We start from the raw sequence: 141,530 nt of genomic DNA, 5'->3' as shown, positions 1-141,530 counted from the left end.
ATCAATATGTGCTATTTGACTGAGTGAAAAGGAAGTGGTTGTCAAGTGCCACCGCTGAGATACAAACACAGACAAAACAGAGTTCTGGACACAGAGTGCAGCTGGAAAGTCTATCATCTCTCAGGTTTAGATGCTGTTTGCCTTCTATTGTGTGCGGCCCCCCAAGAGCGCTCATCTGTGGCAGTAGACTATTTCCAATCCCCCTTCAGATGTTTTGGTATCTGGTTGTGTCACACTCCAAGAAGGTGGGAAGAACACACAACTTCAACAACCAGAACGCAAATATGAGAACATCCGTTTATTTATTTTTTTTCCCATCCTGCCTCCGAGAACAGATTACTCACTGATGGTGCAGCAGGGAATAGACTGAGGTAGATGGTGGAAGGCCTCATTGGGTTCTGATGATCCAGTCCTACTGACGCAACTACGCGAGGTTCACATGGGACCAAATCAGTCTTCTTCCACCATTGGTGTCTGTCAGCCGTCCTCGTGAATAAACACTTCTCTGCCTATACACACACAAAACGAGCTCCATATATCAGTCAGTCACTCTCATAATTAATGTATTGGAACTATTTGAGCACACATAAACTACTGTATGAAAGGCAGAAATCGGATTTTTCCCCTTTTCCCACAATTTGATCGCTGTCCCACGGTTCGCCATGCCGCAGAGTTCACATTCACCTGAGGCCCCACGCTTGCGAGATGACAGGGGTTAACTCGAGTTTTCTTGCAGTCCGGTACCAGATGTGCACAACTCCATCAGAGCCAGATCATACAAAGAACTGAGCTCTGACAGAGCAGTAATGTGGCATAAAGAAAATCTTGGTGACAACAGCTCATCTGTCTCCGGCAACAGCAGCGCACAGTAAATTATGAGCTCCCTTTTTGAACCATACAGAAGCGAATGCTTTCCAAGATTGCATGCTCATAAATATTCTAATGAATGCCTGGAGTGAATAGGTGACCCCATCTATGACAGTAATTTACATTTCAAAGGTTGCAAAAACACTTTAATGGCTCTGGGTCCCCCCCACCCACTTCTGAAACCTTGAGTTTGGGTTGACTGTTTTCCCAGTCGTGCATGGAAAGGGTCTGGAGTTATCATCGTGTTGGAGATTCCTGAGCAGGTACTTAAGGGAATCTGTTTCCATGCTCCAATTTAACACAGAGAGTCAGAGTCAGACTGTGAGAGTGGAATAAATAGAACAGAGAGAAAGATGGATGTGGGAGGGAGAGAGATGGAGAAAAAGACAAGATGGCTGAGGAGTAATGAGAGCAAGGACCAGACATGAGGGTAAACAAAGCTATAGGTAAAGGAGATTAAGAAGATACATGAATCTGGGGGTGCTGAGAAAGAAAGATCCAGGTACAAGGAGCAAATCGAAAGCATATGAGGACAGAAAGGGGCTTATTGATTTAGTAATGCAGTCAGAGCTCCCAGCACAGTAATAGAAGGCAGCCAAAAGTGGCACAGTTACCGAGTTGTAAATGACATTAAGAAATCTCGACCTTTACATTTAAATCCTCCCGATGTGGGCAGCGATGTGTTTCATGCTCCAGGTTACCAAAACAAACGGGGTGACCGTGTTTTGTTCACTTTCCTGAGGAATGTAACAGATGCAGTCTGGAGCCGCAGGGGGCTGGTTAGTAGTCATAGCACATGTCGTTGACCTTGTCTGCACCCCCAAGAAACCTGGACCAGTCGCTGTATTTGATACGTACATGCCTTTGAAGTGCAGACAGACAGACAGGCAAGCGTACAAACATGTGCCATTTCATATCACTGCCTTTGCCAGCAGGAACACTTCATTAGCAGACATTGCTTTTAAAAATAGAATATAATACATAAACCATGTGTCTCGCAAGTTGTTACTCACATTGCAAAGAAATTTCCTCTCGGTTTGTATAATTCTACCTCGTGCCCGACGGTTCACACTGTTTAATCAGTTGTGATGATAGAAATTCACACCAATAAAAACTTGGATGTTGCCAACAGCAACTTAGTGTTTAATTTGTCACGAAAAAGAAGGAGGTGGAGAAATTACATGAGACTGCAGCTATGCTAGTAGCTCGCCGAGGCTTTGAGCTAACCGCTCACGTCCATGGTGCAAAGTTTACCACGTTCCCGACGAATATGATAAGTGAATATCTGGACACGTTGCTGGTTTTAAAAGGCTTAGTTACCACGGACACCAATATTCAACAAAATATTTGCAGAACATTCGCCCAAGTGGAATATAAATGCGTCATGAAACCACCTCAGTCAGAACAGGCCCAATCTGTAATAATAATCAAACTGATTATCAATAGGATAGAGAGGCGGGGTGAAAATGATTGATAATCAGTTTAGTACGAAATCATCAGCGTTGGTTGTTTCTCTCTGAGTGAAATAAATACATTATTTCTATTTCTGATCTCAATGCTTTATTAGTCATACAAGTTTCTGATGGGCAACACCTACAGATGTTCCTATTCAAACACCAACTTCCTACCAGTCAGAACTGAAGAAGCTACGTGGATGAGTGGGGACACGTCACGAAACCCTTTTCCTGGCACCCGGTGGTTAATTTTGGTCCTCTGTAGAAGACGTGTCTCTTATTGATATTTAAAAAAAAACTATATAAGTTACGGAGCTGAAACATGTTGTGCCATGTAGATGACATCCTGGCCTTTTTCCAGTGGTATATCATTGGTTGGGGTGTAATAGCCGACATCTCACTGGCACATCTCACATTTTATGGGATACGTAGAGACATAAATAGTTGAAAAACATACATTTATTGTGGTTCTAAGTGGATATTTGATATGTTTTAGTTAGAAAACGATTTTTACCTAACCTTCAAACAAGCGTTATTCATATGATAGATAGATAGATAGATAGATAGATAGATAGATAGATAGATACTTTATTGATTCCGAAGGATATTCACACGACATTTTAACCACAGAGCAGTATACCTTTTGTAGATGTCCCCTGAGGTGGACATTGGGACTCATTTCACCTGTTTTTATTTAAAATATCAGCAATTTGACAGAAGTAGAGAAAGTTTTACTTAAAATTGCAGACGGAATTTGAAAATTTGTTTGAAAATTAAAATTGTATCACACCCATTGTGATCGTGTTTGGGTCAGGAGCAACATGTAAGATTAGCAGTTAAAGTAGAGATAAATCTTGAGCATAAAAGAAGAGGGAAGAGAGTTATTTAAAAAAAAAATGAATTAGGAAATAAAATAAGGCACAGCTTCCTAGCTTGGGTGTATGCTCACCATCATTCAAGTTGTCCATAAAGTATTAAGAGCAGTGACAGATAAAATAGGATTACAGAAACGTATTTAACTGCTAAGTCTAGGTATCGATCCTGACACAATCGTTAACATCAGTCGACATCTTTGCCTTGCATGGCTCCTGTTTTACTTGATGGTTCCTGTTGCTGGTAGGCTTTGCATGTGTAGGGCATCAAGTAACTTTACTGCTGTAAAGTACCTGTCAGATGTACAGGTGGGCTGCTTTTGGGACAGAGTCTGCAAAGGTGGGACTTTGAAAATCCAGTACTTCGAAAGGCAGAAAAAGTGTAACTTCTTTCTGTGTGTGACAAACACAGGAAACAGCTTTTGGGACGACTACCACTCAGAAATAAGTCTCCTCCTCCTGCATGAATCATTGCACTGTATAAATTGTAAGGCTGATGACAATCCAGTTAAGGGTTTAGGTTAGGTGCCCCCTGTGGACATTTTGAAACTGTTGATTTCTCATTCTGATCATTGACCATTCAGAACACTGCTATAAAAGGTAAACAACATTCCAGTTGCATTTCCACTATATCTCAGCTGCAAGTTTTAATCAACTTCATAATTGTGTTAGTTGTTGTTGCTGATATTGTAGCAACAGTTTGGTCAGATCGGACAAGAAAATAAAGAATTTGAAACCCGTTCATTGTAACATGTTATTTACACCTAAAAGACTCGGTTTATGCTAAAATTACAGAAAATTTCTCAAACTTTAATTTTGCTGGGTCCCAGGGGGTTACACCGCAACATGTGCGACTGAAAACCTCAACAAACCTATTAGGTAATGTGACGACTTTCCAAAAGGGACAGAAACATGACGGTAGCAAAACAACAACAAGTGTTCAAACAATTGGTTGGGAAAGATGAACAAAGCCAGAATCGATGTGGGCTACTCCCACTGTATGAAGTCATCAGCTAAGTCAAGGAACAAAAACTTCCTCTTTCTTTTATTTCCGGCAGATTAAATGCTCCACAATTGCAAGAAACACTTTTAATTTGTCAAAAAAATAAATAAAAAATTCTCCCCTGATTATTATTTTGGGGCATGGAAACGGATATTAACAGTTCAGGAGGAATCAGTCACCAAAATTATTTCAATCGGGTTTAAGGAATATTGTCAATATAAAAATAGCATTGGAAAACACATGGATTCACCAAAGTCTTAAAGACTCATGAACATAGATGTCACTGAATGCACTAAATTGTTGAACCAGTTCAGACAAAAGAAGAGGACCGGTCAACATCCATGTATCCACACTGCCAGGACGGCTAAAATAAAGACAGAGGAGCATTCAAAGCATTGACTATAATTATAACGACAATGAATTTAATAATATTCTGTTTGAAACTCTCATACCATACCTAACATCGCCACTGGTGAGCTACAACATAATGAGAAATTTACAGTGACGGCTTGTCAGTAAGTGCAGAGAGTTTTTTGTCAACAGCACGTTTTATCGGCAGGGGAAAAGCCGGTTTCATTAAAGGTCTTTCCACTCGTGTGCTTTATTTTAAACGCTATTTTATTTAAATCTTTCCATTGGCAGTGTCATGTAAACCCTGGCAGCTGCCTGCGTCTCCCCCTGCATCGGATCCAGTGTTACGGCCCCGCTGCTGTCAGGAGCCACCGGCCAGACCGACAGCTGCCTGGAGAGAGACCCCGGTGAGTCCAAACAGAATCTTAGCTGGGGTCCTTTGGGTCTCGGCGTGAGTGTAAATCCTCATCCAGTCTGTGATGTTTAAAATATTCCCACCGCACACGGATACATTTACTCCCACAGACTATACCTATACTGTAACCCCAACGCCTACTATGGCATGCCATTCCGAGGGCTATTATAAATTTGACAACATAAGTAATTACTGTCGAAAGAGTGCAAACACAAATTCTTCTTAATGTGAGTGCGATTCATTGATGGGAAACAGTAACCGAACGGGTAGGAACATGTTTCTCTTGGATTGTCATGTAAGCTTAATATTATGAGCAACTGTTGTACGGCCTGGACTGAATTCAGACTGCTAAGAATGGCACTACTGGTGTTTTGCTTCAGTTAATCTTCTGTTGATTTTTGCCTTTAGTTATTGTGTCAGGGATTAGCTCCCAATGTGAAACACAAGCACGTGTACCAAATCCGAGCTGCGAGACGTGCATGAATGTAAAATCTCGCTGCCAGCGGATGTTGATGCCCCGCAGCCAGAGATGTGCATTGTATGTACAGCAGTGTTTCCGTCTCCATGGCGACAAATTCATCTTGCCCACATATGTCATCAGGTGGCTGATAATGGACACGTCTTGTAGTGATGATGTCACTACCTCCGCACAAAGGAGAGCTGCGGCGTTAAACAGAGTGTGGAAGAGACTTCTCATTCACAGAAGAGCTCTGTGTTGAGTTAGGGATTAGGGGGGGAATTAGAGTGCCAGTGTCACCTCCAAATAGTTCCTCCATCTTTTAAAGTCACATAAAAAGTTAAATCTATGCACTTGGGCAGCAACGAGAACTTTGTTACATTGTATTTTCCATTCGGGGTTCGATAGCCAAGAAAAATATGGCATAACCAGCAGTGCTACATCAAAGTCAGGGATTGCAAAGGGAGGAGAGGGAAAGAGAAAGAGAGGGAGGAGGGGTACAGTTCATGTTGCTCCCGTGTACCCCACTCCCGCTTCCCACCCTCTGGCAAGTTAACAGGCATGCACCGCCTCAGTGCACCAGCGCTGGGGCTATGAGCTGGGACGACAGCCTAACTATTTAGCCTCTGCGGCCATACACCCTTCACACTTGACACTTCTCCCTGCAGTCCCTCAGCACATTAGCATAACAAACTTTCCACTTGAGGTAGTTCTCTTTGGTTAAAGCAAGAATGTCTGTCTTCTGGTGGATGGATAGCCGCCGATGGGGCAGCCGCTATTTGTCACAGAGGGCCGGGCTTGCTTTCTGGGTCCCGAGGGCCCACATATAGTCCAAACCACTCGCGAAAACGCCTTTCATGTTACCTGTCTCAGAGCAGCGATCAGTGGATCTTGCCTATTCATGACTCCTGCTTTTCTTCACACCCAGGCAAAGGTTGAATCCAACAGTAAAATTATGAAGAATTATTCACAGTGTGAGTGCAGTAACTTTATAGTAAATCTTTTGAGATCTACAATAGATCTCATATTTTCTTATAATAATCTCATAATGACAATTGTCTCCCAAACTCTGTAGTTTTAGTTCACCTCTGTAATAGCTATATTCAACTAAAAACACTTGGTTTGCTACCTGTCCAGACACAAACAAACAGACAGCGATTTGAAACCGAACACGGTGGAGAAGTTTGCATTTTAAATTTGGTGGACACCAGAAAAAAAAAAAAGATTCTCTGCAGGTTAGAAATACGTTTCAGAATGAACTGCATTGCTGTGTACTGGATGTTTCAATGGACAACTGTTTGCTAACATGTCACTATATCATGGTAACAGATAATAATATGTCAGCGCTTGTTTCTAGGGTACATAGACTGATCAGCCGCAACATTAATACCGCTGACAGGAGAAGTAAATAACATTGACCATCTTGTGACAATACAATGTCTTGATGGGAAACTTTTGGACCTGGCATTTGTGTGGATGTTACTTAGACATGTAGCACCCACCTAGACCAGACCAGGCACCCCCACCCCATAGTAACGACACTACTTGATGGCAGCAGCCATCCCCAACATGGTGGAGCCTGACACAGGCACACACACAGAAACAGTTTAGAAATAACTAAAAAAAAAACATGAAAAACAGCTCAATGTGTTGACCTGGCCTCTGAATTCACTAGATCCCAAACTGATCAAGTATCTGTGGAATGCACTCGAACAAGCCTGATCCACACAGGCCCCTCCCCTCAACCCATAGGACCCAAAGCCCCCCACTACCAACATCCTGTTGCCAGACACTACAGAACATCCTCAGAAGGCCCATGTCCATTCTCTGATGAGTCACAACTGTTTTGGAGGCACAAGGGAGACCGACACAATATTAGGTGGTCATAATGTTGTGGCTGATGGGTAAAAATGTAGATTTTAGTGAAGAACAGCTTAGTTTAGAAACTGAATGTTGCTACTCACAATGACCTGGTTGACAAAGAAAGAAAGTGAAAGAAGTGCATTGTACACTCACAGCTGTCGAGACAGCCTCGCTCAGGGGAAGCATGATTACTCCTGTTTTGAACCTGACATACAATCATATCATCACTATTTAAAGCCAGAAAGTCTGCCGTGTCTAAATCATTGGAAGACACACGCACACGCACCGCCTCCCAATATATGTTACACAAAGCAGGAACTGCATCTTACACCCCGACATGCTCCTCTCGCCGACGCCCTCAGCCTTGCCCTTGCACCTGCAGGTGTGTGCGCCGTACCATCCACTGCAGCCTTGACAGATAGTGATTAGGCTGGGCTATTTTGTTCCGTGCGGAGATGCCAGGGGCTTTCTGTGAACTCTGTTGCACACTCTGCTGTGAACTCTGGTGTTTGGTCATGCTGAGGACAGCTGGGGTCACAGCACCGGCCAGATAATCCCCATCCCTGACGTCTGTGTTCGGCCTCTAATAGAAAACAGACACCATTAATAGCAGATTCCTGCCTGTGATTAATGATATTGATTCAGTTTTCCAAGCCTGTGTTTTTCTCCTTCGCTCCTTCTGAAATATTTCATCAGTGTTGCCATGGCCAATTAGTCTGATTGCTCTGCACTGGCATCAAAGCCGGCTGGGAGAAAAGGCCTGATGGGTCCCGGGCTGAGTGTTTGACATGCACAAGGGCTGGAAAACAAGCTTGATGTCTCTTATTAGAACCTTTCTCACTTAATCAAACAAGACTTAGGGAAAATGTCAGCTATTTCGGCTATGCTTTTACGTCTGCTTGCATAAATGGTTACAAGGACAAAAATCTCCCCTAAATAGCCACCAGGGGGTTGAGATAGGTCAGAACTCCGTGATGCAGAGACACGGAGGAGCAGAGGAATGAGAGGACTGTTAATGCAGGTGCCGTCACAAATCACCTTTTGTCACGCAAATTTAAATGTGCTGGTCGATTGAGAGACACTATCACGGGAAAGATTAAAGAGGAAATCTTTTTATAATTAAATCACTGGTGAGGAAATGCCATTCAAAAAGAAAATGTCATTCAACAGGGGGATTTACAAACGGAGCACCAAAATGAACAAGTGGAACAATCAGTGGAAGTGAACCAGGAAAGGACTGACCAACGAACCACAAACACCTTCACAGCCGCCACATTGTGTTGAGCCACTGGACCGGCCCGCCTTAGGACACCTGATACAGGTATGCTCTCTGTACCGTGCTTCATTTTCCTATTCCATTTAATCCAAAATGAGTCACAGACACAAATGTTACAAAAACAATATTCCATGAACAGGGAAGGCACGGCGCGATCTGACATTTGATTACACCCCTCATTTAGTCATAATAAGTGATCTTAGAGATTCTGCGGTAGTTCAGCGATTCAGCTTTTTCTTTTCCTGTCGCCAGCGTAACGCCTCAGCTCACTTGCAGGGCTCCAGTTTTCACAGAGGTTTCTGTCATGTTGTATCAAATACTTTGATCTTTTAACTGATTAACTCCTGACAGTAGTGTGGGAGTTGTGGCCAGAGCAATCAGCTATTGGATATTTAGTGCCGTACCTCAGTGAAGGACTTTAACCCTTGTGCTGCACCACTGGCACTAGCTGGACCTAGTCGTCTGCAGCTTTTCTGCTGATTCAGCGTGTTGAATCTGCTGCTGAGCATGCCCGTGTGAGGGATCACCATGACCGGTTGTTCAGGTTAGCAAACCAGTGCGTCAGAAGAGAAATGGAAGTGAGTAAAGGGAAGCAAATGACGGGGGCAAGGAGGAACACATCACATGTGAACATTTTAACATGCAAATGTTTTCCCAATGAAATGGCTAAAACTAAAAAACACAAAAAAAACGGCAACAAAAAAAAATATGTAGTCCATCTGAACAGCATAGCTCAGGACAGAGCAGCTCTGTACCACGTGTTTGTAGCTCCTACTAGCATCCTATCCTCCAAGCTAGTCCTCACCGTCTCAGTTTGAGTGACAAATACGTATCCAAAAAAGGTTCAAAAAAAGCAACTGGACTTGTAGAGGTTTTTTTTGACACTGCTACGTACTACTGCCACCTGGCACCTGCTGGTATGAAGCGTTATTTCCTCTCACGTCGTTGCAGATCATACATGTACCTGCTAGCTGTCAAGCGGCTTTGGTGTTTAAGTGCAGCTTCTCGCTTATTAAAATACAAAGCGTCATGTCCCACTTACCATGAATCATTTTCTGGTTAGGGTTTGGGTCACCAAAGCCTCTTTGATATGGAAGTGCCAAGACCCCTTATACAGTGCTTTATTTGTAAGTACTATACATCATACAACGAAATTACACGGTTGGATAGAGTGTTAGTCCTGAGCCGCTTCAACCATGCGCGTCGCCGCTGTGGGCCAACCTGACTCGGTGCCTAGATGGGAGGAAACCGGAGTGCCCAGAGAAAACCCACACAAACACGGGGAGAACATGCAAACTCCACACAGAAAGGCCCTGAGAATCGAAACCTCTCCGTCCCAAACCCGGATTTGAACCAAGGATCTTCTTGCTGTGGTACCCACTGTGCCAACATGCTGCCCTTGTTGTCCTTGTTATAGACTTCTTCTCACAGTACTGTTGGTTGTTTCAGTAATGTGAACACCAAAAACATACACCACATATGGAGAGTGATGATTATTGACGATCTTATCAAGTGATGATTTTATGAACGGAAACTTGCTCACTGCACATGTTCAGGAAACACATGCTGATTGGCCGCTCTTATACAGTGATATGCAGTCTTATCACAGACTTTTACTCTCTAATGTGAAACTAATAAAGCTTGAATTAACTTAGCACTCAGCTCATAGCTTTTTCTGGGCTGCAGAGATCATGTTTGGTGTCTGAACAAGGGAAAAGTCACTTTAGGTGTCTTTAAGCTTGAGGTATGTGAGGTTTTGTGAGTGGACTAAGAGCACAGAGTAATTTTTTAGGGGTGCGCTTTGTCAGCCTACATCTTGCTAATGTCCCGTATTACCGGAGACGACAAAGTCTGCTTCTTCCTGCCAGAATGTTCTGTGCTTTACAGCCGGAATGGCAACAGAGAGCATTTTAATGGTGCTGAAATTTGTGCAACATGTGGTTCACAAGGAACATACCAGGAATGGGAGTGGGTTGGAGGAGGGGACGGGTGCTTGAAAGCAAAATGGTGCACCGTCATGTTACAGTGGCTCCTTCTGAACACGGGGAGTACATCTCACTGAGATTGTTTACTGCACACCGTGATCCCAAACATACTAACGGAGCTTTATCGATTCAGTAATGACATTCTGGTCCACTCTATCTCCACAGGGTGCCCCACCCTAACTCAATCCAGATGAGCTCCATCATGTCATACTTGGAGGGGAACCAATCTTACATGACAGAAGTGGGTGGGTATTTCTGTTCTTCTGATAAAAATGGGGAGAGTAGGAAAAACATTTCTAAAGGGACACTCTATTAAAGAAAAGGCATGAGGCCTTTTCCACAGCTGTTTTGCACATTGGCCTGAGTCGAGCAGCGCGGCTGGTAATGGAGTGATAGGCAGTGTGAAGGCTTGCTCCACTGAGGGACGTTTTATGATTTTCAGGGTGTTGAAGAAGTCCACTGGCGGGACCGCACACACTTGCAGACTTTTTTTTTGTTTGTTTCCCCACACAAACACAGATGACACTCTAAAATGTTCAAAATTCATAATAATACAAATAATCCTACAGACCAAGTTAAAATACAACTCTGAAATTCTATTAACCTTTTTTGACATGATCATTGACTCACAGCCTGCTTTTATTTCAAAGTGTGACTTCTCATCCCATTTGTCTGTTAATGAAGGTAAACACAAAGGGAACCAGTTATGTTATTTACCTGTTTCTAGATGAGACAGTCTATAAACATAGATGGCATGACATAATTAAAATCTGAGGGATTCAAAATTTCATGGATTGCTACTTGTACGTGTTATACAGTTGCCTGTGTTTGCACATCTGTGTATGTGTTACTTGATTTCTGTGATCGCTCACTGTAAAATTATACTTTAGATCAGGGGTGTTCAACGTTTTCCAGGCCAAGGACCCCTAAACTGATGGAGAGATTGAGCGGGGACCCCCTACTTATGTATATGTGTATTTAAAGACATTTAAATTTATGTAAAAAAAAAAATTCGCGACCCCCATGCAGTACCTCGACGGACCCCCTAGGGGTCGCAGACCCCCTGGTGAAGACCTCTACTTTAGAGACTAATTTATATTTACAAATATCATTTCTTAATATGTGTTTTTCTTCTTAGCCGACTTTTCTTACATCCAACATCGCAAGATTCATCTGTACTCGTGCTGATGTCCACAGGAACATCCAGTATTCGTGCTTCTTTTAGCTTTGTTTTGTTCTCCACCAGCTGCTTTATCTCTATAATATGATTTATAGAGATTAAACTTTAGATATCTGCAAGCAGGTGACAAGATTTTGACACTGGAAGTCGGAGTAGTACTGATCACTAATACTGGGCTTTAGTTGCAGTCAGGTAAATGATCGTATGCAGAGTCTCAAGTGAAACTCCATTCTCAAGTCTCTAAATAGGCAGCATATATCTGTTATATACTAGTCATCCACTTGTTATACCGCACAAAACACGGGAACGTTGGCCATTGCCCCCAGACACCAAGTCATCAGACGATAGCTTATGGTTTCCCAGATTGCTCAATGCTAAAATATATTCAGTTTTCACGTGGTACATTTACCAGAGGGGTTTTCCCAAACCAAAACAGGAGACTTGCTGGCAGGCAAGTCTAGTCAGGTGATCACTATTTATATAAAAATACTCATCACGCTTTGTCGAAGCCCAGCCATAATGTGTTTGGGTCTAAAGACAGACAGCAAAACCTAAACAAAGACTAATAAAAAACACAATTACAACAACTGCCTCATGTTTATGTCTGACAGTGAAGAAGAAGGTAATTAGGTGAGCCACCTGTTTTAACTGACATCACTGTTACTGTTCAGAGATCAGTGACACACTTTTCTTTTTCTGGAGCTCCAGTCTATCCAGTCTGGCCTCGAACAGCTCAGCCTGCGAACGTCTCACACAGCCGCTCGCGTAGGCTCTCTCCTTCCACCAGTTCCCACAATTCAACTGCCAGCCTTGCGAGAAAACTCATTAAATAAACGCGCACTTCAAAGTTCGTTTGGATCCGTGAGCTTCGCGCGCACCGATTGCCTCACCGGTACATTAGAGTCAAGAGCAATACTAAAACAGGCCGTAAAATTACAATGCCACCGTAATGTTTAATGTAGTCTCTGATGTTTGCTGTGTAGCGCAAGACTTAATGTTTCCTTTCCCCACAGCCAAGCCTGAGTTCAGCACTTTGCATTTACACTCAGCAGTTGTAGTCCAAACACAGACACACTATGACAGTTGTCTGTGTTGCGTGTAATGTGAGTAGACGGACACAGAAAATGTGAACGTGTACTAAAGGTAAAGAAAGAGAAATCAATCAACCGCATAAAACAGAGAGCAGATTAAACAGCAGAGAGTTGCTGACTGGCCCCAGAGGTCCCAATAAACCTCTGTAACATCTGTAGTTTCCTCCCGCTGAATTAAAAGTGCTGTAATTAAAAGGAACAACACAACAGAGCACTGTCATCGATCATTTGATACTAGTGGAGGCTACAAATCAAAACGTGCTGGAATCACAATAAAAGTCTTCATTAACTCTGCAACTAGACAAGAGTTTCTGTCCTTTCACGGCCCAAACTGTGTTCATTTAAACATCTAGGTGCTGTATTTCTTAAAGATGTGAACGTTTTGAGCGACAGGTGGTCTCAAAAGTTGCGAGTCGTCTGCCTTAGGAGTCACATCCTCCTCTTTGATGCGAGATCCAAGATGGCGACGGCCAGAACCAACGTGATGAGCTTCAAAACTGCCTCAAGTAGCCTCCCGCGACCAGAGTGGACTTTTCATGAACAAGCTGTTGTAGTCTTTCGAAAACTTTCTATCTCAAAGAATTACACTTTTAGGAAATTTACCACATCTTCATGAAGATAAATTTTATGAAGGTTTATTTATAATGATATCCACGATGAATACATGTTTTATAGAAAAGTAAAGGCTCTTTTAGGGTTCTGCGGGCTCTGCGAGCCATTCATACTTGTGCGCTGGTTAGCTTGGCTCGCTCTGTGACAACGCCACCCAAACACTAGTTGGCGCTGTGTCTTTTTTGCCAGTCGGGTTCATTTTTGTTTCTACTTCCTGCTTCACTTTCAACAATGGCGACTGAAACCTTCGCAAAATTTCGTTGCTCTAGTTCATTAGGTCTCCACCTTATTAAATTAAATATATTAGTACATTGAAAATAAACAGTTTAGATTGGTGAATTTGAGTTGGCTAAAGTGTCATACTGCAAATTAATGTTCCACAACCAATTTCCATTATTACTGGAAATTGCATATATCTGGTCTATTAGTCTATAGCACATGATTTATTAACCTTAAGAAATGTAATAACTATAGATTATAAACTCTTTATAAATGGTAACATATTATAACATAGCATTATTGATATGTATTTTTATTATTTTATAGTAAGTTTGCGCAAAGCCTTTAAAAAGAACGGAAACAAATCTTTTGATTAACCCAAATGGTGCCAACTGGACGTATGAGATGTACGGAATAACATATCCATGGACATGCACTAACTCTGCTTCTCTCCTCTCTCCCTCTTGGTTTCACACACACGTGCTCACACACAACCCAAAAAGAAAACAGCATGTGTCTGAGGTTTCTTATTGTCTTTGTATTCACCTTCTGCTGGAGGGTTTATTCAACTGGGCTCTTTAATTTGACTTTATACTGCCTGTGGGAGCGCTTAAAGTCAATTAATATACCAAACAATAAACAGCTTCACACATATATTTGCCCTTCGTCCGTCCACCACGTGAAATACCTAAACGGGAGGTTTCACGAACCACTCCTGACTTCTCCTGAGTGGAAAGCAAAGTAACAGACAACTATCTGCTGAGATGAGTCAACGTCCAAGGATTCACTTCCAGAGTTCCCTCCTGCCAAACGCTAAGACTCTATTAGTTCACACCTTGTAGTGCAATGAAACATGCTTGTGCTAGTTTTACTGGCTTTGGCCAGCGGTGCTCCCTATCCGCACTGACCAGTAAAACCTCCAAGCGCACAGTGGAAAGTCAAGGTAGTTGGCCCGTGTGCGCAATCAGGACAGAGACAGTCAGGATGGGAGAGATACAGGCCCTCGCAGCTCACACAATAATGTCACCGAGCGGAGAAATGAATCCATGGAAAAGACACATAATCCTCATTACAAAGGGTTTGGCGTCTCTTTTTATGACACATGTGACTGGCGAACAATTATGTATTCTCTAATCCCATCAACCAGTCAGCAGCCAGCCTTTCTGGAGGCTTAACCTTTGCAGTTATAATGGAATCTCCCGATCAAAACAGGAACATGTCAGGTTCCTCTCCCTTTCCCACACGCACACACACACACACTTTCACACTCGCTGTCCTCATCATGTTACACGAAGCACCAGCCTGACAAATTAGCGCAAGCATGGACCAGTACGAGGGCAACAATTCACGTGTCTATCTGAATCCACTCGAAGACAATAATGGTTGGGAAAGAGCTCGTTTGAGGATGTGCTGCAGCTGTTTTTATTATTTTTTCGGTTTCCATGGCCACAGATTATTTGAGACCTTTCTTGCCGGAGTAATAACTTTGTATTGTTTTAAGTCGGACGGGGGAGCGAAGAAGACAGAGAGAAGTGGTGAGGAGGCACGGTAAACAGTAACACACGGTTGAGTTGAGCCTGCTTTGCATGAGTGCGTGCATGTTAAGGTGCATGCGTGTGGGTTCGCTCAGTGACCCCGTGCGGGGCTCCTCCAGCAGCTTGTCAGGGGCTGGCGGCTCGTTCCCTGAGACCACTGGCTCTCTTATCCAAATTGCAGTCAAGCTTAAAAAATAAAGAGCCCCTGAGACCCATTCGCCTGAGCAGGCAAACCCTGCACCGACAATGCGTCACAAGCTCCACATTGACACTTTCATGGTCGATTCTTTTTTCTCTTTGTTCATTTTTCTCTCTTACATATATATATATTTATATATGTGTATATAAAAGTGCTTTGACCTTTGGAGGATTTTCACAATTGTTTCTTGCCTCACTCCCTATTTTCTTCTCCTACGTTTCCCCCATTATAGTTTCTTTCTTTTTTTCTCTCTCTCTCTCTCTCGTTCCCTGTCTGTTGTGTTGTTTTTCTGTTTTTCGCTCTTGATTTCTATGGTGACAGTGCGCTTCCCAGGAATAATGGAGGCTGGGGGATTAGGAGGCGTGAAGGCGGATGGATGGCTTTCTCATAAATAGGTAGGAAACTCCAGGAGCTGGGTGGATGGGATCAGCAGATGTGTGACATGAGCTCAGGCTCTAATTGGAGACTTTTCTATCGCTCAGAGGTACAGGAAACCAGGAAACGTTCGCGCAGGAGAAAGACAGACGCCCATTTGTGCAGGCCTTCGTATCATCTAAACTGAGGGGCCACACTGAAACACCACTTAATCCCTGTCAAAGCCCAACATGAGAAATCCACCTACCACACGCACATAAGCACACGTGTAGAAATGCACGACCTGCAGGTAATGACATCATCAGATGCCACTTCCAGGCTTCATCGCAGCGAGGCCCCTGCGCTGACAGGATCCCATCCAGCGCTGCTCCAAATGGCTTGGGAACCACACACACACACACACCGCGAAAGCCTCAAGTCAAAACACATCAAAACACACACAATGGCAGAGGAAACGGGAGCTCGAACAGAAACAAGCTCGGTGTGCTCGCAGTCTGACTTGACTCGTGTAGAGGACGGGGTTGGGCTGTCGGTGGGTTCACAGAGATGCTTCGCTACCAGTGCGTCGTAATTGTAACACACCGTAATGAGGGAGTTGAATTTCAACGAGCGGTTATGTCAAAGGAAATACCAACCTCTGTGGTGCAGCAACTCCTGGCCTTCGGAAAGTGAGAGAGTGTAGTTGCTGGGTGTGTGTGTGTGTGTGTTTCTTAGAGAGCGCATGTGTGTGTGTTTGAGAGGCTAAAACATCCAGTGGCTGCTGTACTCCATATTTGCCTGACCGCGGTAACCACAGGCGAGCCGCAGCTAAGCCTCTAAAGCCAATTAAAATGTTATGAAGTGGAGTTCGCTTTATTTATTTATTTATTCCCGCTGGCGGAGAACAGCCAGACAGTTGCTGTAACTACACAAAACTGGCTGCGAGCGTCAGGCCTCCACCTCCTCCTGCTGCTTGTGGGAAACCTATGAGTGGAGGTCCCTCTGAGGCACGGCGGGATGGACCAAACCTCCAGATTTTTTTTGATTTTTTTTTTTTTCAAACAAGCCTTCTGACGAGGAGAAGGCGTGCGAGCCCGGCTGCGTGAAGCAGACATCAGACAGCCGCTACAGGAAAGGCCTTGTCTTGTGCACCGAGCCCGGCCCGCTCTCTGCATGCCGAACATATTGCGCAGTGACGCATGGAGCGCTGACCACATAACCCTGTGGCGTCAGAGCAAAAGCCCGTGAGCACCTATGCATGTGTACGTACGGGAGGGGATCCCCTCCCTTACAAAAACATCCTGCAGGTCCAGCTGAACACACACCGGAGTCCCTAGCAGCACTCCGCTCCGCTGTACACCGTGCTGCATGGCAAAGACCCTCAGAACACATACATCCCCACCCTCATCCCCCAACTTCCCCAAGGGATCCACAACTGCACTTTTCCCAGGCCGTGCACACACAGTGTCTCACAGGTGTTTTAGTGCAGATATGGCGTCGGATATACTCCTGCTGCATACTCTGTCACAGGCGTGAGAGAACATGCTTGATATTGCCTTGGCAACATATTTATTTCTGTGCTGTTTGCTCTGGCCCCAACAAAATGCCTCTCCCCAGAGTTCACTGCATTAAGTCCGCGTACAACGCCAACACCCTGCAGATGACAAGGCATCACCTGAAGTAATACCCAACTCCTGATGTAATCCGCCTGGCCTCGCTCTGCAGCACAAGTGTGCCTCTGCTGTGTGTGTGAGTGAGTGAGTGAGTGAGGAGGAAGAGCTCTATCTTATATCTTACCCTGAGGTTTAAAAGTTTGTATGTGCGTTATGGTGTCTCCCGCACAGCAATAGCGAGGATTACAGAGGAGTGTGTCCACCGTCCTGTCTGGGGAAAAAGTGCTGTGAAATGACTCCTTTGTCTTCCTGTCCTCTCTCGCACACACACAATCCTTCAGGGCACCTCCACCTCCTGATTGAGGAATGTTTTTTCTCGCTCAGCCATCAACATAGGGGGAAATTGTTTGTGCATGCGCGTGTGTGCGCAGGCTCAAGAGAGACAGCTCGTAGAATACCTGCGAGTAGTAAAACAATATCTCATGTCTTAGCAGGTTGAGGAGACAAAGTAAACAACAAGTAAGCACAGCAGGAACATGACAACCTGTTCCCTGATCAGGCGGAAAGTTCCACTGCGCACGCATTGTTTTCTATCAGTTAATCTTGATTTTGCTATCAGAAGAGATCAGATTTTTAGTCATTACCGTTCCCCCTGACGTGGAAAAATCTGCCACAAATCAGGCCAATTAGAATGCAATGGGAAACCTTTCTTCCCCATGTAATTACTGGAAAGACATCTTTCATCTTCTTAATCGCACATCAAATCGTGTTTTCTGGTAACCACTGGGGGCTGTCGTTTGCTCTGAAGGACAATTTGTAATAACAAAACGCCCATGGATGAGGTTATGAGAAGGATGCTCTGAAAGGAATGCAGGAATTCAGATTGCATGTTCTGAGGGAGAGAAATCAAGGTTTAGCAAGATGCGCCGTCTGCAGCCGGGTGAAGAACGGAGAAGTTAACGGCGCTCTTGTGGGATGATGAATGTGTGAAGGCCTGTGTTTCTCCGAGGCCTTAGAGGTGTGCTTCTTCACTCTCCAGACCCTCCCAAACCCTTTGAAATCGTGACTTCCCCGCAGCGCGTTCGACCCTGGCGAGCACACCGACACTTAACCTCCCCCATGGAAGGACTGGGAATATTTGTGTTTGTCAAACTGGTAGAAAAACAAAAAAAAACGTACGCCTGAGAGAGAGAGGTTTTATTTTTCCCACAGTTCTGAGGTGCAGCCTTGGAGAAACAGTTCTGCAGCTAAAAGTGTGTGAAATTATGGGAATGTCTGTGCAAATTAAGAAACAAAAGCATTTTGTGTCCTGGGAAAAGTCGGAACAACTACAGATGATTGTAAAAAATTATTTTATGAGAAACTGCAACACAATCATAAATAAAATGGCAAGAGAATCATCTAAAAGGAAATGCCACAAAGATGTGTGAGGAGCTGTTACCCTTCTTGTATAATTTGCTCTGCTTGTCCGTGGTTTGAGGTTCTTCTAAAATTCAAACCAAGTATTCAAACACAGAGGTCTCTGACTTATTTTGCATGAATAAGAATAGATACCAGCGAGAACCAGATAAAAAATGTCCATCATCAAAAGGAGGCTGCAGATTGCACTGAATTGGGAACTGTGGTGGAGGGAGTTCACGATGCATGCATACCATCTCATGCTCACAAAGCCACTTTGATCTCCTTTGGTTAAAAAAAAAGTTTTTTTTCCTTTGAAAAAATAAACAGTGGCATTCTTTCCAGTCAAGTCTACTGTATGTGCAGGCGCGTATTTGTTTTCCCTTTCCCACCCCTACCATTTCCCCCCCTCCTCAATTCCAATCACTTCCTGATGGAATTACTACATTATTCCATGGAAAATGCCTAGCATGAGCAGGTGTTTCAGACTCCCGAGCTGATTGCCAGACAGAGCGGGCTGGGGTGCAGCTGACTGTTAGCGCTAATGCTAAGTGACAGGGCCTCTGAAGCCGGGAAAAGAACGGAGGATCGTTCTACTTTCCAGAGCGGCTCTAAGAGTTATCAGGTTAATCACAGGTTAAACACAAATCAGAGGGAACACTTAGATCCAGCATGAACTGTTTTTACTGCATTTCTCCAATAAATACACTTTAAACTGATTCAGTGCTAAATCAGACGGAGATAAAAGTATAACATTCTTGGTGAAGGCTACCATAATAAAGCAAAAAACGATATATTAATGACATTATTTGTCAAGATAATACTTTTTATAAGGCACAAATTAATGATGGATGCCGCTCCCACTCTGATTATAATGTCGCCTCTGTGGCACACATTCATCTGTTTTATGAGCTTAAAAAACATCCATAAGTTAAATGTCAACCAAAAGTTATTTTTCACCGCGTGTGCTTTGCCGTGACTTATTTTCCAGCTTGGCTTTCCTCCGTAAGGCCTGTGTCGGACAGAAAAGAGTATCAACTTTGATTTGACAAGCACCCCAACACAGCAGGTGTTTTGAAAGCAGAGACACACGCCATAAAGCCAATGAAGAACATGTTCACAGGCAAACAAAATGTCATCAATCCGACCGACTACCAGGTTCTCGATCGAAAACAGAAACCAGCAGGAATCTCACTCACATCTGTTTCTTGTGACGCCAACGGACAAAAGTCATGAAATCACTCACCAGAGAGGGAGAGAGGGAGAGAAACAAGAGTCAAGGTGGTTTCAATAAGCGAGCTATAGATAACCCTTCATTTATCTGAGGTTTGGCCTTGAAGAACAAACGTTAAATTCACACCATTGGTGAAAAGAGTCTTCTCTAATGAAAGCAGATACCTCTATCAGTCCTGGATATCATCAGCTGGCTGTTTTTAGCCAGTATCCACACATGCTGACAGCATGAAGAGTAAACACTGCAGAGGGCGCACGCAAGGTCCGAACCTGTGCTCCCTGGACTTGAACCTCTGACAGAGAATAACTGAACAACTGCCACGGCAGCCTGGACCGGGAACAGAGAGAGGGCCACATCTGTTAGGCTCATGAATGAGCCGATGCACATCGAGTCTGTGCCCCTACGCATGCAGCAAAGACTGAAAGCAAAAGCCCTCGCCACCTCCAGACTTCTTCCACACCTCGCCCCCTCGTCCAGCTCAAATAAGCCTGCATTCATGCCCCAAAATGTGATATCCCCCAATAAAGAACATGCTGTTTTTGAATCTCTGTGTCCGAACAATAGCACCTAATACCGCACCACAGAACAATCTACAAAAAGATGACAGCACCGCTCAGTTTAACTCCTTGTCAGTGTTTTAATATTGTAAGGCGGAGGACATATGAGTGAAACCTTATGGGCCAGGTGCATCCGCAGATCGGCATCAGACTCTGACTGAGGCACAGAGAAAGGAGGCAGACAAAAGACGGGCTTTGTGAGGACAATGAAAAAGCCATGTGTCCGTGGGTAGCTCCACATCCCAGGGTCAGAGATGTAAAGTTTCATAATGCAGTGATCACTCGGCAAAACCTAAACAAGCCTGTGATTTTAACATCGCTGCTGTCCACCTTCTCTGGAAAATGGCTCATGTCTGGACCTCTGGAATGTGTTTATGGACGGCTGTCCACCTGACAAAACCATCGCCAGATATATGAACTACTGTCACAACTCACTTCAAAGGTTAGGCTCATATCTTCCAGAAGAAGTTGCCGCTGTGTGTGTTCTGTCTCCATCATCCTAATATTAAATCCAACAGAAGGAGATGTACTTATTGCCACCAGGTCTTTTGCCTCTGTTTCCCACAACATGGTAAAGTCACACACAATCATACTTCTCTTTATTGCTAACGGACCCTTTGTTTAAACCTTTATCAGCTGCCACTGGGAACCTTTTTCCACATGCTGAACCGATGTTCACAGCACTGTAACAGAGAGATGCCAGCATATTTGCAAGAAGACTTCCATCGAAATCCCACTGACATTTACAAATTACACTTAAAAATCCGTCCTTGGAACAGAGCCTTGTTCAACAGCATGCCGTGCGCCTCGCTTCCGATGTTATTCATGGTCTTTACCTAGCACACATTTTCCATGAGCCAACTAATGTTGCATTTGCGTCATGTAGGAGGGAAGTAATGACGGGAACGAATACAGGTATTTACAAAGTGTTCATGTTATGAGACAGCTCAGCGTGGCTGCTGCTGCCGGTCTTTTTGAGCTGCCACGTAGTCACTAGGTCACTATGACCCAATATAAGGTACACTTATTCAAAAAAATGTCATGTCGCCTGAAACTGCTATTGCAGTGCAGCAGTGGGATCTGAGCAAAGTGTTGTAGCACTTTGGTTGCTCCACTGCAGAGTTGCTATTTCACTATCGTGCTATATCTACTGAACTGTGGCATTTCACTTTTTGCTTTTCTCCTTTTTAGCTGCAAGTCAAATACATCTGAGTTTTTGGAAAATTTCAAACACTGACTTATGAAGGTATTGAGTCGTTAAATGCTGGAGAATGTATCGTCTTTTTGGGGAGTTTGCACTGAGGTACTGAGAATGATGAATGTGTGTGGTGATTGGTTGGTCACCTCAATGCTGCACATTACTATACCAACTGCCTGCTGGCTGTTACTTCACCTTACTACACGTTCCTAATGGTAATACATATATAAACATTAAAAATAAGACAGGCTGTCAAGGTAAGTAGTTCCTGAGAGTAATTACAACTGCCAGAACAGTTTGGTCAATAAACAGTTTAAAACATATATTCGAACAGAATGTTTCTTTGCTTTAAGCTGCAATCGTTAATATTTTGCTCTAACTAGCAGTCTAGTTAAAGGGGAACTACTGTTGTTTATAACCTGGACCTTGTTTCTGGCATAAAATACGATCATTTTGGTGTCATTTTTTGTCATTCGGACGGTATTTAGATCTGCGTATGTCCATATAGTGGGAGTGACTGGGGCACCGAAACGCAGCTTCTAAATAACGCATTATCTGCCGCAAAACTTGTTCATTTCACCAATATTTTGTTATGATACGCTAGTGCTATTCCCTGTTGAGTCCAGAGTTACCTGTTATCTATTCACGGACGTTCAGCGGTTTGTTGTTCTTTGGCCAGCTGTTCCTCTCTCTGCCTCCGCATCCTCCTTTCAACGAGCTGCTCATCCGTATACTCTGGCTCAAAACGGTGAGGACGTCCATCTTAATCAAGGTCGTCGTCCACAACCTCAGAATCGGAAAAATATTCAGCCATGTTGCAAAAAACTAGCAGTACCAAATTACAGGTAAACAAGCCGACCGTTGCAGGTGGCGCTCAGAGATGACATCATCCAGGTCAGAAGTTAGTAGGTCAATCTACAGACCCCGGATGATGATAACAGGTAACTGGACTCAACGGGGAATAGCACTAGCGTGTCATAACAAAATATTGGTGAAATGAACGAGTTTCGCGGCAGATAATGCGTTATTTAGAGGCTGCGTTTCGGTGCCCCAGTCACTCCCACTATATGGATATACGTGGCACTCTACTGGATCTAAACATCATCCGAACGACTCCAAATGACACCAAAGTCATATAGGTGAGTAAATGATCGTATTTTATGCCAGAAATAAAGTCCAGGTTGTAAAAAATGGTAGTTCCCCTTTAAGCTGCAGTTGTTCACATTTCAATCTAACTAGCTGTCTAGTTAAGTGACTATGTTAAAAATTCACCATAGAAAGAGTAAACCTGGCCTTGTTTGGAGGTGTGCTATCGGTAGATGTATGCTAAACATCTATAAAATTTTGCAGTGGATGTTTTTGTTGCAGAACCACAAGTGACCACTGGGAAAACTCACAAGGAGGACTGAATGGTGACACTGTATCTAGCACTTTTAATAGAACTTAAAGGATTATCCTATCTTATCTTATTCTATCCGGTGCAAAGTCACAACAGTCTAAACTGGGAAAACAGAAACTTTAAAGTCAGCCAGTTACAAACTCACGTCTTAATTAGATAGCTAGCACTACAGCTTACCAGTAAAATTAATTTTAAGAAAAAAAGAATCCTTCTTAAATACCAAATCTTTACTGTAACCCACATACCCGTGTGCTGAGATCTGTTTGGGGAAACAGGTTATGCATCATGAATCTTAGCGAGAAATAAGAAAATGTTGACGAAACCCATCAACGTTCGTCATGCCCTTTTCTTTCAGTCACTCCGGCTCTCTGATGAAATGGCAGTTTGTGAGAAACACATCACTCTGAGGCACAAAGGTCTATTTCTGTCCCCCTCTTTATATACAAAGCAGCCTGCAAGTCCTCCATGAAATGCAGCTGTTGCCTTTACTGGAGCTCGGAGACCATGATAATTAATAACCTCACTCGTGCCTCACACGCAAAAATCCAATACGAGTTTGAAGCTTAAAGTCAAAATACACACAACACCATGACAAACAGGTACATGTTTTTTCCATGTCATTGCTGTTTTGGTTCGCCCCATATCCAGTCTGGTGCTGTTGGCAGTGAGATGATGCCGTGTGCTCCGTATTGATTTGAAGTTTTTCTGAAGAACAATATTAAGTCGATGATATCAGAGGGATGTTGTCAGACCTTAAGAGTGTGACAAAGATGGAAAGAGACCAAAACCACTCAAAGACCATAGTATCCTTTTCAAGTTTGGAAAAACAAATATGCACACAAAAAAAAGTAGCAGAAAACATGCACACGTGCCTCATTTCTGTGCCTTAGATTAGAGTGTGACTAGCTGTTCAGAGGAGCTTGCTGCTGTGTTTTCCCACTGACAGATTTGAACCTGTGCCCCCTGAAACCACAAAGGGCAGTCTGAGAGAGGGTTTGATTCCAGCTCGGGACTGTAAAATAGAATAAGATGTGAACAAGACTCCTTTAACTACATGGAGGGGGCCAAGAGGCCAGCGTTGTTTAAGACAGGCATTCGGCGCTTAACTGTCTAAAAGATTTCCCGGCTAGAATCACACATTCACTAGGTCACAGTTTAACTGCAGCCCATTGCGTGAAATACACTTAGCAAGTGTTAAAGCGGCAGTTCGGACGTTTTGACTCCCCCTTCTGGCAGTGAGAGTAATTACACAAATGGTGACGCATGACCGCGGCATCAGCATTGCAAACTCTGGAAAGTCCCAGGTTAGTTAAGAGAAAATGCTTCATAATTCTGGTAAAGCAAATGTAATATCAGACATGCTCAACTATTTTGCAAGTACTGACCTGTCCAGACCAAAACATCCACGTCTGTCTTTCTATTTTAGACTATAATACTTCCTCTAAACACTAAATCTATTTTTTATCTGGAGCACCAGAAACTTTTCTTTGATGCTTGCTTGGTATTTCCACCAGAGGCTGTGCCATACTTCTAGTTGCTGCAGGCTACTCCACTGCCATTGTTAAGGTTGCTCCCTCTTAAGCTTTTGCAAACAATCATTGACGGTTGTTGTAAAATGTAAAACAGAGGAGAATGTCACCACAGACGTCAGATTTAAAGAGACATTAGAGAGATTTACCGGGCGCTGATTACCTGAATAAACATTGCGTAAACTCATTTGGTGAGGTAGGTTCATTCAGATGTTAAAGTCCAGCTTTAAAGACTGAGCCTGTGCGTTGCATGTATGTTACCGTAGCCAGCCGCTGGTAAGCTTAGTTTGACGTCAACTAATCTAGGCAAAGGTGTCTAAAGATCAACCTGCCAGTACATCTAAACCTCAAGGTACATCTTGTCCGTGTAAAGGAATAGTTCTACGTTTTGGATTAATTCACTTCCTCGCAATAAGAGATAAGACGATGGATACCAGATTTAAAGGGGAACTACTGGTTTTTGCAACCTGGACCTATTTCTGGCATAAAAGACGATCGTTTACTCACCAATATAAGTTTGGTGTTATTTGGAGTCGTTTGTCAGATATTTAGATCCACGTATATCCATATAGTGGGAGTGACTGGGGCACCGAAACGTAGCCTCTAAATAACGCATTATCTGCCACGAAACTCGTTCATTTCACCAATATTTTGTTATGATACGCTAGTGCTATTCCCCGTTGAGTCCTACTAACCTCTGACCTGGATGATGTCATCTCTGAGCGCCACCCGCGACAGTCGGCTTGTTTACCTGTAATTTGGTACTGCTAGTTTTTTGCAACATGGCTGAATATTTTTCCGATTCTGAGGTTGTGGACGACGAGTTTGTTTATGATTGACGTCCTTACCGTTTTGAGCCAGAGTATACGGATGAGGAACAGCTGGCCAACAACAACAGTCCAAACCGCTGCACGTCCACGACTAGATAACAGGTAACTCTGGACTCAACGGGGAATAGCACTAGCGTAATATAACACAATATTGGTGAAATGAACATGTTTCGCGGCAGATAATGTGTTATTTAGAGGCTGCCCCAGTCACTCCTACTATATGGATATACCCGGATCTAAATATCTGACGAACGACTCCAAATAACACCAAAGTTATATGGGTGAGTAAACGATCGTATTTTATACCAGAAATAAGGTCCAGGTTGTAAAAAACAGTAGTTCCCTTTTTTTGCGGAGGTAAATATCATGCCCAAAGCACCTCGAAATCTCACTAATTAATACACTTGTTATATAGTTTATATAATAGTATAATTTTCAAAACTTAACTCTTAAAACATTTTTAGTTTTAATAAAGGGCAAGTTTTTCCTTTGATAACTACGCAATTGCCATACATAAGTTGCGGCTAAAAGCAAACTACAGCTTTCTTTCTGCTGATGGCTAAATGTACTTTGTACTGGTCACAAAAAGGATTATGCTAAAAAGTCGGTCTCAGTCTCTATTGAAATAATGAGCACACAAGGTACGTGACATTTTCTTTTGCAATGATAAATACATGCACTCTCCTCTGCAGACTTTGAGCAAGTTATTGTGAACATTTCTATCTCACTGATGAATTTTTCCCAGTTGAACCTTTCATAAGCCTAAAATGGTAAAAATGAAAACTGCCGTGTGTTTTTACAGTAAACTGTGATTGTTTATCCTTGTCACTGTGTCTTAACAAGCCCATTTACATGTGTTTTTATCTCACCTTTCCTTCTGAAAATCATTCACTGCATTGTGTATTTTTTTTGTTTTGTTTTGTTTTGCTACCTGTGCAAATAAATCGGCTTTTTAAATTATTGTGGCTTGATCTTAAATTACGTGAACAAATCTCCCCCTCCTGAACGACCAACCAAACTGGAGGTTCACCATAAAGACGCTGTTCAAAGTGAAATGGAAAATCAGAACAAACCAAAGGGCCTTTGTTCCACCACCGTGTGTCTGATAACTACTTTTATCTTTGCCCACATTTTTCCTCTTTCTAATCCCCTGCACGTCGACTCAAACAAGGAAATGAAAACTTCTATTTGATTCCATAAATCCATTTGGCACGTAAACAAAGCCTCCTCTCAGTGTGTGATCCCAAAGAGAGGCAGCGCCTCATCAAATTACCACAGCTATTCATATCTGCCTCCGCTCTACTGGAAAGATTTAGGTAGAAACCAATCCCATCTTTCCTCAACAATCTTCAATCTCCCTTAATTGTTCACTGTTTGACGACTGGATTCAGTAGCATCAGATATAAAGCCAGTGGGAGTGAAAGGAGGCTCTCTTTATGTAAACTAACTTCATGCTTCCTAATTTAAACTTCGCTTCTCTGCGTTGTTTAATTTGTCATCGGTTGTGCAGTTTGAGTTTTTTCACACCGGCTGCAAGTGGGGAAATACATATCTAAGTGCCCAGAGTTTGTTTGTGGATTACAACCTCCAGGTTATTGTGATAAATGGAAGTAGAACAAAACAGCTAGACCATTCAGATATTTCGAGCCACACGACCCAACAGGTTTCAGATTGTTTGAACAATTTGCGAAGTTAAATAAATCTTCTCTATTTGAACCAAACACTAACCAATTTGAGTTTAATGTGTTTGGTGTGAAATAAGTGTTTCATTTCTGCCATTCACAAGCTGCCAGAGCTCAGCTGCTGCTCACCAGAGCAGAGGTACGATCAACTTCTCTTGCCTAAAGATAATCAGTGAAAGCACTAAATGACATTTAACAGTCAGGAGTAAGTGGCACAAGTAACTCTACGGTGTCTCTACGACCGCTGCAAGCAATCATCTCAGCTCGCTTGCAGGAATAAACTTTTCACTTTGTTACGACAAATCGAATGTGTCTGTTCTGTGGGAATAGAAGTGTCCGCAGTGCGTGCATTTTTGGTGGTGATTATTCTCAGTTCTGACACATCCTCAGCTCATTCATCGTAGACTACAGGGACGAACATGCCTGAAGGTTTTGGAAGAAACCTTCTCTTGTGTTGCACAAATTTCCCGTGAGTCTGAGGACAGCCAGTACCTCCTGGTGTCCTGCACGCTGAAGTTTCCTCTTTATTTATCACCCCGCCAGAGGCAAACCTACAGCTTAGCACTGTGTTACTGTCTTATTTGTGTTGCAAACTGACAGTGCATGGAAAACCGTTCCTGTTTTAAATAGCCCCACAACACAACAAGGCCCTGATGTTAGAAATTGTGTGTAATCAGTGCTCTGGCATCCAGTCACCTCAACGGGCCAAGTGCAAAACACGAACAGTTTTTTTTTTTAATCACGTGGAATTTAACAAACTGAATACAACATGGCATTTGTGTTTGTTTGGCTACAGACACCTACATTGATCAAGCCTTTGTGCAAGAGTCGAACAACAGGTGTCTTTGTGCATATAAGGCCGCGGCGAGCAGAGAGCAGTCGGCGCTTAGAGTTTCATTCTTTGAAAGTGATATGGGTGAGCTGCTTTTCTCAGGCCTAACCCCAGATCTGCCGTTGATGGACAGACCACCCAACTCTCAGCTCTTACAGGCACACAGTGGGGCCGCTTGCAGCAAAGGCAGTCCCCTGTCATTCTCCTTTGGGAAGGAAATGGATCAGCCGACTGTTTGTCAAGTACACTGTCAGGGTCTCCTTCAGAATCAAACGGCCGGCATTACGCTAATGGATACCACTGGAGTACATTCAGTGCTTTACAAACATCTTACATTAGTCTCTCGAAATGGTTCAAAGTGTGACAGCAGAAAAAAAAAAAACTCACTCCGTGCTCTTTGTTGCAGTACAGAAGGATGTCTTGTAGGAAAAATAGGACAGTGTGATCAAGTAGAATCCCCCAAAGATAAATGACATTTTTATGGTGATCAGTCCGCGGTCTTTCTGTTTCACTTTATTGTGGGACTTTATAGGAGGTAACGTATTCTGATCAGAATAAAGATTCCCCCGGGACGCCACCGTGCCAGAGCGGAGGATGCCAGAGCCATTGGTCAGAGGCGGAGGACCGGAGCTTAGCCTCCCCGGGCTGCTCAACTGACAGTGTGTTGTGGCCAAGAGTGGACTCAGACTGAGACAAAAGATTCACACCCATCCTCTCCTCTCCAGAAAGATCTCTTCCCTAAAGCCTTCCTGATCAGTCACAGGGCGGACAACGCCACGGAGACCTTCCTGAACTGTCTTACGTTTGTATATTTGCGGCATATGGTCCCATGCACGTGTGTTGTGAGCAAATAAATATCACAACAGCGCTGGGGATCTCGTTTTTCTCCCCCAAATAACGAGAAGGAAAGGCCTGAGAGCGGCCAAACGCTGCGTCAAATCTTCGGCCAAAACGAGCTGCTCTACCTCTTGTCCTGGCACATCAGGCCCTCTATCTTCTTGGACACAACCCCACCATCTATCTCTCTCCCAGATCTTTTATCTCTCGGGAGACATGTTGATAAATACACACTCGCACTAAGCATCGAGCTAGCGCAAGGATACAAGTTGTGTTTGGCTGGTGAAGGGGGCAACCCCGCGAGTCCAAAATCCTAAACACATGTTCCCCCCTCGCTGGATGAGATCTGACATACTGATAATTACTTTCATGGCGTTTCTGGGGTGAGCTCTTGTGAGGGGAACCCCTCCCCAATTAAACTGGGGCCCCATGTGTCTCTCCGATGAATAAAATTCGGACGGGATTGAACAGTTCGGCCAACAAACAACACTATATGAGCCACGCAAATTAAAACCTAACCTCACAGGGAGAAAAAAGAAACAATACTTGGCCTCGGTTTAGTGTGGCTTATGTCCACATATAATGCATGTGTAAGCGTGAAATGTTACAAATATTTCAGAATCTCGGCTCGAGCTTTGAACTGGTGACTTTCCTCCAGGAATCCAGCGTCCTGCCCTGAAATAAATCAATCTACCGCCGCATAAATCATGCAGCATATTAAACAAAGGGGTTAAGAAGAAATTAAGGCCGTGATTAATTTTTCTCTGGACATTTTTGTCAAAACGCTTACTTCATCCTGTACTTTATTCATTACTCAAACACATCTGGCTGACAGGTGCCCCGTCTGTTAAACGTTGAGTAATTTCATTCCAGCAAAGAGGAGCAAATGGAGAGCAGAGGAGGATAAGGTACTCTATCTTCTATCTGTGATGACATCAGGGCTCTGAGAGCTTGTTAGAGATGGAGAGTTACAGCGGCGTTGCTTGGTTTCTACAGACAGTAATCCAGCCCACCGCTGTCAGTGCCCTTTCAAAGCACTGATTACTCCATTTCCAAGGGCCTAATCTCTGTAAACAATCTCTGTTTTCATTATCTTTTAAACTGATTAGCCCGATGAATATAACTTTCCAGCGCTGGGCTCAGACAGAAAAAAGCCCTGCCATATTGATGCCAGCTGTAGCTGCATGACCTTACAAGAGAAATAAAGCTGTGATACAAACACAGATAGAGGAGTGGACCTGGGGAGGAACATATGTGACTAAGACGGGCTTGAAAAGTATGACAGACACTGGATAAAAAAAGATTTCCTGGGGGAAAATCTTTAACCTGCTTGTGGTTTTGCACAATTTGCAGCTGGATATTACAGTCAAAACCTGGGAATAAACAGAGTCTCAACCATTTTCTCTCAGACTAGATTGACAGCTTGAACTCTGGCACATGAAGGTTTTCTTTGTAGTAATCTTCAGCTGCGCTGCTCGCACATGCAAATATTAAAAGTAAATTTTGTTTTCTCTCTTATCTTCCTCGGTCTATCTCCACGTTCCTTCGTGCCATTGGAAATTAAACGCTGCTTTCCACCCCATCCCTTTTCTCTCCCCTCTCTCTCTGGACAAAGTGAGGTAACGTTTGCCAGCACATGTCTCCATCTGTTAACAAACACTTCCAATATGTTGAGAACAACATCTTGGCCCTCAGTCTCCTCCATCAGGATGTGATGAACGCCGTGCACCTGTCTCAGCCTCCAGCCTTGTTTCTGGCAGCGGAGAAGGGCTGTCTCAACCTAACAACTATTCGCCCGCGTAACATCAAAGACGGACGAGTTGAAGGCTTCAGATGAAAACACAGAGTTTCTGTGCTTTCTTTTCCATTTTAACCTCCCGATACAAATCATCAACAATGAACCCACTGCCCCCATTAGGTCCTTTGGCGTCTACTCATTTGCCAAAAATCACTTCAGGACAATTAAAAACTTTTCCGTTAGAGGAACTGTTTAATGTCGATGAGCACGCAAAAGAAAGGGCTTCTATCCTATTTGGTAAACAAACGGTGTGTTCTCAGGCACAGGCCCACGTAATCACCCTGAACTGTAAATCACTTCAGACAGTAAATTACCTCCGCTAATATACCAGATCTGAGTGTTCACTTAAGTCAACAACCAACCCAACGACAGAGAGGAGAATAACAGCGAAACTGCGTCAGAGGCCGAAGCGGCCTTGATTACAGAAACCGAGGGAGAACTCAACCTATCACGCCAGGAGAGCCGGAGAGCTGGACCGGGTTCTGCTTTTGAATCGTGACATGGAGGAATTTTTTAAGAATGAAAACAAAAAAATACGGAGAAGACGACCTGCGTCACCCCGCTCTGAACTCCCCACTTTAATTAACTAATGTATCTCCATTTGTCATAGCGTGACTTTGCATGATTCTGAGGCAATCTGAGATGTTGGCCCGGGCTCTGGAAGGGGAAAACATCAGCACCCTCTACTGACGGGCCGGCCAGCTTCAGGGCCCCAGCGGACTTTGATTTAATTTTCTTTTCATTTACATGAAGGTTGCTTGTCTAATTATCATCTTATGATAATGCCGCCACTGAGCTGCCGGCTAATCAGGACCAGATTGGTCCCACTGCTCGAAGACCCTGCTCTGTTTTGCATCGTTTAAGTCTTTGAGACTGACATCAAACCCTAAGGATTATAAAAATGACAATAACACAGTTAAATGTCAGAGAGGTACAGGGGGAAACAAGTTAGGACTGAATAAATAGAATCTATCCACACTAATTTCACTGTTTTTAGCAACCACTATTTGGATGCTGCTCATAGAGACCGTGCAATAACTATTAGGGGAGAAGAGGGAGCCAGAAGGGAGGGAGGGCTATGTTTTCGTGTTACTGCTGAAGGGAGGGCAGTCTAATTTGCTTGATAACAAATTAAGTCTTTTCATCTTTTTCTTATTCCAGATTCATATTTTATTCTTGTACTCAAGATTTACTGGCTGAAAGTAAATGGTCTTAAAGCTGAATTTGGCTGCCTGACACCCCTGCCTGTTTAACTTGGTTGCTGTTCAAATAATATATTAGTTTCACTATCTTAATCTTGCAAATGTACTTTAGTTGTTATTGGTGAAAATACAGTAATGCTCTATTATTTAAAGGTCTGTTCTCTTTCTCAAGGCAAAACAAAAGTTATTAATGCTGACGAGGGCCTGCTCTGATCGTTTCTGTTCAGTTCCCTTATTAAGATGAGTTAAACGAAATAACTCCAACTACGCACATAACAAAGGCCGTGCTGGCTAATAACAGAAAGTCAGAGACATTTTAAATCACCTCACAAGATTAGTGAGAAAGCAGATATAAACTCTGATTGCAGGAATCATTATCATCATAAATCCTCCCACATCTGCTCGGACTGGAGGGGACAATACGTCAATGTAGCAGGTAGAAATTGTTTGGGGATATATTTGGCTCCTCTGTGAAGGCGACTGACTAAATATAAAGTGTGTGGTAAAGCTTTGCGTCATCCCCGAGATATTCCGAGATACGGGACGCCTGGCCTTTTTCATCTCTGTGTAATCGGACCTGCGTCCGTATGTCACTGTCTCCTCAGCTAAACAAATTAGTACGTTTGATTGATCAAAGTTTATACGAGAGCAGGTATTTGATTTCAAACAGCGAGGGGAGGGGAGGGGAGGTGAGGAGCAAGGCAGGGCGGGAAAAGGGAATGTAAATGTATGGACGCAGGCAGAGTGAGAGGGCGAAAGCAAATGGGAGGGGTGAAAGAAAGAGAGAGAAGAAGAAAAAGAGACCGAGCAGCTGGATTGCCATGTAAATAGCTGTGCAGATAGGTAGGTTTGGGCTCAGAGCCAAAAGGCTCTACAAAGGGCTCCTAACATCTGTTTGAGGGTAGATTCCTGCTCTGTGTTGTAGTAAGAATAATAGTCTCGCTCTGAGGGCCTGTTCCCTCATCAGACAGGATCATGATCACGCATATACACTCTCTAAAGTCAGACTGCAGCCATGCAGAGCAGAGAAACAGTCGAGCTGTTATTGCTGTTGCTACACTGCGCCTCCCTCTGCAGCAAGGACAGACAGGTGGAACATCCCTCTAATAGTGAAAGCTCACTTATAAATCAACAACAGCCTAATGTGAGACTATGATTACTAATTAGCCAGCCACGCTGGCGAATTAAAGCTGTTAATGTCCATTCATTGTTGAGCTGTGGTTTTCAGAGTAACCAGAACAACTGAGTCAAAGTGTTGTGAAGAAAAACGTTTAAAACCCTTCTTATATCATGGATAAGTAGGAAGTTTATACCATGAAATGCGGCTTCTAGGGTTCCAGTTTATATTTAAGTCAGCCGTCTAATGAAAACAGCAAAACCGCAAGTTTGGAGTATGGATAATTAACTGCTAAACCAAAATGTTGGAGACAAACTTAAAATATTCCTACCAAGGTTTTCCCTTTGAGTAAAAAGAAAAAAATAGCGGGACATCTCTGTTGGTGTCATGACAAGGATCTTTTTTTTTTTTTTCCTCTCTCAAGAACATATGCAAGCAATTTGTACAACAAATGTTGGTTTTAGACTGTGTTCCTTGCATACTAGTGGCTTCTCAAAACCTGGAGGGCTCCATTCGTTAGGGCTTGAAAGCAAAGCAAACAAATTAATTAACACTATCTTTACGCGGCGTGGCCAAGGAAAGCAGGCGCTGAAATGTTACACCATTACCTAAATTCGCATGCATCTGTCTGTGCCCCCCCCCCCCATCACCACCACCACCACCACACCACCGCCTCAAACCCACCTCCCTGCTCACCCTCCCAACCCTGCCCCAGCGCACACAGCGCCCTTGAACAAGGCCGAAGGACCACCTGCGTGAAAGAGGAGACCCTCTCTGTTATGTCTCTGCTAGGGAATGAAATAACATGGAATCCAGCTCTGCAAATAACTCACAGTGAAGATCATTTTCCACATGCTGCTTGACAAAAGGTAAAATAAGAACAGATGATATCCTCACTCTCTCTCTCTCTCTCTCTCTGGGAGTTTGCGGCTCTGCTCTGCAGCCACGCTCGATGGTCGTTACACTCGGTTGTGCGGCTCCGCTAGGGGGTTTGACCCCTTTAGTGGCCTTGTTAACCGGGCGGTACGAGATACAAGCCCTCATTCCTAGTAGCCGCTGACACTGAGTCAGCCGTTCCTCTGCGCCGAGGTTAAGAGGGGTCCCAGGAACCTGATCCCAGATCTGATGATTACGTGTGAGCCATCAGGAGCAGCAGGAGGTCTCATCTAAACTGGGCGTCCATCACAGGGAGGAGAACTTGTTTTGGTACGAGATTGAAGAAGGGGGTAACGGAGGCCTTCAAGACTTCAAGAAATAGATTAGCACATGACCTCCGGAGAAGAACACTGAGTGGCTTTCACTATATAACAAGACATAACATTAATGATTGAGATAGCTGTAGGTAGACAGGGCCAGGCTATCTGTGTCTCTCTGTTTCTACCCTATGCTAAGCTAAGCTAACCAGCTGTTTTACTACACCGTCTTGCTCTTCCTTTCCAAAAATATTAAGCTATTTCTTTAACTTCAGCAGTGACATGCAGACAAGCACCTCCGCCGTGTTTTCTAATCGAGTCAAACACATCTCAGTCCGTACAACACACTGGCTTTATTTACCAGAGTAGACCTTTGCTCACCTCTCTGAGGAGGACACATGTGAAGATCGCCTAATCCAAATAAACAGGTGAGGCACTTATTAGCCCCTAGTTCCCGATGCAAGTGTAACTTCATTTTCAATTTCGACTCTCTCCCTGTGACTCATGGGAGTGCAACTTCAAAGCTGCAGCCATGCACTTGAGGTCATTATCTTCATTTCTATATCCTCTGCAGGTTCTCAGCATATGGGAACATTTTAACTCTTTTTTTTTTTTCTCTTTTTTTGCGTCTGCAGCCATAAATCTGCCATGTCAACTATAAAATATGGCTGACCAGCAACAGATGTAGCTCTAATAGCTACCACAAAAAGAAAATCAAAATTTATACCAACACTAGATTTTTATTCGAACGCAAGATTGATTCCGGTTTTGTGCGGAGAGGATGGGCAGGGAGCGAAAGTCAGGGCATGCTCCCGAGGAGAGAGGGTAAAGAGGATCGGGTGTTACCTTTTAATTTTCTCCCTTGCTCTTTTCGATCCCCTTCTCTCTTTTCTTTAATCCCTCTCCTTCCCTCACCCTTTAGCTGAGACGAATCCTCCTTTCATCCTCTTCTGCAGCGAGGGCCCTGGTGTCTGCTCGCACAAAGCCCGGCCATCAGTGACTCCTCGTCAACCCCTTGCCCAATTCATCAAGAGGAGGCCCATGGGCATTCATCACCCCCACCACCTTTCATATCCCGCACCAGCTGAAAGCCACTGTCCCTCCTCTGACTTCAATGCAGCCATGACACACCCGTAAGATTTATAGTGGCATAATTAGTAGCAGTGAAAAAGGCCTGCGTGCTTTGGGAGGTCAATCATACTGTATCCCACTCAGAGGAACTCTCGAAGCCAGTAACATCTGCTTCAAAATAGATTGCACCGCTGCCACGAAACTTGATAAATTAGCCGAAAAACAAGAAGCCGAGAAATTCATCTAAAGCCCGACAGTGACATGAAAACAATCATACACACTTTGGGTAATTTTAATACACTATTTGTCACCATTCATTGGACGCGGGACGCTGTCATAAATCCCATTTCTCTACGGGGAAGCTGCTGCTGCTGCTGCTGCTGCTGCTGCTGCTGCTGCTGCCTGTGATGAGCAGCTCTGAGGTGAGAACTCCCCCTCAGGACGGGGGTTTCTGAAAACAGCTTGAAGGAGGTCTAAAATAACATGCCTAATAGTTAAATGGTGTTATTGATGTAATCGTGCCCTCCCCTCCCACCCACCCCGCTGTCACTGATATCTCAAGAACAGTGAACTAATTAAAACACTCCTGGAGTTTGTTTTCATTTCCAGCTTCACACAGAAATAAAGTCTTCTCTAAACAGCTGTGTTTTTTTTTTCTTTTCTTTTTTTTTTGTCCTGCGCAGCCACAAGTCGGGACCTGTTGTCCCATTGTGCACAGAAGAGATGCAAAATCCCCATTCAGTCATAAATTACTCTTATTATTCATTACTCCTGTTGTGGTTTTCTCTGTTCTCTCTTTCATGTGCAGGATCGTGCAGGTCAGATGCTGTACCTTTACTCCACTGGAGTTATTGGACAGCTGTTATAAGGTACTTTTCAGATTTTTGTTTTCCAAATTAAACATGCGATCACCTTTAAAACTGATCAACAGAGGAAGTCCACTAATGATCCACTTTGAACAGCATTTGCACAATATGGAGCACTGCTGCATGCTGTGAATATGAAGGTAAAACAGATAAATGCTTCCTTCCTTGGTACTTACTCTCCAGTTTTAGTTACCACAATGACTAAGCAGCAGTTTAAACTTTACACAAAAGTCAGCAGACGTTCAATTTAGGTTAATTACAAATAAATACCTGAAACACTTTTATCAATGTGCCTATTATGACTCCAAAAGTTCATCTACAACCAGTGCACCATTCAGATTTAATACTACACGTCATCAGCATTTGGATTTTCCTTTTTTTCCCCCTCTCCTTGCCAGTAGTACAAGTGGTTAAGCTGCTGGTTTGCTGGAGCACATTGCAAACGTTTTGCAGAGGGGCGAGGAAGCACCTGCTTCCAGCAAGGAGGTGGAGAAAATGCTCTCATGAAAAGGTCCAAGTGCAGTGGTTGGCACTGAAAACTTGTGCAAGAGGTTGGATTACTCTGAGATTATACACCGGTTGCTTTATTATAAACCTTGTTTCTCCTTTATCTTTTTCGTTGTTGTTTCCAGAAGTCTGTGGTTTGACCAAAAACAAAAAAAACAAAAAAAGATTTTAAAAAAAACAAGTCACTGTTCATTATGGATTGCCTTCGTGGTGAGTCTATGATAGTTTCTCGGCTTTGCGTCAGCTGCCATTTGAGTTTTAACAATGATGTTCTTTGCATCTGTGTCGCATTTCAATGCTCCACAAACTGTTACCAGAGTTTCCAGCCCTAGGAGAGGCGATGCGGACGGACAGGAGGACGGGAGCGACGCGAAGATATACCTCTGGACCCGGATTTGTTTGATCGGAAAATAAACACAGCCTTTCTGAGAGAGCGCTGACACAAACGTACAGACAGCGGCACCATCAGTGGTAAAAGTTGGACTGAAAGTGCACATCAAGTACAGCAAAACTGATGCGCGTAAGAAGGGATGCCAGCCAGGCGTGGCTTGTGTCTGAATGCGTGGGGAGTATGTATATAATAGAGTCTTTCCATTTGATAAACAGAGATATCAAACTCATGATTATAGCAAAGGACTATCAATAAACTGAGAGGACTCCGCTGACTTGGAGGAGCGACGGCGCGCCGGGTACGCTTCTGTTTTTGCGTGCATGGACCGGACTTGTGTAAACTTTTCTCCCTCCTTTAAGTCACCGTACATCTCCAATGCCTTCGCTTAATGTGACAGCTGTGCACACAATGGGAGAGGTCGGGAGTTTGCTGGGGACACTCGACTTGGATTTACAAAGCTTTCCTGCGCTGGGGAATATGCCCTTACCGGAGCCTCCGGTGGGCTTGAATGAGCGGCTGGGGCAGATTGAAGGGAGGCTGCAGCGGGGGTCGCCCACAGATTTCGGGCACCTCAAAGGGATCCTGAGGCGGCGGCAGCTCTACTGCAGGACCGGCTTCCAGCTGGAGATATTCCCCAATGGCACCGTGCACGGGACAAGACAGGACCACAGCAGATTTGGTGAGCAGATTTCTCTTTCTATAACTGTTTTTTTTTTAATTATTATTTTATTATTTTTACTATTATTGTTTTTTCTCTCAGTTAACAAAATAGGACTATAGTTTTATTTATTGCACGCTTTTACTCTAAATTGGCGGATGAGTCTAAGTAAGGGGGTGAACTGCGGCCTCTTGCAATCCTATGGCGTGAACAGTGTTCAAATTTTGATTAAATCCGGTGATTTTATTATTTACTATCACTAACCACCTTTGTTGTGTAGCCTGAAGCTAGGGGAAGTTTAATTAAGAAGCTTTTTTTTTTTTTTTTTTTCCTTGCCTCGCATCCCCGGTGGATACCCGCTCGTGCGTCACTGTCACCTGGCGCGCAGGAAAGCAGAGCCACACACACACACACACATACACCTTCCTCTGGCAATCCCCGCTGCGCGTGGGGCTCAGGTGTCTCTCCTCTTAGCCGCAAACAAGCGGCGCGTGCGCGTCTGGCGACCACAGCAATAAACGAGCTCGCACATGCCCGCGCGCGCGACTCTTGTGAAGTTTTAATAGGCCGCCGACATTTTGACTTGTCGGAGCAGGTAAAAAACGCAGGTGTAAACGGTAACGCTAAAATGACTGTATTTAATTAAGGCGAAGTGGTTTAAATGTTCGCTGAGTCACTGGGACGTTTGAGGGGACATTTTTTTTTCAATGCTAATTCCAACTCCTGAGTGTGAAAGCCCTGTTTCCACGTTGCCACTCGTGGGAGAAGGACGGGACAAACAAACGAGGTCAGAGTGCAGATGTCTCGCGCCTCATATCCACGCAGTCATGTCACAGGTGCAGGCCGGCTCGGTCTCTGCGGAAAAAAAAAAAAAAAAAGAAGCGGAATAACTCCGAATTAAAGCGTGACGACTGCGGAATTCAGAGAAGGTTTAACGCTCAGACTGGGGCCAAAACAAGCCGGTTTACAGGGATGGGTGGTCCGCGTGTTTGTTTCTGGCTCCACTTAGCTTTAAAATGCGAGGTCTTTGTCAGAACTGCGAGGAAGACGTGGCTTTGATTACAGGGATATGAAACGCAATCTAAACCAAAAAAAAAAAAAAAAAAAAAAAAAATTAGAGGGATCGTCTGTGTCATCCTCTGGCATCAGATGAGGTCGGGGAGATGGGGACCAGGTGGCTGTAAGCTGGCCTCTGCCAGCCGGCACAGCCAGCTGGATCCTCTCTGACTAACCTCTGCATCACAACAGCCAGTGGCTTTTAATTTTACCAGTTGTTTCCCGGACTTTGAAGTGCATGCTCACTTTGCTGTTACTTCCTGTAAGTCAGCAGTTCACTAAACAAGTTACCCACATCTCAGCTTCATAAAAGTGATTCCTCAGCCTGTATTAGTAGCCAGTGAAGTCCCAAAAGACAGGATGAACACATTTATAGGCGACCACAAGCCATTATGATAGACTAGAGTGATGCATGTTACCAAGGCAGGACTAAAAGGAAAGCGAGCGCTGCCCTGTGTGTTGAAGTTGTGTTATGTAACGAGACGACAGTGAACAATTTCAGAGCAGAATCAGGAGTAAAACAAAAGTAACTTAGGTTTGTGCTCCCCAAAACAGGTGCAGTCAAATAAATGCAGGCCACCTGGCCGTGCCGTCTCTTCAGGGGTGTACACAGTGAGTTTGTGGGCTTCTCTGACCAGTTTGCGTGCCGTGTGTTTGACCCCCCCCCCCCCCCCCCCAGGTATCCTGGAGTTCATCAGCCTTGCAGTGAGTCTGGTCAGCATCAGAGGGGTGGACGCCGGACGGTACCTCGGCATGAATGAGAAAGGAGAGCTCTATGGGTCGGTGAGTCGAAAACCCCCTCCTTTCGTTCACAAGACCGCCCTCGCCACGCAGCTCAGGGTCTCATTCACGAGCACGTTTTAAAATATCTCCCAGCCCTTCCCAAGAAAATGAAACTTTTATTCTTTCTTTTTTTCCCCCCTTCTTTTCTTTTTTTTTTTGTTTTTGTTTCACAAAATACGTCAGTGCAAAGTTATCGAAAAGGTTTCTTATCAAGGTTCCCATATGTGGCACTTGGGAAAACCACAGTGAGACAAAACAAGTGCATGTTTCTTACTCTTTATACTTGTTTTCCGTGTGAAGAGATTGAAGGGAAAGCAGCGTTCGAAGAGAAAACCAAACTCTTCATGTAGTTTTGAGATATGCAGAAATATTTACATATTTTCCCGAAGTGGAGACAGGGGAAGGTTTTTTAGTCACTTTGGATGCGAGCTGTGAATCTGGGTGAGATCTGTGCGCTCAGGTTTGAAGTACAACGTTATATAGAGAGAGAGAGATAGCTGTAATAACAGGTTTATTTTCTACATCCTGTCCTTCTCTCACATGTGTTGAGTACTCGGAGACAGAGAGAGAGAGAGGAAAGGGAAGAGCTGAAGACAATGAGGAGGAAGTATGTGAGAGCTACCTGTGTATCAGGTGTCCCAGGGCATTACCTGAGGGCCTCTTGGGGCTCAGACTCCCCCCCTCCCCTTCCCCTCCCTGCTCTGAACATTTCGAACAGAGGCTACATTTAAGCACAGCCCTTATGTTGAAAGTGCAGATATTGTTACTGCAGGCTATCAGAGTCTGGCATCCTGGAGCTTTGACCCTGGGGGACGGGGCGGGTGGTGGTGGGAGGCGGTGATTTGGGGGTAATTGCACACCTGACTGAGTCACCTGACTGACAGAGGGAGGGATGTAGACATGTCTGTCTGAATCGGAGGGGCCAGGAGGGGCAGGAGGGGAGGATAACAGGTAGAAGGGTGCTTCCTTCCCACATCCAGCAGACCTTGACAAGCTTTTTATCCGACGAAGTGTGTGTGTGTGTGTGTGTGTGTGTGTGTGTGTTAGGTTGGAGCTGGCCCAGTCATGTGCCCTCTGGGCTGTGTTTACAGACAACAGCCTCACCACGCAGCCGCAGCCAAGCAGAGCCTGACAGCCAATCAACAAAATAGCTTCTGGAGGAAAACTCAACAGTCTTCCTTAGAACTGTAAAGGCAGAGGCGGCGCGCACATTTTTCTTCTTGTGCAGACGCCAAAAGAAGAGTGCTCCATTTAGGACGGCGAGGGGGAAAACGGGAGGAAGGGTTTGTTTGGGACACCCTCCTCAAAAGCGGTTCCCTGGTCCTCGATGCTAGTTGTTGTTTTTTTTACTGGGGTTTACCTCATAGCAGCAGAGAACGACTGGTCTTGGCAGGAGAGCAGCTCTAACCCCGATGTCTTTTGCTGTTCTCACGCGCTCACTCAGCCAGCACACTTTCACCTGCTGAACCCGCAGCCATCGCTCATGCTGTTCTGTCAGGGAAGGCCGCTCTGTGCTGCTCCGTGTGTGTGTGTGTGTGTCTGCTTACTGTTCTTGTTGCGTCGCAGGGAGGGAAATCATTGGCTGCGCGCGAGGAGAGGTTAACAGGTCCGAGGAGTGAGGGTGGAGCGTAAAGTGAAAAGCCGCTCCTAATGACTTCCCCCTCCTTTGTCATAATGAGCACCTGCCTAAATGAGTTTCTACTGGCTCACTTTGGGTTTTACGTTCAGTCCAAAACAGTTAATGACGGACATTAATCCATCCATCACGAGGAGGAGGAGGTGGAGGAGGAGGAGGAGGAGGAGGAGGAGTGGAGTGTGCATTGCACAGCAGCATCATCCATCTCAAATCTTAGCTGCATTGTGTTGCTCTTGCACATTTTCCTCAGACTAACATGTCATTTTCTTTCCTGCAGAAGAAGCTGACGGGAGAGTGTGTGTTCAGGGAGCAGTTTGAGGAGAACTGGTACAACACCTACGCGTCGACTCTTTACAAGCACGCGGACACGGGGCGCTTCTACTACGTGGCTTTAAACAAGGACGGCTCGCCCAGGGAGGGCAACAGGACTAAAAAGCACCAGAAACTCACCCACTTCTTACCCAGGCCGGTGGAGATTGAAAAGATCCCTCAGGCATACAGGGACGTATTCCAGTACAGGTGACCAGTGCTTACACTGGGGGAACTGGCTCACAGACAGAAACAGGGAGGAGGGAGATGGAGGGGATAGGGAGGTTGTGGATATTTGGGACCTGGTATAGAACTGTTTACCCTCAACTCCCCTCAGCTGAGGTCACTGTGTTTGCACCTCGGCCCGCTGCCAAGCACGTACAGCAGCGACATAAACAATGTGCATGGATGTTGCTTCTTTGCCTCTGCAGTGGGCTTGTGATCTCAGAAAAGGAGGGAAAGCTTTCTTACATAACCACTGCGGACACGGACGAAGGAGACCCTCGTTACTGCCCAGCTGTGGGTCGAGCAGGAGGATCACACCAGGTGCCACGTTTTCTCAGAAGCTGCTTTCAAGAGGTTAATGTGTAGATACTGAAGAGGCGTACAGCGACAAGACGAACCTTTGTGGATTTGAGCAGCAATAAGCTGGTGGGAAGAAAACGAACGGTTGAGTCATCAAGAGACTTTTAGGAGCTCTAAATGACTGAAAGCAGCGTGGATGTCCTTGTAAACAAAGAAAGATTAGAAGAAGGTGTGGGCGGGAAAAACACGAGCGGTAGCTGGGTACTACAGAATCTTTAAGAAGAATGTGTGCAGAGAACAAACCCGTCGCGAGGTGAGTGGAGATTTCCACAAAATCAAAAGTGAAAGAAGGGAAGAACATCTCAATGACGACTGTGGGATAGATCAAACAGCACTTACTGCACATCCTGCGGCAAATCTGTGGGCTCGCCCAGTCACCCAGAGTCTAAACATCACATCCAAATATCCAGCAGCGTCTTGTAGGAGTCATATGCAAAGCAAGCGACTGAGCTCGGGACGAAAGCGCTTCCCTGACGATGGCTGTAAAGAATGAGCGATGGGTTTCTTTTAAAGGACGGCGACTTGTAATGTTCAGACGGTCGGGAACATTATTAAAAATGCAAGCAGCTGAGGTGTACATATGGGTGATCCTATTTATGAGATGTACAATATATTTATTTTCTACATATAAAGTATAAATGTAAATCTATATATTTATTTATTGCAAAGACTTTATTTTGTAATGAACTTGAAGTTATCTGGACTGCAGATTCTACTGAAATGACACCAAGAAAAAGCATACAAAAAAAAAAATGAAGAACTGCAATGAACACGACAATAAAATTGTCCTGCTATCGAGAAGTCATTGTGAGAGACTATTTTTGCTTGGATTAAAGTCTGATGTACCAATTAAAACCAGATATATAATATATGTGATCGTTGCATGTCTTTCCTTTGATTTTTAGCCAGTGTGTTTTTTTTAGTGTTTTCAAATTTCTCTGTCAGATGAATTGCCACAATGTTTTATAAAGAGATCTACGCAAAATGGACAAATTCTAATAATGCTGGTGACCCCTGGACGTTTCATCTACCAACACAAAGTGTGCAGACTGCTCTAGGCTTTGGTGACGCGAGACGACATATTGAAATGTCGTTCTTATTCTTATGTCACTCTAATATTAAAAAAAAAACTCAAATGAAATGTCTTTAAAAGCGCTGACCACATGCCGGTTGGTCAGGCCGTCCAAAAGAGAGGGAAAATGAGGTAGAAAGAAACAACAGATTCTTTCCCAGAGGAGAACACCCGTACTATCCCATGCCAATTGGCCCTCATAAACCCCTTACCAAGTCAGGGTTACATTATCAAGTAATGCACACAGACTCTCTCTGTCTCCACACGGTCTTAGTCAGCCTACATCCACCGTACAAAATCAGATTCCTTATGCAACTGGATCCCGACTCCTAATTGGCTTTACACATCAGCGTGGATTAAGAGCGGTGATTGGTTGTTCATTGCAGGGGCCTCACAGGGCTCTGCAGTGCAGTCCGCAGCGAGTCTTTTCAATGGACAGAAACAGCTGCCCGCTGCACAGGGAACCAGCGGGGATGTGCCTCGAACCTGGAGTGGTGGTAATCTGGGGCTAAGAGGGGATGGGATCAACATTTCAACATCTGCAATAGTTGTAATGTTTCTCCACTGGCAGATATCTGTAAGCTGTGAGAGCAAGCTCCCCTGGGGGGAGGGAATGGAAAAGTCAAAGACATGCAGGGGAAAACCCTGGCAGACTGAGAAATGAAAACAATACCGGCAGAGGGAAAAATAGATGAAAGATCGAAGGGAGAAGAGAGTGGGACAAAAGCCACTTAGTGCTGCGGGTGTGAAATACAGGGACCGGAATCCGGACGTATCGGCCGCCTGTTCACCGAGTCTTAAAAGCAGTAGTTTGGGGGGAAAATGGCTGCGAATTAGAATAAGATTGAAACCTCTCATATCTGGATGAAGCTGCAGCCTGTAGTCGCTCACTAGTTGTGACTCGTTTGCTCAAGCTTGTACAAAAACCCAAGTCTAACACTTGTAGTTTCTGTTGAGGGTTGCGTAGCTCTTGGTCAGGCACAGAGACTCAACTGGTTGCCTGTTTATTAGACAATTTGTCTTTTGGAGAGAGAAAGGCGGATGCTGCCTCCAGCTTCATATCTACCTATATGTGAGAATAGTAAAATGGAAAATAATTATTAATTCTTTGATTATCAGTTGTTGCGAATGCATTGCCACAATTACCAACCTGTTTAAGAGGGGCATTAAAAGGTAGACTCACAATTATAAAGGAAGAGTCGACCAGAAGGACAAAGTATCCTCCCCCAACATTTCCTTGGTCAGTACTTCTGCCCATAAAAAAACAAATGACTCATCAAACACACAAGGTAATCATCCTTTTGGTCACTTTATTAAATGTTATATTAAATACATACCAAGATAATAGCAGATCAAATTCCTGGCAGAACATGTTGGTGTATTTGCTAACATGAGAACATTCTTAGAGGAGGGCAAAAAAAAACAAAAAAAAAAAAACCTAAAAAAAAAACAATCTTCTCTCTACATTTATGAAATACACCTTGTGCAAACACAGGAGTCAACCGGAGACGACAGGCGCCTCTTTATAAGAAATGTTCATGAACCTCATGTTTAACAGCTACACCAGTATAAGCATTTAGAAGCAAGAATGTGCCAAAGTAGAATACAAGTAGTCTGGGGGGGCCTGCCTGGTGAGACTACAGTGTCCAGGAGCACTTCTCACAAAGCAGAGGACACAAGTCAGCCGGATATAACACGCTCTCCGCTCTCTACTTCCGTCCGTCCGCCCGCCCGTCCGCTCCGTCTCCGAACAAACGCGTCAAAATTTGAAAAACAGGTGAAGCGTAAAGGTTTTTTGGGCCCTGTGACACCTGGCTGAAGTGGCTGTGCTTTGTGAGACCCAGTCACTCGCCCAGGCTTACCGGGGGGGGGGGGGGGGGTTGAACACAAGATGAACATGAACAGTGAACAAGGACGCACAGTTGCTATGCTAGACAACACGTGACGATGAGGATGATGTTACAAAACGGTCAAATGAACCGGCAGGCAGTTTTGAACAACACAAGCATTCCATTACCATGTTCAGCGACAACTAATGTAAACACTTAAAAGCATAATAGAAAAGATTCTCAACAAATCTCAAATCTTTACAGATCTTTTTTTTTGTTTAATTTTCTTTTTTAGGAAATTAATATAAGGCCAGTTTTTTTTTGTTTTTTTTTTGCTTTTTCATTGAATTAGTAGTTTCTTCTGTCTTCCAAAAAAAGAGCAGGACTGTCTGCTATGCTATATAGCGGTAGAGGAATCTACTGGGGCTTAATAATCACATAGAGCTTTACATCTTAGTGTAGAGTCCTGTCAGCAATGATACTGGTCCCATTCAGGTAAAGTTAGGTATTTAAAACAGTATAAAAAACTGAGTTTAAATAATACGGAAACCCTTTTTTAAGGGGAAAACAATACAATGCTTATGAGCATTGGGGGTAAAACCTGTTTCTTTAAATACATGAAAAATGAAGATATAGAACATGAATAACATTAAGGCTGTATATACATTTTTTTTTCTGTTGAAACTCCACCTTGCCGTGGTCATTTATACATTATGTTCCACCGTTTCTCAGTGAATTAAAGAATAAAGGACTGAGAGTCCATCCCACTTGACCACTTGAGGCCCCAGTGGACAGCAGGCTAGTCTCAAAACTACTCCACCCTCTGCTTGGTGGTTGGTTTCGAGCTCTGAGGGGTCTCACAGCGTTTATTACAGGGAACCGGGCCTCGCTTGGACTGGAGCTGGCGAGCTGAGTGGGGAGTGAGACAGAGAGCCCTCCTGACCTACAGGCCCTTGGAGGGGCCGGGATTCTTGTTCAGACCTTGGAGGCCGTGGAGCTGCTGGTAGATCCCGAGCAGGTCCATCTGGCTGAGCCCAGTTCCTCCCATCATGCCATTCTGAATGGCCAGCTGGTTCAGGTAGCTGGCCTGGTTGGCCATGGCCAGCTGCTGCTCCTGCACCTTCCTGTTGGTGATCAGCTTCTGCACGAACATCATCAGCTGCGAGGAGACACACAGAGACGTTTAGAATCGCTAGAAAATGACTACATCAATCAGTGACCAGACCTCGAGATCAATATAACAAACAAGAAACAGACGGCAGAATTCAAGTCACTGGAAGAAATCAGATGTGGTGGGAAATTAAAGAAAAGTTTCACTACAGTTACCTGGTCTGTCATCAACCAGAATTCCCCCTAATCGTCGTTTCCAACATTTCTGAAATCAGCCTGGTCTGTTTAATGTCTGACTAACATTGAAACTGAAAGAAGTGCTCCCATCAGTGCAGAGCAGACATCCATTATTTTAGCTCCAGCTGCTTTCTGTTCATCCCTCCATGCTGCTTCCTCATCAGTGCTTTCCCCCCCGAACCACAGCTGATCAGATGTCACGTACAGCGGTGCAGTCAAGGTTAAAGAGTTTTATAAGAGGTCGAGCGGGTCTTCACGCTTGCACGGCGAGAAAGAACAGATACGACTGCTTCAACTGATTCAGGTAGGAACGGACAACACACACTAGGTGTAATGCTCAACTGGGAATTCAGTTTAGATAATTACGCTTGACTGTTCTGAGTGAAACAACAAATAACTGAGCTACTTACGTGTACGTTATGTTTTAAACTGTCACATAAACACCGTCTTTATCCGTCTCTTACCGTCTGCTGCCTGGTGAGGACGTCCCTGTAGATGGCTTCCCTGCGTTTGAGCTCCAGCTCCACGGTGGCCTGTCTCTGCAGAGCCAGAGACTGGACCTGGGTCTCTGTGAGCGCCGGGTTCTCCTTCCACTGCGGGAGGAGATCACACATTCGCAGGTTAACTAAACCGTCGCCCTTTTGTAAAAGGATTCTCTGACTGAGAGAAAGATGCCACGCAACGTCCGACACTCACCACTGTGGCGATGGCGTCTTCCAGTGACTCCCGCGGTATAGCTTTCAAAGCATTTGTTGCTTCGATGACTTTCTGTCGACCCTGGTTAATGAGATCCTGAAGAGGAAGACGAAGAAATATTTAATTCACTGTAAGCAATGAATATATATTCACTTCTTTATTATTATTTCATGTACCAGCCGGATGATCTTGAACTTAAACTAACATTAGATAAAAATATGAAATGGGACAAAGTCACAGTGAATTCTCTGCACCTGTGCAGCTCTAGAGAAATTCTTTCAGCTCATTATTTAGTTTTTACAGGCTACATATTTACCGTATTGTTCAGTCTCACCACTTCCAGCAAGTACCACAGAAAACAGCTGTGACTGATTAACTCTGCCCGGCACCAAATATCAGACAGATAACAGATAACAGCAGCAGCCAGCTTGTCACCGAGTACGTGAATCCCCCCCAAAAACTAAATCTAAATATTAGATTGACATTCATGAGGCGGCTGGAAACATGACTCCAAATGAGCGCTAATCCTGCTCTCAGTGTGCTGGACGTGAGAGCGGACAAAGTGTTAGCACCGTGTTTACAATACTTTAAGAAAGCACGCGGTATTTTTACACTCATTTGACGTTCTCAATGAAAGAGACACGCCGCCTCTTGATTCTCCTGCCATCTCCCTCGGTCGCCATTTATTAATAGCCGCTGCCCCAGACGTGGGGGTATTATGAACCGTTAGGTGGAGGAGCGGGGCAGAGCCGGGCTTGTCCCGCTACTAGACTGTTGTCACAATTAGTAGTGGGGTCTGAGGAATGTGGGGCGCCGTGCCGTGGGGGGAAGGAGGAGAGAGGCGGGAGAGGGGCATGTGGAGCTCATTACTTACCTCCAGCTGCTGGTTGGTCATGGAGGCTAAAGCCGACATGTTGTACGAGAAGTAGCTGGAGGAGCCCATGTCCGCCTGAGCGTATGCTGTCTGGTAGTTGTTCCTCATGGACAGACCCTGAGAGGCGAAAAGGACGGGGAGGAGACAGAGGAGGAAGAGGACAATTACGCAGGTGTTAAGAGCCGCACAGGGCCGTAAACAATCACCGTGGCCGTGTCATCTCTCAAATTCACTTTATGTTCGGACACCTTAACAAACAGAACTTGTTTCATTCTGCTAGAGCAACAAGTTGCCCAGCATCGGCCAGCTCCTGTCGTACTGAGTATGTGTGAGAGAGAGAGAAAGAGAGAGAAGTAGTGACCTGAAGTAAACAGTCTTGTCCCAGTAAAGGCCAGCAGGATGCCGATGTTTGTATGTAATTGAGTCTCCGCTGCAGATGGTTTTCTCGTGCCCTATAATCTGGCCATCCGGTATGTGGGGCTGTGTGACTATGTGTGTGTGTGTGCGTGTGTTTGGGGGCCAGCGGGGGTCTTTGGACCTGGTCAGAGACAGGTGTGCGAACCTAAACAGTGCAAAACCTCAAAACAACCACAAACCCGCGGCGCACACACGAATCTGCACATACACACTCTTCACTTTGGCTGTTAACAAGCAGCCGCTCTTGAACCTCAGCTGCGTTCTCAGATAAGACGCGCTGCAGCTTTCGCACACCTCCACACAGACAGACAGACAGACAGACAGACAGACAGACAGTTTCTGAACTCTAAATGTAAGAGGTGAGCCTCGCTGAACTTTGTACCAAGCTCAAGTCATCCCGGTGAGACCCGAGGGCTCCTGGGTTCAATTTCGTTTCGGGCGCCTGATCTCAGTTTTTCCCCCCCATTTCCCCGAGTTGCAAATCTGATATTCACACACACAGCTTTTCCTGGCCAACACCGGCCAACCCTTAAGTTGTGAAGACATTAGCAGAGGTTAGCTTACGTTCCAGTTGTTTCTCCCGCAAAGCAAAGAATATACAACATGATACCGGACTACCTCATGCGGGTGAGAGCGACCATTTCTGCGTCTCTACTGCGAGGCCGACGGCAGTGATGTGAACACAACTGAAAACCTCGCATTTGACCCCAGCGCCACTGTTTTTCCTACGACTGGGAACCCTCTGTTCTCTTGAAAAGCAGAAGAGCTCGGAGGGAAAAGCCGCTTAAGGCACAGAGGGCAGAGGAGGGAGAGTGTGTTGGAAAAATAATCATTAGAGTGAATTAGAATCTAGGATTACACGGGGGGGAGAGGAGACCCACTCCTGCTCTTTTGCAGCACCCCCCCCCATACACTTCTCCAAATAAACCCCACTAATTGCCCCACAAGAAAGGAGAGGGAAGAGGAGGGGACAATTGTGTGTGAGAGAGGACTCCCTAACCCTCTGTGGACCCACATACTTACAGTAAGTAGAATTGGCAGTGCTTAGACAGCCTCTGTGATTTGTATAGCAGATCAGGGGTCTGATAGTGGGCCAGAATGACCATCTCTGGAGGAGGGAGAGGCCCTGTCATCTGCTTACTCTAGGTGATGAGAGGATTATCCAGATCCAACACTAACTCACACATCTTGACAAACAAAAGTGGGGCCTCGCTTAGCTCACCTTGGACTTTGATGTCAATTGCTTCGGAGAATGATGGACACGAGGCCTAAGCGCTTTGTGTGTTCCTTTGATTTTGGATCGAGTCGACGCACCATCGCGCAGCAGTCACATCTGCGCATTGCATCCCACCCCCCATGCCTACCTTTTTCTCGGCCTCGTACTCGGCCCAGGCCGCTTTGCGATCCTCCTCGCTCAAGGCCTCCTCCTCCTTGTGGTCCAGCAGCGAGTCGTGCTCGTGGTAGCACACAATATGGTCCTTGTTGTTCTGCAGCATCTCGGCCAGGACGGGATCCTACAGAAGAGGGGATGACGTAAAAGGGAAAGGGTCAGAGCCATCCTTACAGCGGAGGGACTCAACGGCCTCTCGGGCGTTGAAGGTCGCGCTATATTCAGACAAATCTCTTTCCCAGACTCGGCTCATATTGCACACATTAATTCCTATTAATTGCAAAAGCACTGTGCGAAGCTCCCTGCAAGAATACAGACTAACAGAGGTAGATATTTGCTGGAGCAAAACAATGTGTTTCTTGCTGAAATGATTTATTATTTTATTGGCAGCTTTTTCACTTCACTTGACTCTCAAGGTATTTGTGAATTTTTCACATCCAAAACAGATTTAGCTAAACACATAGATGTCCCACAGTACTGTTAAATCATCCTTTTTAACGTTTAAGTAGCGGAGAGACAGAAAGTAAAGGGGCTCGTGAGTAAAACCGACATTGCTGCAGTGAGGAGTAAAGCCTCAATGTGTGAGGCGTCTGCAAAACCAGGGAACCATCTTTTTTTTAGTCTAGTCTTTTGGGCAATTTCGCAATGTTTCTCTCAAAATGCACCAACTAAAATATACTTTAAAGTCGGTTTGCTCGCGCCAAACAACCTCAGTGACAGGAGATCTGCACTGAACCCAGACATTGCTTTGTTCTGAAGAGCACCTTCATCCTCTGGCTAGCCTGCAGCTTTCCAGTTCGTATTCCCATTGAGAACCCGTAAGCACCAGCTACCATGTGTTCAAATGTAAAACAATACAAATAGGCGGATTAGGCTCCAGATCTCATAAAGAAATGTGTGGGCAGTCAATTCTAACAACAAAAAAACACATAAATAAATTACATTTTTGGGTTTCCATGGCTACACTGTTATTGCAAACAATACCTGAGTAGAATTAAGAGAGTTGGACCAGGCTCTGCTCACACAAACATGGTTTAAATTACTCTCTCTGCGGCACGTTTGCTTTTCTCTGTCTCGACCTAGCTGTACATCAAACGGGAACCTTGCGAACTGGAAACAACGTCATACATGAGCCAATTCGCGAGGGGGGCTCTGCTCTCCTCCCCTGTGACAACAGTGACAACGGGTGTGAAGGCGCAAGCTAAATTAATCATTGGTGGCATTTGCATTAAGGGGGAGGGAAAAAACAAAGCAGAAATATCAAACTATGAAATCAAGGAGTGATTGCAAACCCTTATGTTGCATAAACAGAAAATAAACGCCAGACCAGATGGAGTGAAACTGGAGACATCAAAGCGGGAGAAGTGATGCATGGGAAAACTACACAAGGGCTATTTTTTTCAGTCCTGCCGATAAGGTGGCCGAAACAGGTAGAAGCAGGACGAGCTGCTGTACCGCACAAACCACAGCCTCTGACATTTGGACCCGGGGCCGAATAGTGCTCCTCACTGACATGTGTTTATATTCCCCGGCTATCACACTCAATCAGGACAAAACCAGGCCACCCCTGAACAAGCAGACGTTTGAGAGCAGCGGCACAGCCAGCGGTTCCATTGCTGCGTTACTCTCTAATTAGGACATAAAAGCACAGAAGAGCCTGTTTGGCTTGACTCAGAGAAAATGCAAGCATCATGGCTCGTTCTGGCAGAATAGGTGTGCACAAGGCCAAATAAAGGTCACAATCAATGCCACCACAGACAGTTAGCGTATGTTGGCAGCAGTATAGCAGTAGTAGTATGGTTATGCCCACGACATGAGATCTGAAAATCAAGATCAGACCCAGTGGTGACAGTAAATACAGTTCTAGTTAGGCGAATCCAGGCCAGGTGTAACAGACCACTTCAAAACTTCATAAATATATAAGCTTGCTGCTTATATACAACAATTTGTTTTATTATGATAAGTCGACTCCAATCCTTTGCACATCCTGCTGTTGATGTGCAGGACTATTTTTAAAGACAACTACGGCCAACAAGCACAACAAGTCCACAACAACAGCTGTCCGCTTCTTGCATGTCGGATGTCAGGGTCAGAAACGTACAGACTTTCCGAAAGAAATGAGTTTTTCCATCTTCAGTTACCGCTGTAGTTTGCTGTTAAGGTTTGAGAAATATCTGAGTTGAGCGCCTAAAGGTGTTTTTATTCAAATGCATGAAAGACGAGCGTTTGTGGCTGTCGAGTGGGTAACGGGTCAGTGGAGCTGCAGGTCAAATGACAGTATAGACGCTCCCCCTGGAACGCAGTGCATTCTGGGAAGCAATCCCCAGTCGCAGTGGCTCTGGGGTGGTCCGGTCCATCTCCCATCCTGGAGTGCGGTGTGTGTGTGTCCCGAGGCAGCACTAATGATTGTAGGTAACCTGACCTGCGCTATTGTCATCCTTATGGAGCTGCACGGGGAAGCCTATCACTTTACTGCAGGGGAAAAGAGAAGGCAAAGGACGCTGGGTGGGCAGATGCTCAGAGAGAAGACAGTTAAAACACCCAACTAAACAGTATCCCGACCTAAGAGGAACAAGTATACAGGGTGGTGCATTTGGCATCACAGTGTGTGTTTTTGTGCAGATGTATTAATAGAAGAGGCATGCCATGTCTGCAAAGAAGCTCCGGTTTAGACAGAACAATCACAACAGACCGAGTCTTAAGAAGAGCCTGATAATCTGCAGCTTTGATTTAAGTGTCTGTGCAGAAAGGGCAGCCGAAATTTCACATAAGAACAAGTTGAACTCAAACTCGACTTTGTTTATCTTTTCAACCACTTGTCTGAATGACTTTTTTTTTGTTTTGCAACCACCCTGTTTATGCCTGGAAACCAAACTGGAAGTCTTTGCTTCAGCCGAGGGTTAAAAGAAAAGAAGGTATGCCAGTTCCTGAGTAAGAATTGGTGTTCAAAATGCATTACATTTACCGCTGTGTGAAAACCTTCCCATTCCTTCCACTGAGAGAGTAATTTATGCCCCCTTTAACTCAAATTCTTGTACATACATATATGATGAAATGCCAGACGTCCGCAAATGGCATAAAGGAGTTTTCAAAGTCGGCAGCTCTCACACCGCAAAGATGAAAACCTGGGAGTCAACATAAGCGGGCCTCATGTGGACTTTACTACTTGGCACAAGTGCTCACACTTCACCAATAGATTTTAACTGTGAAAGGTACGACGCAATTAAACACCCGCGTGTATTAACAGGCAGGCTTTTTGGCCACGTTATCAGATACTTTCTCGAACTGAGAACATTCTCAACCATGTAAACCCAATTTCCTGCACCCTAAAAGGCAATTTAATGTGTTAACCATCCTTCAACAGTCTCACCATCCTGCCAACGGTTTGCCTCATCTTAACACACAAAGGAGCCAAACTCAAAGAGACAGTAAATGTGCGGAGAGAGATGAAGGTCGGGGAGGAAGGTCCAAAGACGTTTGATTGGACTCCAACACCAAAAGCAACGACACAAAGAAACTAAATTACGAAGAAAATAAAGGGGACACAAATTATCTTTTGTTTAATTACAGAAACTATTTTATCAAGTTTCCCGTGAGTGTTTTGAATTTGACTGTATTAAAATGCCAGAAACTCCTTTAGACGCACAGGTGCATTAACCAAAGCAACCAAGGGAACCAAGACAGGATCCCGACAGCAGGAATGCAAGCGTCTGAGATATTTGTAATACCCAAACATAGCCAGTCAAAACTCACTCTCTCTCTCCAGCTGCACACTGATGAGACACATAACTCTACTGGTCTGCTCTAAACAGTTTCCCAACAGAAATGCAGTTCAGAGACGCCGTGCCTGACATCAGGAGGCCACCCCTGCCGTCAGAACCGCGTTGTCTTAACAACCTCCAGGGCCTACATATAAGTCAAAGGGTTTATCTATCTGTCAGTCAATTAACAAAGAAACAAAATCATGCATGTCACAAAGGGCTAAAAAAAAAAAAAAGACAATAAACATACCACATTCCTATAAAAACAAGCCTCGGCTAGCAGCAGGGGGGTCTGAAGCAGGGGTTAGCTCATAGGGATTCACGAGGAGCCATTGGCTACGTTTACATGAACAGATTAAAAGAGATTTGTTCACAAAGATGCTAAAAAAAAAACTGATCTGACGAGAAACTAGAGATTACGTGTCTCAAAACAGCGATCTCAATACGGCACGTTTTTGACAAGTGCAAAGTGGATTTTACGCATCGCTGTCAAAACTGACAGGAAATTTCACTTAAGAAATGTTTTTTGATCACGCTGAGCTCAATTTGTAACCGCTTGTCTCGATGACTTGTTATCTGAAACTGGTCGAGCATGTGCACAATTATTATTGCTAATATTTTCTGACTGACCGCTTTATCAAGAGGTTTTCTTTCTCACCCGCAACAATGCAGTTTCTTGCCGTTACTATCACTAGTGCTCTCTCCACCTGCAGTACAACAAGATCAGGCACGTTTTCTGAAAGCTGGCGAAAAGTGTTCTGCTAAGAAACAAGTTATATAAATAGAAATAGAGTCTGCTGAGGGTAGGGACACTACCATCACAAAATAACTGCTGTAATTCACTGATCGCTGATATTATGCTTTAGGGGTATTCATGGGAAGGTTTTCCTTTAAGGTCAAAGTGGCTTCCTACTCTTAATGAAACAGGCATGGTGTGGTTTATTGCTCCAGTCTGCTCCTGTCTATACTGTTTTTCTAGCGCACAGCCTTTCAGCGCTCCTGTCAACACCCATGACACTCGCAGGCATCACCTGCTGGGAGCAAGCACACACTGACGTACACCTACGGCACGCAAGCTTGACCAACAGTATACAGTGCAGCAAGGTTTGGAGAGAGGGCTGCGGAGTTGTATAAAAATTGTCCAAAGACTGGGGGTGTACAAGTGGTAGCATGTTAGATGGAGGAGTGTGACAAACAGGAAGTGGGTATTGGTGTTTCTGCATGGGTGGGTGGGGAGGCAAAATCTCATGTCTGGGCTGCAGAGGCCTTCTTTGTCATTAGGGGGAAGTGCGCCTGCTTCCTTTGTCTCCAATTAGTTTTTTCTGAAGAGGAGAGAGACATCTTTAAGAGAGGGGTTTAAATAATGACCCTTCATCATGCAGGGGGAGGCCAGGGGCAGAAAAAGAAAAAGAAAAAACAACTTTACTGAGCTCGCTTTGAACATTTGGAGTTAGGAGTGGCGGATCATGGCAACAGATGGTCATGAAGATGACGGGGACAAGACGGTGAGGGGTGATGGTGGACGGGGGTTGAGAGTGGGAACGTGAGTGAGGAGAAGGGGGAGGGAAGTGGAATTATTAACGGCAGGATACGAGGTATGGGCAGCGCACGAATAACCATACTCCAGGTAGGGAACATAAAGGGGGGGGAGGGGGGTAAGCTGGAGGTAGATGGGTCAGAGAGAGCACCGTTGTTGAGGTTATTTTTTTCCCCTCACAAAGCTTTGCACAAGCAAGAGATTAGACAAAAATCATCAACTTTTAAAGCAGTACTTCTTCTCTGGCTGAGAAAAGAGCACTTCCCAGAGTTAAGAGTCGAGAAGTAGAAGTGAAAAAGTCAGTCTGTTGTGGCTTGAATTCTCTCTCCTTCTGTGCAAAGAATTGTTGGCTGAACGTGATGGAGGGTGTCTGACTCATCTTCCCATCATTCCAGACGGCAAATTCCTTCCATAATACTGCAGTCCTGCTGCCACATCATAGTTAACCCCATGGCCAAAACAGGTCGGCTTGTTAAAGACCATGTCAGCCTCTCCGTCTTTAATACTGTGTCACATAAATGTCCCCGGGCCTATTAAAGATCATACATCTAACAGGCTGCAGCTCAGTGAACACATCTTTCCTTTACAGCTCCTGGATTCACACACGGTTCCTATCTGTTAATACCCATGAAAGGATTACCAGCAGAAAAGTAATTTGAAAGTGTGCAATCAGATTTTCCATAAAGGTGCACTAAAAGATGCCTCTTTACTGTCCAATGAAAGCGCAAGCAAGCTGAATATACAGAGTGTCTGTTTACAAGTTTCTGCAGAGTAACCCAGGTCAAACCAAAACAAAGAGGTAAAACCACTTAAGAAACAGATCTGAATAAACCAAGAGACCGCAAAAAGGAAAGGAGTGGGAGATGATGGGAGTAATTCAAAGATCAACAGAGAAGTAAAAGGCAGCAGGCAATGAATGAAAAAAGAAGAGCGCAGGTTTATAGCGGGGCAGCAGCAGTGTTGCAATGAGAAGACTATTTAGTAAATAGCAGTAAACAGACAGATCTGTGCAGCTGCGCCGGGTTAGATGGCCTATGTAAGGGTTGTGTGTTCTTATTAAACCCCAGGGGGCCCAAATAGTGACACAGCACCTGCATTAAGAAGAGACGAGGCGATTGAAAGATTATGAAAGGAGGAGAAATAGAAAGACCCTGGAAAGGCCAAGCAGGATACAAGCTGGCATTGTGTCTAAATAACAGTTTATCACTGAAGTGCTAAACTTCAAAAGAGCATACTACTCACTGCAAGCTTGGAAAAACAAGCTTGGCATTTAAAGTGGCATTCTCTGCCATGTTTGTTGAAGGAAAAAAAATTTACTATGGTTAATAGGTTTCAGGCTGCTTTCTGCATTTCCTCTTGGGATCAGACTAAAGAAAGTCATGAAATGTGAGTCAATGGCTCGTCAAAGCACAATTAAATGTCTGATTTAAGCTAAATATCATTTCTAAAAGACGCTCTGAATCGAAGCACATCTCAGCTATATGAATTCATACGTGTAGGGTGTTTACCTTAGGGAGCATGGGCGTGGCCTTCTTGCTTTTCTTCTCCGAGGGATCATCCAGCATGTCCGGCTCAAAGGTGTAGAGTTCGGCCAGCTCGTTCATAGTAAAGTGCCTCTCGATCTGCTGCTGGTCCACAACCCGGAATGACAGAGACTGTTTGGTTACCTGTCGCTCATAAATCTTCTCCTCCATTGTGCCCTGAAAGAGGGGAAATGAAATAAAAAGGAGAGAAAGAAAAAGTTGGGTTTAATCAAACATCAAGTTAATCAAACACATCTGGTTCGGGATTAGAAATACAGGCGAGGCGCAATGTGAGAGATCACTCTGAGTGTCATGCTGGGTTTAGTCAACCAGTGCACCAGAAATAAGTTGCAAAAACTTTCAAAACAACTTGCGATCTGGGATGACTGCAGACCAGGGGTGTCAAACTCATTTTAGTTCAGGGGCCACACGCAGCCCAGTTTGATTTCAAGCATGCCGGACCAGTAACATAAGAGCATAGTAACCTATAAATAACAACAACTCCAACATTTTCCCTTTGTTTTAGTGCAAAAAAGTACAAGTAAATGAATTAGCTATCCTTTTGCAAAACATTTAATGAACAACATGAAATTTCTGAAGAAAAATAAGCACATTTCCGGCACATCGTTACTAAAACGATGGACAAATTAGCGATAGCAGTATGTACGATGGTTTGTGGTTTCCGCTTTTCGAATGACAAATACAGACTGCTGCCACCTGCTGTTACAGAGCAATTTCCTCTCATGCAGCCACAAAAATGTACGTGCTAGTCGGAGCTTTGGTGCGTGAAAGTGCAGCATTTTGTCCCAGACACATGCAGCGCCACAGCTGGCCTTTGTTGCCGTTTGAGGTTATGTCAAGAATCTTTCACTGAACTACTAACAGTGGCCAATTAGCTGATAGCATAAAGTCTAATTAGTATATACATCTGTTCTGCTCACCTGTGCAAGGAACCTGTAGACGTAGACGGTCCTGATTTGGCCAAAGCGGTAAACCCTGAAGATACTCTGGACGTCGTAGGACGGGTTCCAGGAGGCGTCAAAGATGATCACCCTGTTGGCTGCCACCAGGTTGATACCAAGTGACCCCGCACGTGTTGAAATGAGGAACAAACGACCTCTGAGTGAGAAATGTGAGAGAGGGAAGCATCATCAGGAATTATGCAAGTAAAGACGATTTAAGTTTGATTTAAGATGTACAGGGAAATCTAGATGTTTAATAAATCTCATATTGTTGTATTTTCTGAGACAGTGAAGGAATATTACCTTGTGTTATTGGTGTCATTGAACTCCTCAGCCCACTTCTTCCTGGTGGTGGCGTTGGTGGAGCCGTCCAGACGATAGTAGTCAATGTTCCTGAACCACTTGCCTTCACCTTCACAAACACATTACAGCAGTTAAGAACTCTGCTCTGACAATTCGTCACCGCATACGCTCCAGAAAATCTTCAAAAGCAAACGTGTCACCATCAACTAGGCCTTTTCCTTGTCAGAAGGATTTAGTTTGGGTATTAGCAGACAGCAGATAGATGGCGGTGTTGGTTAGAGGCCAGCCGTGTTTAGCCTTCAAGATGGCCAACTCCCCCCACCAGCCTTCATAACCAGCATTTCAGTATGTTTCCAATTACGGCACTGTGATCTTTTCATTACAAATTACAAACCCTTGAGCAAACATTTTTTGTGGAATAAAAAGTCAAGGTCTAATCATTTTCAAAATGAAAGCAAAAACAGCTGCTGGAGTTTAATTAGGAACATGACCTTACACCAGCGGCAATGTGTATGTGTGTGTCTGTGTGTGTTTAAGGGTAATAAGCACACCAGCGTGTACAAGAATACATGTTGCATGTGAGGCTGACTCCCGCATCTCGAAGGAAAACACAGATCCACAGAAGTTACATTTTTTTTGTTTTTTTCTTTATATCTCACAAAACGTTTGGTCGGTTTAAAAAGAACAGTGCAAAACTACAAGTATAAACATTTGTGCGTCTAAGTCAGTAGCTGGCTTTAAATATTAAACACTGCTTGGTAGTTTTAGCACGCCATGAAACCAAGAGCAGGCTACGACAGCTGATCATCGACAAGTATATGCTCAATCATTGGAGGTGACATGACTGCAGTCCTGAGTGAAAGGGCCCTAACACTGCATCAAAAACCTACCTTTATACGGAGAGATTTTATCCTCATCTTTAGCTCTGCAGGACAGCTCTAGGAAATCCTCAATCAGGTCTAGAGAGATGAGAGACTGGCTGAACACCAACCTGAGCACAAACAAAAACACACACTGATGTCACTCAACCTATGCAAAGCAAAAGCAGATGAACGGTTTTACTTGTACAGATACTTACACTTTCTCTTCTACTTCCTCGGCCATGCGCAGGATCTCAAAGAGAAGCACCATCTTCCCTGAATGCTCCAGGATCTCAGCGTCGGCCTCAGTGACAAACTCCTTGTGCCAGTCAGCGCTGGGACTTCCTGGTGTAGAGCTAGAGGACCGAGCTGTTTGCGACACACAAAGTTAGAGATTAGTCATCATTTAGTCAGCAGTGTCTCACAATAAGGCAGACTTTCACTATTACAGGTTTCTCTGATACATTTAAACATCAGTGTGTGTGAGACACGTAAAATGCTTCCTTTTATTTGGTGTTTCATGTGTCCATATGATCAATCTATTAAAAGATTGGACACACTATGGATGTAATAATACAATGGCCTCTATAATATAGTGACTTCTAAGACATCACAAAGCCAGATCATTTTTTTTTGTATTTAGTTGTTTTTCTTTTTTTGGCCAGACACAAAGGGAATTCATACTTGGTCAGTTTTATGCATGTTTAATGGACAAAGTCCAAAACCTCTTTTACTGCTGACTGGATCACTTTTAATCACTTAGAACAGAACCAAAGTTCTCCAGATACACCCATACATACGGTTCAAGTCCCACATAGACCCAGCCAAGTACTTATAATATCCATGTATGACAAACTTACGCTCCTCTACAGGCTCAGGTCTGTTTCGACCCTCTCCATTCTTTCCACGGGAGCTGGTGTTCCACTCCTTGATGACCTCCACGTCATCACTGTCCGAGTCATCAGATCCCTTCTTTTTTCCTTTTCCTTGCTTCTTTTTCCTTTTAGGAGAGAGGAGCGATGGAGGAGAGCAGGTCAGCGGGAGTGGCAGATGCAGGAGAGAAGAGCAGTTAATATGAAGTCACGTCTGTGTACAGGTACAAAGAAAAGAGCAAGCAAAGCCGACTTTACTTTTTAGCCTTCTCATCCTCAGAGGAGAGACTCATTGAGGATTCTTCCGTTTCTGAAGCGATGAATTCATCCATACTGTCCTCGTCGAAGAAACCCTGCAAGAGATTGCACTAGTGTGAGGCTCAACCGTGCTGAGATATAGGTCAGCCAAACGCAAAACTGAATTACTGGTAGCAGAAATGATGCATGAGGGGAAATTTTTGCTGCAGTGGCAATGTGTGTGTTGTTCTCTCTGGTGCATGACCCGTCAGGAGTACATTTCTATTGTTTTCGCACAGTGTGTGTGATTTTTGCTAATGTATTCCCAGTTTTTCGGTTGGTGTTTAGTGTGGTTTAGTCTGGTCTTGCCCAGCCCTACCCTGTTTTCTTTACTGATGTAGTCCAGCTGAAGGCACCAGGGATGGGTCCAGATTCTGCTGAGCATCTGGAAATCCTGGAAGAGTTTGGTCCCCGAGCGGCCGCGGCCCCCCTCTATAACATTCCCCACACCTGCACGCAAGGGAAAGAGTATGAGAAGGAAGATGAATGTGTGTTTGGATTAAACACCTGACAGCATGGTCTCAGCCTCTGTGTATGCACAGAGGCTGAGACACAAGGAAACAAAACTTAAACCTTGATGTCTGCTTCCAAGCACCTGTCTTCGGTCAATTTAAAGTCATTATTTTTTAAAAAAAAATCCAATAAAACCAAGAAGCAAACCTGTTATTATTCAGAAATGAATTAATGTCTACGGTGAGCCTTCAAATCTGTTTAATCAGATGCTTTCAAAGTGACCGACAGTTGCTGCAATGCTAATAAGCCCACTCTCTACAAGTTGGCTTGCCCTTAGAGGTCAGAAGTTACTGTACAGCAGCAAAAGGAGTGAACCTTTATGGGCCATCCCACCTCGTCTACTGACTGATGGTCTTTGGTCCAATGACACTACTGTGGAGGTCCAGAGCCACAGTCACAACAGCAGCACTGTGCACTGTGGACAACCCGGCCTAATGAGCCACAGCACATACCAGCTAACCCCCACCACCACCACCACCACCACCACCACTCCTGTTCTCACATACCGGCTCTCCTGTTCTTTGTTTTTGGTTTTGGTGTAAAACCTCTGGCCCCTACTCCCTCTAAATTTCTTTCCCTTTCCTTTATGCCCCCACATCCCCCTCTTTTACCCCACACCCTCTGTTCCCTCTCTCCCAGAGCTCTTCATTAGGGAGACGTGGGAAACTGGGCTTAAACCCTGCCTGCGGCACTGTGCCAGCTGCCATTCACACACACACACACACACACACACACACACACACACCTACGTCCTGGGCCACATTCTGAGAGAAAAGTCCACTAAACGACTTAACAATGCGCCACAAAAAAAAGTGACAGACCAGGAAGGCCTTCCATTTATCTAAAAACCTTGTCTGAGTAAATGACATCCAGTAAAAAAAAGCACTTTTAACAGAAACAGGACTCCCAAAGCAGGATTTAGTCTAGTCCTAGACTATGCATGTATTCCACGGGAATTCACAATTTAATTTAGTTTTAGTCCAAGCGTAGGCAAAACCTTTGTCTGGGAAATCAGACTTGACATTGGAAAAGCTCTGCTCGTAGCCTATAGAGGCCCTGCTGTACCCCGTACTCACAAAGACTGAAATCACAAGCAAGTGGTGCTGAATCGTTCAATAAAAAGCACCAAAAAGCTTCATTAGAGCATGGTTCTCACCTGTGAAGTGCTCCAGGTAGTATCTGTAAAGCTTACACTGGAGAGGAGTAATTCTGATCGACAGCACATACTCGTGTTTGGGAGGCAGGAACTTGGTGAGCGCTGTGTAATCTTTCCTCTGTTGAGAGCAGGAATAAATAATTATATTTAGGAGGCACAAGGAAGGAGATTAAAGGGAAGCCGAGTCAACAGTTTTATTTTTTCGTACCTGAACACAACCAGCCAGCATCTCATAGAGAATGTGAGCCCTCTTCTTCATGATCCGGACATCGTGAAGTGTGGAGTCGGCGCACTGACCGTTCTGGATGGGGTTAATGAAACGGTTCCTAAACTCCTTGACGGAACCCAGCAGGTTTTCCTTAATGAAGTTTACCATGCAGTGGTCTGATAAGAAAGATCAAAAGGTAAGATGTTTCCTGCAAAATCAGATTGCCAGATTGTTCGTGCAAGGATTGCACAGATGAACCAGGAAGACTCACATTCAATGAGGTTGTTCTGCAGAGGCGTTCCAGTCAGCACGATCCTCCTCCTCGTCCTGATAGAATTCATCGCTTTGGACACAGCAGAAGCCTCATTCTTCAGGATGTGGCCTTCATCGCAGATCACCAAGTCTGGACCTGGTGAAAAGGAACTCGAGGATTATTTCAGATAGAAGTCACACACATTGAAGGCATTACCAAAAGCTAGACTAGCGTGGCTAACCGAGTGCTGCTTGTGGGGTCATTTCAACAAAAAACAATAATGGCATTCTTAAACAGAAATAACAGTCATGAATAAGTCTATGTTCATCCATGGGTTTGTTATCTGTAAGCAAAGTTTCAGGACATTTTAAGTTACATTAATTTTTTAAAGTTGATGTTAATCTCAACAAGTCTGAAATGTGCTTAATGTCCGCAGGTCAGAACACTGGCACACTCTGCTGCAGGAGTTTGGTACTCTGGCCGGTAAAGTATGACCTTAATGATGTGTGATTTACCAATTAATGGATTGTTTTTGTTGCAATTTCCAGCACTTAACCTACTTGTTTACTGTCAAAGAAAATTAAGTTTGTAGAAAACCACAGCATGTGGAGCATTTTCAGTCTGAGCTGTGTGTTCTAGCATTGAAGTTTGAATGTTACCAGAGTTTGTTGAGTTATTTTTCCTTTGGCAATAAAACTGAAACCTCATTCATAATATGACCTTTGCTTTAATTAACATCACTTGAGCATTTTTTAAACCTCTGCCACAGCTGTCAATGCTTCTTACTGACACCATCTATATTTTACACGGTGAACTAAAAAACAAGGAACTGTATGGACGTAATGTTGGTGTGATTAAATGTCAGTTTTTAGTCTTTAAAGTAGGTATTTTTTTATACTTTCACTTTATCGATTACCTGGATCAACCAGTGTCCTCTGAAAGGTTTCCTTGAGCTTCTTGCTTTTAATGTTCCTCCCCTGCGTCAGATTACGGTACATCTCGTAGCCAATAATGATAACGCCACCCATCTCGTGCCATCTCTGCAGGCTATACGCTCGCTCCTGTGGCCTCTTCACAGTGGCAAGTTCAGTCACCTGACAAACACACCAGAGATCAATATGCCAACCAACACAGAGCTGTCATAAATAAACTACTTTAAAGGTTACAGGAGGAGCTTATTACCTCTAAACTCTCATCATCCTTCATTCCTACTTGCCACTTCTCAAACTCGTTGAGCCAGTTAAGGACAGTGTTCAGGGGACAAACCACCAGAGCTGTGGAAAAGTCGAGCTTCTCACAGAGAAGCAACGTGTGAAGGAATGCCACCACCTACAGGGCAAAAGGAGAACTACATTTAAAACACAGTTACCAGGATTTGCCAAGCTCTGCACAAAGACATACTACACTTCCACATTAGGCCTTTGCAGGTCTGGGACAGCTACACAAACCGCAGTAGTCAACTGACACAGCTGGCACAAGACTGACAATAACAGAAGTGAAACCACTGACAACAATCAATACACTGTGGATCTTTTATGAATCATAAATATTTAGAGATTTCACACGTGTTTCTGTGCATGCACAGCTTACTTATTTTCATACTGTAAGTTATTCCATACCTGCAGAGTTTTTCCCAGGCCCATGCAGTGGGCAAGGATGCAACCAGAGCCTGAAGACTTCTCAATCTTTTTCACAGACTCACAGCAGCAGTCCCACATAAACTGCACCCCTGAAACATAACACAAAGACACACGGGCGGACATTAGTTTTAAGCATCTCAGGCCTACCTGGCTAATGTTGCAGTTTCCCAAATGTTTTAGGGGAGTGAATTGACTTTGTTCTTACCATCAACCTGATGAGGCTTCAGCTTTGTGACCAGGTTCCTGTGCACCTGCACCATCGGCTCCTTGGTCTCTTCGTCCTCATCCAGCACCAGTTTGGTGGTGATGGGACAGGCAACCGCAGAAGACTCCTCCACGACTATCACCTGAAATAAAAACAGGACATTTTCATTTTTTTGGAAGCAAAGGCAATTAGATTTTACCCGAAAGAAAATGATATCCTTTTATTATGAGGATACTATTTTAATTGCATAACCTTTTTCATAATAGTCAACGTTCACCCCTTTAACAAACAACTAAACATCCGCCTTATTACATCTGGCCAGATATATATTTACATCTGTATTAGAGAAGAAAGCCTTACACTAATTACACTAATGGTTGGTCTTTTATTTCACAAGATAAATCCTATCTCATAATGTACTTCTTCTTTCTGGCCAACACATGCACGTTGTGAGTTATGACACACTCTAACCCTGAAAAAGATAAATATTTCTGTCGAAACCAGAGTGCTGATTATGTTGTTTTTTCACGGCCGTACCAAGCTCATCCAGAGCGATGTTTCCGATGCAGGCATTCAGCTGCAGTGCACTGTGCCCCTTAATTATAAGCATGCAGCTGAAATTTTACATGGTTCATTATTATTCACAGTGAGACGTAACCACGGCAACTTGCACTTTCTACACTGCGCACAGCTGACCGAGGCTAGAAGCCAAGTAGACCCTGACACACACCTGCAAACGAATACACGGGCACAATGGCGGCATGACTGTCGGGTTACACAAACAGCAGGTGGCAAACAAGGACTGGTGCGACCTTTAACACAATACGCATATCCGCTTAATTTAAGTGCATTATATATTATTCCTGGATGCCTAACACCATCAGATAAAAGCCTTTTGGCTAACTTTGGTACATTTACATTAATTTGAATGCCAATTAAAGTACACTGTTCCTTTTCTAACAAATAAAGAGCAAGAGAGCCCACTGTGCCATCTCCCTCAAGTCCATCTCCAAAGGTAAAGTCATGACTGACGAACTCAAAGTGGAAACCCAGAAAATAATCTGTACCACAGCTCCCAGTGAGTCCAGTGCAAACACCAATAAAGATTTACCGCATAAGCAGAAGACAAGAGAAAGAAGTTTCTTCAGCAGGATTACATTGTTTAGTTTCTTCAGATTTCACCACAAATCTAAGTACTCGGAGTCTGTGTGGTGAGCTTTTATGTTATTACAGAAGGATCTGATGAAGAAAGAAAAGCTACTACAATGTGTACTGCTGTGATGTGAAGTTTGAAATTTCATTTCAGTCTCTCTGTAGCAGGGGTCGGCAACCTTTTTGGCTGAGAGAGCCATGAAACAAACATATTTTAAAATAAATTTCCACGAGAGCCATGTAATATTTTTTCTTTCGACCAACAATTTTAGAGTATAATAAGTCTCTGAATGTATTATTTTTAAAAACATTGTTATACTGAAGCTAACCAATAATAAATAATATACTTTTTACCATTAATGCGACTTCTAGGACCGCTTGGTTTTGCTGAGGGCTTTTTACATTAAAATACTGCGGTCAAGTGACCCGTCGTTTGCAGAAAGCGAGTCAAGCCGGCCGCGGTCGGATTTTTATTAAGTGTTTGTCACTATTTTTCTTAACAATTATCCAGTAAAATCACTTGAAATGTTGCACAATAATAAAGAGGGATGAAAACCGGAGCTTTATTGTTTGAATCAGAATCCACCGAATAAAGTTGTTTTATTATTTTTCTCATTTCGTATTTCGGCCTGCCCCGGCATAAACAAATAGATGCGCAAGAAAAATCCGACCGCGTCTGGCTTCACTCGCTTTCTGCGAACGACGGCTCACTTGACCGCAGTTTTAAAATATCAGCGGAATTATTCATTACTTATCGTGTTGAGATGTCAGCTAAGATTTATCTGCGAGCCAGACGCAGTCATCAATAGAGCCACAGGTTGCCGACCCCTGCTCTATAGTATACTAACTTTTAGTTATCGAGTGCAGGAAAATAACTCGTCGCTGGAGTTGCTGTTCAAAAGTCATTATGCCCAGTGAAAATCTGCTATGCCAATCAAATGGTTTGTTCAGGCTGTATGCACTGATGGAAAGAAAACAGCGACACAGTCATAAGCGCCACCTGAGTGCAGTTGAGTTGATTTTGTTGACAACACAATGGCTCTGATTGGTTATAGGAATATCTAATTGCGTGCAGAGGTGTTTTTTTTCTCTCTGTAGTGGTTGAAACACTCCACATAATGAAATCCAAATGGCATTTTACCAGACTCATAGTCTGATAAGAATCAAGTCTGGCTATGCCCTGCTAGAAAATAAACAGATAAAACAAAGAGAACGGTCAAAAAATACTAGTTACCTTAGCTTTTAATGAGCTAAACTGAAAAGCATAATTAACAATTATAAGAGATATGAGCCAGCCTATAGGTCCGCCAGAGTCTAATACCTGCCACAGTAGTCTCATGTCAAACAGGAAATAGTTTTACATGGCTGGTGTTGCGTTTTTCCCTGCTGCTCCGACAAAGCATGACTCTTTCCCTCCCTTCACCCACGCTACCTAGTCTCACAAAATACTTTGGGAAACACTTAATGCTTAGCCATCATACAAATATACACTATGTGCATGTGTTCTTGATTCATGGATTGGTAATAATATTGAAGGTTTGCTACGGGCTGCTTGTGATGATGCCACAATCCCTGTTTCTAAACAATAGCACATCGCCCCTCCCCCCTTCCTGAAGAGTTTTGCAACAACAATGTTTTTTTTCCAATGTCTCTGGACGACTCGTCTTACTTACTAGTCATTATGTGTCTTCGGTTTCTCACTCTGTCATGAGTAGATTTAGGAATTTAATTAAGCGTCATCTAAAGTGGAATTATTGATCTGACAGAGTGAGTAGCCCGGAGAGTCATCAATCTGCCTAAAGGCTCTTTTAGAGTACTGCAGGACATAAGACGACGTAACATACTCGCATGTCCAGCGGGAGTCATTTATGCTTGTGCACACATCAGGCTGGCTCGCTCTGTAAAAACGCCACCCAAACGCTAGTCGGCGCCGTGTCTTTTTTTTGCCAGTCGGGTTCATTTTTGTTTCCACTTCCTGCTTCGCTTTCAACAATGACGCGCTACGACCAAGCGTACCAATCACAGCTCTTGCGGTCTGCACCAACGCGTAGTAACATTTCTGGTGAGGTGCACGTCAGTCACGCCGCCAAGGTCTGCACTGTCGTCGTAGCTTCTGAGTCAACTTAACGCAGATGTCTAAACAGTCTATAACTCACAGTGGTTCTTATTCAAACCTTGATCGATATGTCACTCCGGTTACCCTGGTAACCAAACACTTCAGGACAACTCACTTCCTAGGAAACACACAAACATTTGTCACAGTATTAAGTCATTACACTACTCACCTCATGGTTCCTCACAACATAGCAGCTCAGTTATTATCAATAAGAATACATTTTTTACCTCTCTGAGTTTCTCCCTGAGTGCCTCTCTCTCAGCTATGCGCTTCCTCCTCTCCTCCTCCTCTTTCAGAGCGTCTCTCGTCTCTGTCCGCAGCTTGTCGTCCTTCAGGATTTTGCGGATCTTTTTTCGGCCTTTGCGCCCCTCTCCATCTTGGTCGTCATCATCTTCCTCTCCGCTCTGTGGAAATGAACATTAAGCCCAGCCCTCTGATCTTCAGCCCTCAGGAGAAAAAAAGACTCACTTCCTATGATCAGTAGCCGAGCTACCCTATGATTCATTTGTGCTCTCAATAATCTTCACAACACACTCTAGGGGGGAAGTTCAAATAACATTTTATGTGTCATGCATGACTTGACTAGTAACCTTCACGTGGGTCCATCTCTCTACCTAGTAATTCTGCAGTGGAAGAAAACAGAAACTTTGGGAAAGTTCAAGAGTGAACTACATTTAAAATCACCTTCTCATTGCTGGAGGAGGAGTCCTGAACTTTGATCCTACGTCGCTTCTTTTTCTGCTTATAGCTTCTCTGCTTCTCATCATCCTTCTTCTTCGAAGATCTAAAGACAGAAAACATTATCTAATTAAGCAAGAGCAGCACTCCATTAATCCAGAGCCACTGGCAGGGAAATAAATTGCATTCACCGATTAGATGCCGCACTCGCTTCTCACCTGGTCTTTCGACGCTTATCGTCTTTTTCGGATTCACTAACCTCCTCGCTTACGGCTGACTCTGAACTGGACTCTGACTTTTCAAAGTCAGAGTCTGCAGAGTCGTCACTGCCCACTGACAGACAAAGAAAAACAAAGTCACTCAAAGGTCCTGAATGTAGAATATTTGCACCCATAGCCAGTCATTGCCAAAAGAGCAAATCCAAAATGTATTATTAACCTTTCCGGCTCGACTTTTTCTTGCCCCCCTTCTTATTCCCTTTTGTGGCAACTTTATCCTCTCCTGATTCACCCTCACTCAGCGAGAGTTTGTGGCGAAGCAGTTTGTGGCGTCTGCCACCTTTCTTCACTCCAACATCAGAACCATCCGAGTCTTCTGTATCGTCGTCGTCGTCTTTAAGGAGAGAAACACACAGTTTGAGACAGTTCACGGTAGAAGACTCACTTGAAAACAGCTGAGCATATTTAGCAAATATGTTACCTTCTTGCTCCCCCTCTTCCTCCTCTTCTTGTTTTCCTTTTTTAATTTTCTTGGAGGATTTCTCTTCCTTATCTTCTCCTTCATTGTCAGAGGAGCTCTCCGCTCCCGAGGAATAGTTGGATTTTATTTGGGCAAGAAGCATTTTCTTAGCAATCCTTCAGGAAGAAGGCAAAAATGTGAGGATTTCACATGAATCACATCATTAAAGGGGGGGTTTAACAGAATTATTAGAAAAGAACGCATAAAATATATAAACAAAGAAAAATTTTGTGCTTCTCCAGTTCAGTGTCTCTGTGATGGTATTATGACTACCATTTGAGATGAAAACATAACATTCTTCACTGAGAAAGTGTAAGGAGTCACCATTTACTTGCTGAATCAAGTGTTGCAATATGCAGTCAGAACCCAGCTTACAGGCTTAGGCTAAACTATGGAGATATAAACTCAACTGTTAGCTGTCACAAGTATCGTAGCAAGTACCTGTTCTCAGGATCATCATCGTCATCTTCAACACGAGAGATTTCGTCTTTAGCATCCACTTCATCCCCTGTATAAACAAAAACACACAGAGTTAATGGAAGAGCACAAAAGTTAAAAAAGGATCTATAGATAATTATTAAGACACTATATCTGTGCATACAGGTGTACAAACAAGTGAGAGATTAGTAAGCATCCTGGAGCTATCAGCCATGACTGTGACCTTAGCTGTATACTGTACAAATATGAGGCTGGCATTCACTGTCTGATGTAACTTCTTATGAGAATGCAAGTGACTGTAGTTTGCAAAGTGTACAACTAGTTTTTTAATGCATGGATTTACAATTACCTGAGGACTGATGGAAGGGTGCACTGCCTCCCACCACGTTATCCTCCACAATGGGTTTGATCTTTTGCTCATCACTGTCCTCTCCAGAATCACCTTTAGCCTGCTGGTCGTCGTCGTCGTCCTCCTCCTCCTCCTCATCATCACTGGAGGACAACTGCAGCTTGCTGGCTGCTTTGGCGCTCTTTCCCTTGCGCTTCTTTTCGTAAGACCTCTTCCGATCGCTCCTCTTCTTTTCCGGTGAGTTTTTATCTTCCTCTTTGTCTTCATTTTGTTTCTTCACGCGGCTGGACCTCCTCTTCGCCGTGCCCACTTTACTCTTCGTTTCCTTCTCCTCGTCAGAGTCCGAGTCCGAGGAGCCGTTCTGCTGCTGCTGCTGCTGCTGCTGCTGCTTCTTCTTCTTGGACGTCTTCTGGCCTTTATTCGTTTGGTCTGAATCCGAGCTTTCGGACTTCCTTTTGCGTTTGGACAATTTCTCTGTATTCTTCTCAGATGCACTTAGTTTGGATGAACTATTTTTAGCAGTACTTGTGCTTCCCTGTTCCTCATCTGTGCTGTGGCCCGCTGCAGCTTTCTCCAGCAATGCGTGAGGAACTTCATCCGAATCAGAGTCTAAAGTCTTCTCCTCTGAAGCCTCCATCTGCTTCTCATCCTCCTGTTTGGTGCTGCTGGCTTTCGCAGTGGATTTGGCCTTCTCCTTACTTTCGTCCTCAGACTCTGACTCCGAGGACCCATCCTTGTCCGTATTTTCAGCCTGCTTCCTCAAAGGAGTGGTCTTCACTCTACTTGAGCGACGACTGGGTGGTGGACTCTCCGTTCCATCTACTGTATCAGAAGCGCCACTTTTCTCCTCCTCAAGCTCTTCTTTACATTTTTTCGGCGTCTCTTCTTTTTTCACTTTGCTTTTGGACCTGGAGGACCTGGACCCACAAGTTGTCACAACTGGCACAGGAGTCAGTTTGACTATGAGGTTCTTCACTTTGGGCTGTGGGCACTGAGAGTCTGTTGCGTTTTCATTTGACTTTGCAGGACTATCTGTGACCACATTACGGTCAGTCTGTGAGAGCATAGTGGAATCTGAAAGACTCTCCACCATCTGAAAAAGCTCTTCAGGAACTGAAGCAGGCACGGACATAATGTCACGATCTGAGGACATTTCACCAGCTGCCATTAGTCCATCATCACAGACTTCCTTTTTAATCTTTAGGGGCACATCAGTTTCTGTTTCGTCGTCTTTCATTTCAGTGTCATTCAACACTTGATCATTGTCCATGTCCTGCTCATTATGCTCTTCCATGTCGGCTTCTTGAGTTGTCTCAGCCTCTCTAACCAATTCTGCCACATTATCCATGTCAACGCTTTCTACAGGCGCAACTACACTTTCTTCGCTTTCTGCAAGAGCCACTGCGCTTTCTGCAGGTGCTACAACATCAGCGATGTTCTTCACAACATGTTGTCCTTCATTACCATTCTGCAACTCCATATTTCTGAACTCAGGTTCTAAAGCTTCCTCCAAAGCACTATGGGCCTTTTTCAAATCAGAAAGGACGGCCTTGAAGGCTTTCAAATGCCGAAACCTGATAGATTTATCTCCCTGGTCCTCCTCTGCCTGTTGGATGAATTGAATGAATGTATTGTTTAAACCAGCTGTAGTTTCAACAAGTTTTTTTGCTTTCTTTATAAGTTCTTTGGGTAACTGCAGTTTTTTGTAGGAGAAACTCATTGTCCCAGAGCCTTCAGTGTGTTCCTTTCCATTGACAACTGCTTTGTGCTCTTTGGCTGCTTTGTTCTTGTGCTTCTTGCTCTCGCGTTCCTCTGTTTTATCAGTTTTCCGCTGCTTCTGTATCACAAGTTCTTGTTTCTCCAAGATGCGCTGACATTTGGAGACCAGATCCTGGAGGGGCTCTGATCTGCAGACATAGCAGTGCCACTTTGAGTTCTCATCAGTAATGACGGACAGCTCCTTCCTGCCAAGGTTGCGCAGAATGCACTTCTTGCAGAAGGCGTTGTTGCAGTAGTCACAGCAGATGAGCTTACCACCTTCAGCACACCACCTGGACGGGGAAAAAAATAAATAATGTGTAAATGAGGAGTCCAAAATCTTTAGGACGAATCTAAAGTTTTCAAACTGACTGACACACTACAGATTATCTTTTTGTAACTTAGTTTAGTGCAAAATGTTCTACCTGCACTGCTCATCCATGCCATCAGAATCTCTGGAGATATCATCACTTTTGTAGTAGTTGTAGCATGACTAGAGAAAGAGGAAATAATGTGATCAGTGATACACCATGAAAACAGAAAAACGTATTCGCAAAACGTTATTGTAATGTTCAAGAAACTGTGACTTTCCTACCTTGCAAATAAGAACTTTGAGTGCAGGATGCTCATGCAAAGAGTTGCGCTGAAACTGGTTTACTTGTTTTCCACAGGCAGTGCAGCTGACCTTCTTCTCCAGGGTATCATCTGTGGAAAAAAGATTAATTCATTTTAAAATTATATGCACACATACATCGGAACACAACATACAAAAGAAATGTTTGGTTCCTAAACAGCAACATAAATTCACCTGTTTTTTTCTGTTTGAAATCCACTCTGAGCTTCATGGCGCCTTTATTTTCATTCCCGGCTGGTCTCATCACTAAAGTACCTGAAGAATGAAAACAGCAATATCTCCAAAAATCAGCATTCTTTCCAGCAACAACAAGTGTCTAGATTATAACTAGAAAGAACCTTCGATCACTTCTTACCTTTAGATACGTTCTCGGAAGGATTGTCTGAAGTGGCGCCTTCATTTTCACTTTCGGCTGAAGAGCCAGATCCACTCTGTCCAGTGTGCTTAGATACAGTGGCGGGCTTCCTAAAACAAAGTTAGTGAGTAGATTAGCACTTTATGCTGCATCTTATTGAACCTTTAAGATAACACACTAGTGCAAATCTTCTCCTCACCTTTTGTTGCGGGAAGAGGAGTGCTTCAAACTTTCTCCTGAGCTACCAGGCTGATGAGCACAAGAGGTTTAATGTAACAGCTTGAACATTAAAACACACTTCAAACATTAGACTGCCACAGAGGTGGCATACTTACCTCCTCCTCCTTTTCTGCCATTTGGTCTAGGTGTGATTCAGAAGAGGCCAGACTCATTTTACCTGGAGAGACATGTGAAAAATTATTAGTGAATATTATACACTGTGTTGACAACGTATGTATATATGCATTCATTTACAGCAAGCATGCCAAGTTTCAGTATTTCATTAAAACTCCACTATTACAAATTGTGTTTCGGCCCCTTTAACTAGTTTATTTCTTTCATTTCAAAACAGTTCAGAATTTCTAACATCTATAATATTTCTATTTTCTTTTTCTTTTCTCCACGCTGACTCAAGAGAGGGCATAAAAAAACAAAACAAATGTGACATGTGCTGTGAAAAATGCACAACTTTCAGCTGTATGATTTTCTAGCAAACAGCTTCACAGCTAAGTGAACGCAAGTTTAAGAGAGGTCCGTAGCCTGGCACTGCCTCACAGCATCCGACGATGAGATGAGATTGTATTTCAGTCATTTGAGGATCTGAATGTATTTACTGCAAGAACGCCAACTTTTAGACAGTTCAGGTACTGTTTAGTAGTTGATATTACAGCTACACTGTTGTACACTGTCGAAACAGCTTTTTATTTTTCATTTGCTACAAGCAGACAGGTAGGAGACTCAATAGGCAGCACAGAACTAAAACAACTATATAGAGAAAATTACAGAATAAATCAACAACAAAAGATAAAAATAAATACATTTAAAACAGCTTTTGGGAGTGTTTGATCCTATAAAAATGTTTCCCTCCACACAAAACAAATACATTATCCTGACACAGCTATGTGATCATTTGATTTGAATTAAAAACTACAAGAACAGTTAGTATTGAGACAGTTTATAAAGATTTTTTTAATATCTAATCGTGTCCCTACGGGAGCCTGGTGAACGTAGTCAATATAGTTATTGGGGATTTTCCAACGTTACAGCCAGCGTTTATGTTTTGCTGAGCAGAATTTCCCTAAATGCTGCAGATGACGTGTTAATAAAATGATTATGAGGCAGCATTTGTGTGGTTATAAGTTCACACGAATGCATGAGTAAGTTAACTTAGTGCTTTTAGGTGCATGTGTCCGGAGCACTCCGCTCTGCAGACAGAGCCGCTACTGTTTATTTTGCGTCATCATAATGTGCTGATTAGATGGCAATGAGCGGCGTTGAACTGTGCCTCAGTCCCGCCAATATATTCACATAAAAAATCAGTGTCAGTGCAAGAAAAACAACCCACGCTTTCAGAATTTGCGCCCGTCTCCTGCTCCTTCATCGCCAACTACACATTTCCGTGTTTTTCTTATCTCTGGAGCTCCTGGGCTATCACGGTTTTAGCCGTGCTAACGTTAGCTGGCGTTAACGACAGTCGTTAACAGCTACTTCTGTCCATGTACCACACGTTGTCCTGGCAACCTCGCAATCTCAGCAGTGCAAATAAGGTCCAATGCATGACCATGCACCGATGCATTCACGGGCCTTCCCTTGCCTCTGAAAGATGCCAATGGCACCGAGCAGCGCGCCAGCCGCAGCCTGGCACTGCCTCGTAGCATCCAAAGTACTGATGCAACGTTTAGCTAGTCACAAACCCAACGGGCGCACGTTTTTTCGCGGCGAATCGCGTTTTTTTTATTTTTCCATTACTCCGACAAACACTCTAGAATGCGCACGTGAGCGTCCGAATGTGCGTGTGCGCGAACTTGAACATTGCCGGCTGCGCAGCTAACAGCTATAGCACGGCTAGCCTAGCATGCTAACTAGTCATAGACTCTCATGGGCAGGCTCGCCGCTAGTGAAGGTAGCATAGCAATCAATGTAGAGCGGACTTGGCTAAACAAACACAACAAGCGGAGTTCCTACCTGCTTTTCGCCGCCGTCATTTCTCCACCGACAAAGACAAGGGTTAGTTTCGGCAGAGCGCAGCCCCGGTTATATCCAAAATGCACGCTTCCGTGGGTACGGAGGAAGGAATAAGCACAGAATACTGAAACAACTCCAGTCAGGGTAGACAAAGCAAGGGGACCATCTTGCCGGATAGCTGTGGACGCAGTAAAATGGCGCATCTAGCTTCAATCCTGTGCGCGCTCCTATTGGCTGAGCGCCTCAGAAGCGCTGCCGCCCTGAGTGGTCCATGATCAAAGCACCGCTGCCCTATAGGCCCATGTCTGCAGGAATAGGTGGGCACTTTAAGACCTAGTCAATGTTCCAGACACAGTAAAGTTCCTCGTTAGGCTGTGTAGTTGTTTTACTGTAAATGTGTGTAATAGAAACCATATACTTAAAATAGGCGTTCCAGTAAATAAGATCACATAATGGGGGGGGGCACCTGTTTTGATAATGTGTTTTGTTTAGTTGCTAACAGGATATAAGCTGTCAAAATTACGATGATTACAAAAAAATTAAATGGTAACTGAAATAGATTACCATACCGTTGGCGGTGTTTATTATTAGCCTAAATAACCACATAGACTCTGTGTCATAGATTATAAATATGTAGATACACACTTATTAAATCATGAACAAGCTGATTGGTTTGGACAGGTTTTAGCTGCAGGAATTTCAAGTGTTTTATACTGTATTTGACAATAAGTTCCCCGCCCCGAATGATTTGATATTATAATCCTTAGGAACAAAATTATGTCTTTATTAAGTTTAAAGCCCCCCCCCCCCCCCCCCCCCCCCCCCATCAGCTCAGCGGGGCACAAAATAATAATTACCACAGATTGTACTATAATTGGACCAGCACATATGTACCTTGTCCCATGATGAAATAATATTGGCTGACAACAACCATCTTCTTCTGTAACTTCTTGTTCTTGTGAAGGGTCGCGGGGTCTGCTGGAGCCTATCCCAGCTGTCACTGGACAAGAGGCGGGGGTACACCCTGGACAGGTCGCCAGTCTATCGCAGGGCCAACACAAAGAGACAGACACACTCCCATTCACACATACGGGCAAATTTGGAATCACCAATTAACCTAATGAGCATGTCTTTGGACGGTGGGAGGAAGCCGGAGTACCCGGAGAGAACCCACGCAGACACAGGGAGAACATGCAAACTCCACACAGAAAGGCCCAGTCGGCACCATGGATTCGATGTTATAAAATAATGGGAATTAACATGCAGATAAACAGACAGGGGTGGGGATACTTCACGGCTGAGCTGAGAGAAGAGAAAGGCTGACCCAAACTGAGGATAAAACCAGGTGGTGGAATGAGCACTTTGAGTGTCTTCTGAAACCTATTACCATGTATCCCTGGTCGCTGAGGTAGCTAGGAGGCTCCCTAGCGGCAAGGCGCTGTGTGGGGACAAGAGATGCTGAAGGCTCTGGATATTGTTGGGCCGTCAGGGGGTGCGCCGATTACTGCTCGGCCTACGCTGGGAAAGTTTACTCCAGGGTGCGGGAAAAGGATTTCAGATTCTGACCTGGAAGTGGAACAATGCACCAGCAGGGTTGATCAGGGATCATGGGAGTTTAACAATACAGTCTTCATGAGTTTTGTGGACTTGGGGAAGGTCTATAGCCATGTACCCCAGGGGATTCTGTAGGATGTACCAAGAGAATGGTGCTACCATCCTTGTACAACCAAAGTGGGCTGTGTTCATTTTTGGAACTGGAAGCTGGAATTTATAACTGTAAAATGTAAACAAGCGTGACTACCTGGAGCATCCCTGCATTTCTCAGCCGTGTTCCTTTAAATGAACTGGTGGAATACTTTAAATGCTCCGCCGCAACAAATTACCTGCAGAGGGAGCTCAAAGGTTGCCAGTTGATGCTGCCACATTACTGCTAAAGTGCTAAATGTGAAATGTGGAATGTGTCAGCTATTGCAGAAAGACATTCAAGCAGAGTCACTATACCACGCTTGTCATGTTAAAAGAGAATATAAATGACTCACTTCTGCGGTATACAATGTGTAAGAGCATAAAAACAAACGACATGTGGGCAGGTGTCTAAGTATAACAGCTGTTTGGTGGTCTTATTAGCAAGAATTCAAATCAAGCTGGAGCTGACTGGAGTTTTTTTTTTTTTTCTGTCACATTTTCCTCTGCTAACGTGTGGGGCAGTGATAAAAACTTGACTCAGAATAGTGTGTGCCTACACTGTACAGCCAGTTTGATATGATATAGCGGAAAAGCACAAGTGTTAACTACGTCAACACTAATTATTATAATGACATTATTAATGCAGCTAGCTGGTTCTCTGTCACAAACTTCACTTGTGCTTTTCAACTTTCAGTGCGGACCTGAAAATATCAATAAGGAAGTCATTTCCACAGTAGGATGTACTGATGAGGATTTTACAAATAGTAAAATAGTTTTCCACTTTGCATATAAGAAACAAACTGGTGATCTCTTAGTAATCGATCCTTTGAAATCTACGGAACGTTTAGTGAAACCACTTGACATCATCATCCTTATTTGGTGTCTTCCCCCTTTGACGTGTCAATACCACGGTCACAGTGTCAGCTTGATTGCACTATAAGTAGCAGTGAGAGTGTGTAGGGAGTTCAACTTTTATGCTCAACCTGACGGCGCTTGCCCAACCTATCTAGAAAAGACATGAAAAACTTACATGTTCAGTATTTGATGCCATTGATGATCGTGACGGTCTACGCAGCATCACTAAGAAATGAAGAACAGAGAATCCTTCTGGAGAGGATTCGACATGGAGCCGAAAAATGGACTTCCAGACTGGTAAGAAATCTACTACAACTACACCTGCATGTTGTTGAATGCATTTTATGATATACTGACACTTTTTATTATCATTTAAGAAGACTGGTGAAAATATACGTGTGAGAATGATAACAGAAGACACCAGTAAATGTCCGGTACGTTGGAAATCTTTTATATTTATTGAGATTACAGTGGTTTAAGACATCTTTAACTGTGTTGGACACCATTATTAACAGTGAATTTGACCTTACAGAAGAGGGTCTTCTGCTTGGCTGAGGCGGTTCTGAAGGAATCGAATGAAACAAAGACAAAGTATCCACAAGCTTCAGATTTCTTAACTCGCCACCTGCATCAGTACAACGAGGTAAAGACGAGTGCATGTCTTTCAACAAGTTCTTTGCAGCTCTACACAAAACCAAACCGTCATGTAGTTTGCAATGAATCTCAACGGCATATCCTCTAATGTTCCACACGATCTTTAATGTTAAAAAGGTTTTACATAAATTAAGTTCTGTTTGGCTAAATTTTTTTGTGAGTTTAAAATGTCAAAATGATTTCGTTTCAGAAGAACAATTTCACGTGTCACCTGAAAACCAGTGGCAAATATCATCTGCAAGACTTTCTGGAAAAAGTCAGAGAATGTGCGAACTACACCTTGGACCAGTATTGATCATTCATGTTCTTCTGTAACCGCTTGTTCCTGGGGAGAGGCGGGCAACACCATGGACAGGCTGCCAGTCTAACACAAAGAGACAGACAACCATTCACACTCACAGCCTATTTAGAATCACCAATGAACCTAATGAGCATGTCTTTGGACGGTGGGAGGAAGCCGGAGTACCTGGAGAGAACCCACGCAGACACCGGGAGAACATGCAAACTCCACACAGAAGGGCCCCAGTCAGCACCATGGATTCGAACCCGGGACCTGCTCGCTGTGAGGCATCAGTGCTAACCACCTCGCCACTGTGCCCAACTGTTGATCACATGAAGGATTATTTATCATATTTTTTTATATATATGTTATTTATTGTGTAATTTAATATTTATTTTACTGTTTGTATTTATATTACCCTTAACAAGAATAAGTGGTTACAGAAGATGAATGAATTAATGTATTTATACAATCTATTTATGTATTTATATATTTCAATAAATTATTAAATAAATTATTTGACAATGTCTTTTTCTTTTTTCTTTTTTTTTAAAAAAAAGAAAGTTTTACTAATGCATCCTCACCATTATGAGTAAAACTGTTCAGCAAATCAAGTCACAATTGTTTGAAGTTGAAGGGTGAGACTTTCAGTTGAAGGGTGAGCTTACTTATGTAAGACAACAGTAACTTAGCGGGTTTAGAAATTCAGGTCTGGCTGCAGCTGCACATCATAACCATTAATATCTGCCTTTAGACAAGTAGAAATAGCACTGATGTAACAATGGAAAAGCACAAATTTATGATTTCATTCTAAGGTAATCATATCACAATAGGTCATTTGATCTGAACTTTTTTTTTTTTTTTTATAAAAGACGACAATGGAGCTAAATGTTGCAATTTCAGTAAAATATCTCACTAACAGCCAGCAGTTATATTTTAGTTCAGCTACTTTGTGAGCTATTACTATAATGTAATCCCAAGCATGATATTTCATTCATTTTATCTGAAATAATCAGAGCTTAGTTCTCTAAGAACAAGTGGTGTTCAGCTGTAACAGCTGTTTGGTGGCCTTCTTAGCCAGAGTTAAACTGAAGCTGACAGGAGTTTTCTTCTTCTTCTTCCTGTCGCTCACATTTTCCTCTTCCTAATGTGTGGGTTAAGTTAAAAATCAAGTTAAAAATTTCCCTGTATGCCTACACAGCACGGTCAGTTTGGCAAGTCATACAGGAAAGGCACAGGTGTTCCAACAATAACATTAATACAACTTATCATTATTAATGCAGCTAGCTGACTCGCTGTCACACACTCCACACTTTCGCGCTTTTCAGCTTTTGGTGTGAAAAAGACAATAAGGAAATCAGTATCACTGGTGGGCTAAAAAAAATACACATCAGATATTAATACAAGGTAATGACCTGCAATTCTTGGTGGCAACCGTGCAGATAAGCAGTAGACGAATAATTTCTTAGTAACAGATCACATTTGATAAGTTTTTCTGACGTGTCTGTGCTGCGGTCACACTATCACTCTAATGCCACTATAAGTAGCAACAGTAGTAAGACTGTGCAGGGAGCTCAACTTTTCTGCTCAGCCTGACAGGGCTGGCTCAGAATGCCTTCCAGAGACATGAAAAACGTACATGTTCAGTATCTGATGCTACTGATGATCGTGATGGTCTACGCAGTATCACTAGGAGATGATGAAGATAGAATCCTTCTGGAGGGGATTCGACGGGAAGCCAAAAACTGGACTTGCAAACTGGTAAGAAATCTACGACAACTACAACTGCATGTTATTGAATGCGTTTTATGATATACTGACATTTTCTCTTATCATTTAAGAAGCCTGATCAGAATATAAGTGTGAAAATGATAACAGAAGACACCAGTAAATGTCCGGTACGTTGGAAATCTTTTATATTTATCGAGATTACAGTGGTTTAAGACATCTGTTACTGTGATGGACACGATTACTAACAGTGACTTTGACCTTACAGAAGAATTTCTTCTGCTTGGCGGAGGCGGTTCTGAATGAAACAAGCATAAAGCATCCAGATCTTTTTAATAACTCGACAACACTCTCTCGCAACCTGCGTCAGTACAACAAGGTAAAGAGAAGTTCATGCATTTCAGCAAATTCTTTGTACGCTCAAACCAAAATGTCAAACAGTGAATCCAAATGGCATATCCTCTAATTTAATACGATCTGTAATGTTAAATGGGGCTTATGCAAATTTTGTTGTGTTTGGCTACATTTTTTGTGATCTTAAGATGTACATTTTAAATTTAAATTTTTTTTTGCACAGCCAGTTTGACATGATATAGTGGAAAAGCACAAGTGTTGACGTAGTTTTTTTTAATTTTTAATTTTTTTTTTTTATTACGCAGAAAAAGAATGTCACGTGTCACCTGAAAACGAATGGCTATTATTGTCTACAAGCATTTCTGAAGGAAATCCAAGTTTGTGTAAATTACACCTTGGACCCCCCTCACAGAAGACCAAGAACAAGATCTAATACACACCAGTTACGTATTGTGTAACGTCATATTTATTTTCTTACACACTGTTTCTGTAGGTTTTGTACTCACACATGAATAAACTATATGACTGTTTCCATCACAGACTTTTTTTTTCTCCTTTATCAACAATGCATCCTCATCATTACAAGTAATGCAAATTACTTTGTGGGTTTTGAAACGCAGTTAAAAAATGTCACTGATTCAATAATGAACCACAAATTGAGAACAAGAAGAATGTGAGATAAAACATGTAAAATAATTTAATAAATAAAATCAGAAGCTATGGTGGATGTAAACATATGACATACATTACAATACAAAATAAAAGGGAGTTTCCCTCCACTACATCACATTTCCACAAAAACCTCATACTAGTGCATTATACTAAGGTATACTGTACTGCATGGGTTTTCTCAATATAACACAAAGTGTCCTGATGACTTACTCGAGTTAGCAAATGGCACTAGCGTAAGCTGGCATGCATGCCATTATGCATCTGACCTAAAGGAAAGCGTTTAAAGCACTTTTTAATTACATTTTTTAATTCACTATATTTTAACCTCCGTTTTCGACTTGATTTCTTGCATTCCTTAGAAAGAGTCACTAAGGCCTTTGCTTGTTTTAAGAGGAGAATCATTTGGTGTAATTTTAGTGAAAATGTACCCTCATTTAGCGTTTAACACAACAGAAGCCACAAGTTACATAAACTCAGAAAACTTTGGAATATGGTAGTGTTTTATAATTTGTCGGTCATGCCTCCAATTCTATTTTCAACATCCTGACAAATTTGCAGTTTCTTCCATTGTTGGTCATTGCCAAAATATTGCAAAGCTGTCCGTGAAATATTCGAATGGTAGACTTTTACCTTAGAGCTAGCGTTTAATACAAACTGCTCCTGCCAAATGTGAAATGTTTAACGCAACATTAAAATATTAGACAACCTGAAAACAGTCTTACACTACAGTACATATAACAGGTCCTCTTAGCCTAGAGGTCTTAATCCTATCACAGGTGCAGCTTCTTTACATTTAAGACCTTACCAGCTATACAGTGAATGCAGATTACTGACTTCTTTAAGGTAACATGAAAGTTGCAATGTCTGTTTCACGTCGCTGTCATCACTGCAGAAGGGATTCGATCACAGCGTCTGGCTTTGAAGATCTTTTCCTGTGTGGAGATGAACACATGATAAATGTTATCAACTATTTCACAGAGTTTTCAGCCTTCTCGTTTCTCAGAAAAACTGAATATCACGATAACGGCAAACGGCATGCTATTGCTTACAAATCAGAAGGTTATCGTGCGCTAATTATACACTTGCAGCCACACATTTGAGTCTTCAAGCATGAGTGTTTTCATGTAGTCTATCTCGGCCACAAATTAAAAAAATGTTTTTTAATAAACAAGTCGAAGACGACCATAGATAAACATTTTTACTAGTAATTATAGTCTCACATAAATTGCTTAGAAGATTTGGAATCATAATTACACTTTTCACAAGTACCACAAGTACCGCATTCACACTGAAGAAAATCAGATAGTGCTGAAATATGAAGGAAAAAAAAAACATAAAGGAAATGCAACAAATTTTGCAAATTTAAATCTGACTGTCGGCTCAAACACCCTCAGGTAGTAAAGCACTGCTGACGTTCAAAAGGCACCTTCAGAACGCAACCGCAATCCTTACTCTAGCTTTAGTCTAATGTAAAGAAAAAAAGTGGTCTATGAAAGTGGGTAGTTACAAGATTGGCCCCTGTGATAACGGCAACGGAGGTAACGCTGAAATTCCACTGAAATCAGCCATCTCTCACCTCGCTACAGAAATTGGCTTAAGCGTAATTTTAACATCAGACCACTTACTGGATTCCTCACCACTAAATGATCTGTATAGATAAGGGGGGGACATGATGAGAACCTTGTAAGATACCACAGTTAACTGTGTGTTGCAAATGTATTAAAATGACACATGATGCAGATAGGGCCAAAGACTGCTAAAAGGACTGGTGTTTCAGAAACCCTTGACAGGACATGGAGCTTCATGCTGCCTGTCATCTGCACAGGAGATATTTTTACCTTCGCCCAGTCTTGGGTCGGCCACTTTTGCTACTTTTAGAGGTTCTGGGCCTCTCCAGTTTCATCAGTGACTGCCGCATGCTCTCCTCTGTGTAGGCTAAATACACATGGGACAGATCCACCTCAAATGGCTGCAAAAAAAAAACAAAAAAACAGAGAGAGGTCACAATCACACTGCCGATGAAGGAAAAGAGATAAATGTCTAGAACGTGGAGTCAAACATGTTCTTTGGCTCACATCTTTTTCTTTCTTGTCTGGAGCAGGGGTCTGTTTTCTCATATTGTTGCCGGTGTAAGCCACACATTTCTGAAAGGCGTAAGAAGACAAAGGACCTCTTAATTCAGAGTTGTATGTTTTAAATGGTATTAATCACACCAGTGTGTGGCGCAGCTATTCGAAGTGAGCTCACCAGCTGCCATTCTCCAATGTCTTCGTTCCAGTGCACGTAATTCTCTATCATCTCCTACAAGGACAAAGAGTTCAATGAGGCTCCCTACCACAAATACTAACACAACAACATAACACTATATGAATGATATAATACGTCATTTAACTTATACGGATTGTCAGCGAATCAAATGTATTAGCTGCTTTTCTGTGCTGGGGAGATGACATAGTTGTTAAAATAGTATAGGATAGTGTCGCTGGTTGCTGGTAATATAAACAAAGATTAACAGTTTCAAACAAAAAATAAATAAAAATCACTCAATGGCCAAGGTGTTTTCTATCTATGCCTGGATCAATAATGGCTGAAATAAAAGGCAATGAAATCTTGACAAGGAAATGATTGTGTTTGAATGTGAAAAGTTACTTGGTCCCAGCAGTGACTGATGCTCTTACTGGCGAGGACAGATCAGTGTACTCAACATTCAGGAAGTGGTTTTTCTTTTCAGTCGGTTACTGCTAAGACAAATCAGCTGTTGCCGACTTATGGTAATTCCATGAGTAACTTTAAACACTTAAGTATATAAATAAATCTCAGACCAGACATATAATCAAATGTGTCTGTTACAGGACAGACCTGGTATTCCTGAGGAATAAAGTTGTCTATGATGAGCATCTGGAGCCGGAGTTCTCGGCTCAGCTGGCGGATGTTCTCCAGGAGACCTTCGATCTCTCTGTGATGCTCTTGCTGCAGATCTGCCATCTAAACAACCACAACAAGCAGACTGGATCAATTACTGTCTTTCCATGATCACCAACTAAAGGTGGACTGAGTTTAAATAATCTTTAAATAGTTTAAAGTTTTAAATAGATATTTTATTAAATTCTGTCAGTATATTATGTATACAATAAAGAAATAAAGTGATGTGTGTATTACTCAGTCTATGTAGAGTTTAATATCTTGATTTGGGAATATTGTCCCACTCGGCTTTGCAAAAAAGTTCATTCAAAAACGTCCAGTCATTCTTTTTGACACTTACTTCTGATTTGGCAGCCATGAGCATGGTCCATACTTTCTTCAGCTTCTTGGTCTTTCCTTGGGCTTCTTCTTGCAGGCTAGTGTACTTCTCTTCTATGTCCAGACGTTCTTGCTGTTTTGACAGGGAAAACACTTAATAATGATGCAGAAGCAAGCACTTATATATAAAACGTACACTGAAAAATACCGTAAGCAAAAATGGCTTAAACTTTTATTTCACGTAACTGTTTTCACCTCATCTCTCGAAATGAAACGTCACCTTTCTATTGAATATATACGCATAAAGAAAGTGAGAGATTGACTATGAGCTTCTAACCATATTTCCAACCACAATGATGCAGATACTTCAGTTCAGATTGAAGATTGCATAACAGATGTATCGGTTATGCAACCATATCACCGGCTTTTGAAAATTATACTTTGTCACATTGTTTATTCATTTGTGCACTATAGCAATCTCTGCCAAGAAATCAGCATTAAGTATTTATTACATGAAGATTGGCAGATACACTGCCTGGCCACAAAAAAAAGTCGCCACCAAAAAAAAAAAAAAGGTCACACACTCTAATATTCTGTTGCACCGCCTTTAACTTTGATTACAGCATGCATTTGCTGTGGCATTGTTCCGATAAGCTTCTGCAAAGACAAAAGATTTATTTCAATCCAGTGTTGCATTCATTTTTCACCAAGATCTTGTATTGATGATGGGAGAGTCTGACCACTGCACAAAACCTTCTTCAACACATCCCAAAGATTCTCAATGGGGTTAAGGTCTGGACTCTGTGGTGGTGAGAAGCTACTCTTTGCATCAGTTGGGGTTAAATAACTTGTTGCCAGCAGAAAGATAATCGCCCATGCAGTAATTATCCAATAGGAGGCTCCAGACTTTTTTTTTTTGGCCAGGCAGTGTATTATGTGGTTAATTTAATTATTTTACCTTCACACAACAGAACAAATGAATAGTATAAGGACTCATCAGCTGACTGACTTTGTGATGCACAATGTAATTGGATTGTGAGAAAATATGGCATTGTGTGCATCCAGTTATCTTACCTCTTTCTCCTCCAACTCTCTGCGCAGCTGCTCTGCTCTCCTGCGACGTTCTTCAAGTTCATTGTTGGATTCCTGCAAGAGCTTCTCCTGCTCCTCAGCCTTGGCCAGGAGGTCGACTCCACCCACAATCACCTTCTTCTCTAAGGCCGACAATTTCTCCAGCAGGAGGTGATGCTCCTGCCTGAGGAGAGGTATGTCAGTTATGAAATGAGTGGATTCTATATGTGATTCATGAATGTCATGTGCTACCAAGTGTTAACCTGATATGTTTCATTGTCATGAACTCACTGAGCTTTAAGAAGGTCCTTCTCCCTCTTTTCCAGCTCTGCTCTCGCCTTGTTCCTCTCCTCCTCCTCCATGTCCAGCTTGGCCTCCAAAGCCTTTCTTTCCTCTTCAATCTTTGCCTGCATTTCCACCATCTTATCTGCGGAAACCTTCTTCCTTCCTGAACAGAGACACACAAGATACTACACTATCAGTGACAGGTTGTTTATATTTATCTTCTCATACCAAGTATTTGTCACTGTATATGTATATACTCATTTATATACAGATTAAGATACAGGTATAGGTTTTAATCAGCATTAGTATTATTTAAACTGTGCAGTTTGGTGCAGTTTCATGTATTTAAAAGAACAACAGTTGGTCTTCTGAAGAAATGTTAGTCCTTCCCAGTGAAATCCAGCTGCACAAAGTCTTGACACAGTAATGCACAGTATTAAATAATTATTGTTAGCGTAAGCAAATTTTCAAATGAAGAGAAACTATATTAAACGGGGATTGTTACATAATAAATCATATCATAGTGGTTACAAAAGTGTGGAACGTGAGTGGCAACTAAACATGGACAGACAAAATGGCTGCCAGCAAATAATCAATCGTCTGTTATCCAGTTAGTCAGAGTTAGTGAACAGCGGCCATTTTGCTCATTTATGTGAGTAGAGACACCGGTGCTACAGGATAGTAGGACCATATAGATTCTTACACCAACCTCTCTCCTCTTGAATAAAGAGGCGTATAGCAAGTCAGACAGGCATCATTTGCACCAGGAGGAGGAGAGACAGAAAGAGCAACACATCATTACAGAGTGATCTCAAAAGTCTTATGACTCTACAGAGTGGAACACCAAATATGGGGTAAGAAGCGGGAAGAAGATGGAGCAAAAAAAAAGTAAGACAACTTTCAGTAATAAAAACGAAATGACAGTCAGACTTAAAAACAAAAAGAAATCACTCAACATAATGAAACATGACCTAGATGATTAGCATCTTTAGATTAAGGAAACATGACCTGGATGACTAGCATCTGCAGGTTAGGGGTGCAATATCACACAACAAAGTTTGTCAAGGGTTCAAGCTGAAACTGAGAATATGATTTTCTCATGCAGAAACAGTCTAGGACGTCTTGACCGTGTTTATTTATGTAATGCAACAGTATTTCAAATAGTGTCAATACTTCAGAGGGGTTAGGTCAAATTACATTTAGGGATCTATCCTGAAAAAAATAAAACTTATCACCTATGGCACACCAGTAACATTTTCATGTAAATTCAAACCATGTTTGGGACATGAAAAGTGTGGCGGGGGTCTGTGCTGGGAGTCGACACAAGGATAGCGTAAAGCCCATTTCACACATGTACTGTAAAATTCACTCTAACACAATGTAACACAGTTAAACGATGAAGACACGCCTCCTTCTACACCAGCTACACAATCTGAAATAAAATACACAGATCTGGGACAACATTACGACACGTGAAGTCAATAAACACTGACCATCTTGTAACAATACAATGTTTTGCTGGGAAAATTTTGAGCAAGGCATTCATTATCACCCAGCAACACCAGACCACACACCCCCACCCGATAGCAATGACACTCATTGATGTCAGCAGCCATCCCCAGCAGGAAGCAGCCTGACACAGATACACACACAAAAAGGTGTAGGTTGTTTAGGAACAACTCAAAAAACATAAAAAAAAAAAAAAAAAAGCACAAGGTGTTGACCTGGCCTTCAAATTCACTAGAACAAAAAACATTGATGAAAACCTTCAAATGGCTGTTCTGCACACCCCTGAGTTTTAAGTTATATTTAAACTGTTGTGCCTTTTTTTTAATCTCATGCTCTCTAAGCATGTTCAAGGTTAAGGCTAAGCAACCACTTTACAAAGGAAATACTACTAATGACTCATGTGATAGACAAGACTTCAAAGCATTAGGAAGTCCCCCTCAGAAATCCACCTATATGAATGGCACACTAAATGACAAGTCACTGCTTCTTGTGGTTGCATTCATTTGTGAGTTCACATCCTGCCTGTCCAGACTGTATGACATGTGTGAAGAAGATTTTCAGAGGAATTTAATAAAAAGTTTTTACAGGACACTGGGACGTCACAGCTTCTGGATATCAAACGGTATTATTTTATCCTAATAGACAATTACTTGAAACTGTGACATAATTAGCATCTGAACTCTTGAGTGACAAGTGCCAACATGTTGTGACCTTTGATCACCAAATTTATATAATTTCATCCTTAGCTCTAAAAAAATTCCATCACAGCCGTGTTGACGAGAAAGAGAACAGACAACTGCATTAAGGACTATAGACTATAGTCTTTAATGCAGTGGCACAGGCTTGAAACCAGTCTGCAGCCTTTGCTGTGGGTTGTCCGCCCTCTCTTCCCCATGTTCTATCCCTCTCTACCACCTATCAAAATAAAGGCATCCAAAATCCCCAAATTACTGCTTTCATCAGACACGAAATCAGTCAACGCACTAACCGTTTTCTCCAGTTTAAACACAGAAATGCCTGGCGTGAATGGCAAACACACTGCCTTTGCTCATATTTAAAAATACATCAGTCGTTACATGTGTGAAAAGGGCTTAAATTGGTGGGCAGGTGGGTTGCTGAGCAGACTGCTGCTCCGACTCACTATTCTGAGGTTTGTCTTCAGTGGGTGGTGGCACCAAAGAGGTGCAGGCAAATTCTGAACTACTACTGCTGCTTTTATCTGGAAAAAGAAGAAGAAGAAAAAGCACCGTACCCAACAAAGCCCACAGTGTGATATGAAGTGTGAAATAAACAACGATGCAGATGCCTTTGACTTGCGGTTCATGGGTGTGCTTTATGTGGGTCAATTGAGGTAGCTGTGAATGCACACATATGCACAAAAGAGATCGAGATAGATAAATAAGTAGATCACTACATTTGCAAGTTTTAATTAACTAGGCCATTACTAAGGTACTAAAAGAATAATAACAATGGGCAAAATATAAAGAGATACCAGTTTACACAGAACAACCTCTCAGGAACACTACTGTTGGCATTGCAACACAGTGTGATGTTGCGTAATCACTAAGATTTTACATGTTTCATCCATATTTAAAAGTAGAAGGTGTGAATACCAGGGAAACTCCTAAATGAGTACAGTGTTATGTTTATGGATGCCTTCTTAATGAGAGTAGAGCTCAGCTGGTAAACCACCTTCAACTTGATCAATATCTAGGGAAGTGAATGCTGACTCGTAATTATCATGCTGATCATAACCTTGATAAAAACAAATTATATGTGTCAAACATTTACCAAAACCGCATGTTAAACTGCAATGCATTTGCAGCCACAGTGCACCCTTCACAGTGTCTTTGTTCATAAATCAAAAACACATACCTCTTCTTCTCCTACGACCTTCTCCTGCCTCCCCTACTTCGTCATCACCTTCATCCATCTCCTCTGATCCACTACCCTCTGAGCCAGAGATCTCTTCACCTACAATTGTACAAAGCAGCGTTTAAAAAAAGGCCTGTGGCAAAATGCATGGAATCCCAAAAGAATCCTTATTTTTTTAATGTTTGGTTTCTTACCTTCTTCCAATTTCTTCTTCAAATCCTCAATCTCTTTCTGAAACTGGCGCAGTAGGGCATCCTTAGGATCTTCATTGATTCTGGCTTTGTTTTTGATGTTCTTAGCCCTGTTAGCATAGCGTAATGTACTGATGGTCTCATCATAGTTGTAGTCTGCAGGGCCAATATTTGCACACTGGCGGGGAGACACAAAACCAAAAACTGTATACTGTCAAATGCCAACAATTAATATTGTAAAATGCCTAAGAAGTGTCAATTAAGGGTGTTTCCACACCTAAATTTGCTTGTTCACTTAAAATGATCCATTTACCAAGCTTGTGCTACACATTTGGGCCAAGGAAAAAGACAGTAAAACCGTGGTGCAGGTTATTTGTGGTAAGCAAATGGATCAACTGTATTACTTTGTGATAGTATATTTGTGATTTTAGCAGGTAAACAAGAGCTTAAACACTAATAAATCTGTCTGTTCTCCACTTGGGCCCTTCTGTGGAGAGTTTGTGTGCTCTCTCCTACAGCTCATAAGGTTAATCAGCAGTGTTGGGCACGTTACTTTTAAAAAGTAATTAGTTATAGTTATTAGTTACTTCTCCCAAAACGTAACTGAGTTAGTAACTGAATGACTCCACTATGAAAGTAACTAGTTACCAGGGAAAGTAACCATTGCGTTACTTTAAAAAAAAAAAAAAAGTTTAAATACGTCTAAGAATTAGATTTTTTTTCTGAGCGTACACTTCACGTGCACGTTCTTGCAACCTACACGTGAAGCAACTTTTCCTCTGAATGCTCCAAACTCGCCATTGCTGCAGGTTATCTCTGATCGCTTGTGTGATAGTGCTATGCGCGCGTTTGAGTGTAAATAACACCCACCCAACTGAACACTTCCCTGCCGCTGATTGACTTACCATGAAATCTTACCCTACCTTAGTCAATCATCATCACTTACGCGGCTGCCCACCCAGAGCGGGAAAAAAAACACCTTCGCAGCTCTTTTTGCCTGGCTGACAGCGCAAGTAATGCACCACATTTAACTGTCACTAACAGCGTTGTAATGGAGGAAATAGTAATTACTTAGATTACTCATTACGGAAAAAAATAACGCCGTTAATAACGCCGTTTATTTTAACGCCGTTATTCCCATCACTGTTAATCAGTGATTCTAAATTGTCCGTAGGTGTGAATGTGAGCGTGACTGGTTGCTTTCTGTGACATGTCCAGGGTGTACCCCGCCTCTTGCCTAATGAGACTCTCTCAAGGACAAGCAGTTACAGAGAATTAATCTGTATGTATCAGTGATGACACCAATCGTACCCATCGTTAACACGTGTTTGTCCACATCACATGAACCTGAGGACAGGTTTAAAAATGTCAACTATACCATCATCGTCTTGGAGTTTCCGCCAAGTGAATCTTGCAGCAGGCGGGTCAGTTTTGAGTTCCTGTAAGGAACATGTGTGCTCTTGCCATCTACCAGGGCAGAAATGACATTGCCCAGGGTGGAGAGGGAGAGATTGATCTTAGTTGCCTCCTTTAAACGCTGACCCGTGGCTCCAGTCTTGCCCTGCCTTTCTGAACCCTGCAGGCAGCAAGAGAGACAAATTAATCAGTTGTGGCGAGGCAGATCGTAACTGAGAAGCCATATATGCTAGTGACATCACCGTCATCTAGTTTTCAAGGTAGTTTATCTCGGATACGTACTGCCAGATCAACCAGATGCAGCTTCCCCATGCGCACATGCTGGTTTCCATCCACACCCTTCTCACTGCACTCAATGGTGATGGTGAAAATAGCATGAGAACGGGAGCTGTGTTCATTCATGTTTGTGGCACCAACAGAGCCTAAACAAAACAAAGTAACACTTGATCATGCAGAAAAACTGTGCGGGCATACTTAAAATATTTTAAATGAGCCATAAAAATAGTTTCTAATATCTCAGTCAGGATGCAAATTGCATAACCCTCTTTAGGGAACACTCATTTCTATTTATAGCGAGAAGGGAGTTCCTTATTTCAGAGGAAGAAACAACATCTATTTCCATCTTATTGCTGTCACTTGTTCTGCTTACGATTTTTGTGGCCCAGTGTCATAATCCTGTCCATATCGTCAGCGTTGTTCACGACGTACCCAGAAAGATCTTTGATGTACACACCTACGTCCGGTCTTTCTTTCACCTGTCATTAAAAAAAGTCATTAATCATGGAAAACAGCGCTCTTAAAAAAAAAAATGCAACATGACTGTAATGCCCTTTATGACAACTGTTCCAATTAGTCACTAAATGTAAATTCTTTTACCTCAAGCCTCTGCATCTGGTCTTTTCCCAACAAGTCACGCACTTCTTCATTGTAAATTTCCAGGTACGAAACACGAACTAAAAACCTGTGGAAGGCAAACGATTTTTTTAAAAATCGAGATAAATGCTAAAATGTAACGCTTCGTTCATATGGAGCCTTTTATTCTGAAAAAGGCATCATATAAGAAAGTCTCATCAGTGTAATACTCTATGTGAAGGAAAATCCATTTGCTTAACTTTTATAATCCATTTCACAAATAGAAATATGTCCTTTAAGTTACTTTTTCAAATAATTAGTGTTTTTAAATCTGCATATATTGCCACAGAGGCTCTCCACTACGACACGTCATTTACAAGTGTTTACTGATTAGAGTGCCCTTTTAAACAGACACTATTACTTGCAAATTGGTAAACAAAATGCTGTGTAAACACGGTCAATAGTACTACTCTAGCCCGTGATATTCACAACAATAGCAGCGCTCATGTCAGCAGGTCAGTGCGCAGCAAGTGACCCGAGACCTCTCTTACCTTGTGTCACCCTCTGCCTTGGCAATGTGACCAAAAATATGAGCAAAGGAATTTGGGATTATCCCTCTGAGCTCCGGCACTGCCCTCACGCCCTCCATGGTGAATGTTTTTCCCGTGCCAGTTTGCCCATATGCAAAAATTGTTCCTGAAACGGACAGTGAATAATAAAAGAAAGACAAAATCACAATCACCCGTGGAAATGACTAAACTGCCAGTGTTATGACTAAATTGAAATGATGATTTATTAGTAAGTATGGTCGCATTAAATGTACCATTGTATCCCTCTAACACTGAGTCCACGATGGGGCGGGCTGTGAGATTGTAGACGTCCAGCTGTTTACTCTCTTGGCCAAACACGGTGTCAAAGGTGAAGGTCTTAGGAGGCTCATGGGTAGTCTCCAGCTTGTTCACCGTTATGGTCCCTCGGATCTCGTCCACTACGACGGCCAGTTTGTGGCCCATCGCCTTCTCTTTCTGGTTGAGAGGACGACATCTCACCACAACCTTAACGTTATCGCTGACCTCAGGTTTGTCATGTTTATTGCTCTGGGAAAAAAAATTAAAAAAATGGACCGTAATAAGAGACCAGTGTTCCGCAGGGTATAGGTTTAATACAGTATGTAGACAGTGTTTCTATTCACTGTTATGTACCTAAAGGCAGAGTTGTCACGTTGTTAATAAAACCAAGCTAATAATGCAGCTAGCTTACGTTAAGCTAAGTGAGTGGGTTTAGGCGTTTTTAAAAGCTAGCTAACGTTTAGGTTAGCATTGGTGCTTTGAACGTTATCTTGGTTGCTAGGCAGGCAACCGCTGACGTTACTAACGTTACCAATAACTGGCAAGCGACACAAACGGATATCTAAATCGAGTAGGAAACTAAAACCCAACATTGGTTGCGGTCACAATTTCCTAGCATCCTACACCGACAAGAAATGGTAAGCTAACAATGCTAACCGGTTAGCATCACATCAGCAGAGGAAGGGAGGTACCCAATTCGCAAACACAACAAAAATGCCAATAGGGGTGGCGACTTACCGGCATAGCGAGACCGCAGAAAGGTAATTACAACGTATGTATAATGACAATGAAATGTTTCTAAGGCGTTGTTCATCTGACTACAGCCTGGCAGAAGTATTAAAATGCCAGCGGCGTGTCCATATCATCATCAGAGGCTCACATCCGATAGCTTGTTGTCAGGTCTGGGTCGGTGTGCGCATGCGTTGCAGTTGCAGACGGTGTGGGTCTTCAGTGTACTGGTTACCGCTGCGCTGGTTTAATAAATAGCACCATTGTGTTCGTGTATTTAATTGGAGGGGGTTTAATTCCTGGGCAGTGGAAGTACACATGATAGACATATGTGGATCAAGCTGTTAATGAGCCACAGGAAAAAAACAAAACAAATAAATAAATAATGTTTTCCATACTGTGTATGACGACAAATTTGCTGTTCACTGATTTGATGATAGTATACACATTAATATGACACACATACTATGTGTCCAAAACTGATACATTAATTGTATTAAAATTAGATTAAAAAAAAAAAATAAAAATCTTCAAAGCTGATGCCAACTGTGAGCTAGGGGGCCCCGTCAGGTTGTTAGCTACAAGCAAGACACCAAACCATTCATGTTCTGGAGGTATACTTTATTACCACATAAGCAGTACAGATATTTTGTTTTATAATTTCTCTAAATATATACAAATATAGTTTGTTTCCTTTGTGGGTTCTGACAAAGGCACTCTCCAATGCGTGTGACATGGGTTTGAAACAGGGAAACAGTCATTAAGTGTTTTGTGCAAAATCTTATGTGTCACAAACATGCACACACACGTGGAAGGACAAAAAATATATATCTCCAAATATTTAAACCAAACTATAATATGCACAAAAATAAACGTATTTGATAGGTTTGTCGTTTGGCAGTATCAACCTTTGGGCTTCCACACGAATCTTTTCTAGAAGGTCAATCAAGTCATTTGGCAGCTTGAACTCATGGAATACAGAAATATATTCTACTATAGTATAAATACACGGTCAGCTGAGCCTCTCAAGAGACTGAAGAACACTAGTGTGGAATAAGCCCGTCTGCCCGCTGCTCTCCTGAGTAACAAGAACTCGTCCATCGGGTCGAGGTCTGTGAACGAGGACGAGCTCTCCTTGAAGCAGGCTGATCTCCGAGTCTGTCTGGGCTAAATGTGTCGTGGTCACTCTGTGTCTGGGGAAAAAAGAAAAGCAAAAGATGGCAAAGTTGTTTTTATCCCAGTTCATCCAATCCTGATGTCTGATAATTAAAATACAGCTCTTTATTTTCATGCTGGGAACACACAAATCTAGAATACCTGCTGGGGCTGAACTGAGCTGCCCCTGCCGATAGCGGCGGCTGCGAGGATACTGGTCTCTGTGGGTTAGAATTTAGATCCGAGATGGCAGTTTCGAGGCCTTTCCTGATTATGGGACCCTTTCCTTCTTTGAGGATGATCCCTGGTCCGTCTCTTCCTAGGGTCAGTGAAGGGGCCCACACCTCTAAAGGAGGGGGCCCGGGACGGCTGTTAGAAGACGGAACCTGATTTCCTGATGACCAAGAAGAGGTCCGACGTCTCGGGAGAGGGGAGTCTTCATCTGTGAGGAACCGCACTGACTTTGCAGGCTACGGAAGTAAAAACATTTACTGTTGGTCAAGGGACGGTTTGAGAGCACGGCGCAGTGTACATAAACGCTTTAAATCATCAGTTACCTTGTCTGTATTGTTCTTGTGTGTGTCAGGTCTGACTAGAATTGACTGAGGCCCGTTGGAAGGCTGTCTATCCTGGTGAAACGTCGCCTCATGTGAAGCAGTGAAGTCCCTGTCCTTCATAAAGGCAGCAGTAGAGGGCGCTGCCGGCTCAGTCATCCAGCCCAGCAGTCTGCCACTGGGTAGGATGCTGCTGTTTTTCTTCCTCTGAAGGGCAGGTGAGTAGCCGGATGTCTGAACTGGCGCAAAGTGTTGCGAGTTGGACGGGACGTTGACATGGGACACATGAGAAAGACGATTTGAGCCTGAAAAAAAAAAGGAATAATTAAAATATATTCTTATGGCGAAATTTCTCATTTAATAAAGCGGTAAGATGAAAGTTGTTTTAACCCTCACCTCTGTGTGGGTTAAAAATACGCCTCACACTCTCCCAACCTTGTGAACCCCCATAGAAGGACGGCTTTCCGCTGCCAGCTGACGACATTGCATGCTGTGCTCCATTTGGCACAGACGGGACTTGTCCTGTTGAGTATATCGCTCCATCACTGTTCACCCTGTCAAGAGCAAGGACCACAGCAGGATTCTTGGCAGCGGTGGATTTCTTTCCATCTACTGTGTTATAATGTGAGGACGCACTAGCTGCTTTGGTCTCCAGAAGTCTGGCTGAGGTTCTGTTGTTGGGAAATGAGACAGGTTAGTGTAAGACACCTACAGAACATCACTGTAAAGGAAGTTTGAACCTGATTGTCAATCCCTTTAACTAAGCACAAGCCCCTGCTTTACATGTCAAGTTCTTGAATCTTGTGTGCATTATGGAATGTCCTCCTGCCCACACTAAATTACTCTCTGGATCCAAATGTCACTTTGCTCCCACTTTCTGCAGTCAGGGATCACAGCCTCTAACCTCAGCACAGGCGTGATGTAGTTGCTGGGCAGAATGCCCACTTTGCCCGTTCTGAGCGATAACCCACGCAGCCAGCCTTCTTTGAACTGCCCGTAGACTCCCACCATCTCTCCTTTCCTCAGCTCCAGCTCCTCTGGCCGCCGGGGTTTGTACGAGTACAGGACAGCGCACCTGAGGATGGTTCACCTGTTACTGTCACACTTTTTACAGTATGTATCCAGATTATGCCAGATTTTCCACATTTATTTTATGAGCAGCCGAGTGTTTCTTATTATGTTCACCCCCTGCACATGTTAGCATTCATTATCATACCATTAGTGTAATGTTTAAAACGGTGACTCACACACTGATGGAGAGCTGCTGTGTGGAGGAGTTTTTGCTATCTGCAGAGGCAGAGGGCATCTGGGGGTTCAGAGCCATGGAGATGGTGGGAGGAGTCTCGCTGGCCATCTTCTTCTGACTCTGAAATAGGATGGATTCATAATTATCATATTTAACAGAAAGGGTGATGCGCGGCATCTTTATCTGAGCACAGTAGGAAAACAAGAGTCTACAGCCGAGCCAGCATCAATGTGGGAATATCTGTCACTTTGACGGATCCTGAATGGATGGTGGCTCTACATGAAAAGTCACGGGATAACCGCAGTTATTCGGATTCATCCTCAGGGAAAAATGACAGTAATTTGATGTTAATTCATGTCATAGTGGTGGACTGACCAGACAAGGCTGTCCTAATAAGATTGTACCTTTAGCAGATATTTATAAGATTTTTCTGACTCAAACTACCTACACTACATTAATTTCAGATGAAATATACATTCACTTGCCAGTTCATTAGGTACACTAGTGAAAATTAATGCATTCTAGTAAAACAGTCCTGCACTAAATCTCCCTTCATGACCGTTACAACGTTCACTTTATGTTAAAACGGCGTAAGTAATGTGGTAATTCAACTGTATGATCGTTTTGGATGATGTAGCTTGTGGTGCTGTTAAACCGGATTTAATTAAACTAGTGTTTTTAATTTAGACTCAAAGTAATAGAAGCATGTGTTGATGCAGCACAACCCGCTCAACAGTACTACAAACCCCGGCCTCCAAAATGAAAACACAGCTGAATTAATGGCTCTCTCAGTTATTTTTAATAAAAGCTGAATACCACCAGTGTACCAGAAGAACTGGCAAGTGAGTGTATTTTCCTATGCAACAAAGACTTTGGATCTTGTCTAAAAGTATCATAAGAAGGGGGAACGGGAAGAATGGTTACCGAAAGCAAAAAGAGGAATATGTATGACAAGTATTATTTTAAGACAGATGTGAGAACACGTAAAGCTAACATGTCGTCCCTCGAGTGTAAATCTTTCACAGTGCACAGTCATACTATGATCTGTAAAAGTCATTGCATATGATTATAGAATTTCCATCCTTTTCATAAAGCACTTCACTGAGCCTGTGTGGAAGTATCTGCAGACTTTTTTGTACTCAGTTACTCAGGTTCCTCCAGTGAATCACACTGACCATCTTGTGACAATTCAATGCTCTGCTGGGAAACTTTTGGACCTGGCATTTGTGAGGATGTTACTTAGACATGTACCACCCACCTAGACCAGACCAGACACCCCCACCCCATAGCAATGACACTCCTCGATGGCAGCAGCCATCCCCAGCAGGATGCAGCCTGACACAGGCACACACACAAAAATAGTTTAGGAATGACTCAAACAAACAACAACATTAAAAACAGCACAAGGTGTTGGCCTGGCCTCCATAGATACTGATCAAGTATCTGCTAAGCACTAATAACAGTTAACACAAGACACCCTCAGAAGGCCCATGTCTATTCTCACATCGTGAGTCACAACGTTTTGGAGGCAGAAGGGAGACCAAACACATTATGAGGAAGGTGGTCATAATGTTATGCCTGATCAGTGTATTAGATCTGATCTGTTGGACTGTCTCTTGTGCACACATTAAATGCTGTATAGAACATAGCCGCAATAAAAGCATGATGATCTTCTTTGGAGTCTTATTTTTAGAAATCAAACCTTTTCTCCTTAGAGCCAAGAAACGTTTGACAGGCTTGACTCAGCAGACTGTGAGTCAGGCCTGACGCTGCCACGTCATTAAGTGACAGGGAGTAACACTGAGGTGTGTTTCCCAACCGTCAACAGTACAGTAAGAAGTTTAATACCTCATTAGCCAATTACCCTGCTGTGGATTTTACCTTTTTTAATTAGTCCTTTGGCCAAACAGGTCTTCACAAAGAGGCAGATATAAAATTATCACCATTATCTTGGCAGTGACGTTCACAGATGTTTGCTGCTATTTACAGCCCAGCCATTCAACCACTGCTTCAAGCATTAATGCAGAATTGCGGGCGCAGGCTTCGCTCTATACGGTGTGTGTACATTCTCACTACAACTCAAAAGCACAAAGACAGTCATTATCAAGATGCACCCAGTCTCACTTGTCAAAAGCAGTGCTTTGAGGCAGAAGTAAATGGAGATGAAGTTGGGATGCATGTCCTGAAGACACATCTGCCTTCTGTTGTATGTATGAGAGTGGCCCGATGAGCACCGTCGTGTTTTATTTTTTATTTTTATCTATATGGCTTTTATGACATTCACATGAGACGTACACCTAAAGCAGCCAAGGCCATTAGAAAGCAATAACCCCCTGTCCTTTTTAAAGGCATCACACCATTTTTACATTACAGTTGAGAGAAAGTCTCGATTAATCACTATTTTTTAACAGCAAAGCATTGTCGTCTTTGTAAAAATGTTGTGTAACGCAAAAAAAAAGAAAAAGAAAAAAACTCTTCAATTATTTAACTCTTTTCATCGGTCCGTGTCCTCCTTCTATTCTTGGATGGGGCTTTTTTCAGATACAAGGAGCACGCTTCGGTTACGCTGCAGTCACGCAGTGGCCAGGTGCTTTGAACCAGCGCTGGCTGGATTCACATACAGAGGTGAACTCCGCAATTAGTCGGACGGCAAATGATTTAGCGTAAAAAAGGCCGACGTGCTCCTGCAGTCAGAATCCCTGCTGGCATAAATAAGTCAATCGACAGAATCAACAGAGAAAGGAAGACAGTTTGTAATGAAACTAAAAAAGCTCTCACGAATGAATATAGATAATCATAACATTTGTTTAATTACTCATTACTGTAAAATATAGTTTAATCCTGCTAAAATAAAAGAGTTTGCTCCAGGTCATTTTCATTCAGTTTGCAAATGTCTACATTTTCTCCAACACAAGTTTGCCCTAAAACCGTGCACTTGGCTTCGAATTCCCTCAACATCCATGGCTGAAGTGCCCTTGAGCAACGCACCTAACCCCTAAACTGTTCCCCGGGCAGCCTTGTATGGCTGCATACTGATCCAAGTTAACGGTTTAAAGCCAAACAGCTGATTTGCATTTTACATTTTACCTTTATGTCAATACAAACAGCACTATTTAAGCTTATTTAGTTGTTCTGGACAAGAAAACTACTACTATTAGAAACTGACGGGTACTTTTTCATAACTCAAGTTGTCACAAAAAAACATAAAAAACACATTCAACACCTGGTCACAATGTATGCATACGATTTAAACAGAGAAAATGTGTCAGAGTGAATTATTTATGCAACGCTTTCGGTTACTCTGGCTAATTAGGCTTCTAGTCGGGTTGTGCTGCCCATCCATCCTGAGCTACTAACATCAGGCTAGACCCGGAATCAGAGATCGCCACCGTGTCACGTAAGTGTGACTCCTGTCCAGCTTGATCTTGACTCGCTGTGGCATCGCGCCGACATCATCAACAACAACGTCAGAGGCAGGACCACAGCGGATGCGGTTTTCGTCAGTTGCTCTCCACCGAATGCAGGACCTCGGGGCTCGTTGGGAAAACGGCTGGCTGTCCCCCGATTTAGATTTAGGCGATCGCTGAATGAAAAAGCTTTATTTGTGATTATTTCTAATTGTTAAATTTCTCCTCACGACACAATTAAAGAAGCTTAACATGTTTTAATCAGAAACAACTGCTGGTAACACGCAAGATGTGAAGAAATAATGTAGACTGATAGTGGTTAAGATGCTTTGGGAGCTTGAGGTCACTGGTTTGAGCCCCTCCGTGTCCTTGACTGAGGTGCCTTAAGCAAGCACATAAATCCCTGCATGGCTGTCCACGTCTCTAAGTGTGCTCCCTTGGAACAAATTCCTTGTATGTGTATCCATATATACGAGGCTGATTTTAAATTATTTTTTATTCCTGGATCTGAACCTAATATAACAAGATATTATATTATTCCTGTCTGACTAATGAAAATTGCTGCCTTTACTGCAGCCTTTTTTTTTATTTTTTTTGCTCTTCCCTCGGCTACACCCACGAGTTCTCATCTCTCCCATTAAACCAGGTGAGGTAAAATTAATGTCACTTGCAGTTTGTTAATGCTTTTCTTTTGTTTTTTTTAAATCCACCCTAACACGTGCAACAAGGCGAAGAAGGAGAGCGTGGACTGACATGCCCACACAGGCTTCAAGACACCCGATCCACGGATGTATAATTGCAATGAGGTCATCACCTTTGTGGATATGCAAATGGGCTTAAGTTTAAAAGTCTGTTATGTCTGTTATAAGGATTTTTACAAAATGTCAAAAACGAAAGGCACCGTCATGGTGATTTCTCAAAGCCTGTCTGAGAATCGTCAGTTCGCTTGTTTTGTCACCTGACAAAAGGCTGATTGAACAATTAAAAAGCATTCTTTCATTCCTTCACTGTCATTACATCTAGTTCAGTGTGCGACCTGCATGGTGCTACATGGATCAGTCTGTTGCAGCCCCACACGATGAACGCTCGCCCTCTATTGTTGTTGTTATTTTACCATGCTTATATAAGTTTATATTCTGCACTTCAGGATGCAATGTCAGTTACTTAACCTAATCCTTTCACCTTTTAATATTTATCTTGGGACTTTTATGCAATAGAAACAATGGAGAGAGAGAAAGGAAACACGGGAAAGAAAGAGGGGGAGTGATATGTAAACAATACTCTGGCCAGCCTCTGTTCAGGACATTTGTATCCTGGTGGTGGTATGCGTCCAAACCACGTGTTGCCCGTTCCAGCTCTGTCCAGTTCACAGGCTTCAGTCATTATTACTGATAACAAACAATCATGTCGGACATTCTGCTGTAACAGTGAAGAATAATATGGGATTGAACTCGCTCTTGCTCTTGGCTCAATTCTATCCTAAAATTTGCTGTTACGTAACCGTGTCGATATTTACACTAATGCGCATTATTCCATCCACAGTGGGAGGGAAGCTGCAAGCTCTCTCGTCTAACAGAGGAGCCAGAGGTGAGAGCCGATGGGAGGCGACACTCAGAATAGCACACACGCTGGCTTGGTCACCGGGGGAGCTCGGGCCTCGGCTTCAGGGACACGGCTCCGCACTCCTTTCGAAAAAGGGGCTCGTCTGCCATTACCGGCCCACGGATGTGAAAGTGAGTGTTACCTGCTTAGTGAAGAGGAAGGAGTTTGAACGCAGGGGAGAGAGGGGTCTGTTATGTAACTTCACCAGTGACTCATCATCATCATCATCAGCTTGAGAGAGATAAGCAGACGCACCGAGGGACTCTCCAAGCCTCCCACTCTCTCCATCTATCTCTTATTTTCCCTCCTCCTCCTCCTCCTTCGTCCTTCTTGTGTTTTCCTCTTTGCAGCTTTCACATCTTGTTTTCTCTTTCCAACTTTCTACCACACCTTTACGTCTTCCTGCCTTATCTCTCTCATTCCCCCCCCCCCCTTTTTTTTTTAATCTCTCTCTGTAGTCTCTCCCCTGTTTCCCTTCCTGTCTGGTATTACTTCTGCTTGCACAAGGTTTAGCGGTTTTGACGCCCTGACGTGTTTAATGGCAGGGTTAAGCAGTGAAAGCCCTAAATCAAAGGAAATCATTATCACGCAGGGCAGGGCACTTGGCAGCAGGTTATGTTGTTAAACCTTCCAGAGACTTTCACTAGCTGGCTGTGACTTAACTGCGTGCCTGCAGCATTTTGTTACATTGTCCCTCAAGTAAATGAATGTATGTCATGCTATTTACATTTTTAAAAAATGGCATATGACACAATTTGAGAAGAGCACCTTGCTCTTATCTGCTTAGCTTAAACTAATTTTATATGTTCTGTCAATCATGATGATTTTTTTTGCTTCGGTTTCTTCGAACAAAAGAGCAATATAACAATGTCCGCTTTAAGAAAGTAAAAACAGTCCTCTAAAAACTCTCTGTAGAGAATAATGCTCCAAAAATGTTCAGCTGATACTATCTTGGTCCCATTAACAGAGTGTTTGCATTTCACCTGATGGTTTGAGAAACAAAAGTCCATAAAGTATGTTTTTGTTCAGTTCAAGGAGGCCACACTGAGCCCTGAAATAACCCCAAGAAACAATAAAACAATAAAACAGGGAATAAACCTTCTGCTTCCAGAGAGTAAGTGACTCCTAGTGTTTAGGTAATAATTTATTTAGACGCGTAATAATGGTGAAGGTGAGCCCAGTTTTTCTGTAGATTTCGGGCGAATAGAGGAATTTAAATTGAGAGCGTAATGCGTCTTACGCCTCAACAACTCCATTCAGTCCAAGAAACGTTCTTCTTTCTCCAGCTATACTGTTTCTTCCCCTTTTGAGAACAACTATATATCTCCCCGAGCTGAAGAAAGAAAAAGGACACACACACACACCCTGTTGGACAGTAATTCCTCTGAGGGGAGACTCTGGCTGGCGTCCCAGGACTCATGATTAAATACCTTTCAAAGCCACGGTCCACTCACCTTCAGTCCTTTTGTATCTCGCTCTTTTCCACATCTGTGTTGTCTTTATGAAAGCCACTTAATCACGCGGCAGCCAACACAAGGGCGAACCCTCTTTTCTCATTCATTCCTTCAGCGTGGTGTCATGGTTCCCACCCCTCACCACTAAGGTCAGCTTGATCCCTCAGTGACTTAAATAAACACCTCTATTATCTCACAGAGAAACTGTTGTGTGTTTTGCCAACCCAGACGTGGTTTAACTCAACGGCTATGCAATATAAAAATAAAAATAGCATGCATTAAGTGGGAAGCACGTGACTCACGTGTAACAGGTGTCTGTGCGGGTCAGAGTGGCGTCTAATTCGATGAGAGTTCACTCTGGAGCGGTGAGAGTGGCCCTGGGTGGCGGAGTGCAAAGAGAGACGCTGCGGCTGACCCCGGTGGTTGTAGCTGTTGACGTTGGGCGCTTCTCCCGACGTCGTTTGATACAAGTTGCTGCTGCCGGCTGCGGTCGGTTTCCGCTGGCTCGAGAGGGGTAAAGCATTGATGATGGGTGTCTTTGCCGGGACTAGAGGGACTCCGTAATGGGCGGTCCTGTTGGGTGCGTCAGTGGCCTTGTCTTTGCCCCCGCTCCCGGGCTGATGGTGAAATTCTGCTGACTCACCCCCCCTCCGACTCTTCCCCTTTAGCAGTTTGGAAGCGGCAGCGTTTGGCTGAAATGGACGAACACACAAAGAGAAACGCATACAGTAAAAAATCTGGATAAATCCTAACACGGAGCGGTCAGTCCTCAGGAAAATCCTCTCTAGCTCGTCTCAAAAAAACAGCTGTCTAAATACACCCACTTTCACTTCTCGACTCACCCCTACAACTTGTTGGACAGGCAGGCAGGGAGCATGGTAAGTACCAGCCAATAAGCCGGAAAGGGTTGACTGGTGCTGAGAAAGGAGATGCACAGAGAGGCAGGCGCACGGACAGGCATGGCAGGGTTAATGCTTTCACTCCCCACAGTGATGTGCTGTTATGCCACCCAAGCAGAGAAAGCATTACTGTGCCTTCACGCCTGGCTGCACGACACAAGGAGAGGCAGGCTCAGGAAGGAGAGGGGAGAGGAGAGGAGGAAAGTGAAAGGAGAAAGAATGGAAGAGCATCACCGAGGCAGTGCCTTAAGAGAAGACATGCGTGGAAGGAAGATATATTGGGGAAAAGTACGTCAAAACAGATGACAAGTTATGGAAGCAAACGAGAGCTGAATGAGGCACCACATTAACCCCGCAGTATGAAGGAGCACAATTTCCCCCGGCGTGGATGAAGTTAAATCCTGGAGGCAGAAAGTACAGAGGAAAACAAATGACAGTCAGCCAGCTAAGCAAGCCCTGCAAACCTGAGTAAGCCACATAGTCACACACTAATGAGCCGCTGCAGACACAGCAGGGCTTCAAAGATAAGCTTCCTGCCTCAGCACTTTGCAGCACAGGAGTGACATTTACTGATGAATCAAAGATTTCTATGAAAATCAAGGCAGCGTCCTGGCAGTGACCTGGAATGTACGGCATTCGGCGAGGACATGTGCGGCTCCATTGATTACGAGTGCTGAGCTATCAGGACAAGGGTGCCAAACGTCCGGCGCCACACTTGTGAACCACAGTGAACGGGCCGCAACCGACGCTGAAGGAAAGAAAGCAATATCTCACCTCTACGAACTGCTGAGGACAAATTCCAACTTTCTCCCCGAGCTTGGCTTCAACCCAGTGCTCGTCCACACGCCTGATGACGGTCAGGATGTCTCCCTGTGCGGCGGAAACAAGTAGCAGACGCACAGAAAACAGAAGGTCATAACAGAGCGTGCTCACCCTGGAGACTGAGCACTCAGCTCAGAAACTCTGCGAGCCCCGCGTTCCTCCAGCACCATGTGACATCAGCTCCCTTTGTGTCTGCGGGCCCAGTCCTTTCTGCGGCCAGCCTCTAAAAACCATTTGACCACCTGCGTTTCGAAAAAGGCCAAGCTCAAGTGTGCTTTAATGGAGAAGGCCCTTACATAACTGCCTCAGAATTCCTTCAGGCTAAGTAACGGCCACGGAGACTCTAGACCAATATGTCTCCGTTTTCAGTCTCAGGCAAAAGAACAAGAAGCAATGGCGATTACATATAAGCACCAGTGGGAACTTCTTGTGCTATACACAGACTACTAAAGAATTCATGTCTAAACTATCAAAGTAGAGTTATGCTGATTGGGTTAAAAATCCATCCATGTCTGCTTTTTCTCTTGATACTATGAGAATCATCTACTATCACGTACTCTTGTTTATTTCACGTAGACACGTTGCATGTTTGCTTTATCAATAGGCAAGTCTCTTTACTCATTTAGCTTATCTAACTAAGTTTCCTTCTGTCGCCAGTACAGTTGTATGTATAAAGCTTGATCTGATGTGATGTATGAATTCAACTGCTTCTATCTCCTTCTTTTCTCTCTCTCTCTCTCTCTCTATCAGATGGCTCCCCCCGATATGAGCTGGGTCCTGCTCTGCTGGTTTTAAAAGGGAGTTTACCTTTCTACCATTCACTTAGTGCTTGCTGTGGGAGTTTCCGGTTTAGCGTTTTTCCGATAGTGACACTAGACAGTATACTGTACATAAAACTTAATTCAACTGATTTTAATTAATATGGGAGCGGGGAATCTAACGTGCTTATCCGAGAAGCTCATTGGCCAATCTGAAACATCGTAAAGTTACCATTTTGGTTTATGTAAAAATAAATTATTTTGTCCTTAGAACATTAAAATCAGCTTAAAATAAATTATTTAACTGGTCAGACCAGCGGCTAAAAAGTTTATTATGGTATTAACCAGAGTTCAAGTTCAGACATTGAGCCTAAACAATAGTAAAACACTTATTGAATACAGCCTTCTAAAGCTGAAACGGCACCTTTTGCTCTTTTTCCCTTTATGTTAATGTTTAATTTCCTAAAAGTGATCGCAAAGGTTTGCTTTGTGCATGTGAGTATAACATAAAGTGTACTGATCTTGTACGAATTTAAAGTGTGCAAATACATTTGACTGAATGACAAGGATCATTTCAGTCGGTAGTTGTAGTGGCAGACCTTGAGGAAGCTGAGACAATATTTACTGTCTTCCAGATTCAGGTCCTCCGGGTTAAAGTCACACAGCGCCCTGCAGAGAGCCGACGGCTGGGACTGCTGGAGGGGCTGCAGCTGAGGCGCCTGGCTGACGGCCTGCAGCGCAGTGACAGACGCACCGCTGCTGTCACAGGAGTCTTCGTAGCGCCAGTTGTCGTCCGCCTTGTGCTTAGTGGTGATACTGTTACCAGGCGTGAGGGCGAGCTCTCCCGACACATCGCCTCGCTGGTTATACATCGGGGCTCTGAGGGCGGGCTGAAGAGCAGAAGAAAGTCAAATATTAGCGCCGGTATGTGGAAGCTGCTGCTTTGTGAGAGTAAACAGACAGAAGCCAGCGCCGTGCCAACACAAGGGCACTACTGGGCATCATTTTATCCTTTACTTTATTTATGACCAAGTGACAAAGCAGGGTACTTTTTGTCAGTTAACATGAAGAAAAACAATTAAAATATCCTGCTCCAGATACACGTCATGGACAAAAGACGCTGAGTTTCACTCAGTTTTCAGTTTTAATTTGATCTGCTCATATCAGCTAATAAAAGTGCAAAATGACAGGCCTCAGCAAGATTTTAACACATTCTCTACAGACACCAAGACACCGTGTTCTTATCTAGTCATGAATAGTTTGATATGACACATCCTTTTCACCTCGAAAGATATCAAGAATTGACTTGGACTTTTCAGTCAGTGTTGCTGATGCTGAGAGATACGAAGGAAAAAAACAAAAAACTAATTTACATGGACTTCATCTCACGCTGAAGGGATAATTTCACAGACACTAAATATCACTTAGTTATAATATTCTACATCTTGAGTTTTACTGAATAATCCCGCTGGAAATGTGTCAATAACTCATTTTAAAAGAGGTTTTAAATCTGTGAATATTAAGAATTAGTGTCCACATCCTCTATGGGCCCGATCCATCTCAGGCTAAGCTTACATTTAATCAGGCTGGTAAGTTATTCTACGTATATTTAGCAGCGTTAGCAGCACTTTGATCACAAACCCGCTCTTGTGAACTTGGCCGCGCTTCTTGAACTCTGACTGAATCCAGTCCAGGAGTTTCAGGTAAACTCTTGAACTCTCTGAAGAGATTTTACGCACGAAACATCTGAGAAGGCAGATCTGTGTGCTTCTCATCGCCGCGGAGAATAAATCATCAGCATCGGTGAAAAGTGTGCAGTGATTTTCTGACTGTCAATTAGCTACTCGTCTTGTAATTTTCATTCTTTTATTCTTTTTATACATACATGCAATATGTTTTCACGATGTCTGCAAGTAATTTTGATAAGGCTCATCCATGAATGTAGTGTCACAGGGTTAGTTTTGAGTCAGATTCTCAAAGGTCACTGTGAACTTAAAAAGCATGTTTTTGGACGTGATTCACTGTGAAATAACAATGTTCTGCAAAAACAAATGTCACTATATACCAGTGGTGGGCCGTGCATTTTCCAACTCGGTCTTCAATGCTCTCCAACGTCTTTATGACACCGCTGCCGTAGAAACCATCAACATCATACAGATACGCAAAAAAACAGGATGTTGCACCGTAGACGGGTATCTCATGTAGATGAATGCCTTTGCTAAAGCAAGAAACTCACTTAGAACAATCCAAAAAGTCTCCTCTCACTCTCTGCAGCCCCAGCTGTGCACCAGCGCGACATACACCAAATCCAGCAGGAGGATCAACGTCAACCCATCAAACATGAACATGAACCGCTGGCTTGGGTTAAACGGAGCGGCCCTCTGACCCTCCAATCAGAGGACGTGAAAACACTGACGCTACCATAGGCCACAGAGAAGGTCTAAGAATACAAACTTGAAACGTGATTGGTTAAAGGAACAGTGTCATTACAATGTATTTCAAGCTTCAGCTGCCTATTTTTTAATTTATGGTTCAGATAAAGCTGATTTTTTAGTTTAGTTAACTATAACGAACACAGATTTTTATTTTTTTAACCATGCACAAAGAAACAGTCAGTCATTTTGTGTCTTTGGAACTGTCTTCATCAGGCATGATATAATTCTGTCTAAGGCACTTGATGGACTCAGGTACTCCACTGACAACTAAACTAAAATCTATGCCTTTGTGGGCAGTGAGTTACCATAACTACGCGAGTCCCTTATGTTATTGATTCGGTTTCTCTTGGTCAAATGTCCTTCATTAGGCTACCCTCACTAGGCTCTTGTGTCTGAGGGCAGGGCTCTAGAGGATTGGAGGTTTTCTGTGCTCTCGGTGTTTGGGAAGCCAATCTGCACCTCCTGAGTTAACATAATGGGACTAGAATAATGACACCAGTTGTACAGGTTGGTGGGGATCTCATCCCTTTAGGCCCAAAGGACCAGTGACTCACATTTCACCAGAGGCAACATTCTGAAAAGTCGGATCACACTCCAGCTCTTGTGGGCCACATTTTGTCACACAGCTGAATAGTAATGAAGTGGGGGAAAAAAAATACTTGCTTTTGTGAGCATACAATGGCAAGTAAGTAGCACTACAGTATACAGTCTGGGTCAGTCAGTAAATAAACGGGACATCATAGCGTTGAGGTAGTCACAAAAAAATAGACGTGAACTGATTAATTAGTTGTGCTAGTTATTTCTAAGCCCAGGGACGACACGCAAACCAGGCAATTGTGGAAAAAAAATGAGAGAAGGGTTCCCCACATGGCTACTTTTGGCATATTTTGCAATGACAAACACAATTAAACCACTGAAGGCCCTACTGTGCATCAACAACACAACACCCCCGCTAGAGTCCCCCCTTCTATCTGCCCTATGACAGATTTTGCTTGTTTGGACAGGTGGGATCACACACACACATAGATAGCCCAGCTATCTATAACAACAATAACAATGTTGTTAGTTGGGGCCTTTGGGTCCTATGGGTTGAGGGGAGGGGCCTCTCATCCCACAGATACTTGATCAGTTTGGAATCTAGTGAAGTTGGAGGCCAGGTCAACACCTTGTGCTGTTCTTCATGTTTTTTTGACTTGTTCCTAAACCATTTTTGAGTTTGTGCCTGTGTAAGGCTGCACCCTGCTGGGGATGACTGCTGCCATCAAGGAGTGTCATTGCTATGGGGTCGGGGTGCCTGGTCTGGTCCAGATGGGTGGTACATGTCTAAGTAACATCCACATAAAAATGCCCAGTCCAAAAGTTTCCCAGCAAAACATTGTATTGTCACAAGATTGTCAATGTTATTTGCTTCTCCTGTCAGCAGTCATCATTTTATGGCAGGGTCATTGTATTTCAGTATTCTCTAGAAAAGTTTAAAGAAGATTGTTTGTTCTGGACAGCATGAACTTTTAGGCAGAGGGTGGGAGTGTTATCTTGGCTCCTGCTCTGAATCATCGTTATTGTATCGGCCTTCATGAAATCCCCCACTGGTTGACCTCTACAATATCACAATGATAAAGCGGTATCCTTTTGTCAGCGATCAAAACTTTCTCCATCCTGTTTATGCTAAGAGAGTTCTCCCATTAAAATGTGTGGGTGCAGTAGCAAACTGTGGGTAGGTTAAAAATCACTCAGGACAATTTATTCATTCATTCATTCATCTTCTGTAACCACTTGTCCTGTGATGGGTCGCGGCCTGACGACCCTTCACAGGACAAGCATGACAGTAAATAAGAGAGGACCCACGCAGACACAACCTTCTTGCTGTGAGTGCTAACCACCACGTCACTGTGCCGCCCCAATCAGGACTGTATTATTATCATTCATCAGTCTGATATTATTTATAACGAATAACTTTGTCTGATTTTCAGTGGTTATTTCCTGCATGATATACAGCAGAAATACATAAGTACATGATATAACAAAGATATAACAAAATCCACTGATGGAGGCATGTTTTGGTAAATGACCAGCCCTCATATAATGTATTTGTGTGTAGTAAATAATCTGACGGTCGCAAAGACTGGTATTTTACCACTACCCCAAACCATTCTTTTAGTTACACAGCGTTGTGAACAGCTGATCTCCCAACTTATAAGAATACATACGCTATTAACTATTGTCTGTGTAGATTTTCAGTCATCCGTGTCACGGCATATCTAAAAACAAACCTAAAACAAAGGCATTTGAGTTGTCTTCAGTTCTAAATGACTGGAGGGGAGTTTAAAATGTTATCAGTACCATCTGTGGGTGGCGCTCATCTGAACCTCACGTAGCTGTGGTCTGTTAATGAACCAGATCTGCAATTAGAGCAACTTGTTCATACACTCTCCAGACTCAATGTGTGACAGGGGACAGACATACCTTTGGTGACAGGTGTTAAGATTGTGTTAATAAATGGTGTCTTAGTCCAACTCTGCTGTTCAGTGAAAGTTTTTTTTCCAATTTTACATTGACAGCTTCTCTGGCTAAAATGTGAATCCTTAAAACCGTCTTCAAGAATACTCACAGTTGTTCTCATCTTTGTTTTAGGCTTAATCAAAGCCATAGCTGTTTTTTTGTTTTACATCATATTTCTTCTTATAGACATGCATTATAGGCCGACGTCTTTCACTGACCTCATTCTGCCCTTGCTTGTCTCTGTGATGACTCTCCTGCTGCTGCTGCTGCTGCTGCTGTTGTTGATTTTCCCTGGCTTTCAAGCTGGCCCTGCCCAAAGGCACAGCGTAGCGGGCCGACTGTACGCTTCTGCCGGGCCCCGCGGAGCCCTGGAGCCCCTCCAGGAGCCGCACAAGCAGGAGGTTCGCAGGGAGCTCCTCCACGGTCCTGGCCGGGGCAGCCAGGGTGCGACACTCTGGGCAGAAGAGCTGGGAGTGGGCTGCCTCCTGCCGCTGCAGGCAGGACATGCAGAAAGTGTGCTGGCAGGGCAGGACCTTGGCTGTCACGTCCAGCCGCTCCAAACACACAGGGCATTCCAGCAAAGCCATCACGGCCAGCTCCTCCATTTTAAAAGGCCCACCGTACTTTGAGACTAGGACTTCTGGTTCATCTGACATACTGTAATCCACCATACTGAGAGAGAGAGAGGGAGAAAGGGGAAAGGAATGCAAAGCTAGTTCAGTGACAGAAGTTAAGCTACTTCAGTGATTGAGTTACAACATTAGGGACCAAAGTCCTCCTCTACAACCGACAAGGTTTGAGCTTCTTTCATATAACTCCAGATAGTTTTACGAGGTGCGACAAGACTTTCGACCACAATCACCACAAGCACCGCAATCTGCTTGTGAGGCGCTACAGGTGCCATGACGGCTCACCTGGCTGCACAGGTAAAACTGAAACAGGAAATGGCCACAGAGAAGGCGATAAATCCCCACAATTATGTGTCCCGCAAAGAGTACAAAACATCAGCTACTTACACGTGTGCCCCGCCGCCTGCCCGAGAGTGATACTCCATTAATTCCCACTGCTCTTAGGAAATGCGTAACTTCTTCGCCGCCGTCGCCATGACGCAGTGCGCCGAGGACGGGACGGTAGCCTCGAGCGCAGAGGCGCGAGCTTCACGTTAGTGTCACCGACTACACTCTGTAACGTTTACGGTAGGCAACCGTGAAACTACAGCTGTGGAGATTCAACAGAATCTCCAGGTTATTTAAACAACCTGGCAACCAGGTCTCAACAGGCACGAACAGACTCATCCATCAGGAACTAGATCGGATTTCAGTGTCACGTCTGACTCAGTTTAACCCTTCACGGCAGACCTGCTCTTAATTTTCCACAATCATTAATGACACTTGGCAAGGTGGTAAAATAATAATAATAATAATAATAATGAGAGGTAAAATAATTGTAAAAAAATGGCTTTTAAAACCTTAAAAAACGATTTATTAGTTAAAAATGAATTAAAAAATATATTAAATAAATATATTAAATACTTAGATCTTCAGATGCTGCCCTATAGTTCAGTCTGATTATAGTTTATTGTTTAAATTTTAATTCATTTAAATGGTAAATTGAGTATATATACATTTGTTGATTGAAATGTGTAGGACACTGAGAAATAAGAGCAGATCAGTATTTACAGATCTGTCATGTGACATGGTCTCCCTCTGCTGGTGCATTCACTGACTGGTTATGCTGCTTTTTTCCATCAACCACAAGGGCCAGCAGCACAGTTCACATAAACTAAGATGGGTTCTACTGTGCAAAACAAAATCACACAAACTGAAGTTTTTTTGATCATTTCCGAGAATATTAGCCTTTGCTTTATATGCGAAACGCCCGTTGTTATCTCTGGAAATGTTAATGACGGTGCACAAGTCATAATCACTGATTTCAACCATTAGTTTTAATTGTTGTTTGGGTTTTTCCGGCACAGTCCACACCCCAAATTCCCCATCCCTCGCATCCCGAGGCTGAATAATTTATCCACGCGGGCTATGTACTGAAAGTTCAGGACATCAGTTTGAATTTTTTAAACAAACATGAATCTTTCATCTGTTTCTTCACGTCAGCAGAACTCGGGGAATTCTAAAAATGTACATATGGCTTTTACAGAGAGCGCGAGAGCAATGGAAAAATGAGAGAGAGAGAGAGAAAGAGAGAGACATGAGCCATGAGTTATTTACATGCTCAGATCAGTGTTGGTGCAGGGCCTTCCTCTCAAGTCTCTCACGGTGACCCTGGCAGAGCAGAGGGGAAGCCTCAGTAGGACTTGATTTTAGTTTTTAGTACTTAAATTTATTTTCCTGATGATTGTAATGCGTCCACCTGTGAGTTCTGTCATCCTGCCAAAGATACTGCGGAGGGGCGCGTAGTTGTTTTGCTGTTCAGAGGAAGTCAGTGCATAAGTGCTTATCAGCTCCTTGCAGCCCGCCGGTCAGTCTGGCCTCTGCTCTGGAGCCCTGTATGTTGCGGGATGAGGGCCCATGTTTGATGGTTCTGATATATAGTGTGTCTGATGGATAGGTGTCCCCCGGGGATAGCTCTGAGCTCGCTGGCCTGTCTCTCAGAATATCATGGCCTGCCACAAGTCTCTGTATATAGAGGAGTGCCTCCTTCTCCAGCTTTCATGTTTTATTTAAAATGCTGTCGTACCCAGAGAGTGCTGCTAACTCACTGAATGTGATCTGCCTCAGCATTGCCTTTACCTCTTTTTTTCAAGTTCCTCTCTCTCTCCCTCTCTCTCCCCCTTTCTGTCCGCTACTGTGTTTGATCATTTGACTGTGGCATATGTGCAGACGAGCTTCGGAGTGTGTGAGCGTATGTGTTTCAACAGCTTTAATTTGAACCCGGGCGTCAGTCAGAAACGCATAATCCATATGCAGCAGCTTGATGAGGATTAGCCACGAATCGAACAGCACTTTAGGTGCGTCAAAGCCACATAATTAACTCCCTCCTTTCAGAGGGAACTAATCCTCCACCCAAAACTTAGTCGCTGTCATGGTTGTGCCAGTTCCCAGGTGCTGATTTGATGACTCACTTTTCAATTGTTTCTGTCTTTCCTTTAAAAGATGTGTTGAGTAGATTCAAAACTGTCACAGAGTAAACATGTGAGTCTGCAGGTTGTGTTTGGAGGAGACTCCAGTTAAACTGGCTCGACTGGAACTTCTGCACTTGCTCGGGTATCTGTATGGGCTTTGTGAGTGCGTGGAGACATGTCACCTTTTATTCAGGTGAAGCGCCCGCGTGCTCATTCTCTGACAAAGTCCAGCTGACAACATAGTGATATGTTAATGGCCCGCAGTGTGTTGTCACTCTGGGTCAACTGACTCAGTCGTGACTGCCTGAAAGCCTGGAAAGGTAATTTAAGACCAAAATATATGCAGAGCAGCAGGCAGCTCTCTACACCGGATGTTTTTTTGGTTTTTTTTTTTAACACCCATCCATAAAGCAACTTCACTTTTATTTTTTTCACCCACCGTTTGTTCTCCGTCCTCCTCTGCCGGCAGATTGAATCCTCTAAATATTTTATATTTGATAAATAAATGAAACAACCTCTTTTCTTACTTCTGGGTAAGCGCGCTAAGTTGCTGCCCTACCTACGTATGCAGGAGCTTATTACCGCGGCGCTAACATTGTTGTCAGTCGTTTCCTAAATGAGGCTCGGCTCAGGGACATTTTCATTTATTTTTCAAATGTGCATCAGAGGCGTTGGTTCTGCTGGCAACAACAGGAATAGCATCCTAACTGCAGGTGCTCCTGTTCAGTCTGGAGTCATTACTGAGGTGGTTTTTAGATTTCCTACAGCATTTCATGAATTAAATATAAAGTGGCTCAGTGCTTCTTTTGGAAAACAATACATCTACTATTGATGCGAAAAGTTATTGTGCATTTCTATATTTACGTAAGACGCCGGAGTGACATCTTAGCTCGTCGTGTCTTCAGTGGCCTCCTTTTGACTGCTCTCTCAGCCTGTTATGTCCCTCCATACGTTACTCACATGGGATGCAGGCTATTTCCAGCTGTCTTACTTGTGAGGCTGCAGGCCGCGTGCACAAGCAGCACTCTGGGTCACGTGACCCTCGCGCTACACCTCACCTTTGTGCTCGTGAGAAAAAGTAGCTTAACCGAAAACACGACCTGAGGGAAGCGGAGCCGAAGGGGTGGAGCTTGGAGCTGACACACCTGAGCCAGGCAGGAATTTAAGCCTCCTTGTTGCGTTGATTCTGCGGAAACGATGCTCTGAAGTTTCTCTGTGTGCTAATGCTCCGGCAGCTGTTTGAGATGTGCATGAGGGAAACTAAAAATAGGACACACCTCTGAGCCAGCTGCCTCCTCACTGCCTTTGGGACCGCTTTTGCTTATACCCTCTCCCCTCTGTCAGTCCTCCTGCTCTCCTACTTCTTTCTGAGTAGCTGTTGTTACCCAGTTTCTCTCTATTTTCCCACTTCTTTTCTTAGTCTCTGAATCAGGCTTTGTGTGGTTGGCCAGTCCTGTGCCGGCACAAAAAGACCTGAAACGCGACACTGCCCCTCCTCACTACACGGCCCATTATACAGCCTGATGAGAAACTACAAGAGTGTGGCTCACGAGTGAAAATGTGAAGTCCCTGAGTCCCATGAGTATCCAATCCAATCACTTGAAAGTCACAGGGAAGTTTATATTCATCCAAAACAAAGAAGATCTGCGTGTAAAATTTAAGTCTGCACCAGAAAATGTGTGTTTGAAAAGGATCCTAGAAAAATGCCCCCAAAACATCTTTGTCTTCCAAGTCTGGCGAGACATCAAGCATGGCTCGGTGCAGTCGGAGCCGTATCTTTAAACTCAGTTAGTGTTCGATAACGAAGCTTCTTTCCAACAGACAAACGTCTCATCTGAGAAGAATGGTAATTTTGGCATTGCCACGTATATTGTTTTTGGTGGAAAAGAAAAAATGCTGGCAGCAATAGATTTTTCAAAACTGTCATCGAAACTGCTTCAGCTGATGGTTCTGAGTGTGTAAAGACTGAGCCTTTCCCCTCTTGCTCAGAAATTATTCATCATGGCTTCACCACTGAACTACAGACATGTTTCTTCCAGTTACAAGAAAACCAGTAATGGACATTACTGTATAACCTGAAATTACTGACATATCTTGTGGTCTAGGTTAGTTTTGATCAGTTAATTGTTATGGTGACAAAACAATGATCTCCCCATAGATCCAGTTTGCCCTAAGATATAACATCTTACATCCTATAACAGATTTTCACATTTCAGAGGATAGAAGAAGAGAATATTTCACATTTTTCACTTATCCCCAATTTTTGTTGGACAGACCAACAGATATCATTGGAGCCTATCCCAGCTGTCATCGGGCAAGAGGTGGGGTACACCCTGGACAGGTCGCCAGTCCATCGCAGGGCTAACACAGAGAGACAGACAACCATTCACACTCACACCTACGGCCAGTTTAGAATCACCGGTTAACCTAACACGCATGTCTTTGGGCAGTGGGAGGAAGCCGGAGTACCCGGAGAGAACCCACGCAGACACAGGGAGACCATGCAAAGTCCACACAGAAAGGCCCCAGTTTCGAACCTGGAACTTTCTTGCTGTGAGGCATCAGCGCTAACCACCACGCCACTGTGCCGCCCACCAGCAGATATCAGAGCACAAAACTGCAATCTGTACAGGCAACAGATTGCAAACCACGGTGCACCTTCTCCGCTAAGATCCAGTGGGATTGAAAGAGTCAGGATGCCTAATAGGGAGGGAGCTCATCCTGAGAAACGGTCTCGGAGAGCGTGTACAAACTCTGATTACCATCCCTGTGATCAATACTTGTAACAAGTCATAGGATAAAGAAAGTAATTGGTCCCCTAATGACTGGGTATAACCCTCAGCTCTGCCCTTACGTAACTGAACTGAGGCTGTATAAAGATTCAGAGTGCCAAAACATATGCTCCCGATTTTCTTTTTATGAGTCAAATATGTTTGGACAGTGACATATTTTTGTCATTTTAGCTGTTTATTAAAACATATTCAGGTCACATGGTCTGTATTAGTGTGATGCATGGGCACACATGGCCCCGGGTCACTCCTAGTGTTTATTGATGATGTGATAGAGGACAGACTCAGATTCAGCTACATGAAGCAAGGTCAGGGGAAGGTTCTTTAAAGTGCAGGTAGGCAATGGCCCAGAAGCACACTGCGAAAATAACTCAGGAGGTTTTTAAACAGTAAGAAGTATTAGTAAAGAATATTTTGCAGTGCTGAGCTACTCGTATTGAAGTTCTCTTGTTTAAGACAAAACTTCAGAGAGAAAGTCCCACAAACAAACTAGCAAAGACAGCAGCAGTAAAGTCCTGGCAAAGCACCAAAAAGAAAGAAACTCATATGTCGTCCATGAGCTCCAGACTCCAGACAGTCGCTGCCTGCATATGGTCATTTTATTTATGGTTAATTAGTCTAATAATGCTTGAAGCCCCGAAACCCTGCGCATAAAAATGGTTGCAATTCCTGCACCTTTCTCCCAAGTTTGAACGTGAATACCCTCAATCTGCACTTTAAGCTCTTATTCATTATTAACTGTAACTTGAATATGTTTTGACAAGCAGCTGAAATAACACATGCGCATCCTTTCAGACTCTTACATGGGCTGATTTTAGCATTGGTCCTGAATGCAGATGTAATTTGTGAGAATGCTGAGTATGCTTTGTGCATTAACTGAAAATAGTCCCTAACAAATGTTATTTATATTTATCCTAAGTGAGTAATGAAAACTGCAGCAAACTTTTGTGTGCATGTGGTTTTTTTTTTTTTTTCAGTTTAGAAAAATTGAGTGTTTGAAATTAAAAGTGTATATGTGTGACCTGTTTTTAAAGATTTAGAGGACTAGAGACTAATGCCAGGCTTATCCTTTAAGCGGAGCAGACACGCCGAACGGCTTTTGCGCTTGTATTCTGCAGAGCGTCGACTCAAAGGTGAGGCGCCGCGACAAACAAAGGTTTTGCCGAAGTCCTTCATGGACAAAAAACAAGCCGACCTTCAGCAAAAACCTGCGTGCACGTATGTTCAGCCGCAGCCTCTGATTAAGAAAAGAAGTGGCCTCTATTTATCCCTCAAGACTCCGTGAACAGGAGAATTTGCAAAGTAAATGCACTAACATGATTATTATGGCCTGCCCTGTGAGTGTGTGTGTGTGTGTGTGTGTGTGCACGCGGATGATGAAAGTAATTCACATCTGAAACGTCTGGCTCTTTCACTCATCTCCTGTGGAACAAACCCCCTCAATCACACCCTTTGATGTGCCTTTGTGTGCGTCTAATTCCCATTCAGTAGGCAGATACATGTGTCGCACTGTTTGCTTGGTATCAATTTTGGAGACTGGGAAGCATTCAAAATAGGTTATGCAACCTCTTCCTTTGTCTCTCTGCCTCAACGTTATTCATGCACGCTCATTAGAAACACACATCTGGGAATGTGCTGCTCAAATTAAGGTGTTGTTCAGGAAATTACCAGTTGGGCCAGCTTACAGTGGACGACTGGCAAAAACCACGGTTTGAGGCACAAGAAAAGGTGTGAGGGAGTGTTAAAAAATATACGGCAAGCCCCACTGTCCTGTGACCTTCTTCGATAAGTGGTGGACGAGGTCACAGCGGTGAAGAAAAGTGTGTCAGCAGTGATTAAGGTGACGCCGAATGCCATAGAGGCCAGATCACGAGTCCTGTTAAGCCACGGATATAATTTGTATGGTGCACAAAACCGGGAAATGTCACCAGTCCCTTGGAGGGGTTTATGCATTTGCTCAAGGCTCTTACACACACACACACACACACACACACACACAAGCTGCAGAATACTGTTTTGTCACACTCATTTTCTCTCATGGCTAGAGTGTTTTTCTGCTCTGGATGGCGGTCAACCATTAGAAAGGATCAGTGTGTTAAAAATAACAGATCAAGAGAGAGTGCGGTTTTCCTCATCCTGTGCTTAAATCTTGTCTCGGGTTTCCTCGAGGAGCTCCGATCCTGCTTGGCCGGGTCTGTAGTCTCCTTTATCTAAAGTTAATCACAGAGCAGACTTCTCTCCGTGGCTCGTGGCTGCCGCCCAAACCGTGGATTTATCACACTCGCAGGGCCTCTCAGTGTCACCTATTGCCTTCGCCCTGCCCTTAACACACTCATCGTTTCTCCCCTTTCACCTTGACTTTGCTTTTTCAGGCTGTAACTTATAGATCAGTTGATATCTCAACACAGGTTCAAATTAGATGTGGTGCAAATGATAGACAGCGCTGCACTACAGATATAATCAGTGTTACTTTTGAGGCTAAGCCGTGGTTCAGCTGTGAAAGAAGCTTGTAGGTTAAAACCACACCAATGAGCTCCTTGATTTTAGACTGCGATAGGCCGCAGGCCGCCTTCATGCGGGTGACTAATTAACAGCCCAATTTGTACATCAATCATTTTTTTGGTGTGGAAACAGACTGTGATTTAATACCGCAATCAAAATCAAACCCAATTACCCAGGCTTTCAGGGTCTGCAGGATTATTTTTGAGTTTGTTGCCATGGCAATCAAGTTCATCCCATCGCGGCGCCTCCAGAGTGAAGTGAAGGATTAGATGGCGGTGTCAGACATCTGTGTCAAATCCTTCTCCGGCTCATTTCAGCCGTTTGTCATGTTCTTAGATGACAGACGACAGTCCGACACTTGCAGAGGAAGTGAATGCACCGCAGCTCCGTGATGAGTTTCAAAGTATTGTTTATACCCCAGTTCCCTTTTCCCCCATCTCTTGGCTTCCTAGCCTCCTCCACCCCGAGGTAATAGGGGCCTTTGACGTAAATACCATTTGTTTTTCTGGCTTCCCTATGATGGCTGAATAATGGCTTGAAGTATGTGGCTAAATGAGAGTCTGAGCCCTAGGATGGGAGTAATCTCGCCTTTTGTTCTGAGCGGTGACACGGGCCAATAGAGATTAATGAGAGCGCAAGGGTCTTAACACTTTCGCTGCTACAAGAGTAGAAGCATCTGTTGGGTTTTGTGTCGTAGGCCAACAACCGTTCTCTGTGCCTGCATAGTTGCACAATAAGAGCATCAATGCATTTTTTTTTACAAAGAAAAACAAAGAGCACAGAGGAAGTCATAGCCAGGGTTTTCGAAATCCTCAGATAATGAGTTCACGTCTTCCTCTCAACCTTTAACTGCCAAAACAATGATCACCATTTATTTATTTTGTCTTTTTTTCATTTATTGTCCGCTATTTTTTTAAAGGCTTAACTTCCAGAAATGAAATTCAGGTGAGGAAATGCCAACTTGTTTATTTCTTGTTGTTCTTCATTTGGCCTTACCCGCTCTGTTTCTCTGCAGGGTAAAAGTTACAACAGTTGTCAATGGACTTTGGCGGCTTTGAAGAGAGCTATAGTGTACATTAAACTGATATAGCTCTTTTAAGGCGGGCTTGTTTTAGGTGACTAAAATGTGTTTTGCTGCTGATTTCATTGTCAATGTGCAGCTGCTACAAGAAACTCAAACAACCCCACTCCCAAACAGCAGAACGATCTCTTTCCAACACAGTGTGAAGCTGAGGCTGATGGAAATGCCATTAGTTTTGTAGGTTTGGTCATAAACCAGAGAACTAGACAGTGAAATTAAAATATTGCACCAAAGTTGATACTTATTGTATCTCGAGGCGGATATGAATATCTGACCTAAATGTACAAAGGTTATCCGGACGTCAGCTCATGCCAGTAAAGCATTAACTTCCTGCCACTACACAACATCATCATTGTCCCTGTTCATTGTTATTCTTGACCTGAGATTATCTAAGATGAGCAGCTGAGTGCTTCATTTGCAGCCTGTCACTAGACACACTGCGAGAGTGTGTGTGTGTGCAGGGTGTATTCCCTGTGTTTCATACATTCAGGCCTCATGCGCTTTCAAGTAATCTGAGAGGACATGTTTAGTGCACTGTTTATCGTCACAGAGCGATGGTAGCAGGTCACCCGATGTGAATGCAGCATGCCCACCATCTGTGTGCGACGTTTAATCTCTGGAGGGATTAATCTGGTGCAGAATGGGTTACATGGGCGCCTTCTTACATGCGGGATGCGCTCGGTTTTGTAAAAACAGCGCATAATAACCCATTTAAAAACACCTCCTGCGGTCCTGTATTGGAAGGCTACGAGGAGATAATTATTCCTCTAGAGAAAAGAATGAGCCTATCTGGGAAATTAATGTATTTGGCATTAATACAGGGCTTCTGTTGAGTGGTGCCGTAGCTTCCCCCCATCCTGTAAAAACAACAGATTACCACTGAAAATAGATTGGATTACAGTCAAAGAATTGTAGTGGGACAGACTCGTCGTCGCAGTGGGTTTTGGTGGGGGTTGTCTTTGCTCCAATATGAAAGTTGAAATTTCAAATTCAGCAAATTCCAAGCAAAATACCGATCTTCTGAGAATAATTTTCTCCCATCAGTTTAAGTCACGTGAAGGATTTGTTTTAATTAAACCTGCGCCCGCTCCATCGCCTCGGAGTCAAATTGAATGCTCCAATTTAATACTGAGATTATTTTCCTTATACAGTAATAGCTTTGTAATGTATTCAGAGAAGGGCTTCTCCCAAGGCCCTCGTTAAGAGGCATGAAATGAATTAACAGCCAACAGAGCCTTTATCTCACTTTTACACTAAAAGGGGTTACACGTAAGAAAATGTGCTCCGGAGCTATTTGAGGAAGTTTTATAAAGCAACAGCACCTCAAGCTACGGTTGGGCCGCGCAGTTCTAATTGCACAGCGCTGGGAAAATGTTGGAAGGAATTAAGACAATGATTATTTAATACGCCGACACATTAGCTGACTAAAGCAGATTTTAACTGTACAAAATATGGCTCGGCAGAAAATAGAGGTCTTTACTCCTGGTTCTTAACATCCACCATAAAAGTCAAAAGTATAAAAAACTTGTGCTTTCCTAACGGACGGGCTGTGCGTAAGGGGACCAAGTCCTTGCCCCTTTCTTTCGTAGCATCGTAACTGTTTACCTGTCCGGCTGTACTCGCTGTCTGATATCACACCTCACAGACAATCAGTGATTATTTTCCAGATTTATGACGCGGTGTCCTACAGTATTTTATCCCCCGCAATATTCCCGGCACTCTTCCTTTGATTTATAATAGCCTCTGCCCCGCTGCACATGCCACGGTGTGCTGCTTTACACCGTGCTATAGCTGATCAGTAGCCCTTGGAGGTGATTTATGAGCAATGGGATTTCCGGTCAGAACAGCTTAATTGAGCCTGTATATTCTCCAGAGCAGTCCTTGAGAAAGGGATAAGGTAATGAGGGGGAAAATGACGAGTGGAAGACACTTTGACTGTAAATCGGCCCCCTTACATCTGCCAAGAGGAAACCCGCTAAGTGCACCTGCAGAGACGCTGCAGAGCTTCAAGTTCACTTGGCTGACCTCATAACAAGGCAGCGGAGTGCACCCTCATTTTTCTCCCTTTCTTTCTTTGCTTCTTGTGGACTTTTTTTCTCAAGGGACGGAGATCAGGTTATTCTGAGCATGCATATACCCTTCTCTGTTGTTCTACACTTCCTTTCGTGACCCCGGTATATTTACATCTGGATTCAGAGCCTCGTTGTGTGGATCCCACGGGGGAACGAAGGAATATCCAACAAGCGTGCAGAGCCGCGCACGTAATCCAGGTAACATGCTGACAGAGGTGGTCTGAGGAGCGTTGTGTGCTCGTTGTTGTACCTCAGTACTGGCGCCAGAGCCCTGAGCTGAGGGAGGAGGTGGGGCGCCAAAGGAGTGCGAAAGTAGACTGAGTGGACTCGATGCCTGCTGAAGTCAGCATTATTGACTGACACCTGTCACTGTAGTGTGTGTGTGGGGGCCTAAGCCGACAGCAAGGCCTTGACATTTTTTGGCCCTGAAGTGTGCGTTCATAAATAAAAGAATACACTCAGTTGCCAGCCGGAAATCAATCCGACCGTCTTGAATTCAGTGAGATTGTATTGTTTTTCAAAAAGCCTTAGTTTCCTCCGCTCACAAAGTGAAAGTTAAATGATTGTTCTCTAAGTGCATCACATGAACTGTAGCCTCCAACTCTTTCGAAATCGAAATCTGAACATTACAACGTTCATGATGACAGATTTATTCCAGGCTTGCTTCAAATGAGCCAGGTGTGCCAATACAAATAAAGTGTAAAAAAAAAAAAACAGCATTGAAACCCTTCTTTGCAGTAAGTAACTTCCAGTTTTCTTTTTATATATATATCAAAACGTGATCACACATGTTTCTTCTAGAAATGTCGGTTCATCCAAAATTCCCCCACCTACCCTCACCTGCGGTCATGAGAGCGTTCTGTTTATACTTGCCCAAGTTTCGAGATTTCTACCTGAGACCTGGGCCACTCATGCAACAGAGGGGAGTGGAGGTTGTTCGAGGTGCTCGCATCACTTAAAATCTATAACGCAGCCTATTTTCCAAAGGTTGCTCCTTCCTTATCTTGAAAAATCTCTTCAGACGAAAGCAGTTCCAAGGAAACCAGTTCACGGTAACTTATTTCTCAGAAAAATTATGTCACAGTTTTTAGGTATGAAAAATGTCAGCAGCTAACATGCATGACTAAATTATATTTAAATATGGGTTGGCTGCACCTTTAAGTTTCGCTATCTCCCTGCAAAGACTGAGGAAGTTGAGGACAAATTAGTGAAAGCGTTAGAAAAGCCAGAGTTTTAAGAAGGAAAATGTGTAGAAACAAATCTGTGTTTCACTTGTTGATGGTGATTAGTTGTTGATAATGGTGAACAACGTCAGCCTGTGTTTTTTTTCTATCCTTCTCTCTGTATTTGCATTCCACTCAAGCCCCACCATTCAGGATATCGCTCCCCATATCCTGCTGCTTCTGCGGCGACGAATTCCACCATCATTTTGTCACGTCTTCCCCCGGATTCATTTGTAATCTGTTCCACTGGTATTTCCGCGCATCGGACTTGGCAGAATCAGGCCAGAGTGAGACCCCAAATGTACTCCGAGGCTGTAAATTGGCTCCCATTTCTCTAACTATGTCCCTGCGGGCTCCCAATGAATGTGCTCACAGTATGTAGCCTTAGTATAATCACAGCTCACAGCACAATGTGGCTTGAAAAGGAAATTCGGCCCTGTTGAGAGTCATAAAATTCTATGAAATATACATTTCTCAGCAAATAACACATGACGTGACACTAATGGGGAAACTAGGCCCCCGGAGCGGTGACGCTGGGATGCAAATGTTACGCTGCAATTAAGTTCATCTTCAAAATTAACAAAACAAAGAAACAAATCACAAATGAATCTTTAGTAAACGTAGTTGGCCAGCTGCAAGATTTGCACATCATCATTATTTGAATTCTTTTCATTAAACTCCAAAGCGCATTGTGGCATAAAGAAGAAGTGACAATTTTCTTTTAAAAGACATAAACATCAGGGGACGAAAAAAAAAAGAAGAAATGTGTCGCTGTTAGCCGGGAACATTCACCTCCCCAGAGTATGTAAAACTCTGACATGTCAGTCATCTAAAATTAGATGAGTGAGCAGAAAAACATCTTGGATATTTATGGAAACGTGCTGCAAGCTACACAAGACCCCTCCCACTCGTGCGTGAGTAATTTATTTATTTTTTTTCAGTAGAAGGAGATAAATCGCAAAATTCATTTTTCTTTTCCAGGTGTCAAACCTGTCAGAAATGATCCCGCACCTGCGCTGATGTATAGCTCCGGTCGTCTTCCACTTTGCAAAAAAAAAACAAACATCAGCCATCATTGTGTATTTATAACATAAAAGGAAAATGAACAAGAGTCTCTTCCAAACCTCATACACTAAAGAGTCTAATCCTTATTGTATGAAAAATGAAATCCTGTTTGCTTGGTTTTACATCATGCTTCTATTATTCCACATGTGAATAACAGTCTTTTCTGGTCGTCTAATATCTGATAATCGGGGTAATTCTCCCACTCCTGAATCCACGCAGGCTTTGCAGTAATTTTCTAATACAAGGGCTGCAATCATGCTGTCAGATCTCCTGCTAAAGAAATCTGCTGTGTGCTCTGAAAGGCCTCCAGGCATCCCAGCCAGATAATTGAGGGCATGTAGTGGTAGCAGCACTCATTTTTTGATTGAAGATTTAACGTTGCTTTGCATCCTTGAAGAGGATGTTGGTTATCGACCGTCTACAAAGACCAGAGGGCCCGGGCCAGGATCTGAAGCTATTGATCCGAAAGGAAAGCAGAGTGGTAGCGGCCGCGTTAGGGTGGTTCCCTGGGATAGGCCAGCAAGGTCACCTGGGCAAGATCAGGCCAGGCCAGGCTGCGCTGTGATGTTATGTATATTTGATATGCAAAAACAGATGCATTGATTTTCTATTGAGGTATTAGGGTTCAGATTATAGGCGAAATGTCATCCAAAACGGATCTGGTTTTCAAAAGACGGGGAAAGGGGGTATTGGATTCCATGAGAGTGAGAGATTTCATGCTGTTGAATGGCAGCCGAGAGAAATAAATATGGGTCCAGGTGCAGAGCAGAGGAGAGGAACTAATTCATTTTGTGCAGCCTCCTTCCAGGTTTTTGCTATTTTTTTCTTTGCAGTTGTATTAAAAATCTGAAGGTTTCTTGAAGCCCATTCACATCGTAACCCATATCTCTTCTTGGCTGAATGGCAGCTAGATGGAGCTAAATAAATTCAGCTTTTTTTTTTTTGCAACATATGGTTGCAGGCGAATGGTCTATTTAGCCAGAATTATTGGCTTCATTTGGCATTCATGCTTTAGCTGATGGTGGTGGAGGAGCTATGGGCGCGTATGTTTATTATCTGGTTGTATAGCATTTCAGCCTAAAGAAGAAATTTACCAAGCCATAACAAAGCCATTTCCTTGGTACTTGTGTTGGAGGACACTCACTGTCCCAAGAGAGGTGCAGGTCTACATCTATCATCAAACCGGCTGTTTTCGGGGTTGCAGTGTACCAGTCCCCAAACCTCGCTTCATACGAATGCGATGTGGGAACACTGCAGAAATCTAAAAATAGTCCTCCACGCTTCTCTTTCCCTGTCTTTGAGATCCTCTCCAGAGGATGAGGCACACATTAAAATGTCAACAAAAAAGGATCTATTTCACTTCTTAAATGAAGTCAGTTTTTTTGTGCGGCGGGCTGGAGACGGGTGCAACAGTCGAGCAGTCGTCTGTATTTGGGAAATCCATGACTCACCTCTAAGTGGAGAAAGATGGGAATATGTAACTGCCACGGGGGAAATTCCGCTCCTTATTTACTTTCATAAGGTAGTAAAAAAAAAAAATGACAGCCTTTAAATTTTTAGAAGAGGTCTCCGCTCAAAGTAAGAATTATGTTAAAAGGGCTCTGTATTTTACAGCTACATGGATTTGCTTGTTATTTTAAACTTGTCTGCAGATTTCAAAAAGAAAAACTTATAAGTATATTACTTATAAGATTGCAAGATTAAACAAGTACATTTAAAGGAGGCCACCATCAGGACAGGCAAACCAAGCAATTGCTTAAGGCTTCATGAAAAATATGACAGGGGGGCCTCCAGATGACTCTCTTTTGGTTTATTTCGCGATTACATCCCTAAACCTCCTTAAAGGGAACTACTGTATTTTACAACCTGGACCTTATTTCGGGCATAAAATACGATCGTTTACTTACCCATATAATTTTGGTGTCATTTTTAGTCGGGGCACCAAAACACAGCCCCTAAGTAACGCATTATCTGCCACGAAACTCGTTAATTACACCAATATTTTGTTATGATACGCTAGTGCTATTCCCCGTTGAGTCCGGAGTTACCTGTTATCATCATCCGGGGTCTGGACAACTCCGTACTCAGCGGAGTTACCTGCGCAATTTAGAGGCTGCGTTTCGGTGCCCCGATCACTCCCATTATATGGATATAAGCGGCACTCCGCTAGAACTAAATATCTTCCCAATGACTAAAAATGACACCAAAGTTATATGGGTGAGTAAACGATCGTATTAAATGCCAGAAATAAGGTCCAGGTTGTAAAAAACAGCAGTTCCCTTTAAACCTATTAATGCCCTACTTTGCATTTCTCCACAACCCTCTCCCAAGAAGTCCCCTTCAATCTTTCGGACAACAAATTCTGCTAGTTTGCAAGACTGTAGGGACAGCACACGTACGTCTTTGCCTGGGGCCTTGGGACCACTGATTACACTATGTAACTATGTGCTGATGAACAAGAAAGTAACATAAGGACTGAACTAAAAAAAAAGCTATTCTAAAAAGATTAGGTTTAATCCAAAAATCTTACACCACAGCAACAGTAAGCATGGCAACAAGATGATCATCTTGCATCAGCGTGGTCTCTCACAGGCACAACTCTCAGAGGCAGGTGTTTCCAAGTGTGCTGGAGTACACAGAAGCGAGCTTGACTGAGAGCCGGAAACTGAGCACAGCTGACGAAAGTCACATCAAACTCTCTTCCCTGCAAAATCCAAACATGTTCAGCAATGCCATCTGTCAAGGCCCAGGGTTAAGCTAACAGGGAGAGTAACAAGACACAAGGCAAGGTGAAGCAAGGTAAAGGTTTCTTGGAGGTCTGGGCTGCGGTGGTGAGAGTGGAGTTTGGGATTTGGTCAGAATCATTGGTCTTGTTGCTGAGGATTATGGGCAGATTCTAATCCATCATGCAGCACCATCGGGAAGGCGTCTGACAGGTCCCAATTTTATACTGCAGCATGACGAGGAGGCCAGACATACAGCCAGAGTCATGGGGGACCATCTTCAATGACAAAAGGAACAAGGAGTCCTGCAACAGATGCTATGGCCCCCACAGAGCTCTGAGCTCAACATCATGGAGTCCGTCTGGGATTATATGAAGAGACGCAGAAACAGGCGAGAATCTCCAAGATACTTGGAAAAACCTGACAAACTCTTTTGGAAAAATAGCATGCGATCTCATGAAATATAGTTAGCTAGTGACACATCCTTCTTCCAGACTATGGGAGTATCACTATGGCAGCAGTAAGACTGTTGCACACAGTTTAATCCTTTTAAACTTTTTAATCTTTTCCTTAGTGCTGCATTGAACATCTCACCCTCAAGGACCTGCTTTTACTGCATTGCTATGTATCACTGCGTAATCAAATGCTGCATTCCAGACAACATGGATGTCCAGCTTTCTGCCTAAAGTATGACGAGATCGATCCCAAAGCTGGAGCTCTGAAACGCTGTCGCACCAAGACAGTTACATAGACAATGACATCTGTCAAAAATGGCTGCTCGCTGGCCACCTAGCCAATTTAGAGTTTGCAAAAAATAAACTGTCCCATCTGTGGTTTTGCAAATATTTGTAAATCAGATTTTAGCCAGGGTGTGTTTCTAATATACTTAACACTTCCAGCATGGCTTACCCTGCCTAAAATACACCACCGTAAATTAAAGTGAGCAGTTATCACTGTAGCCTGATAACCCCTCCCCCACCCCAACATTTTTGAGAGGGAGGGGTGTTGCTCTGTTTGGAATTCATTTGTTCGTCTTTTTGACAGCTAAATAACTCCAAAAGCATTAAAGCATTTGCCCAGAAGCACACTTCACTTAACTCATTGCTTTTCATTTTTCTCAGTTTCTACTCGTACTTTTCTGATCGACTTCACTGAATCACAATACAAAGCCGTGTCTATACTACGACCGGAAAGCTGCAAGAGGTAGCAAGAAGGCCCATTATGATTAAATCCAGTTCTAACCCATTTATTTTCTTTTTTTTGCACACGTACAATCAAGGATTAGATCGATATCCATTGGCATTATATACTCTAGCTACACAACATCATCTATCCAACACATAATGACAACATTAGACAAAGAAAAAAAAAGTTTTACAATGGCAAACAGGTCTAGGCAGTGCTTTCCTCGTTCAGTCTCAGTCATGACACACCATTTTAACCCATCACACCAAACAGTGAATAGAAGTTTTGTCCAATATTGCATAATTATGCTAAGGGTGAAATGACATGCAGTGCTGCAATCAAAGCGTACTATAAGTATACGTGTTATTGGTGGAGTATAGTGATATTCCGTTCGCTAACTCACAGCACCATCTGGGTACATCCATTTAAAAAACAGCCGTGGTGGCCAGTTGCACATACAGTATGTGACAGGTTGATGAACTGAAACGATGTTGCCCCTGAGGTTGCTTTGTTGTTAGTGATATTGTTGCGTTTAGCACGTCTGTGCCTCAACTCTCTGAAGTGACAGCGGGGAGTGCGATGTAAGCCCCAACAGGAGGAACCTGATTTACACATGTGCATATCATACACAACACTGTGCATACGTTACAAATCACTGACTCCCGCTGCCTTGTACTGTGTGTGCTCATCCTGGCAGGAAAGTGGCCACTTTTCTAGTACAGTATGTGCCTTAGAGGGTGCAGTGTTTTGCAGTTTTATTCTCTTCACTGACGGCGACGTGATACTACACTACCAACTCGCTGTCTCTTCTTCACACTCATAATTAGAGACGGTACTTTCTCAGGAGCTCTGATTGCCAAATGTTCTTCCTCTCCGGAAAGCGATCAGGAATCCTAATGCGACGGAAGTCCTGGATGCATTTCTCCAGCTCCTGTTCTGGCGTCATCTTCTCCTTGTTTGCTTTCCTCTTCGCGGCCTCCCGCTCCCGGACCCCGAAGGTTCTGATGCGGAGCCCGTCTGTCTTGCGGCGCATCTCGCCGTGCTGCATCATGTGAGCCGGCCCTTTGGGCATGGAGCGATCCAGCGTCTGGGCGTTGGGCCGTCGGCTCACGGGGCCACGGACAACGGTTCCTTGAGGGGAACTGGCCTCCGACTGGGTCTCAGAGCAGGAAGTGGAGAGGTCGTTGAAGGAGGTGCCGCTCTCTCCCTCGCGCTCACTTTTGTGGCTCTTGCAGCAGCAGTCACAGTGAGAGGACGACCACCGAGAAGGCCCGCCTAAAAAAAACACACAGACACATATTTGTCAGTTGTTTTGACCTTCAGGGTTACATTTTCAGTAGTTGTGGAAATGAAACATTGCAAACTAATATCCCTGCTGACTTTTGGTGACAGATCGCAGCACTAATCAAAAGAAACAGTTAAAAGTGATCAAGCAAATGCTGACGCAGCAGCTTTAATGTCACACAAATATCTTCAGACGAATATCAGATGGGTTTAACATTTAATTGCTGAACCTCAAAGAGCTGGTAGGCCGTGAATATTGCTTCCTCTGATAAGAAGAGACCATGAGCTCGGTACGGCTCTCAAAAATACCTTTCCCATTTCCCAAGGCAAAGCTAGTCTCTGAGCCAAGTCAACCTTTTTTGCCGTCGCAGTTTCCCATTAGAAAGGAAACCTGGCAGCCAAAAAGGTGGTGTGTTATTTTTGCATTTTCTTATCACTCAGTCAAATAAGTCTGGGGAAATGTTTTAAGGCCTTAGGGAGGCAACAAGGTAGAAAACGCAGATAGACACAAAGCTTCATTTATCTAGGTCAGGTCAGCGATAGTGGAATGAATAGATGCAGACCCCGAGGTGTCCCGATCTCCTGTCACGAGCTCTGGATGAGCAGTGAGCGGGCACCAGCAAATGATTTTAGTATAGTCTTTCCTCCTGTACCTTCTTGTGGTCTCATCTCACATCCTCCTACACGGCTAATTATGGACCAGAAATACTGTACAGTTCTGCCCGCTGGCTTGCGAGGTGTTCAAATAAAGATAGCAAACACTGCGCTTGTCTTTCATTTCCAAAAATAACCATGAACTACGGACTCATTTAGATATACACACAAGTGGAGATGTGCAGTGTTGAAAACTGCTGTGCTCTCTGTATGTAAACAACAGTATATGAGAAATAAACTCACAGACTCTAGAAGCCTCTTAATGGCTTTTGCCAATGTGATGAAACAGACTCAATAACAATGATATCTCAGAGGGAGCAATAATTTGTCCATTACCTCCTTCCAGAGCACGCACCAATTTGAACTGAACCGAGTTCAAGGGGGATTTTAACCTCTCTGCACAGACTGTAATAATGACCTTATCTCTGGTTCGATGATTGCATTGAGCTGATAGTGAGAGAGTCGCTAACAGCTTTTTAATGGCTAATCCATGAGTAAAGAGGCCAATCAGCACACCAATTTTCCCCCCGCAGAAAATGAATCTCGCTGAATCCAGCAGACGAGCTGCACCAGGCAAATGGATGCAGGCGTTTCAGCGAGGAGGATCAAGAGGAGGAGGCTGAGCATTGTTTTTAAAAGGGTGGAAGCTGTAGTCCAGAGGGGGCAGCCCGTTTAGGAAACGAGACAACACCCAAAAGCAGCAGCATAAAATTTTCAAGCCATGCAGGAGAATGATTTGTATTACATCATATGACAGGCTGAGAGGCACCTAGGCTTTCATTTTGTTCTCCACAACAGTTCATCTTAATGGAGCACGGATGTTGCCGTAGAGTCCACAATGCAAAAACTAATCTGCGGATGAAGTGGTATAATGTCAATCTCTGATGCCTCTATCAAAGCAAAGACAGGAAACAACTAAGAGCCTTGTCCGGAAGCAAAGTCATTCTCTTGCACATTTAAACAAGTGGGCGTGTGTGATACACTTTGGTATCTTTTCAGGGAAGCCATTGATTGTAATGTGTTTTCTCAGATCCATAGAGCCTGTCTAAGAGATCATATTCCAGCCACATTAAAAGACTAGAGCTTGTCTTCAGACCAGGCTCGGGCAGTGTCTGCACTTCTCATAAATAACACAGAGAGAGGGAGTCGAGTTCTGCACAGAGCACGGAGGCACGCAGGCGTGTCACAGGGGGGTGTCCTCAAACTAATGAAAGCACGGATCTTGGTTTCATCCCTGTGAGAGGGCCAGTTTTATGGAGATTCAACTGCATGTACGTTAGGTTGAAACAAGTTTTTAAATGGCAGGAAAGTAGGACATGACAAGGACCGAAGGCAGAGTGAACTCGGACGCCAAATGTCAGTGGGTTTCTTGGCAGACATTAGTGGGTTTGTTTTTATCGGCGCTCCTAAACTGACTCATCAAAGGTGTCTGACGGTGACTGCTTTAACTTCCAGAGCGGCGCCGAGCTTCGGTCCTGTAACCTGAGAGGCGCTCTGCACGATCACGAGAGGCAAAGAAATAAATGAAAAGGAGCAAGAAGGACTCATCACTCTGCAATTTCGCGATGCCATTACACGTAACAAGGAGGGGGGACAGAAACACAATTCATTTCACGTTGTGACCCAAAGCTGCCTGCTCCGCAAATTTGAACTGTGCCCTCAATCTAAATGAATGAAAATAAGTTTTTGAGCACAAGCCGTCTGGGTCAGACAAAAACACTTAACTTGTGAATTTCTGAAATAAACATGTCTGCCTTATTCACTTTCAATGCTGTCTGCTATATTTACCCAAACACAGCATCACCCAGTGAGACTGACTGCTATAAATTATCCAGAAGTGCTTTAATCTCTCCATGGCTTTAGTACAATAACATTTTCTGACCTAGATTTTCGGTTGTGGGGGGGGGGGGGAACAAAATAGGGAGAATCATCATGGCTAAAAATGCTATATGTGCCAAGGATAATATTCATCAGGGGTCTAAAACTCATACGGTTCTAGCAGAGGCTCGGATTTTAAACACACTCTTGTATTCTCTAGCTCCCGTATCCGGCTACACAAAGTATTTTTTACTCTTCCGCTGCTTCAGGAGGAGAGGGGTTTACATGCTTGTTAACTCACAAATTAGGCCAGCGTGTCCTTGCAGCAGAGAAAAGGCTTGTCTTGCAAAGGCAGTGGCCGACCTTACAGGGAGGAGGAAATCCATTTCACTAAGATAGTCTTATTTGCTGCGAAAGTATCACTTCAGCAGTTTGTGTGCAGCCTCACTGATGGCGACGGCGTTTCCTCTTGCCAGCTATAATAATGTCTGTAATATCTGCATACATTTGAATTTGTCAATATTAATTACCTTCGGTCCTGCCGGCCTGTTCTCCTGATCTGCAGCACTGACGAGAAAGAGTCAAGGTAACGCATGGGGCCCTAACGAGCACTACATGACCTAATTCAAGGACACTGAGCGTCTCCCATGGTTCCCCTGACCCGCATTATCTGCTTTCCACGAGGAGAGTGACAGCTTCACTGGCTGATTGTTAATGACAAGCGTCTCCTCCCAAGTCAGAGGGTGGCTGTCCGCTGACTGTCCCCCCTGCCAGGGAGATGAGCAAGCAACACAGGCAGATTGAAACGTCTATCAGCCTCTCCCTACGGGCCCGTCCCCTGACCCCGGAGCCACACCCTTCCCCCCACCCCCTCCATACGAGCGATGATGAGAGCAAGACGCGAGAAGGTGTCCCCGGTATTTGCAGAGCTCCCGTCGTCCCCTAAATGATGCCTCAGGAGGATGGAGGAGAGGAGAGGAGAGGGGGCAAATCTGTTCCTCGCCCTGTCAAGTCGGTTACGGTCAAAGAGTGACATCCGGGAAAGTGCAACTAACAAGCAACCTATTTTAATTTTTAGAGGCAGACTTCATCAGCTCGGTGCAGAGGCTGCACTGCACCACTGAAGAGGAGCCATAGCGAAAACAGTCACTAATTTACAAGGGTCTCCTCCCGCTTGCTAACAGAGGGGACCCCCCCCTTGTCTTCTGAAAACTCTCAGTTCTGTCCGTAGTGTGAAGAGTTTCACATCCACATAGCCATTAAGTGTCTCTAGAGCAGGGGTCGGCAAGTAAGTTTGACCTGGGGCCAAATTTTTTCCGAGCAACTGAATGGCGGGCCAAAACATCACATCAATCAGAAACATGTTTTTTTTTTTTTTTTTTCTACTTAACAAAATGGTTTCCCCTTATCTATAGGCTACTATTATATCTTGTACAAAAAAGTAATTTAAGAAAGTCATTCGTTTAAAATACAGTAACTTGAATTTGCTACAGCCTGTTATTTGTGTAACTGCTTTAGCGCCATTCTGTGGCTGCGTTATGAAAAAGCTTTTATTTATTTATGTGTGCATTTCGCATTTTGGCCTGTCCCGGCATATTTGTAAGTAAACAAATATTACGCGCAAGAAAAATCCGAACGCGGATAGCTTGACTCGCTTTCTGCGAACGACGGCTCACTTGACCGCAGTTCGTTGGATGAGGCTGTTATGTCTGAATAACGTTTCGTTTTGTGTTCTTATTGTGTCCCACAACTGTTCAATGGGCTGGGTCGCATGACTGGATTTGTACACCAGCCTACGGTGGACCTGTCAGTCCGTCCTGTTATCCAGCCCCTACGGCGCATTCCCCTGGTTCTCCGTGACGCGGTGGCGGCCGAGCTGCATCGCCTAGTGGAGTTGGACGTCATAGAGCCTGTTGATGCCTCCCCGTGGGTGTCAAACCTGGTAATAGCCAAGAGAAAGGGGGGCGGACTGCGACTCTGTGCCGACCCCACAGATGTGAACAAGGCCATCATCCCTGATAAGTACCCCCTACCCACAGCTGAGGAGCTCACTAGCCATTTTCATGGCTCTACTGTTTTTAGTAAGATGGACTTACGGAATGGCTACCTGCAGGTTCCCCTGGCATTGGCCAGCATGGACTTTACAGCATTTGTCACGCACGTGGGGGTTTTCAGATTTAAACGCATGGCATTTGGACTTTCATCAGCCCCGAGCTGTTTTCAGAAGATAATGTCACTCATACTGGCTGGTATCCAGGGTGTCTCCATCTACCTGGATGATGTGGTGGTGCATGCGCCCACCACCGCACTGCATGATGCTCGCCTGGAGCAGGTCTTTCAGCGTTTTGAACAGCATGGGGTCACACTGAACTCGGAGAAGTGCATGTTCGGGGTTGAGGAGGTCGAATTCCTGGGTTTCAGACTTTCAAAGGAGGGCATCGCCCCGATCATGTCCCACACCGAGGCCGTTCTGTCCCTGCCAGACCCGCAGTCACCATCCCAGCTGTCTTCCTTCCTGGGAATGGCGGCCTACTACCTCAGATTCATGCCTCACTACTCTGACTCGACGGCACCCCTGCGCCGGCTGCTCAGGAAGGAGGTTACGTGGGACTGGACCCCGGCTTGCCACGAAGCCGTGCGCAAATCTTTGAACAGCAGCTCACGTCCCCACCCACGCTGACCCATTTCAGCCTGACCGCGCCCACCATGGTCACCTGCGACGCCTCCGGGGTGGCGTTGGGCGCTGTGCTCTCCCAGCCTCAGGAGGGGGTGGAATGCCCGGTGGCTTTCGCCTCACGGGCACTTACTCCAGCAGAACAGAAATATTCGGTGGGGGAGAGGGAGGCCTTGGCCTGTCTGTGGGCATGTGAACGCTGGCATGTCTACCTATACGGAAGGCCTTTCACCATCCGCACTGACCACCAAGCGCTGACGGCACTGCTGGCGACCCAAGGTTCGGGGCACAGGCCCATGAGACTACTGAGGTGGGCTGACAGGCTGAATCAGTACAACTTCAGTCTGGAGTTTATGCCTGGGCGGGCCAACACTGTGGCCGACCTCCTATCAAGAACTGTGTCGGTGACGAAGGAGACAGAGAGTGATGAAGACTGGGTCCACATCCTGCACGGGCCCCTCAGTTCAGTAGTCACCCTGGCAGAGCTGCAGCAGGCCTCAGCGGCTGATGAGGCCCTCACAACTCTTCGTACCTACGTACAGGACGGCTGGCCTGCCAAAGTGGATGACAGGCTGCTCCCCTACTACCGCTTCCACGACGAACTCTCCTGCTGGGGGCGGTGTGTCTAGCCCGTGGCCACCGTGCGGTCCTTCCAGAGATTCTCAGGTCCAGAATACTGCACATGGCGCACAAGGGGCACCTGGGGGTGGTCAAGGTGAAGCAGCGCTGCCGTGATACAGTGTGGTGGCCCCACATAGACTCCGACTTTGAGGAGCTGGTACGGAACTGTGCCTGCTGCCTTCTTAGTGGGAAAACTGGCCAACCTACCACAGCCCCTCTCACCCCGACCCCTTGGCCGTCTTCACCCTGGGAACATATTCAGGTCGACCTCTGTGGAGAACTTCACGCGGCACCTGCTCATGCTCACTACCTGCTGGTTGTGCATAACCTTCATTCGAAGTGGCCAGAGGTTTGTCAACTGAGCTCCATCACTGCACACTCCATCATCGACCTCCTGGACAACCTGTTTGGGCGCTGGGGCCTCCCCAGTGTTGTCACAACGGATAATGGGGCCCAATCTGCTTCAGCGGAGTTCACAGAGTTTCTCACGCTACGATCCATCAAGCACATCAGGACAGCAGTGTATCACCCAGAGAGTAATCGGGGGGTGGAAAGACTGAATAAAACTCTCAAAAATGGAATCCGAGCCTGTCTGGAGGAAGGGAGAACCTTCAGCGACGCTCTCAACCAAACTCTCCTGACCATCCGGGCATCCAAGCATTCCACCACAGGAGTGTCACCTGCATTGCTCATGATTGGGCGTGAACTAAAGCAACCACTGGACTGCTTGAGAGCCGAACCAGCTCCTGCACGTCGGAGCCCAGGGCTCCAGAAAGCCAGAGCTCAGGTGAAAGGTTCGCAGGCTCGGATGAAAGAGAGGTTTGACGCCACGCACAGAGTGCAGACCCCCTCACTTTCTGCCGGGGATTGGGTCAGAATCAAACGCCTCCACCGTCAAAATAAGCTGCAGTCATACTGGTCAGAGCCCCTGCGGGTGACTAAGCAGCTGGGGCCGGCCACTTACAGACTGGAAAATGGGACTCGCTGGCATTCAAACCCCCTGCACCGAGTCAGAGCCCCCACAACACCTGCATCACCTCTGTCCCCAGCAGTGGTTCTAGGTTGGCAGCCCAGGCCAAGGGCTAACCAGGTCGGGGGTAACCCACCAGCACCGTCAGATGCAGCTTCACGGCCAGCACGCCCTCAGAGAATGAGGGCCCCCTCCCATCTGGCATCGGGACTATGTGACAGGGTGATAGTGACACTGAGGAGGGTGGGCTGAATGTTATGTTTCGGTTTTCAAGGGGGTGGAGGGGAAAACGTTATGTCTGAATAATGTTTAGTTTTGTGTTCTTATTGTGTCCAGTTGGACTCTGTTATGTTATGCACTGCAAGTGACAGGTTACTGTGTCTTTAAGGTATACTGCAATGATTTACGGTAATGTTGGAAAGTGTAAGGTGTGCGGCAGTTGAGTAAAGGCAACTTGAACAGACCGACACGGTGTGGTTATTGAGTCCTACGCAAACATAATAGAGGCCGCATTTCAGCTGACGCTTATTGATTTCCAAACAACCTCCCTGGTCAGCGATGCGCTCAAAAGTGCGCAATCGGTGGATGACTTTTGGATGACATGCGCAGATGAGTACAGATGGATCAAGAAACCCCCCTTTTATGTGCTGACGATGTTTCCCTCCACCTACAAGTCACCCTTTCTTCTATAAATGCCATTTAGATGCACGAGAGGAATCGCCTGACGCACAAAAATCCGGAGAACTGCTTGCGGGTTAAAGTCACATCCATATCTCCTGACATCCAAAAGATCGTGACTGAAGGGAGATGCCAGTTGTCGCATTAAGTGAGTAATCTTTTAAGCCTGTCATTGTTTTTATTAGCCATATTCATTGTTGCTTTATTTTATTTAAATAGTAATTTCTTTTCGCTTTCTCCTTTTTCTTTTTTTTGCTCTGTAATTTCAGGAGAGCATATGTGCCACGTTCCCACCACAAGCCGGTATGCGTCCGGAATCAAGAAAATTCTGCTTTTATTTTATTTATTTTTATCTTTTCTGAGTAAAGGGTCAGAATTCTCTATGAAATTGTCGTGTTTGTGATAGTAAATAATTTAAAAACGTTTTTTTTTTCTTTTAAATCAGATTTTCAATGTCTTCTGATATTATTGGAGGCGGGCCAATTTTGGCCCGCGGGCCGCCAGTTGCCGACCGCTGCTCTAGAGGGTTCATTAAGGTGTTAGATGTCAGACAGAGTGAGCTGTTATACCTGCTCAGCTTCACGGAGCAGAAATAGCAGAACCAGGGACAAAAATAACCGATGGCGATTTCAGAAACGATATTTTCCTTTTGCATCTGCAGCTTTTCAATAAACTCAGATTAACTCCCAAGGTGGGCCCGATTGTCGACTTGTACTGATGTAGTGCACAAGGCTCTGATACCAGTGGGAGAAAAAAAGCACACACACACACACACACACACACACACACACCTCGCCTTACTTCTGACCATTTTTCTTTTTTCTGCCCAGGTGCTCTTTAAGAAGAGTTATTCATGGGAGCACCATCCATCTCCTGAAGGCATTGCCAATCCATCCAGACTCCAACCAGGCTCTGTGGGAGCTCGGGGACGGCCCAATCTCTGCCTCCATTACACCAAAGCAATTGATTACTTTCCCCCCCGTCTCTCCCTGACGCTTTTCGGCCATTGTTCAGGCGCCATTATGGCCACACATCATCTCATTCGCAGCCCAAATGAAGACTGCACAGCTCTATGAACAGAGCACACCTGGCGGCTATAATCATTCTCCATCTTCACTGTACATTTCTCCCATTTTGACCTGGCGCTTCGGCACGGCTCTTTCAGAGTGGGTAAGATGAAACTGCCTGTGATGTTAACACTCCCAGTGTTCAATGATGATTTGCTCTGCTGCTCTGCTGATGTGTACAGGCAGGACATTCAAAGCAGGGTTTAGCGTTATCTTCTCCAGGATGTTGCCTAGTTTTCGTCCATGAACGTCCCCCCCCATTGTAAAACATAAATCGCCTTTTAAAATAGGTTGCAGTTTGTCTTCCAGCGGACGGCTGGAGACGAGGAAATATTTTGGGATCACAGATTGCTTTTTAATTAGCCAACGCTGTCCTCTTTCCCCAGAGATAATTAGCAATAAGGAGATAGGTCCCCAACGCCAGCTGCGAGGTTAGAGTTGTTAATCACTACAGCGATAATGTTGTAGCCGCAGATCGAGAAATCAAACGTCCCTATTCTGCTCAACAACCTACATTTAGTTATGACTTGGCAGGATCGCCTACTAATAAATAAAACCACTTCCAGGAAAAACAAGGAAAAGTTATACGGAGAGCGCTCACGGTGACCTAAAATTTGAATGTGTTCAGGCAAAATTTTCCATTTCAGCTTACAATCTCACAATTGCGGTTTAAATTTATGCTTTAAATGTTTCTTCCTTCACAATTTTGGTAATTTATCCAATGATTCTGACTTTTGGATTTCAGTATGTGGACGTCTTTTGACTAATATCTTCTTATCGTGACATAGAGGCAGTGCAGGTATGGTGATCCTCTGTGTTTCCCGACCGTGCAGCTCCTGATCCGTTCACTCTAATGTGCCCTGATTGCCCGGCTTTGATGTATTTCTCTCTTGCTCAGCTGTTTGTTCAAAAGGCGAAGAAGTCATACTTGGTTAAACGTGGTTAAATTCATCACAGCCATCAGATGCAAAAAGCTCTTGCTCGTAATGAATGCCCAGACACCGTGGCCTCCTGTGGAGAGCGCCCTTTTGCTGAAAGTGTAATTTGTTTTAGTCTGCGGAGAAACAGCATGCTCTGCGGGGCGGGAGAGGATGATGATTGCAGAAAATAAAGTGTATTAAGAGGATGACGGGAAAGAGTTCCCCTGGCTTTTAATACAAATTATACCATGTTGGAAAAAATTATAAATACCCATTGTGGGCATTTTCCAAGCTGGAGTCTGTACGGATGCTGGTGTCAGAGGAGCTGCATGAAACAAGGGACACATTTAACACGAAGAGATGCATGGATGGCACCAAGAAGCTGACAGGCTGGAGGAAAGTGTCTCAGTTTGTTTTTGCATTGGATTGTGCTTTTTAGACTTGAAAACAAACCCAGCATCCCCCCTGCCATTTTCACTAGCTTTGGATGGGGAGCGGGGGCATAAAGAGAGCGGCGAAATGTTCTGCTGACAACAACAAACAATGATAAAGCACATCTGTTTCATGTCACCCCCAAAGGTGCACTTGTCTACATGGGTTCTTAGTTTAGGACTACCTGCCCTAGGCCAGCCAGTGTCCCACATTCAGAATCAGGTTACAGTATTAGTTTTGAAAGTGGATGCGGGCTGCTGTGCTGCTGTGAAGCAAGGGCTCTCACGCCTGTCTGCGTTTGATGTGTCTATCCATCATCCCCGACTAGGCCTCCATCTCCTCGCGATATATGCGAGTGTTTCCTGTCACCCTCACCTTGTCTGCTCCCTCCTAATGAAAACCCAGTCTCTCTTTCTTCCGTGTCTTACCACCCCAATTTTTAGTTTTTTTCCCTCGGACTCAATGAACTTTCCTGTCTGATCCTTACTTTAATCTATTTTTGCCTCCCGCTCCCTCTCGCTTCTTTCTGCCTCAGTTCCTTCTCCCCATATCCAGGTCTCATGCAACTTTTACTCCCTCATCCCTCCTGATCAGCCGCTCTCTCTGCTCCATCTGCTCGCCTCCTTTTTCTTCACTTCCTTTCAGCTTGCTTCCTTTAATTCCCTCCATCGTTTCCTTTCCTCTCTGTGCTCTTCTTGCGCTGCGGCTTCTTTCCTTTCATGCTGTACTTGCTGCAGTTTCTCCCCTGTCTCTTCCCACAAACTCATCCCCCTTCTCCTACCGTCCTATCACTTTGTCCTCGGGCAATGTCTGTTAATGGGGCAGGGGGTGAACACCTACTCCATATGTTATGCTCCGGAACATTTAATGACTCTGGAAAATCCTTCCTGGCTGGATGTTCATTCGTGTCAAGGCAGACCCCTCTGTCATAATTAGCCTGAATTAACAATGCTATTAGTAAATCATATGTCAGGTCTTCCTCAGTCTACCCTCTTGCGCCTCCAACCTTGACCCATTAACTGGGTTTTCTCCAGCTTTTCTAAGGGGAGCCATTCAGAATAATGAACAAAGTGCTTTTTAATTGGCCATATGGCACAACTCCTTCCCCCGCAAAGGAATGAGCCATATTTGCAGCTAATTAAGTAATGTGCTGATGAACAAACTTTGTCTCCAAGTTAAAAAAAAGTAAAGCTGATTGAAGGGAACTCAGGGCATTTATGTGATTATTTTTTTGCTGCCCACCGGTGCTTTATTATTCATAACCCAGCGGCTGGCAGAATCCAAGGGAGTAAGCCGTGTTCATGCATGACGCATGTGTACTTGAAGTGTAGCAGCATTGTGACTCAACTCCCTGTAGGCCCGTGGGCAAGTTTTTGCTCTTATATCAGGCCCAAAACACAAGTTTGAAGTCATCCACTGCAAGAAATGCAAAGAATTAGGAGGGATAAGGCCGCAACCCTGCCGCCTGGTGGAGTGAGCAAACACACACCCCTTTCTGCACATCACCTGGCAAATTTTGTAGACAATTAGGTGGAATTTAGAAAGGAAAAATCTCAATTATCTCAACTTTTATCACTTAGTAAGAAAACAGCCTTTCTGGTTGACGTTTTACCAAATAGATATGATCCTTGGATGTGTCTGTTTGTGGAAGGGAGGGGCACTTGCTCATTTTCTTCCTTTTCTATTATTAGCTTACATTTGTTGGCGTTTAATTTCCACTTGGCTGATTTATTATTACCCCTGAAGGTCAAAAAGCCTTCATGTGAACTCACACCCCTTCTAAGAGTGGGAATAAATCTTCACTCACGGTAGAAGATGTACTGTGCGTAATTGGACCAAACCCTGTCATCCGCGTAATGACCGATGGAGGACGCAGTCAGGGACGTATTGCAGGCCACAATGTGAAAGCCGCTCTCTGACAGCATGTCAAAAGCTCTCTCCAGGTGCCTGAACTTGAGGTAAAACCGGGAGGTGTATCGGTCGGGTGGTCTGTCCGTGTCCCTGTTCTCATTCAGGGCGTCTCCAAATACTTCTTTCGCCAGGCCAATCCTGCTGCTGATGAAGATTCTCGGTAACTTTTTGGCTTTGGCATCAATTTGAGTCTCTCTGGCTCCCGCGGCGCACACTCCTTTGTAAGCCACCGTGATATAGCCATACCTCCTGTCCAAGGAGTAAGAGGGGTAAAACCTCTGGTCGCTGCCTTGCGAGACATCGTCGAAATCACTGTGGTACAAGTCGTCTGGAAGGAGTTTTGACTCCTCCGATGACAAAAGTTTGACCAAATCTGGGAGCTGGAAGTATTCCGCCTCTCTTTTTAACCTCCCCCTCTCGGGGAAGTGATCAGGGAGGACAACTTGCTTGTCTCTAAGGTAATCCAATACATACCGGAACAGAAAACCATCTCTGTCGATAAAATATCGTCCTCTAAGGTCCCGGGACAAGTCATTTGAAGACCCTTTCTTGTTAGAGAACAGTTTCCCAAGTAAGGAATTTGGAAAGCTTGTCAAGGTGGCATGACGAGTGTAATACACCTGTCCACCCACGTTTAGCTCAATAACATCCGATGGAGGGGCTTGCACCGAGCTTTGCTCTTTGCCAGGTTGCGTGTTGGAATTTTCGCTCAATGCCATTTTATTTCTTGCACGAAATCCGAGTCTTGATCACGGAGCGCAAACGTCCCAGAAGTTCAGGGTGTGGGGTGTAGCTGCATGGTGCTGATGCGCCCAGACTCAAAGCATAGCCTTGATTCAAGATGCAGTCCTCTCTTCAAGTGTCTCATGACAGCACAATCCCAAGGTGTGTCTACAGTATATCCTTTAACCCCGTGCGTAAATGTGCCTGCCCACGGTGCATCCTTTTTGAACAGAATCGATTAGCATAACCAGCATCATGTTACACACATCCACTGCGATGGGTCGTCAGAGGGACTTCAAAGAAATCTAATCCTCACTTCACCACCAAAAAAAAAAAAAGTAAAAGCATTTCTAATCAAGTTTTCTGTGAAGAGACTCGCCTTTTTTGCGCCTTGCTCCCAGTAAGTCCAAGATAAACTAAAACAAATGTGCAAACCTCTCGTTCATTCTGCTACTAAGCGTCGCTCCTGACTACTGGGATATTGAAACACGCTCAGAGGATGCTCTCGGAGAGGAGGATGGAAGCGCTACTCCTGTGCGCACCCATCTCTCCAAACTGCTGAGTGCGGAAACGACTGGACTGGCAGAAGGTTTAAGATAATGTTGCTCCAAGCTGTGCAGGAGAGAGAAGAAGAAAAAAAAAAAAAAAAAACGTCCCGTGAAGTAATGTCTTACATCATCTTAAAGGAAAATGACATTTCCAGTCGATGACGCGCACTGATGTGGTTGCATCTGTGCATTTTTTTAAAAAAAAATTCATGAAATTGTGATCTGGCCACGGGCGATTTGCAGCTGGCGATGAGGATTCAGGTCTAATGCAGTTTTAACATCCCAGCGTTGCGGATTTTAATCC

The 141,530-nt window shown here is 43.8% G+C and overlaps 5 protein-coding genes across 7 annotated transcripts; 1 reads left to right on the top strand and 4 right to left on the bottom strand.

The window, feature by feature from the left end:
* Window positions 1–36,433: 36,433 nt before the first annotated feature.
* On the top strand, window positions 36,434–43,047 carry fgf16 (fibroblast growth factor 16). The gene is made up of 3 exons (XM_084549507.1): window positions 36,434–37,666; window positions 39,381–39,484; window positions 41,398–43,047. Exons 1-3 carry the CDS (start codon window positions 37,363–37,365, stop codon window positions 41,641–41,643), a joined length of 654 nt encoding a protein of 217 aa, XP_084405633.1. The 5' UTR covers window positions 36,434–37,362; the 3' UTR covers window positions 41,644–43,047.
* A 1,334-nt stretch (window positions 43,048–44,381) lies between these two features.
* atrx (ATRX chromatin remodeler) lies at window positions 44,382–74,306 on the bottom strand. Of its 2 annotated transcripts, XM_084550406.1 has the most exons (35): window positions 74,132–74,306; window positions 72,283–72,344; window positions 72,147–72,196; window positions 71,948–72,057; window positions 71,767–71,847; window positions 71,554–71,663; window positions 71,384–71,451; window positions 69,201–71,251; window positions 68,855–68,921; window positions 68,375–68,529; window positions 68,114–68,287; window positions 67,894–68,008; window positions 67,682–67,781; window positions 67,225–67,401; window positions 67,056–67,115; window positions 63,730–63,871; window positions 63,504–63,613; window positions 63,067–63,213; window positions 62,801–62,978; window positions 61,903–62,040; window positions 61,632–61,807; window positions 61,424–61,541; window positions 60,074–60,204; window positions 59,716–59,810; window positions 59,446–59,585; window positions 58,804–58,954; window positions 58,616–58,716; window positions 57,726–57,834; window positions 57,402–57,579; window positions 56,446–56,637; window positions 49,614–49,763; window positions 47,833–47,949; window positions 46,959–47,054; window positions 46,727–46,855; window positions 44,382–46,074 (listed from the first exon to the last, which is right to left on the bottom strand). In XM_084550406.1, exons 2-35 carry the CDS (start codon window positions 72,337–72,339, stop codon window positions 45,859–45,861), a joined length of 6,189 nt encoding a protein of 2,062 aa, XP_084406532.1. In that variant the 5' UTR covers window positions 72,340–72,344; window positions 74,132–74,306; the 3' UTR covers window positions 44,382–45,858. The 2 variants fall into 2 exon arrangements, with proteins under 2 accessions (XP_084406532.1, XP_084406533.1); XM_084550407.1 differs by lacking the exon at window positions 67,056–67,115.
* A 5,084-nt stretch (window positions 74,307–79,390) lies between these two features.
* On the bottom strand, window positions 79,391–92,642 carry kif3a (kinesin family member 3A). Of its 2 annotated transcripts, XM_084549753.1 has the most exons (18): window positions 92,386–92,642; window positions 91,623–91,896; window positions 91,351–91,495; window positions 90,824–90,908; window positions 90,597–90,702; window positions 90,230–90,369; window positions 89,910–90,107; window positions 88,535–88,709; window positions 88,341–88,439; window positions 87,607–87,684; window positions 84,963–85,119; window positions 84,675–84,855; window positions 83,623–83,733; window positions 83,220–83,345; window positions 82,608–82,661; window positions 82,436–82,504; window positions 82,199–82,329; window positions 79,391–81,292 (listed from the first exon to the last, which is right to left on the bottom strand). In XM_084549753.1, the coding sequence occupies exons 1-18, from the start codon at window positions 92,389–92,391 to the stop codon at window positions 81,244–81,246; spliced, it is 2,184 nt and encodes a 727-aa protein (XP_084405879.1). In that variant the 5' UTR covers window positions 92,392–92,642; the 3' UTR covers window positions 79,391–81,243. The 2 variants fall into 2 exon arrangements, with proteins under 2 accessions (XP_084405879.1, XP_084405878.1); XM_084549752.1 differs by lacking the exon at window positions 87,607–87,684 and having other exon boundaries at window positions 92,386–92,641.
* A 297-nt stretch (window positions 92,643–92,939) lies between these two features.
* On the bottom strand, window positions 92,940–110,502 carry sh3rf2 (SH3 domain containing ring finger 2). The gene is made up of 11 exons (XM_084549418.1): window positions 110,224–110,502; window positions 109,426–109,879; window positions 104,873–105,163; window positions 103,468–103,563; window positions 102,097–102,486; window positions 95,333–95,451; window positions 94,990–95,160; window positions 94,482–94,756; window positions 94,089–94,390; window positions 93,694–94,001; window positions 92,940–93,569 (listed from the first exon to the last, which is right to left on the bottom strand). The coding sequence occupies exons 1-11, from the start codon at window positions 110,259–110,261 to the stop codon at window positions 93,389–93,391; spliced, it is 2,625 nt and encodes an 874-aa protein (XP_084405544.1). The 5' UTR covers window positions 110,262–110,502; the 3' UTR covers window positions 92,940–93,388.
* A 16,334-nt stretch (window positions 110,503–126,836) lies between these two features.
* Window positions 126,837–141,040, bottom strand: LOC311491620 (BTB/POZ domain-containing protein KCTD16-like). Its single transcript, XM_084549593.1, has 2 exons — window positions 139,852–141,040; window positions 126,837–128,201 (listed from the first exon to the last, which is right to left on the bottom strand). Exons 1-2 carry the CDS (start codon window positions 140,672–140,674, stop codon window positions 127,750–127,752), a joined length of 1,275 nt encoding a protein of 424 aa, XP_084405719.1. The 5' UTR covers window positions 140,675–141,040; the 3' UTR covers window positions 126,837–127,749.
* Window positions 141,041–141,530: the final 490 nt, after the last annotated feature.

The sequence above is a fragment of the Chelon labrosus genome (assembly GCF_963514085.1).
Source record: "Chelon labrosus genome assembly, chromosome: 8".
Classification (NCBI taxonomy): Eukaryota; Metazoa; Chordata; class Actinopteri; order Mugiliformes; family Mugilidae; genus Chelon; species Chelon labrosus.
This window is presented reverse-complemented; position numbering and strand designations above follow the sequence as displayed.

Coding starts and splice junctions, on each gene's coding strand:
- fgf16 (XM_084549507.1), top strand. CDS start 37,363: ATGCCTTCGCTTAATGTGACAGCTGTGCACACAATGGGAGAGGTCGGG. Junction 37,667..39,380: donor ACAGGACCACAGCAGATTTG/GTGAGCAGATTT, acceptor CCCCCCCCCCAG/GTATCCTGGAGTTCATCAGC. Junction 39,485..41,397: donor AAGGAGAGCTCTATGGGTCG/GTGAGTCGAAAA, acceptor TCTTTCCTGCAG/AAGAAGCTGACGGGAGAGTG.
- atrx (XM_084550406.1), bottom strand. CDS start 72,339: ATGAGTCTGGCCTCTTCTGAATCACACCTAGACCAAATGGCAGAAAAG. Junction 71,848..71,947: donor TTCCGAGAACGTATCTAAAG/GTAAGAAGTGAT, acceptor TTCATTCTTCAG/GTACTTTAGTGATGAGACCA. Junction 46,075..46,726: donor TCCTCACCAGGCAGCAGACG/GTAAGAGACGGA, acceptor GTCTCCTCGCAG/CTGATGATGTTCGTGCAGAA.
- kif3a (XM_084549753.1), bottom strand. Junction 88,440..88,534: donor GAAGAAGAAATTGGAAGAAG/GTAAGAAACCAA, acceptor GTACAATTGTAG/GTGAAGAGATCTCTGGCTCA. Junction 82,330..82,435: donor CAGACAAGAAAGAAAAAGAT/GTGAGCCAAAGA, acceptor TTTTTTTTGCAG/CCATTTGAGGTGGATCTGTC.
- sh3rf2 (XM_084549418.1), bottom strand. CDS start 110,261: ATGGAGTATCACTCTCGGGCAGGCGGCGGGGCACACGT. Junction 103,564..104,872: donor ATTGTCTCAGCTTCCTCAAG/GTCTGCCACTAC, acceptor TCCGCCGCACAG/GGAGACATCCTGACCGTCAT. Junction 94,757..94,989: donor TACATCACGCCTGTGCTGAG/GTTAGAGGCTGT, acceptor TCCCAACAACAG/AACCTCAGCCAGACTTCTGG.
- LOC311491620 (XM_084549593.1), bottom strand. CDS start 140,674: ATGGCATTGAGCGAAAATTCCAACACGCAACCTGGCAAAGAGCAAAGC. Junction 128,202..139,851: donor CGCACAGTACATCTTCTACC/GTGAGTGAAGAT, acceptor TGTTTTTTTTAG/GCGGGCCTTCTCGGTGGTCG.